Raw genomic sequence first — 144,179 nt, forward strand, 5'->3', positions numbered from 1 at the left:
CTCTATCAACATGTTGAACATGATCCTTCCAAGACTTGTTGTAGATTAGTATGTCATCAAAAAATACTAACACATATTTTCTAAGGAAGGGTTTGAAAATGGAATTCATCAAACCTTGAAATGTAGAAGGTGCATTGGTAAGGCAAAAAGGCATGACCAAAAATTCATAATGACCTAAGGGGTTCTAACTGATGTTTTCAGAATGTCTTCAGTCTTCATTCCGATTTGATGATATTTTGATCCATCCTTCTTGTGCACCAATCCTACTAGAGTAGAGAAAGAACTTTGAATAGGTTGAATTATACCAGCCTCTAGCATTTCTGCAACCATACGTTAAATTTCACTCTTTTGGGCATAGGAATATTTGTAAGGCCTGATGTTTGGAGGAACGTTTCCTGGAATCAAATGAATAACATGATTGTGATCATGAATAGGTGGGAGGCCTTTGGTGTTGTGGTGAAAAATGCCTATGCAGGAGGACGATCCTATCCACCTAAGGTGTGACAGCGCCTTAGCAACAAACGAATACAGCTATTATGATTTCTTCCTTTATGAAATGTGAAAGAGGGGAGATCGGCAGACTTACCGTTGTCTTCCGGCTGTCCCTCGATCTAGATCCTCTTCTCTTTGTGTATCCACAGCTACTTGCCTCCTCGCTTGCTCAAGAGAACAACTACTTGATTCCGCGAGATCACAAGAGAACAGCTACCTGTGACAAGAGAACAGCTACTTGCGACAAGAGAAGAACATAACACAAAGGCATATATTCATATTCATAAATGATTCAAGATTAGAAGTAAATCAAATACACTAATGCAATCATTCAAATACACCAGTATATAGGAGCAAACCAAGATAGCTTTATTGATAAGTAACAGGGTTCAGGAAGAGATACAACCCATAGGGCTCCAATCCAGCATCTCCTTCCCAGCAGAATGGAATTCCTTCTTCAGCTCCCTTCAAAGCATTAAGCACCCAATGATCCAACCACAAACCAACAACAATTCTTTGCAATAACCAAAATTCCAGCCTCCTCTTCCCATGGAGGAGAGATCTATATATAGATCTTTTGGAGAGAGGATGAGTTAGCTGGAGGCTGGTATGAAACTGACTAGTGTCCTCTCCCTCTCTTAGTTCTTGAGTCCACTTGGAGGTTCTTGCTTCCACTTGGAGATTTGGAACCTCTTACTCATCACCAGTCGAATTCCTTGATCCAAGTGTCATTTTGGAAGCTTCCTGGGCATTGACACCTTGAGGAATGACTCTACCACTTGTCCAAACTCGCTCAGCGCAGGTAGCCTTTGTTGGAGTTGACATTCAACGCAGGTAGACAGTGGAGCAGTTGACATTCAGCGCAGATGCTCAGTGGAGCAGTTGACATGATCCAGAATTGGCTTGTTTTTGAGTGTTTTCAGGTGGAGAACTTCTGTGAATTGCTGTGGTTAGTTTGCCTTGTTCCTCTAGGGGTAGGAAATTAGATTATGGACATTTCATGCTCAATGCTGTAAGGCACAAAAATGTCTATAACAGTTGCCCCCTAAAGTATGAGGCCGTTTATCAGGTGAAATGCTTTATCCAGGAGGGTCTGAAGTTCATCCATCTGCCGGGAGGAGGCCTATAATAAAATACAATACAATACATTATGATTCATACTGCTTTCATGATCTAGCTAAGGCGGGAATTCCCATGCTCAGCTTTATAAATTCATTTTTGTACATAGAACAGACGATCGTCTGATGGTAGACTGATAATTTTGGCGAAATTATCATCCTTTGAGTAGGATGATCATCTGCTGCAATGATGTACATGTCAAATGTCTTTATTTTTCCTGAATATATATCGCAACCCGGATGGATGAAACTAGATCCAGGGTCTTCAAACTCGTTCGATCTTCACTCTAAGTACAAGTCGATCCATGTGAGAATTGCGCTGAAGTCGAACATGGAAAGACATCGCTTGATTACCGGTCAATGATGTAAACCGTTAACAAGCGCGAGAGGAATCACTGATAATGATAATGACCCTCAAGGTACTGCAGTACAATTCACGTGGTGTGAATAAAGGACTTGGCGTCGAACACCACGCAAAATCTTCTGGTCGAAGGTCATTGATGTATACCTGTCGCCGGAAGTGAGAAACTTGCCATTGAGGCATGCAAGCTTCAAAGTACTGAAGGGGTTGTTCCTAGATCAACTCCTTGGATAATGAGCTGATGTCGACAAGGAGTGATCCGTCACAGGAGGGCCTTAATGAATCCCACATCAGTGACACGGAACGGAGCTAATGATTTTAATGGAGGTGAAAACGATCTGTGACATATGATTCAGGGTGGCGGTCATGAATGAATGAAGGATAATGTATGGCAGTGGATGGGACCCGGTTGACTCTTTCTGAACGACTTCTCTTGAACATATGGCGACACTGATGCGATGGATTGGTAGCATTACCCCAAATATGGATGGTATGGCGAGACCATGGTGATGTGACCGGTGAATGAAACAACCCAACCCGACTGTGGTACGGAGGAAAAGTGTCATGTTCAAGAGCGACCTGCTACCATCAAAGTTCTCTTTAGTTTTCTCCCAATTTTTCCCCAGTCATTGCTGACCAGTACCTCTTTATTTTTGTCAAGCTTGAGGAGGATAACATATGCTTGTTCTATAACCTGCCCTTCGGGCAAGCCTATCGCTATGTTTTAACTAGCCTAGCGATAGGGAAACTCGTTCTCGTCTAAAGACAAGTTTGTCGCTATTTAATAATTTTAACGAGTCTAACGACAAGGATAACTCGGTTCTTTTCATTTTTAGAGAGTCTGAAAAGATAAATAAAGTCAATTCCAAAATTCCTTTTTCGTCATCTAATCCCTTAAGTCCGAAAAAGTATAAAACAATACAGAAGGGATGAGTTTTCGATATCTTTAACGAGCCGAACAAAACAAGCGCTCAATCTTTTTGTGCAATAATCCCTCAGGTCCAAAAAGATTAAAATCTAGAGGAGGGATAGCACTTCCGGTCCTTTAACGAGCTGGAAGGCCAAGACTCGGCAATCTTTTCATATTTTACGAGTCAATTGAAAAGAGCTTAAAGAAGACTCGTCTTTTGAGGAACGAGTGATAAACATGGATAGCAGCTGATTGCAGGTACAGGTTTGGAATTTTCCAATCACGACAGTGTCACAAGGATGGCTAAGTGGAATCACTCTTCGCAGCTATTCCTCAAAATGGGTAAACAATCATATGGGGGTGAACGATCGGCCAAATGAAAAGTGGAGGTGGCAGGTGCAAACACGACCAAGGCTTTAACGGCTGATAAATTTACGATCACTGTGGTTATTTACCGGGATAGGTTCATTTTTTAGATAAAAATGAGCTTAAACACTGGAGGAAACATTGCTCACTGCTTATATTTATTTTTTAACGAGCATGAAGACCGCGTTAAAACTGCTCGGATCTTGCGTTTATTTTTTAACGAGCATGAACTTTATGCTAAAACTGCTCGATTATATAGCCAACTTTTGATTTTTTTTTACCATAACTAGCTTTTCTCTTTTCAATGATAGTACTGCATTCTCAATTGCGGCATCAAACTTAGTTAGAAATGAACAATATTTGCATGAAAATGAGATTATAACCCTAATATTTCGCTTTGAACTACGTAAAAAGCCATTAAAAGATATTTTTACCTCTCATTTTACCATTTCATTTGAACTTGGTTTGTTGGAGCTGTGGAGGTGCTTCTTCCCCCTTGATTTTCACCAGCTGATTCCGGGAGATTCTGCGGACGATTTTCGGCGCCGTCTGGACCAGGTAGGAGCTAAACTCTAGCTCTTTCTTTTCATGGTTTCCTTTTTCAATTTTATGCCTGTTTTCCTGCCCCCATGAGTCCCTGGGATTTTGTTAGGGTGCTCTGACATCAGCGCAGGCAGTCCATTCGAAACCTGCGCTGAATGTCAAGTTGCCTTAAGGTAGTTTGACCCTCAACGCAGGTAGGACACTTGCCACTTGCGCTGATCTTAGAAAAACAGTTCTATGCACAGTTTTTTGATGAAATTTTGCCAGTTTCTCATCAAATCTAGGAACTTACTCCTTCTCTTGTTTGTTTTGCAGGGATCTTTGAACAAAATGTCCCTTACATGGCGAGAACGAGAACATGAAGAGGAGGACATGATTGCCCTCCATGACCCTGTCACGGTGAACGCGCTGCGGAACTGTGGCCTGCTGAAGTTCTTCCGTATCTCTAGTATGAGAGCACAGATCTCTTTACTGCAGTATATGCTTGATGCTTGGGATCCTATTAACCAAGTATTCCAGATTAGGGGAAAATCCATCCCCTTGACCATAATGGACATTTACTTCTTGACTGGGTTGTCAAGGACGGGTGCCCCCATTTCTTTGTCAAGTTCGGCCCGGGGGAATGACTCCGTGAGAGATTATGTCTGCCAGTATTGCAGGGAAGGTTCCCAGCCGAGCAGAGACGGCAAGGTTGTTATCTGCGAGATCACCGACGGATCTCTCAGGTCCATTCTGTATACTATTGGTAGGATGGCCGGTAGCGCATCTTTACATGTTGCCAATAGATCTTATGTGCAGCACGCCTTGGAGTGTCTCCAACTGAAAATATTCAACTGGTGTGATGCAGTACTTGTTCAGATGAAAAGTCAATTGACCAAGGTAAAGGACGGGAAGCTGAAGAACTTTGGGTATTGTTCTATTTTGACTGCCTTTGCCTTGGAGAAAATACCACTGATGCAGCCTCAGTATATCGCACTCGACTTGCCTTCTCCTACCGAGCCACGCATGCAGAGATGGGTCGAACACATGTCTAGGCATGCTGGTCAATCTCAGATTACTTTTACTGATACCTTCTTCAGGTGGTTCGAGCACCAGGAGATGGTCTATTCTGGGTATCCATATGTTGGTATGGATTTCCGAGGTGATCCAGACTTGGTACTGCTGGATGGCGAACAGTGGGGCGCTATTGGTAAAATCTTTGACCATGTTACTGTTTACTGTTCTTATTTATAATGTTCTTGTGCTTTATTCTATCAAGACTTTAATCAAACTCATGTGTGCATGCAGATGTTGGTCCTGTTCGTCCAGCAGTTCGCCCGAGAGCGCCAGTTGCTGCCCCAGCAGGGGAGACTGCTGGGAGAGTTATTCTCCGCGACCTTGACGTAGCTGAGATCCTTACAGCTGTGCAGGAGCAGGTTGAGAGCCTTACTCTCGGCATTCCCGATGTGAGGATTGATGAGTTACCTTTACAGTTGCAGCGGCATACTACTGGCATGCCTAGACGATGGACTCGTCTCTTGCGCATGATTGCACAGGCCGTGACGTGCTATCATGAGCATCACTAGACTAGGGTGCCCCCTAGCACTTTTGAGTTTTTGGGTCTTATGACTGATTTTGTCTTGGTTACAGAACATTATGTATGAACGATAAACAACTTATATATATTTTGATTTTCGAGTTTTATTCTGGTTGAGTTTTATGATCCAAATGTACAATCATTGATGATGTGTCTCTTTTTATAAATGTCGCAAATGTCTATCTAACACATAGTTTGCTAATGAGTCGGTTAATGTGTTTAAGTTTCTGGAAATATGCTGGTATTGAATTGAATCAAAATGTCTTTCCAAAATCTTAACCCTTAGGAACATGCGATAAATAGCTGGATTGCGAACGGAATATATACCATTGAGTTGTAGTATTACGAGCTGTGAGTCTAGCCTGACAATTAGTCGGCATATGCCACGGGTGATGGCATCAGAGAGTAGTTCTATCAACGCGCTATACTCAGCGATGTTATTCGTTGATTGCCCAATACATACAACTCTGAAACTTACTAACTCGCCGCTTGGATCAAAAATGGCCCAGGCTGCGGAGGATAAGTTCTGCGAACTACGACTCGCTCCGTCGGCATATCCAACACATGTCTTCAGAAGGTTTGACATCTGCAATAAATGTAAAAAGGTGGATTACTCGACCAAAACAAACACTTTAGCGAAAACAAAATACAACAAAAGCATACAGGTTACTATTTAAGCATAGTAACGCTTGAGGTACAACCCATTACGGGGTTGCGCTAGTGGGATTCCGTCATAATCCATTAACTCGTAGGCTCCTTTTTCTAACACTCGTTTAACAATATAGGGGCCCATCCATAAGGAATTAAATTTTCCTGCTCCCAATTTATCGATTCTTGGTCATAAAGCAAGACCAAGTCACCTTCTGAGAAGACACGGGGTTTGACATTTTTGTCGAACTGCGCCTTGACTCGTTTCTTATGGGCTTCGTTAGCCAAAGCGACATCACGGCGGGTTTCATCCAATTGGATTAATTCCAAGAAACGAGCCTCTTCTTCCGAAGTTCCGGGGAGGAGGTCAATTGCGAGTTTAAGAGACGAAATTTCGCACTGGATTGGTAAGACTGCTTCCAGGCCATACACTAGTTGGAAAGGTGTGAACCCAGTCGCGTTCTTTACCGATGTTCGGTAAGCTCACAAGGCTGAGTACAGGATTAGGTGCCACCTTCTCTTATGAACCCCTATCATCCTTTGCAACATACGCTTCAGGACCTTGTTGATTGCTTCAACTTATCCGTTGGCTTGCGGATAATACGGGGTAGAGCTGTCATGAGATAGCCCTAGCTTGGCAGCTAATTCAACCATCATGTGATTGCGAAAATGTGATCCATGATCTGTCACTATAGCCTGTGGTACGCCGAACCTGGCGACTACATGATTGAAAAAGAAAAGGGCAGCTGTTTCACCAGTGTTATCCAATGTAGGCATCACCTCGGCCCATTTGGTAAAATAGTCAACAACGACTATAATATACCCATGCCCCCCGGTCGAGGTGGGGTTACATTGCATGAAATCGATGCCCCACTTGGCGAAAGGCCCAACAGCAACTATTGGTTGTAAATGTGTGGGTGGTCTTCTGGTTTTGCTATCGAAAATTTGACAAGCATGGCAACTTCTGACTGCGGTTATGCAATCTTTGAACATGGTTGGCCAGAAGTATCCTGCTCGTAAGATTTTCTGTGCTGTAGCATATCCAGATTGATGTCCCCCACACACGCCTGAATGACATTCATTCAGGGCTTTTTCGACCTCTTCATGGGTGAGACACCTTCTCAGGACTGTATCGATACCACGACGGTAAAGCGTATCACCGACGATCATGTAGTCTTTAGCTCGGTATCGTATACGTTTTTGTTCTGAGTGAGAGGTGTCAGGCCTGAAATTTTGGGTTTGGAGATAAATTATTATATCTCCGTACCACTCATTGCTTGCAGATATCAGAAACAAGCTTTCGTCCACGATTGACTCTTCTGATGTTTCATCGTTGGACGACGATGGGAGATCGCACAATAATTCTGCGAAAACTAAAGCTTTCTTTGATTTGGATTTTACAAATTCCAGATCAAACTCTTGAAGGATCGCTATCCATTTTGAATATTTGCCCCCTAGCAACTGTCGCGACAGGATATAAGTCATGGGGTTGCAATATGATAAAATGGTAGTTTTCCGAAAGAGGACATAATGTCGAAACCTTTGAATCGCTTGAACAGCTGCAAGCGCTAGCTTTTCGACATAAGAATACTTACTTTCTGTATCATTCAAGTTTTTACTTAAATAATATATAGGATGTTCAATTCCATCGACCTCTTGAACTAAAACCATCACAATGGTCGTATCCGCTGCAGCCAGATACAGGTTAAAATCTCTTTGATAGTCTGGGGCGTACATTAATGATGCTTTTACTAGACAATCTTTCAGAGCATCAAAGGAAGCTTGCGCCACCTAGTACCAGACGAAAGGTACATCCTTTTTCAAAAGACGAGCAAGTTCTGCGTAATTTGGAATGAACCTCCTCAGAAAGTTTGCTTTCCCTTGGAGTTTCTGAATCTGAAGCAAATTTGAAGGTGGAGGCAAATTAATGATTGCCTGAACCTTGCAAGGATCGAGACGAATCCCATCTTTAGAGACTACAAAGCCAAGTAAACGACCAGAACTAACGCAAAACACACATTTGTGCGGATTGAGTCTTATCTTGTAGTGTCGACAACGTAGAAATATCGCTCTTAAATGTTGCGGATGATCAGTCCGCTTTCGCGAATGAGCCGGAAGGTCGTCGAGATAAGGTTGAACGATGTTCTTGATGTCATGGAAGGCATAATTCATTGCCCTCTGAAACGTCGCCCCTGCGTTCTTTAAACCAAAGGGTAATTTTCGATAAGCAAATGTGCCCCACGGACAAATAAATGCAGTCTTTGACTGGTCCTGTGGGCGGATATTTATTTGATTATACCCGGAAAATCCATCCACAAATGAAAATATTTCACATCCGGTGCATTCATCAATTATCTGGTCGATGAAGGGTGTAGGGTAGTTGTCCTTTGGACAAGCTTGGTTTACATCCCTATAGTCGACACACACTCTAATTGTCCCCTGTTTCTTCATAACAGGGACAATATTCGATACCCAATCGGTTAGAGGAACCGGGTAGATGAATCCAGCATGGAGAAGTTTTTCAACTTCCGCCTTAATGGCAGCGGATTTCTTGGGGTGCACCTGCCGAAGCCGTTGTCTTACTGGTTTGACATCAGGATACATTTTAATTTCATGTTCAATGATACTCGAGTCAATGCCTGGCATTTCATCATATGACCAAGCAAAGACATCTCTGAATTCGCGAAAAAGAACGTTATATATTTCCAGTTCTGAAGGGGAACAACCTTTGTCGACATAAATATTATCTACGACATTTTCCTTAGTCGAGATATTTATGGCTATAGTCTCTTTAATATTGGATAAGTTTCGCTCAGAATCCACCGTATTTACAGTATTTGATAGGAATTCAAAAACTGAAGGGTGATAAAGATCTTTTTGAGTATCTTCTTCATATTCCGGAAGAAGGGAACGATGGTGGTGATCATTCCATGGTGCCCCCTCAATCAACATTGATTGTAAGATTCCTTCGTCAGTCCCATGCACTTTCGACCAAGGATCTAATGGGGTACCATATTCTCTAGATCTATCTACCCAAACGCTTGACGAGCGTTGATTTGGGTTCGCCTCCCATGCCCGAAACATTGATTGCTACAATATTTCTATAGGGCTTGGGGGCAAAACCATTGCCTGATCCATGTTGATCTTCGTAGAAGATATCATGTTGCAGGTTGCTACTAATGCTATATTTCCTATATATATAGGAGGTGGAAGCGCGAAAGTTCCCATCATTGTGGGGTCTTTCAGTAGGCCTACTCCGATGTCTTGTAGCGAATGGTTGCTCTCATGGATCATAGGAATGCTTCCTGTAACTTGTGAACCATTAGGGAGGAAGTTCTGTTGGTCGACAACCGTAATCCCTCCTTCAAACGGGAATGCGATCTTCCTAAAATAAGTCGACACAACAGCTGCCATGGCATATATCCATGGTCTTCCCAGTAGGATGTTATAGTTAAGATTCCCATCGATGACCTCAACATCAATTTCCACTGTTTTTCCTCCTAGTTCAACCTTCAAGTTATTTAGGATGCCGTACGGGGTGTACGTCCTTCCGTCGAATGCTTTTAGTGTCGTCGAAGATCGCGACAAGGTTGGAGATCCTAAAGTTTTCCAGCAACTCATCGACATAATACATGTAGACGCACCCTCATCAATAATTGTTCGGTGAACAGTTTTGTTGAGGGCTTTCACTTGAATAAGGAAAGCTAGTTGAGCTGGTAACTGAGGATTGTATCCTTTGTGATCAAAGGATACAAGATTGGAATCCTTGGGATCAACCCCACCAATAGCCGATAACAAAGCCTGCCTTTGGGATGGGCAATTTTGTAGTACCTCAAGAGTTGACATAGCGGATGGCGATTGGGCCAAGTCTTCCACTATGTTATAATGCTGCGTCGCCCTGGTGCGAGGATTAAATGTCGACTTGTGTACTACTCCCTTTGGCGGTTTTATTGTTAATTCAGGAATGATGGGCGGTACAACTTCTGTCGAAGTTATTGTCGAACTACTTGGTTGATCTTTACCTTTGTCGTTTGACAGCTGCGGATTCCCGTAATCTTTGTTCCTTGTTGAAATCAAAGCATCATTCTGCTGTTTTGAAACCGACAACATAAGCACTTGCGACGGGGAAGCATTTCCACTATCAACCAGATTTTGACCTGGGTTGGGAAATGGATCAGTTAACACAGCTGAGGTTTGCGAACTTTTAAAGAACCTCTTCAACTCAGCTTTGAATGGGCAATTCTTTGTCCAGTGATCCTCCTCGTCACATATTTGACATGGATAATTTTGTTTCCCTTTCCCAGGAGGGTTTGAAGAAGTTTTTCCAGGAGATGACTCACCCTGTTTCTTCTTCTTCCCTTTGTTTTGCTTCTTCTTGCTTCCTGGTTGATTGGTTTCTTTGCCTTTATCTGCTGATACGACATTTACTTCCGAAGCAAGAATTTCTTCTTTCGCATTTTGATCCGAATTCTTACGGGCTTTTTTAGACGAAGCCTTTATCGATTTCGCGTTTGCCGTGCCAATCACGCCATCGCCGGTATGAGAGTCACTATTGGATTTAGGAGGAGGAGGAATTAAAAATTCTGGTCTAGGGGCGTCAGGTATTTTGTTGTAGAGCGTGCCAGACTGAGTATAAACTAAGTCTAGATATTGAGCACGAGCAATAACTTGCTCCTCTGTTACGACTCCCCCCTTTGCCACATCTTCTGTTATAGCAGGAAGTAACGACTTTATAAACCATTCAGCTAACAACTGATCGGGAACGTATGTTTTAACCATCCTACGACGACGATGCCATTCATGTATATGATCGGATATATGAGTATCAGTTGTCTGTTTGAAATTGGTTAATATTTCTGTTCCCGTTTCATACCTTATCGGTAATTGAAAATGGGTTAAGAAAGTCGTGGCTAAGGAGCTAAAATTGTCGAAAGAGGCTCTAGGTAATTCAATATACCATTTAGCTGCTGGACCTGTCAATGTCCTCTGAAAAAGGCGAAGCCTTATCGAATCATCATTCAGGGTGTTCGACGAACACCACAGATGAAAAGTCATCACGTGATTCGATGGGTCCTCACCTGGATTTCCATTGAATTTAGGAATGTCAGATGGAAGTTTGTGAGGAATCGCTGGCCACCAAGGGGCGTAAGCAATCGGATCATTGGTTAACCGGTGTAAATCGGGTAACTCTAAAGTTGCCACGAATGGTAACTGTTGATTCAGGTTAGGCGAAGCATACCCAGGGTACGATGGGATCGCTTGAGCAGTGGGTCTTTGCATACCAGCATAATGTAATTGATGTTGGTATGACTGATACGATTGGTGGACTTGACCACTGTAAAGCGGTTGATTTTGACCGTTTTGAATATACGGTTGTCCACTGTTCGCAAAGATTTGCTGCTCAGAGCCTTGGTACACCTGCTGGAATTGTGGTTGTTGGTATTGCACCAGCCACGGTTGTGAAGCCATGTTCTGTTGCGCTATACTAACTGTTGGGCCAAGGTGCGGGGTAATTGTACCCGTTTGGACCTGTGTTGCCCCACCAGTCGGCGATTGTGGTTGTGACTCGGGGTCAAGGGGCTGTTGCATTACAACCTGAGAAATCTGAGGTTGACATGCAACAGGCATCGCTTGAACTTGTGACACGGTTACAATAGCCGGTGTGGTTGGGATGTTCGTCATAGGTACACACTGTTGCATAGAATATACAACCCTTGGTTGTTGAGGTAGCATAGGTACCCAACCACTTGATGTAATTCTAGTATTACCTGAATACTGTTGTGAACTCCCGTATGGGTATCCTCCCGGAGGGAGTAATGAAAGGGCATACTGCCCCCATACGGTAGCAATCCGGAACTCAAGGGGATTGTTTGTCCTTGGGGACTGGATTGCCCAAATTGACCTCCAAATGGGTCAATCTGGCGAGTCTCAAGATAAGAGTTGTCGGATATTATCCCGGATGAACAAATTGGAACAGACCACACTGTCAAAATAGTCCCTTGGTGGACTCCTTCTAGCGGTTGTGAGCTAGTCGGAACAGATGGTATGTTGGCAAACATTGTCGGAGTGACGGCAGGGGCTTCTGCTGTCACTGTGTCGTTTGAAACAGTCATAGATGTTGACAGTTGTTCAGACATTTTGAGTCTATCCAATAGATTGCCTAGAGATTCTACAGGAACTTCCACTTGTGGTGGATTAACTTCTGATGAAAGAAATAGAGCGACTCCAACTCCAAAATGGGTTGGAGTATTTGCTTGCGGGTCCTCTATTATTTCCTCTATCGCAATCAAACCCGGTGGAAGAGGAAGACCGTCAGGTCCGTAAAATATTTCTGGTGCCGAAGAAGGGGTTGAATCGACAGCGACAGTTGTTTGGGGAGCAAGATTCTCTAAACCGGTTACAGATGGAACTGGTTTAGTAACGCAAGTATTTTCCCCCAGACTAGGATCAGTATTACTGTCCCTCTGTGGCTGTTGAACTTCTTCTATAGAGGCAGGGTTTCCAGAAATGTTTGGAGTAACCGGAATCTCAGATGTTGTTGGAACACTTGTTCTAACTTTGATAGGAGATTTTGAACTGGTTAAACGAGTTCGCTTTGTCCGTACTGTTTTCGATTCTGGAGACAAAGACGGTTGACTCGTAAGCCTCCGCGAACGATGGGGTTTCAATTGACTTTCTTCCACGATTGCGGATTACTCGATCAACCAAAATACAAAAAGGGGAAATTGGTGTTTCCGAATTGAATGAATTTTATTAGACGCTTTAGACACAACTTGCTTTTTCAGTTTTAAAGAGTCGAGAAAAAGCTAAAGATGACTCTAGTCTCCTTCGATGTTTTAACGAGCCCGAAGTGACAAATGCTCGGATGGACTTTTTCTGTTATAGAGTATGAAAAAGGCCAAAAGAAACTGCTCTGGAGATCTAGACAGAGGGTGTGCCAAACTTTTCGCAAAACCACAGAATACTTTTTACGGTACGGGTGGTCGATCTTCGTGAATGTTGTGTTCACTACACTGCGATCATTAGGGTGGCCGACACGGCTTTCTAAGGATAAAGGATATATGCCTATAGGGGTCTCCCAATATATACGCGACGGTACATGGGAGCACAATTCGTATTAGCGCTATCGTCCCTAAGGAGGAATCACCCACCTTCCCCGAGATCGACAGTCACTATGTTTAACGACGCCGGAACACGTCTCTAGCCTAGACCTCTATGTTGTGCGTTATATTACAAAGCGTTGTTAGGTTCATTCAGTTTATTTTAGGTTGATCTTTTTAAAGTTTGCCTTTCAAGGTTCACCACGAGATGTATGATACAAATTCCTAAATGCAGTCTAAGATGATAAGCAAGCTTTATTATCTTTCAACTTTGAAAATCCTAGCTACTAAGGGAAAATAAAAACACTATCTTTTCTCAAAGAGCAATCAACACACTCTAATGCACTTTCCCTAAATGCAACATGCAAACTTATCAAATGCAAAATGCACAATGCAGGTGTTTGTTTTCCACTTTCTTAGTATAAATGCCTACAAAGAAAGCTTTTTGCACAACTTTGAATTTTCTTTTAAAATGATCAATACAAACAAGTTCACTCTTTCGAAAACAACAAGGGTAGAAGAGATTACAATCACTTTGCTACTTTCGAAATAAAGACTTGTTTTGACACTTAAAAGAGACAAATTCAAACCAATAAGCAAAAGTAAATCTATAATCAATCTGAAAGCAGCCAATGAACTCTCTTCTAAGATCACAATCAATCAGATCTGAATCAAAGGCTACATGATGACTACTTTACTCATGCAAAGGAAGACTGTAAATGACACCACAAACACATAAAAACATTCACAATCTTTTTGTACAAAAGGAGGCTGAATCTAAGCAAAGAAAAAGTTTTATCAGACTGGTACCTATGCTAGTTAAAGGCTGCAAAAAACAGAGATCAAAACAGGGCAATAGAGGACAGAGAACCCCAGCTGCACAAAGCAAAACTGGTTCAGCGCAACCTCAACACTGAGGAATTTACATTTAGTGCAGGTAGCCCCTTCGGGACCTGCGTTGAAATGCAGGCTGCCTTCACAGCAGTTGCGCTGAAGGAGAAACTCTCGTTTCCCTTGGGTTTTGGGTCATAAAATGCTCAAAAATCAACTGTTTCAGGCCAAATCAGAAACACAAGCAAGGTATAAACAGAGGGATGCTTTGAGAGGGTACTAAAGACTATCACAAGGATCATCAAATAATCTGTGGATCTAGTTTAGATCATAGACAAGTCCAGCAACTGGATTAAAACAACAACTTTCTACATTGCATCCGGGAAAGATGCAGTTCAATAGTTGCAGTCAAGTCTATGAAGTAAACAAATGACAGAAACACAAATGAAATGAATAAACAAATTGTCCCCAGTGGATTCGCCAATTTGTTGTGGGGAAAAATTCCTATGCAGGACGATCCTATCCACCTAAGGTGTGACAGCGCCTTAGCAACAAACGAATACAGCTATTATGATTTCTTCCTTTATGAAATGTGAAAGAGGGGAGATCGGCAGACTTACCATTGTCTTCTGGTTGTCCCTCGATCTAGATCCTCTTCTCTTTGTGTATCCACAACTACTTGCCTCCTCGATTGCTCAAGAGAACAACTACTTGATTCCGCGAGATCACAAGAGAACAACTACCTGTGACAAGAGAACAGCTACTTGCGACAAGAGAAGAACATAACACAAAGGCATATATTCATATTCATAAATGATTCAGGATTAGAAGTAAATCAAATACACTAATGCAATCATTCAAATACACCAGTATATAGGAGCAAACCAAGATAGCTTTATTGATAAGTAACAGGGTTCAGGAAGAGATACAACCCATAGGGCTCCAATCCAGCATCTCCTTCCCAGCAGAATGGAATTCCTTCTTCAACTCCCTTCAAAGCATTAAGCACCCAATGATCCAACCACAAACCAACAACAATTCTTTGCAATAACAAAATTCCAGCCTCCTCTTCCCATGGAGGAGAGATCTATATATAGATCTTTTGGAGAGAGGATGAGTCAGCTGGAGGCTGGTATGAAACTGACTAGTGTCCTCTCCCTCTCTTAGTTCTTGAGTCCACTTGGAGGTTCTTGCTTCCACTTGGAGATTTGGAACCTCTTACTCATCACCAGTCGAATTCCTTGATCCAAGTGTCATTTTGGAAGCTTCCTGGGCATTGACACCTTGAGGAATGACTCTGCCACTTGTCCAAACTCGCTCAGCGCAGGTAGCCTTTGTTGGAGTTGACATTCAACATAGGTAGACAGTGGAGCAGTTGACATTCAGCGCAGATGCTCAGTGGAGCAGTTGACATGATCCAGAATTGGCTTGTTTTTGAGTGTTTTCAGGTGGAGAACTTCTGTGAATTGCTGTGGTTAGTTTGCCTTGTTCCTCTAGGGGTAGGAACACCATGTTTAGGGACTTTGGATCCCTTAGATTATGGACATTTCATGCTCAATGCTGTAAGGCACAAAAATGTCTATAACATTTGGGAGTCTCAAATACGTTGGAATGATTGTACAAGACTTTCTGGAGATATGGAGAAATAGATGATTTCAACGTGGGAACCTCTAGCGAACATAATTGTGCAATTACGCCACGTTGTTATTTATTTAGAAGCTTTGTCATGCCATTAGAGATGATTATCTTTCTTGGTTTCCCTGTGATACCCCTTAATTCAACTTCCTTTCCTTCTGAAAAAAAATTCAAGAAAAGTTCTTGAAAATTAAAAGTTATCGTACCCAAAGATTGCAGCCATTGGACTCCTAGTACAACATCAACACCACCCATCATAATGGAAAGCATTGGACTATTCAACACATATTCTCCCATGGATAGCTTGATATTATGGCACTTTCCAGAGAAATTTATGGTTCTTCCATTTGCAACCATCACTTGACACTTTGGTGTTGGATATAGGAAGCAATTCAATTCCTTCGCTATCTTACAATGAATAAAATTATGGGTACTTCCTGAATCAATCAACATTATTACCTTTTTCTTCTTGATATGTACTTCTATCTTGATAGCTTGAGGAGTGATTATTCTGACCAATGCATTACAAGATATGGTCATATTCATTTCTTCTTTCTCTAGGCTTTGTTCTTGGTGTGTATCCTCGTCTTTTGATGTTTCTTGTTCCTTTTCTTCTTCCTCTTCACAATCTTTGTAAAATAATTTCTTTTCAGCACACTTATGACCTTTATTGTATTTGCTATCACAATTGTAACAAAGCCCTTTTGCTCTTTTTTCTTCCAATTGTTGTGGTGTCAACCTTGTAGGTTGTGAAAGACCAGGAGAAACAACACTTCCATATTTATAGTTGTGATTGGTAGGTTTCCTTATTGCCATAATTTTGCTTTCAATTTTTCTTGCCAACCTGAATGCGTTCACCAATGAATCAGGTTCCCAAACGCAAACCTCATGTTGGATGTTATCCTTTAATGTCCCTATGAACACATCAATCCTATTATCCTCTGGAATATCTTTTACCCTTATATTCAATTTTTGGAAGTCCTCAATGCGCTCCACCATTGAACCTTTTTTTTTTGAGATTTATCAATTGGCTAAAAATGGCTAAAAAAGGTGTTGCTTTTTGTATCCTCATAATGTTCTATCATTTCTTTTGTAAAAATTTCCGAAGTGATAATTTATTTACGAGAGAAAAGCCATCAATACCATACAAACTGGTTGGGTTCCAAATATAAAGTCGCAATGTGTACCTTTTGTATGTTTTTCACATTATGGAGATCAAAATATATCTCCATATGTAGTATCCATGTTACGGGATCCTTGCCATAAAACTTCCTCATATTGATATTTGGAACATGGTGGGTCTTCAATCCAATGTTAGAGTCTATGAAATCATGACTAACATTTCTTTTGTTCTCGTCATGAGTTTCCTCTACTACCTTTTCTCCATTAGGAAGCATTTCTTGTAGCAACTTTGCTAAACCTCCTTTCAAGCCTTCCATGTCTTTCTTCAAATCTTCAATGTTTACTTCTAAACCATCCATCTTAGCTTCCACACCATCCATATTAGCTTCCACACCATTTTTTAAACCATCCATAATAGCTTCCATGCCTTTCTTTAAACCATCCATCTTAGCTTCTATTACTTTTTTTGAGAGTGAAATTTGTTACACTTGGTCTCATAATTTTGATATACCATGTTGCATTTCTTCCTCTTCATGAGTCATGCTAGAAATTTCAGGTTGCTTACTAGGTGTTTCCATTTTCTTTCTTCGAGGCATCAATTAATGATAATTATGCTTCACAATGTCCTTTGAGTTCCTTCAAAGTAATTTTTCAAACCAAACTTATGCAAAATTTTAAAAAGAATACACACCCTTTTTTTGGCTTTGTAGGGGCTCAAAATTGAATCTGTTGTATCTCTATAATTTCAGATCTCCAAGGTCTAAAATTTTGTCCTGTGGTAGCCCTTTGAGTTCTCGTTCCAACCCCACAAGTCTGATCATGATTGGATTCTCCAAGAAAGAGATTTTCAAAATATCCCACAATGACATGATTATAGACTAGTTCAATAGAGCGAACTTGTATGAAGTTCCACGTGTCACTGTTGTGATCTTTGGACCTGAAACCAATACACAGAAAGCTACATTCCATCCTATTTCTGTAACTTTTTACGAAATTTCAATATGATGCTTAGAGAGAAAGTTATGACGATTTTCCCCAGGTCACTTGTTTGGGATATAATTCGGGAGCCTGCAAAAACACTAACTTCCTTGGATTATATATTCGAAAATGTAGCGAGACAAGATCTGAAATTTGGACCCGAGGTTCATCAAGATTTCAGCTCAAATGATTTTTGATTTTATCTGCTGAAACGTTGTGTAAAAAAGTTATAGCGAAAATTCCAGAATGACCTGTTTGAAGCAGCAAAACCCTAGAATCTAAAGCTCTAAAACCAATTGTTATGCAACCATCTCACAAAATAGAAGAAAAGATAGAATAACATCTTCAAAATCAGCCTCTTCGAGGGGAAACCTCCTTTACATTACACAAATGAACAATTCTTCGATGATACAAATGACAAGGCCTCCTTTCTATATATAGGAGTCTAAGGGGTCACAATATAGTCAAAGCTGACATAACAATAATAATGTAAGGGCACAACAATAACAATAGTGGGCTTCTATGGGGCACAATAATAACAATATGGGGACAACGTGGGCACAAAATAACAATAAGGGGCTACAATGACAATGCTAATAAGGGACTACACTAGTATTATAGGTACCTAACACATGATAAAGGAGTTCACACCTCCTGGGCTACGTCTCCTTGGTCCAGCTTCCGATGGCTTGGGCCTCTCTATTATGCTCAAAAGTGTAAAAATATGTGTTTAAAATGCTCAAATGCTTCTGAAACCTACTCCAATGAGTCTAGAATGTTCAAAAATGATGCCCCAAACTCTTTCTTCTCCTACTGCCTTAGTTATGACTTCTGCTGGTATTTCCACAATTTCCTCCAAATCTGGCTAATTGCTAGTTAAATTCATTATCTGGAGTTAATTTTGGCAGTTCCACATTGGTGGTCCCGCTAACAAAATCGTCTATCTTGCGGTTAAGGTTGAGTGGTCACATGCAAGGTGGTTAGGTCCAACGGTTAAGGCGATGATTCCAGCCTGTGGCGGTAAGGTGGAATTCACATGCTGCGGTTAGGGAGGTTGGCTGTCAGGACTGACGGTTGGCGGTGAGGTTATCGTGGAGGCAACATAACTGCTACGGGCTATGGACGAGGTGGTCACATGGGAGGGACACTAGCGGTTATGTTGGTAGTTTGCCTCGCAACCTAGCGATCAGTTCATAATAATACAAACTCTCTTGCATTGATAGTTAAGAACCATCATGCAGGCACAACATTAGGCCTTGGAACTGTGAAACGAGAGGTCGAGGGATCGAGCCTGGTCTCCGACTTGTCTTGCCAACCAATATTTTAGTTGACCATTAGGAGGACATGTGGCAGCCATAAACTATAAGCGCTGATAGTTCCATTGCAAATCGCAATCGGCTGGAGCAGGGGTGATTCTCTATAATGGGTTGTTGTGTTGTGCGATATGTGATTACGATATCCCAATCGCAACCTGAAATTGACTCTGTCGGGGCTGATTCTGTAAACACGCTTGATCCGTGTGATGTGCATTTTGATCTATTGCATCACACTCTAGCTTCACTTTGGGGCTGATTCTTTACCGCCGACCCACCTTCGATCTGCGATTGCGATATCGCAAATTGCAACCAGTAGTGCTGGGGGCCGATTTCCTTAATCACAGATCTCTTCCTTCTACGATCTACGAAATGTGGGGCCAAGGGCATCCTACCACTTGGCGCTTCCCCATTCATTGAAGACTCTGCCATGTCATTTCCTCTTCCTTCTTTTTTACATGTTTTAGAAAGTGAACAGATCGCGTTTCTGGGAGTATACGGTGTCCGTTTTGTGCGAAACGAGTTGGACTAGATTCAGGATGATGAGCATTATTCGGTTGTTCAGGTTCCACACCATTCTGACAATTTTGATTTTTGAACATAATTTTGAGCACCTGATCACTCCTCCCCACTAGAAGCCTTTTGGACTCCAAAAGATCACTTTTAGTTGTCCAACATGTGAGGGTACAATTCCCTCACCTTTCCAACCTCTATCCATTTGGATTTGTCCATGTTACTATCAGTAGCAACATCCTTCTTACCAAGATGATACAATACATTATGATGCAAATGGTAATCAAATTCCTCTACTTGATTCCTTTGACTCAAGCTTGAATATACATCTTGAAAGTATGTATTTTGTTGAACATAACTTTCATGTAAAACAAAATTATGCTTGAGGATAGTTATTACACAAACTATAGGCCTAGAAAGTACATCAACAAACTTGTCACTTATACCTTTTGACCAAGTGGAATAGTAGAAGAAAACCCATCCAATGAAAGTTCCCTTGTCGCTACAACTTAAACACTACACCACTGAAAATTTCTGAATGAAATGAAATGGGCTTACCATATTTCATAAAGACTGCGCCCATGGCATAGTCACATACATCAACCTAAAACTCAAATGCCTTTTTCAAGTTTAGAAGAACAAGTATAAAGGCTGAACTGATCTTTTGTCTTAAAGCATCAAATGCCTCTTGTTGTTTGCCTCCCCACTGGAAGACCTTTTGCAAAACTACCAAATAATGCAAATGAGCTACAATAAAAGAAAAATTAGCAAAATCTTTCCTCCAACATTTGGTAGCTCCCAAAAAACCTCTTATCCAAATGACTATCTTGAGCATTGACCAACCCCTAATGGCATAAATATTGGAGAAGTATAACTTCAACTCATCTTCTCCAATATCATGGCCAGTGTTCATCAAAGAAGTTTTATCCATCATATACTTTGACATCTTCAATAACAAATGTTCTTGACACAAGACATCGAGTATTTCTTTCTCATACATGACATGTTCATAATGAAATTTTCTAAAAATGAAAATGTCATCCAAGTAGACTATCATGTATAGAAATTCCTGCAATACATCTTGCTTCATATACATGAAAGTAGTAGGAGCATGGAAAAGACCAAAAAACATAACAAGCCATTCAAACAAACCTTGCTTGGTTTTGAATGTCGTCTTCCATATGTCTCCTTCAACAACTCTACTTTGATGAAACCCACTTCTTGAATCCCATTCAATGAAATGCTTACCATTCTTCTTGGGCATCAAATTAAGGGGTGCACCACATGGTAAAGGAGAAAGTTTAATGATCCTTTTATTCAGCAATCCTTGGGTTTGTTTTGTTATTTCTGCATTTTCCATTCTTAACACCCTGTGCATGTCAATGTTAGGAAGAAGACACTTTTGCTGCAATGGTATTTCATGTTGGAATCTCCTCTCGAAAGGAAATCCTTTTGCTTTCTGAAACACCTCATCATCATGGTTAACTACATCAACCAAATCAATTTTCAATTTTGAATTACAACCATCAAATTCTTCATAATCAATATCAACATTGGGTTTGATCTTAAGAAACACTAAATTCTTGCTTGAATTCAATAGTATTTTCATTTGCCCTGCATTAACTAATTAAAGATTTAGTTTCTTGCGATGAGCTCACTCAATATACTCCACACCATCCTTGAACAAGTGGTACATGTTTTCATGATGATAGAATATTGCTTTTCTATCATAAAGGTAAGGAGTACCCAAAACCATTCCTGATATATCAAGCAGTACAACATCTAATTCAACTTCTGATCCAGGTTGATATTGTTGGCCACCCGTCAAGTCCACTTGGAACCCACCATTGTTTCTTTTAGCTTCTCCAGTTTCCTTAATTGTAGCATAGTTTACTATTTTTAGCAGTTTTTCGGGTCTTGAACTTCCATAGCCGTTTTGAGGCCCTAAACGACATTTTTTTGGGAAAATTGGGAGCAACATGGATCCATGGACTGACGTTGCTCTTTCCAAAGTTGTATTTCTCGGATAGATCTTTCTAACGAGATATTGTGCGCGTCAAACGGAGATCGTATGCCAATGTTACGACCCCGGGAAGTTGATGTACCAATTTACCCAAATAGGGCCCACAGTTTGGCGTTTCATCTTCTAGGGTTAGGTGTTTGGATGTTTATGGTTTTCCATTGTTTCTAAAAAATAAATAGGCCTTCGAGCCTCATTGTAACACAGTTCAAAGGCATGTAGCCACCACATCTCTTCTTAGAGATAAGCTACCATCGCCCTAGCTCGTTTATTTCCATTTCTATTTGTAAGCATATTTCAGTATTTTACATTAATGAAATGAAGTATTATTTCCACTGCATCTATGTGTTTATGGTTATCTCTGTAATTTTTTGTGTTCCTGTTTAAATCTGGATTAACTTTGTCAATGAAGTTTGTTGTGATTGCAAACTGAAGAATACATTTTCTTGTAACCAGTAAGTTTGTGTCCTTGCATATCCAACCCAATGGATATATCTCGGGATGTAAAATGGTTTGAAGATTAAGTTTCTTGACTAAGTCATCAGATATCAAATTAGCTTGAGACCCACCATAAAAAAAGTGTGTCGATTTTTGTATGTTTTGAGATTACCCTCACATGAAATAATTCAATCCTTGTTTCTTCATTTGGAGTACTGGTGTGACAATTTGATATACTAGTGCTAGCAATGTATTCTTTTCCTTTTATATCCATGGCTATAATTTTAGTTTCATCAACTAAATCGGATCCCGAATCCTCTTGAATGAAGACAAATGTCTTTTATTTTCCTTTGTTGTTGAATTTCTTTGGTTTCATTTCGGGATGAAGCTTCGAAAAATGAGCTTCATCGTGAACCTCTCTGGAACAATGTTTACATGTTGTTTTATCTCCTTCCACTTTAATGTATGCATTTTTCTTTCCCTTGAAACCCTTTTTTTCTCTTTACCCTTAAATGGATTTTTACTACCTTCTTTTGGAGTGTTTTTCCCTCTTGCCTCAAGATGGGTGTCTTGCGCACACACATCATCTAGATTATTGGGATTAAACATTAAGATAGTATGCCTAAGGTAATTGTGTAAACCCCCTATGTACCTAACATCAAAGACCTTTTTCTGAATTCTTGGGTGTAATCTTGCACATTTTGACCTTTAAGCTGTCTAAAGTTCTGCCAAGTCATGATGGATTTATGCATATAAGATAGAGGGTAGAATTTTCTTTTGATTACAACAATGAAATCACTCCAAGAAATTGAGATCTTAACGCGTTTTTATTATTATCTCCTCTTGGGTCTTTGATTCCCACCATACCAGTGTTGCACCCTCCATTCTTAAGGAAGCTAACTGAATCTTTATGTCATCCTCTTGAAGGTTTTGAATCCTGCAATAGACTTCCATATGATGAATCCAATTACAAGCTTCTTTGCATTCACTTCACCATTACATGGGTAACTAAAATTTAACATCAAGTTTTAAAAAAGGTGATTTACAGATTCCTTTTGAAGTATGTTGATGAGTATGAGTAAGGGTTGTGTTAGTGAAAGAGGGTGAAGATGCTTGTGAAGAAGAAGATGAAGAGCCTTTTCTCCATTTCCATTACCTCCTCCTAAAGAGCCTCCTCCTTTGGGAGGTTTGGAACTTTCCCCTTGCAACTTGGTATTCCTCTCTTCATATAGGACCTTTACCATATTTGTAATATCAAAGAAATCCTTTCTAAAGATCTTCTCATCTTCTGTCATGTTTGTACGTTCTCCTTCATGCAACATGATCTCTAGAGTCTCAACTGCAACTCGAGGCTGAAATGGTGTTGGAGATTGTGGCAACCTTGCTCTCCTTTCCCTTGACCCAACTTCAGGGCTTCAAACAAGCTTCCATTCTCCTCTTTTGAGTTTTAATCTTGTAAGCATGACATAAACTTGCAAACAGTTAAATCCTTCTTTCACAAAGCAAACCTAGTGCTCTGATACCAAAATGATCTGATTTAGAATATTAGATTGTTGTGCTAAGATCCTCTTTAGATTAGAAACAACATTCTTTCATTATGCTTAAGGATTCATGAATTTTTGCAAGTGAAATGATGAGTTTTTATGTTAATTTTATGAGAAATTTAACATAAATAAGAGACTAAACAACAACATAAAAATGTATATAACATCATCAAAAACAAATTACAACAAGAACATGATAAAGGAGTTCACCCCTTCTAGTCTACGTCTCCTGGGTCCAACTTCCAATGGCTTGGGCCTCTATATTATGCTCAAAAGTGTAAAAATATGTGTTTACAATGCTCAAATGATTCTGAAACCTGCTCCAATGAGTCCATAATGTTCAAAAATGGTACCTCAACCTCTTTTTTCTCCTCATTTGGTCGAATACTGCCTTAGTTATGACTTCTTCCAGTCTTTCCACAATTTTCTCCTCCAAATCTTACTAACTTTCAGTTAAATACATTAGCTGGAGTTAACTCTAGAAGTTCTGTCGAAATTTGTGGTCTCTCCAACTTCCCCGCCAACGAACCCATCTATCTCGTAGTTAAGGCCGAGTGGTCACATGCAAGGTGGTTAGGTTCGACGGTTAAGGTGACGGTTCTGGCTTGTGGTGGTAAGGTGGCGTTCACATGCTGTGGTTAGGGAGGCTGGCTGTCAGGACTAACGGTTGGTGGTGCGGTTACCGTGGCGACAACATAACTACTGTGGGCTGCGGACAAGGTGGTCACATGGGAGGGCCGCCGATGGTTACACTGGTGGTCTCCCCCCCAACCTGGTGGTCAGTTCATAATAATACAAACTCGCTTGCATTGATAGTTAAGAACCATCATGTGGGCGCAACGGTAGGCCTTGGAAATGTGAAACAGGAGGTCGCGGGATCGAGCCTGACCTTGACTTGTCTTTCCAACCAATATTTTAGCCGACCATTAGGAGGACACGTGGCTACCATAAACTATTGGAGCCAATAGTTCCATCGCAAATTGCAATCGGCCAAAGCAAGGGTGATTCTCTATAATGGGCGTTGTGTTGTGCGATATCACAATCACAACCTGACTCTGTCGGGGCCGATTCTGTAAACACACTTGATCCATGAGATGTGCGATTGTGATTTATCACGTCGCACTCCGACTTTACTCTGGGGCTTATTCTTTATCGCCTACCCGCCTTCGATCTGCAATTATGATATCGAAAATCGCAACCCGGTAGTGCTAGGGGCCGATTTCCTTAACCGTGGACCTCTTCCTTCTGCGATCTACGAAATGCGGGGCCAAGGGTAGCCTGCCACTTGGTGCTTCCCCATTCATTGAAGACTATTCCATGTCATTTTCTCTGCCCTTTTTTTACATGTTTGACAAAGTGAACAGATCGTGCTTCTGGGAGCATACGATGCCTATTTCGTGCAAAACGAGTTGCGTCAGATTTAGGATGACAAGCTCTAAGTGGTAATTCGAGTTCCACACCATTCTGACAATTTTGATTTATGAACATAATTTTGAGCACATGAACACCCTCAAATCCCCCAAAATCATCTGATAAAGGAAATAAGCCTCTAGATCAAGCCTCTCCTAAAAAGAAAGAGCCTCTAGAGTCTAGTCTCTACAAGCTCGAGGTGTCTAAAATAGAGTGGTCATCTTTAGCACCCAAGCCAGTCCGTGAGAAAGAGAAAGAGCATGTTGATGTTGTCATAGTTGATAGGAGCTCTTCTGCTTTTAATCTTCAAAAAGAGTTGGAGAAGGTCAAGATCTTTGTCCCTTTGACTAAACTATTGAAACAACCTAATTATAAATCTCAGGTGTCTTAGTTCATGTGTCCATCCACCATAGCCCCTTCAAATGATAATTTGAACCTCTAGGAACAAAGGCCCATGGTTCTATTTAGACCTCATGTTAAGGAAGAAGACTCTTCCACTGCCCCTTTTTATGTTACTTTGGTAGTCCATGAGCTTTTATTACACAATTGCATGCTTGACTCAGGAGCTTCTCACAACTTGATGCCATTGTCTATTATGGAGCAATTGGGATTGCAAATTACAAGGCCATACAAATATTTGTATTCTTTTGATTCCAAAAGAGTAAAATGTTTAGGGATGATTAAAGATTTGGTTGTCAATTTAGCCCAGATCCCTGCCAAAAGTGTGGTAATGGATATTGTAGTGGATTATATCCTTGTAAGGTTTGGTATGCTCTTGTCCAGGTCATGGGGGTATAAAATTGGAGGATCCATCAAATTGGATTTAACATACGCTACCATCCTGGTGTTTGGAGGAGAAGAAATAAGACTCTACATAGAATCAAAGTTTGTAAAGAAAATTACAAGAGCTGATTGTTCCAATAATTCCCCTGTGTATGGTAAAGAGAAATATTTCTCTTGCTTGTTGTTAGAGGAAAATGAGCTAATTTTGGAAGAAACAGAGGTGGAATCTTCAGCCCAACTAAATCAAGAATCCCTGGAATGTGATAAAGTGTGGAAGTTATACTTTGATGGTGCCTATTCGAAGGAAAAAAATGTGACAGGTGTGTTGTTGGTGCCCCCAGAAGGCAGCTTAATCCCTCTCTCCTTCAAATTGGAGTTTGAAGGCACTAAGAATGTTGCTGAATATGAATCATTGTTGCTAGGTTTGTAAGCTGCCAAAAATCTTAATATTGGCTTCTTGGTTGTGTTTGGGGATTCAGAGATTGTAGTGAAACAGACCGGGAATCAATGTCAAACCAAACATCCAAGATTGAAGGCTTACCGAAATGAGGTATGGGATTTAATTGATAATTGTTTCTCAACCTTCAATATCCAGTTTCTGCCCAAAGAGAGAAATCAGATGGCAGATTATTTGGCTATAGTTGCCAACAACTTTAAACCTCCTCAAAATCCATTACTCCGATATGAAGTTTAGGTCAGGTACAGACCATTAGTACCAAATAACATCAAATATTGGCAGGTATTTGAAGACGAGGAGCAGATCAAACGCTTCATGGAAGTTATAGGAGAATTCTCAAATTCAGTAATTGATCAGGAGGAAGAGAGAGTGATAAATGAACAACATGCCAGTTGGGAAGAAACCATTGCAGGACACAAGATTTTACAGCTGAAGGGTAACACTATTCCTAGGGGTTTGGTTCCTTTAGAAATATTGTTCAACTCAAATGACATGTCTTCAATCTAACTGAGAAAGAAATCAAAGAACAGGTAGAAGACTGCAACATTAGTTCAGAGAAGGATCCTAGGATAATTAAGTTGGCAAAGGGAGTTCCTCATAAATACAAGAAAAGGTAACTAGACCTTTTCAAGAATTATATGGATGTGTTTGCTTGGTCCTATGAAGATCTAAAAACATTTGATAATGCCATTATTCAACATAAGATCCCTTTGAAGGGTGAGAGGAAACCATATAAGCAGAAACTTAGGCAGATTAACCCTTTGTTGCTCCCATCTATTGAAAAAGAGGTCAAGAAGTTTCTCCAAACCGAAATCATAATACCTTTGAGATATCCAGACTAGGTATCAAACCTAGTTCCTTTTAGAAAAATATAATAGAGAAATAAGACTATGTGTGGACTTCAAGAATCTCAACAAAGCCTCTCTAAAGGACAATTATCCTCTACCTAAAATCGATTACCTTTTGCAGAAGGTAGTAAGATCTGCCTGGATTTCAATGATGGATGGTTTCTTTGGGTACAATAAGGTAGTTGCGCATCCCGAAGATCAAAAGAAAACCGCTTTTACCACCCCTTGAGGAACGCTCATGTATGCTAGAATGCCTTTTGGCCTCATGAATGTAGGGCCACCTTCTAGAGAGCCATGGATATAGCTTTTGTGGGAGAACAAGACAAGTTTGTAGTAATTTACTTAGATGACATCACTATCTTTAAAAAAAAAATGAGGAACACATTGAACACATGTGTCTCACTTTTGAGAAATGCAGAAAATATGGCCTGTCCTTGAATCCTAAAAAATCACAGTTCGCTCTAAGTGAAGGAAAGTTGTTAGGGCACATAGTGGCAAAAGAGGGAGTAAATATTGATCCCAAGAGGGTGGAAGCCATCAAAAACATCCCACTACCAAGAAATAAGAAGGAGATTCAGGTTTTCTTGGGAAAAATCAACTTCTTAAGGAGATTCATACCTAACTATGTTGAGATAGTTAAAGAGATCACAAAAATGCTAAAGAAAGATAAAGAAGTGAAATGGATTGTTGAGTCTCGTAAATCATTCTCTAGAATTAAAAGGGATTTTGAAAAAGCTGTTGTGTTAGTCAATCCAGATTATAAAACACCATTTTTCATTTTTTATTTTGCTTATTCTCACACAATGGTTGTTGTCTTATTGTAGAAAAGTAGTGAGGGGCATGAGAAACCAATAACATTCTTCATTCAGGTGTTACGAGATGTTGACTTAAAGTATAAAATTATGGAGAAGCCGGCTTATGCCTTGGTCAAAGCCCTGAAGGCTTTCAAAATTTATGTCCTACAATCAAACATAATAACTTATGTTCCTTAAACATCAGTAAAAGACATTCTAGTTAAGGGTGACAATGATGGGAAGAGAGGCAAATGGATTGCTAAAATTCAGGAGTATGACATGGATATCAATCCTACCAATCTCATCAAGGGACAAGGGCTAGCTAAAATTATATCTGAAGCAAATTGCCAAGCATTGGGCATAAATCTGCTGGAAAGAAAAAACGAAGAAAGTGGAAATTTGGAACAACAACAAGAGATTGAAACAACAACACATGGAATTCAAATGACGTATGTTGTATCTCCTTAGTATAAAACCATTGTGCATTATCTTCTTTTTCTAAGATTCCTAGTGAATTTTGATAAGATTAAATACAGGGCTCTGAGGCTCCAAGCCCATAAATTTTCTATCTCAAATGGCCAATTGTACTGGAAGGATCATGTGGGGATTTTTCTTTTGTGTTTGGTTGAGGAGGAAATCCACAAAGTAATGGATGAATTTCATAATTGTGTTTGTGGAGGACATTATAATTGGAGCGATGCAACACAAAAGATCCTTAAAGTGGGTTTTTACTCGCCCAAATTGTTTGGTGAGGTACATACTTATGTTCGGGCTTGTGAGAAGTGTTAAAAGTTTGCCGAAAAACAAAAATTAGCATCCCTTCCTCTAATCCCTGTTTTTGTTGAGGAACCTTTTATAATATGGAGGTTAGACTTCATTGGAGAAATATGTCCGCCCTCTAGTGGTCAACACAAGTGGATACTCACAACCATTGATTACTTCACTAAGTGGGTAGAAGTTTCTCCAGTTGGGAATGCAACTAATGTGGCAGTTATTAAGTTCATGGAGGAAAACATCCTTGCCAGATTTGGCTGCCCCATGAATATTGTTACAGATAATGCTTAGGTTTTCAAGTCCGCCAAGTTTATAGATTTTTGTCAAAAATATAACATTGTAGTAGGCCACTCCACCACCTACTACCCACAGGGAAATGGATTGGTTGAATCCTCAAATAAAACTTTGGTGAGGATTCTAAAGAAAACAATATCAGAAAATCAGAGGAACTGGGACTCACAACTGAAATTTTCCTTATGGGCCAACAGGGTTACCACTAAGAGAGCCACTGGAAAATCCCCTTTTGAGTTGATTTATGGAAAGGTAACAATTTTTCCCATAAAACTAACCATGCCAGTGGTTAAAATCTTGCAAGACATTGAGGAGGAGCCAAATGCTTTGACTAGAAGGATAAATCAATTGGTGGAACTTTGCGAGAACATAAAACAGGTGAATCAAAATATAATTTTTTATCAAGAAAAAATGAAGTCCTTGTTTGACAGGAAGGAAAAAGACAGGTATCTATAGCTAGGAGACTTAGTACTGAGATGGGATGTCAGGAGGGAAGACAAAGGAAAGCATGGAAAGTTTGATCCCCTTTGGTTTGGACCTTTCATGATTGTTGAGTTAAAAGGGAATACCACCTTCCTACTAGAGAACCTAAAAGGTGAAGTGCTTGGGCTTCTTGTGAATGGGCAGTTTCTTAAGCTTTACTTCCAGCATTGAAAGGGTACACTTCTATTCACTATAAATACCGATGACCCATTTGTAAATAATAATTACTGCTCTTTGTTTTGTATTTCTATTTTTGTTTTGTGAAAGTTTGAATAAAATGACTCCATGCCGAAGGAGTAAGGCACTAATATGCATGTTCTCAGTGCATTGTATCAAATACACTGTTCCCCGTTGGAGCCAATGTTGTTACCCTTCCTCATGTGCTTCAAGTGATTGATAAGTTAGAGCCAAATTTTGGATTCAAAATGACTTTTAAAGCACCTTCTGAATCATGGATAGAGCCTCCTAAAGTCACATGATAACTAAATCAACTGTTGGGGCCACTATCAGGGCTTGGAGATGTATTGGAGGTTTAACAATGCAGGAACCACTTATCAGACCCTTGTTGGGAAAGCACAACAAGGAAAAAGGGTGATTTTTATGTAGGCATGCATTATCGATTAAAAGTCGGGCATCTTTCAGGCGGATCATCATCCATCTTCACCAAGAGACCCCATGGAAGCGTTTCGGGGGGGAGGGTAACCTGCTCAGGCATTAAATGAGCACCCCCCAGAACGGATCCGCATATCTGAATCCAATGGTCCAGATTTATTCTGTGGAGGGGGGGGGGGGGAACGCGGGGTCAGTCCTCTCGCTATCCAACTCGTGGGAGGATGGATGGAGTGGGGATCACCCACCACCTAGACCAATCAGTGGGCGAGATTAAAAGAGAGTATGAATTTTGAAGAAACGGTAACTCCACCCACATCCCTCCTATCCACCTGTCCTTGCCATCACCCAACCACATCCTGCCGCATGTCCCCTCCATGACGTCACCCAAACGTTTCCCCCACGCCAATTATAAAAGCCTTCTGTGCAGCCTTCGCAACCTTCCCATCATGATCACTGATACTGCATATTGTGTCAATTATGACAATTTTTATTTCCTGTTTACGTAATATTTTATTTTCAGCGAGTCAGTTAGGGCTTCAGTTAGTACAATTGTGCCACGGAGCACGTTGAGGTTTTTTTTATGATTGTCCATTATAATGAAATCAAGAAAATAATATTTTGTTTTTGAGGCCCTATAAAAACTGTTTTATGAGATTGAGTGAAGGGTTCAAAATTTTGTGATTTCCAGGAGAGAAGTTTTGTTTACTGTCAAATGCAATGTATGCTTTGTCGAAGATTAATACAAATTTTCACGATTCTGGCTCATCTGAATCTGTGTATGTGCTCCTTCTATGTTTGTTCCATATGTCTTCATTATTCTTATCAGATTGCATGTAACAATAGCTGCTGGAAGTGTTTGCATGGATGTATAGATTCATCTTAGTATCATGTTGATGAAAGATGACTATATTAATATGATAACTAATCCTTAAAATGTGCTCCATGCATATTTACATTCCTTTCAATTCTCTATTGCATCTATTTCATTCTCAATTTGATGCATCAGGTTCTTAAGAATTAAGCCCTATGTATCCATGTGTATCAATTTCTCTTCTTGTTACAGTGTTATACCAAATATACTATAATGACTAAAAAACTACAATTTCATGTGATGTCGGCTGCTAAAAATATAATATTAATGCTTCTTTGAGTAATAATTTTCATCACGCATCATACTCCTATTCTTAAGGATGGTTCTGGATCAATTTTCCCTTTAAAGATTAAACATTGAGTGTGATGTTACTTTCAACAAATCTCTAAGACACTCATCAAGATGTCCTAGGCGCTTGGTCTCTCTTCGACACAGGGGTTGTCTCTAGGAGCTACAATAGACTGAAAGAGGAAGAGGGCCACCAAGGGGATTCAATGTCGTGTTACTTATGCAGATTCATTGGGTGGCGGTCTGGCTTCGTCGGAGTTGTAAGGGTAAAGTGGAGAGTGTGTGTCACTGTTTGTGGATGCTCAGGTGCGTGCAGGTGGTTGGTTTCTCCGGGGAGGCTGTATCCTCCCTGCTCATTCCAGTTGGCAGTACTCGAGAGTGGTCAATCATGCCTCGGCAGCGTGGGCGTCCCCACCGTGGAGGAGGGCATCAGGGCTAGGGTGGACAATAAATTAGGGAGTCAAGCTCAACTTTGGAGGATACAGTCAATGGAGAATGAACAAATGAGGCCACTCAAGCTTGCGAGCGCTCGCCAGGTAGAGTGGAGGCTCCATCCTCACTAGAAACTATTATAGATTAGTGAGAGACATCCATGCCAACTAGGACCTTATGAGAGAGCATCGTTATGAAGATCAGAATGAATTGGTGGCCTACTTTAACGACATCCAATCCTGCCTCATTGAGGCTCTGGATTTTCTCAAGAGTATCAGCTGCAACTAGCGACACCTCAAGGATCTCCTGTGTGATTTGGAGGCCCGCGTGCACACATCGATTTCCATATGCATGAGCAGGTTGGATTCCCTGTAGGTCTCCTTGGACTTCCACCCCACCACCCTCTGTGATATGATTATCTCAGGTTCTTGGTCTTTTTTGTCCTCTTTTTATTATGTAAGGCTAGTAAGCCTATGAGAAATAATGGTTATCTGATTGCATCTTTTGTTATCTTTGGCACCTCTTTATCTCCTTGTCTGCTGTGAAGCTAAGGGGGCCATTCAACCCATTTTTTTTTACTCTGGATTTCACTAATGATAATATAATGCAATTATTTTGATTGAAAAAAAAGTGTAAACATTTTAACTCTATCAAAATGAAAATAATGAAATAAAAATGACTTTTAAAAACAAAAATAAAAATAAAAATGATCCATGGTATTCACGTGGAATGTAGCATATTAAAAGGGAGAAATTAAATCGACCTAGATCCATCTTAATTCCAGATCTACCAAGCGTCGAAAGGGATCAAATATATTGATATGCAAACCTCTTTTAAAGTGAAAATAGGTTTGGTCTCTCTCGGTGCTTGGTAGATCCAGAGTTAAGATGGATTTAGGATGGCTAAAATAAAAATAAAGTAATAAGTAAACCACATTTAAAACTGAACTAAAATTATATTTAAGTAGATTATTATCATATTTTCTAAAACATAATGAAGTTAATAATATAACCAAAGTAAAAAAAAAGTAAAACAATCAATAATTCAAACTAAAGTAATAATATAAAACTATACTAACTGAGAATCAAAATAAAGTTATAAAATTAAACTAAACTAAATTATTACAAAAAATGAAGTAAAAAAACTAAACTAAAAATTAAAAGTAATTAAAAGAAAAATAAAATAAAAAGTAAACCACATTTAAAACTAAACTAAAACTATATTTTAGTAAATTATAATCATATTACTTAAAACTAAATGAAAATAATAATACAATTTCATCCACACGGTACATCTTCATTAATGTAACTGTTTTTCATTTCTTTATGTTAGTTCGTATGGATAGTTATCATTATGTAGTTTTGGATTTTTCCGCAGACCTTTAACCGACTTCTAGGAGCAAAATTTAGAAATCGAGCTTGCATTTATACTAGAGTTTTTCTCCTAATTTTTTTAGTACATAAATGCGTTCAAAATTTTACCATAATGCAAAAGAATCTGAAAGGCTTTCATCACGAACATATAACTTCTTGTAAATTTGAAAAGTAACGAGTTGCATAAATTTTTGGTTATGGGGTTGTTCATCCTCAAACTCTGCTATATTCTTCTACTTGTTACTCTTAGAGGTAATATTATTTTTACTCGACTCTTTCTTTCTTTTATACAGAATACAATATGAAAGATCTAGTTTATGGCACATTTCATACTGTAAGACATTTGGTTGTATATTGTATATCAATATGTTCTGAATCCTTGCTGCCTCTATTCATTGATATATCAGAGATATATATTAGAACTTGCCTTTGCTGCTACCCATCTGAAAACCACAGAGATCTATGAGGTTCTGCCCCTAGATCTCTGCGTTGTCCTTACCTTAACCGAATTCTGCACTATGATTAGACATCTGAAATACTTCACTATAACTGCCCTCTGAAAACTACAAAAGGATACAAACTTGTGAATTGTGTTTTATGCGAAGTGTTTCCACCCTATTTATAGTGATTGGTCCATATATATTAAGCCGACATGAGCACCAAATGGATGTGTCTTCTTGAGTGAGCCGACATGAGCCATTATATCATCTTGTAGGTTGACATAGGAAGAGGAGGACTGTGCTTATCTTTTGGAGGGATTTCTAGACACTTGATTGACTCATATACATTTTACATATGCTCAAGAAGATCTCTTCATACATGACATTAATTATTTGACCTTAATGACAAATCCTAAGGCTCTCAATGGGAGCCACCTAAAATAAAATCACTTGCTCATGAAACCCATGAAGCAAGGCTTACAAAAATAATATATTTCCTTTATTACATCAATTATAAAATTCATAATTACATGTCATTATGAAGACTGAACCTAGTTACATTTTACAACATATGGACCATGCCTTCGACATTTTGGATGCGGATGTCACTCAACAAAAGGCCTTCATTCATGCCACCTTGGATGCCAAGCGAAATTTCTCTCTTCACAAACATGCCATGGATGGGGTGACTCAACCATGTTCATGTCTCTCTACATTTCTCACCGCCCAGAAGATAGATGTCCCACCATCACCAGATGAGGACACTTGGTGAAGGCAACATTCCATGCATTTTGCAAGGAGGAGAAGACACTAAAGAAAAAGTATGGAAATCACTGCGGAAACAAAACTGCTTAGTTTTGGACATGATGTTTTATGGGATCGGCTAGAAAGTTTATAAAAAAGCTCTCGTAGGATGCTGGATGTTTACAAGCACTTGAGATATAGATAGGGTGGACTGCGTATTGAATCGGTTGTCACCTATTTTGGGATATACTCCTAAGGTGAGCAAACTAATGAATTCTTGGTATAGTTTCCACCTTTTACAGAAGGACGATTCCTATCGCATACTAAAGACTTCTTGGGTTTAGGGGCGAAGATTTATACAATTTGAGCAGATGGTAAGTGGGCTTTAACCCACTATTGGACACGCCGCGAGATAACCTGGTTTGGGTTAAGCTCCCTGACCTACCTTTGGAATTATGGACTCATCATGTGATGATGGAGATTGGGAATGCAGTTGGTTGTTTCATCTACATGGATCCTCATACTCTAGGTGCCCGGGACAAGAGGGTTGCATGGATATTGTTTGAGGTAAATTATGTTGGGGGACTTCTCAATAACATTGACCCGACTTGGGACTCGATTCAGACCATATAGAGACTGGACTGATGGGGTATCCCCTTTAGATGCCTATTATGTCACCTTAGCAGGCACCTTCTGAAAATGTGTCAGTGGAAATATCATAAGACAATCAGAGCACATTGGGGTTGACATAGATCAGAATTGGGAGGGCACAAATCCCAACAACAGATTCACTCTAAAAATAAAAAAGGTACATCTATTTCTTCTAATGATCTCTTTAGGTTTCGATATAATTATTTTATTAGTCTACTTGTTACACCTCCATCCTTGCCTACCCCCTTGACTGTTACTGGTTCGAGGAAGGCCTTACCACTTGACCATAGCCACAGAATTCCTCCTTCGGATAGGGATCCACAGTCTTTGCCTACTGCCCCCATGGAGGTTCCATCCTACTCGAACTCGTCCCAGTCCCTTGTCTCCCCTCCCCCACTTGATATTCCTGAGATTCCGATGCTTCTAGACTTGAAGGTTTCCTCACTTTCTCCCTCAGGTTCGAGACTGAATATCTTGTCTTCCCTGGGACATACCCCCTCCCCATCGATGGACCCTCCTCAACCCCCATCCCCCCACAATTTGGTCAGCAACGAACTCGACTTCTTGATGTTAAATATCTCGTTGGATCTTTCCACTCTCACTATTCACAGTGGTAAATTTCGCCCCTCCTCTCCCATAATCAACCCCACGTCCACTAAAAACATCACAGTTCGTTAATGGGGGAGTAAGGGTAGCTACCACTTCCGTGGAAGACAGACTGGTAGAGCCCTTATGTTTGATGATCCTATGAATTTATGGGACATCCCTATCTATGATTCCTTTGCACCTCAAGCCCTTATAGTTGTTCATCCATCTGTAACTCTACCCTGATGAATATACCCTCTCTTAACTTGCGTGGATAGGGGGACGCGACAAAATAACTTTCGCTCTGACACCTCTTTTTATTCTCATTCAAGAGATTATGGTTGACTTTGGGAGGTCCCTTGCATATTTTCAGTCTATCTATCCTCATTGGTGTATGGTCTTTGTTGATTCATGCAGGATGTCTGGGGGCCTTGATGATTTATGGGACCCAGATTAGGCCAATTTGAAATCACATAATTTTTTTTGGTATCTTGCTTATAGGTCATTTCTGTGGTTTTGGTGGTAGAATTCACATTTGGAATTTATCTGCTCCATATAAAGGGAGACGGTCCTTTAGGGATTGTGTTGAATCATCTGACATACTGAAGATTGGGTCACTCATTATTATTGGAGATTATAATGCTACATTCTCCTGGGAGGAGTGTTGGGGATCACGATGCAAAGATGACCCTCTGGATGACTGATTACAATCCCTTTTCAATGAATACAATTTAGTTGATATCATTCTGGTTCCTATTTTTCCTACTTGGCACAACAGAAGAAGCGGGTTGGAGTACATTGGCAAGCAGCTGGATAGATTTATGATTCATGATAATTTGATTAAGAATTTTTGAAACTTGAGATCTTGGGTGGAACAGGATTACATCTTAGACCACTGTTTGATTATTTTGCAACGGCGTATGGATTCGATTCGCAAGGGTATTCCTTTTAAATTTAACAAAGTATGGCTCAAGGACGATGATTTTAACAAGTTGGTTATGTCTCGAAATTGTATGTGATACCTTTGGGATTATCAACTGTGGAAAATATATCCTCAAAATTGATTTATTTAAATATTTAGGTCCGCACTTGGGAGTGACATAAAAAAAGAAAAAAATGTACAAAGAAATGAAGAGTTTGATTGAGGAAATTGGGAAGATTGTGGACACTCTAGTACATTCGACTCCAACTGAGCAGATTTTGAAATGGTTGAAGGATTTGGAAGGGAGGAAAAGGCACATACTTAAAATTCAAGAATCTACATGGATATTAAAGAGTTGGTCACTGTGGATTAGAGAAGGGGACAAAAATACAAAGTTCTTTCATCATTATACATGCCATTGGAAGAACCGAAACACTATTTGGCATATCCAGGGGGCTGATGGGAATTTGGTACATTCTAATATGGATATCCAGAAAGAAGTTGTACTCTACTTTCAGAACCTATTCAAAGCTCGAGTAGAGGTAAATATTAAAGACCAAATTTGGGGGGCAGAGGAATATCCTAAAATGTTCCCAGATGATACTAATGAAGCTCTCTATCGACCAATGACAATGGATGAAATTCTATCAGTGTTGAATTTTTTTGCCAGAGATAAGTGTTCTAACCCAGATGGTTGGATGGTGGAATCTTTTTTACATTTCTTTAACCTTATGGGTCTCGAGCTGCTGGAGATAGTAGAGGAATTAGGGGTCACAAGGCGCATTACTGGTTCTTTAAATTCAACTTCCATCTCTCTCATATCGAAGCGATCAAAGCCTTCTTACTTTGTAGACTTTAGACCGATATTGTTTTGCAATATTATTTATAAACTCATTTCCAAAACCATTGTGGAGCACATCAAGGAGATTCTGTCAGTTCACATTTATAGGGAGTAGTTTGGGTTTCTCCATGACAGATCCATTCATGATGCCATTTCCATCATGCAAGAATGCATTCACACCATACATTCCAAGAGTATGGAGGCGATCGTTATGAAAATAGATCTTCAAAAGGCATATGACTGCGTGGATTGGTCCTTCCTTAGGGTTGTGCTTCAGAAGATTGGGTTAGATATACTCAATGTGGAGTGGATCATGGCATGCATGATGGGACCATGGTTTGTTGTCCTTATAAATGGATACCCTTCAATTATTTATTTATTTATTTTATTTATTTTTATTTTATTTTTTTTCTTTTTCTGACCCGAGAGAGAACTTAGGCAGAGATGATCCCTATCTCCCTTATTATTCGTTATTGTCATGAAAGACATAAGTAGGAAGATAAATGCTTCTAAAAATTTGGGGACTTTCAGTGACCTGAGAATGACATGGGAGGTCAATATTTCTCACCTTTTCTTTGTGGACCACATACCTACTTTTGGGATTCTATCCAAGTCTCAGTGGATGATATTGCATGATATTTTTCAACGGTATGTTGAAGCTTCAAGTTTACTAGAAAATGGGAAAAAAACATTTTTTCTTTACTCTAGCAGAGATCAAGCAAAGATTGACTAGATCGCAAATCATTTTGGCATGGGCTCTAGGCTTACTCTTGGTGGTAGATACACTCTGGTACAAGCCGTCCTACAATAATTGTCCACTTACTGGGAAAACTTATTTGATCTTTCTGTACATATTATCTCGAAGATCTGTTCTATATTATCCTGTTTCCTATGGTTTGGAGCTAATATGGGTCGAAAATTTCATCTGGTCAAATGGGAATCTATTTCTAGTCCTAAGGTACTTGGAGGATGGGGAATTTTGAACACAATTTTTTTTGGATGGTCCCTGCTTATCAAATATCTTTGGAGAGATTTATTTGGTGCTGTAATATGGGGGGAGATTATTAAGGAAAAGTATCAAAAGAAAAGGACCTTCATTGACTCGCTCAGAATTGGAGAGATAGGTAAGAATAAGGGATCGTACATTTGGTTGATCTTCCAAAAGATCAAATCCTGGTTCCTGACAAGGATACATTGGTCTTTCAGTATGGGAAATAATATTATTATTGGTCGAGATCATATTATGGGTGTTTTCCATGACACTGGACTTTCAGATGCCACTATTGACACACTGCATCAAAGGGGTATGCTCTACCTAACACAGGTAATAAGCAGATGGAACGGGGTTCACCCAATCTAGAATATGGCTATGGAAATCGATTTACATGGAGACAACGCCCTGGAATGGATGGTTTCATCCAGGATCTCATATTGGTTGGGCTTTGCAGGAACATGAGGGGTGACTCACTGATATGGAGTGGTATGCTACAGAAAGGCTATGTTGTGGTAGTAGAAAACTATAGGTATATTATCGATAATATATACAATTCTATTACAGCCCCTTGGTTCCTCTGTATTTAGAAGTGGAACATTCCTTTGAAGATTATCGTATTCACTTGGTTAGTATGACACAATAAGATATTAACATGGGATAACATAAAAAAGAGGGGTTATCATGGCTCATGATGGTGTCCCCTCTATGGTGTTGCTGGTGAGTTTGTTTCACTTATTTTTCTTTTTTGTAATATCACTCAACATATTTGGTCACAAACTCTCTCTTATTGCAGGATTCCTTATCAACGATTCGATTATGTGGAATCATGTATTCAATGGTGCACAGCAAGACATGGTACACATAGATACATTCCCTTGTTTGTCTTATGCGAAACTTGGAGAGCACAACACGACTACATATTTGATGGGATCCAGATCAATCACCTTCGTATATGCTCAAAGATTCTCACTTGGTTGGATGCACAAGATACACACCTTGAGATCACAAGGGACCTTTTTTCAAGACTTGTTCACGCACATATTTACTTGTCGATTGGTTTCTTCGACAGTGTTGCCCAGCGAGGACGATGTGGATCTCAACAAGAGAGAACACTATAAGTTACACTAGTTCGCTGGGATTGGTACAAATTCCAGGGTGATGAGGCTCATCATTGGGTAAAATATATGGACCTTAACACACCTCCAAGCTTACTAAAATAAACTCTTCTCGTAATTCTTTACATGTTTTAATTATATTTTTCTTAATGAGATGAGTAAAAGTAAGATGTTATGTCCAGTGGTCTAATATGCATTAATTGCAGGTTTTTGGAAAAAAATTATCGCTAATTAGGGTGTAGGAACTCAAATGAGACAAGAATGAGAGATTATAGGAGATGGATCCCCCTCATTAAATCCTCACTCACTCGAATATCCCTCAATCAAATCACACCAGCTCGGAGTTGCAGGCAACCGAGTTATGAGGATCATTGGCAGTCGAGCTAGTGATAATTAAGAACCAGTTAATATTAAGATTGGGAGCCAAGCCTCCCCATATTTAAGGAAGTTAGTGCTAACTTCAGTTGTATAAATAAAGAGGTCTAGAGCTTGATTAGGATTCAGATTCTTTATGCAAAATAGCTAAGCAATTTTTGAGTTGAAGGATTGTGACCAAACACTGTTATGTATTTTTTTGATATGTTAATGTAAATGTGCATTCCTTTGATCCAACACTGAGTTGACTTAGAGGGCTAAAGCTCTTGGGTTAGGGCCCAACCCTAGCAGTAGAGGTTCCTCTTACTGTACTTGTATGCTTACGATATTTCATAGATTACTTGTTAAATTGGTTTTGGCATTCTTACATTGTAGGCATTGGTGAATTTGATTAGTTTGCTTCCATTTGTGCCTAGATTTAACAATAGCATTAGAGAGATAAGGAAATATCCAAAAAATGTTGATAACAAGTGGATATTAGCTCATTCCTCCCGTCAGAGACCATGGTTTGAGGAAAAACTCCCATTCAACCCAAAAAGACAGAATTCTAGTTTCTTATGAAACTTAGGTGTTTTATGCGAATTAGGTCAACATCTTTCAGGTTTAGAAGATAGGTTGCAATTTTAATTTATAATATCTTAATTTTTGTGTTATATTTCATGTTGCTTTCATAATAGGTTTCAAGCATTTCCATGCATGAACTTGGCAAATAAATGATGCAAATTCTATTTTCCTTATATTGTTGTAAACCCTTCTTGTTTTGAAATGATTTATGGATAAATGCCAACAATGATGTGTATGTTGCAGGAGTTTCAAAATTGTAGGAAAACCTTATATCATCAACCTCATCCAAACCATACCCACCCATGATCGCCAAAGGCCACTAAGTTCTCAATCCAAGATATTGTTTCACAAAGACAAATTGCCATGCTTGTTGAGCAAATCCAACCATCATAGAGCTTCAGTCTGAGTTCCGAGTGAGTTCCAACCACTTCCTTGCCTTATTCCTTCCATCACTCACCTTCCCTAAGCTGCATACTGCTATCCAAATCACTCCTTATGATTTTTACCTATTCCTGAAGGCAAATAGGGGACCCTATAGGTGAACTAGGACATCCAGTAAACATCCTGTAGGAATACCTGTAGTGGTATGTTTTGAGCCCGATTTGTGAAAAATGCATCACGAAAGCTAGGAGAAGACCCTTACTTGCCTCCCAAGCCATTTGACCCATCACGCTCATCTCTCTCCACACCTATCCCACCTGCCATGCAATCAAGAAGGATTAACATTCATGTTTTCACAAAAAAAACAAAAAGAGAAAGGTTGTTATGCTTATTCATGTGCATAGTAGTTAAGGGCTTGTTGAGATCAGATTTCATGCTTAGGTTAGTTAGGATTTCACATGTTTTAAATTAGAATTATTTTGAAGCAAGGTATCTTAACAAATAGCTAGATGTGTTGTGTGTTTTAGGAATCGATTTCAGTCTTTCATTACTGCAGTAGTTAGCATTTCAATCCTCTCAATTAGGGTAAAATTCTACTTTCTCAATTGGTAATCAAACTTCTTCTAAAGCAATAGAAGTATGGTTTGAGAAACCCTAGTGGTCTATCACCCCAGCTCAGCAATGACAAAGAGTGGACCCATTACATCTTTTTGTGTATACAACAATGTCACGTCCAAGTTTGTATGAACCTCGGGTTGATGAAGTAAAGTTGGTAGCCCCAATAGTTGCAACATTCTTGCTGCAGTATTGGTGCTCATCACTTTTTGGCACCGTTTCCGGGGAGGCGTCTTAGTAGATGTGATTTCTACTTTCTTTCTTCCATTTCTGATCTCTTTCATTCTGCTATTAGTTTCATTTTTTCAAAAGTAGTTGTAAGTTGGTTTGCTTTCCTTTCCATTCTGCAAGTGATTTAAGTCAACAGTTAGTTTCAATTCAATTTGTCTTTTCAATTCTGCAATTAGTCTTAAAGCTTGAGAAACAAAAAAAAACAGTTCTTTCATGCCTCATAGGAATAGGGATAACTTAGGAAAATTTCTACCAAATACGCCCACCACTTCAAACAACCAACTTTCCCTCTTCTTCGGTGGCTGTGAATTAGAGGACCCCTTAGGCGAACAACCAAAGATTTTTGAAGAGCCTATAGGGGAAGAAGAAGAACCCATTCCAACTGACACAATGGCTGAAAATAGAAATGAAAGGGAAGATAGAGAAAGAATTGAGGGTACTTTTCCCATTATAGAAACCAATGGGGATGCCAAGATGAAAAACATAAGCCCCTATGCTATTCCTCACTTCCATGGGATGACCTCAGAAGATCCAGATACTTTCTTGTTTGAATTTGCTGTCATATGCAGAACTTATGATTACACCACTGATGATTAGAAGTTGAAATTATTCCCATCCACTCTCAAGGATGCAACTCTACGCTGGTTCATGGGTTTACCAGGGGATAATATCACCACCTGGGCATAGATGAAGCAAGATTTCAACAAAAAGTACAGGGACAGTACTACTGCAGGTCCAAAGACACCAAATAGGAAAATTTTAGACTGAACTTGGGGCATGGTGATTCCTTAGAGGATTATGAGGAAAGATTCTAGCTCAATTATAAAAGGGCCAGGTGCATGCTCGATCTTGAGTCACTTAAGCTAGTCCTACTCAGGGGGATCAGGGAATATCTCCTAGATACCCTAAACCTGCTATAAGGAGGGGACATCTACCAGCTACCCTATGAGGATATCAAGACTGTTTTTAAGAACCATTCTAGGGAAACTAGAAAAAGGGGTAGGGTTAGTCAAATAGTGGCCAACTCATCCTCTTCCAACACATCTATAAAAAGTGAAATTAGAAACATGTTGGAAGATTTTAAGAGTGAAATGATGCAAACCCTTGCCTTGCAGATGGACACTATGCAAATCAAGAGGAAGCAGGAGGAAGCAGAGAGACCATTAGCCATCTTTTGCCCTAGATGCACAAGGAGTCACCCTAGGAATGAATGTCCATTAAACCTTATAGAAATATGCTCGGTATGTGAAGAAAACCACTCCACTGAAAAGTGCCCTTCTCTACTTGGACTAAAAGCTGTATATCAGGGCGTTGAAGGAGTGACTGAACAACTTTTCTACATAAATCAAAGGAGGCCTCATGGGCCTCGACCATACTAGTAGGGTATGAAAGGGTCATCCTATGCATATTACAACCCTAACCAAAACACATCCATTCCCTCTTGGCCCCCCCTCTCTCGCTCATCTCTCCTAGTCTACACCTTCTCCCTGGTCTTTTGCACCTTAGTGCCATTCCCAGCCGACCAACCAGTCATTTTAGCCATATAATCCTCCACAACCTCTGTGGAATGCACCACCCTAAGAGTGGAGGCCCCCACACAAAAATGCCTCAACTTTATTGCCTTCACCTCCATCTCAACCATAACTTTTACACCCTACTCCACCTAAACAACCTCAGATGCCTGCCCAACCAAACCCAAACCCGAACAACAGACAGGCACAACAGGTCTATAGTGGAGAGACATCCTACCCTGCTTATGCTGTGGAAATTCAGGAAGTCAACCTTAGGTCTGGGAGAGTGCTCCCAGATAACCTAGCTCCACCTCCACCTTGGGAGAGTGAGGAGGAAAGAGAGGAAAGTATGCCTAGAGTGAATCCACCACCCTTTCCTGAAATATTAACTCATCCAGTCCAACATACCCCATAAGAGAATGAACTTCTGGGTGAACTGAAAAATCTATGTGTCAAAATCCCACTTCCTCAAGCTATTAAGGATGTACCTATTTACAACAAACTGATTAAAGGGAAGTGTTTCAAACATCTAGGGAGGTGAAAAAGAGACACCCCTACCATTAATGTCATTGGAAAGTTGTCCGACTTAATGCTGGGGTAGGTAATTTTCCCAAATTATTTAGACCCTGGGAGCCTTGTCGTAGATGTACACATCAATGACACCATTGTCCCCCATGCGTTGATTGATATTGGGGCTTCCATTAATGTAATGAATAAGGACACCATGCTCAATTTGAATCTCCATGGTTCATTAAGAAAGACCACGACAATCTTGCAACTTGCAGACCGATCCACAATAGCCCCTGAGGGGATTGTTGAGGATGTGATGGTCTCCATTGAATCATGGGAGTACCCTGCATACTTCTTAGTTCTCCAGCCTAATACCAAATTTAATGGTTATCCTCTCATACTTGGGAGGCCTTGGTTAGCCGTTGCTGATGCCTACATAATCTGTAGGGCTTGAAATATGACAATAAAAAATGGGCATCTATCCAGGCAGTTGATCTTGTACCCTCCTGCTTAGGCATCTTTAGAACATGACTTACATTTATGGATAGAAGAGGAGGAAGAAGATGAACTCTACTCCTCCCAACTATATACCCTAGAAACTGCCATAGGAGGAGGGCAGCCTGATGAAGATGATTTGATTGAACACATCCTCTGAAATCCAACTCCAAACACCATGTCTCTGGAGGAAGTAGTGAAGGAAACCAAGAACAACCATTGGATTCATCTATGCTTAGCTAACTCAAACCCTACTCATGTCAAGACAATAGAATTCGACCCTGAAAGAACACTAAAAATTAACCCCTCTCTCTCTGTACACCAAGAAGAAGAGTTATGTAATATGCTAAGAGAGCATTTAGATGACTTTGCTTGGAATTACAAAGAAATGAAGGTAGGGCACCCCTTGGTGTGTACTCACCACATTTACATCAAAGAAGGTTGTAAACTAGTTCGACAACCCCAAAGGAGAATGAATCCAACTCTCAAGGATATTGTCAAAGAAGAGTTGCAAAATATGTTGGATGAAGGATTCATTTACCCTATCTCGGATAGTGAGTGGGTGCCTCCTTTGGTGCTGGTTCCAAAGAAAAATGGAAAGTGGAGGATTTGTATTTATTACAGAGAGTTAGACAAAGAAACAAAGAAGGACCATTTTCCTCTACCTTTCATTGACCAAGTGTTAGATGGCCTGATAGGGAAAAAGTTTTTTTCTTTCTTAGATGGGTTCAGTGGGTACAATCAAATATAGATTAGTCCAGAGGACTAGGATAAAACCACCTTCACCTGTCCTTGGGGCACTTTCGCTTATATGGTCCTTCCTTTTGGTCTATGCAATGTCCCTGCCACTTTCCAGAGGGCAATCCTGAGTATATTTGCAGAGCTAGTCCATGATGTAGTAGAAATTTATATGGATGGCTTTACACCCTATGGGTGTGATTTCCAAGAGGCTCTCTCTAACCTGGGTAAGGTGCTGAATAAATGCATTGAAATGAAATTATCCCTTAGTCCCGAAAAATGTGATTTCTTGATGACTGCAGGAATTGTCCTAGGTCACTCAATATCCCAGGAAGGATTGCAGGTAGACCCAAATAAGATAGCCATCATCAAAAGGGTCTCGACTCCACAAAAACAGAGGGATGTTAGAATTTTTTTAGGTTTAGCCGGATACTATAGGAGATTTATAAAATATTTCAGCAAGTTAGCTTCTCCTTTATTTGGGTTATTGGCCAAAGACTCTGAATTTTTATGGTCAGAAAGCTGTCAAGAAGCCTTGGACACCCTAAAGGACAAGTTGACTACTACACCTATTCTCCGAGGCCCAAATTGGGCTCTTCCTTTTCATATCCATGCTGATGCCTCTCACAAATCTATAGGAGAAGCTCTAGGCCAGATAGATGACAAGCTACCTTATGCCATTTACTTCATCAATAAGAATCTATCGAAAGCCGAGCTAAACTACACAATGACTGAAAAAGAGCTCCTATCTGTTGTGCATTCATTGAATAAATTTAGGCATTACATTACTGGTTACCAAACATTTGTACATATCGACCATGTTGCAATTAAATACTTAATGAATAAACTTGATGTAAATGCCCAGATTATTAAATGGTTACTTTTATTGCAACAATTTGATTTAACTATTATTGATAAGCGTGGTAAGGAGAATGTTGTTGCAGATTTCTTATCCAGATTGATTTTTCCTATAGGGGAGCAAGGAATGCTTGATGATCAGTTACCAGATGAACATTTATTTTCCATTTTAGTTCTCTCTCCATGGTTTGCTGACATATAAAACTACTTGGTGTCTGCATAGTTTCCACCAAATTTGTTCTCCAAGGAAAAGAGAAGAATCATAAGAAAGAGTGCCCCATTCACTTGGATTGGGGACAATCTCTTCAAGCTATGTCCATATCAAATTCTAAGAAGATGTGTTAGGGAGGAGGAAGTCTTCGACATCCTTATGGCCTGCCATGATGGTCCTTGTGGAGGTCACTTTGCAGCCAAAAGAACATCATTCGAGGTACTACAAGCTGGTTATTACTGGCCCACTCTTCACCAATATGTGAGGAGGTATACCAACCAGTGTGATCGGTGCCAAAGGATGGGGAAACCTACCCCAAGGGATGAGATGCCTCTGCAACCTCAAGTGAATTTCGAACCATTTGACAAGTGGGGCATGGATTTCATCGAGCCCATTGACTCTCCATCCAAACAGAGTAAATACATCATTGTGTGCACCGACTACTTAACAAAATGGGCTGAAGCCAAAGCCATCAAAGTAGAAACAGAAGAAAAAGTGGTTGAATTCTTAAGGGAGAATGTGTTTTATAAGTTTGGGTACCCTAGAGAATTGGTCACTGATCAAGGCATTCAATTTACATCTCACATGATTGAAAATATGTTAAGCCAGTACAAGATCAAGCACGAAACATCTACCCCTTACCATCCACAGGCTAATGGGCAAGTGGAAGTAACCAACAAAGCATTAGAAGGCATTCTAACCAAGGTTATTGGTAGCAGTACAAAGGATTGGGTATACAGATTAGTTGAGGCCACCTGGGCCTACAATACCACCTGGAAGACCACCATTGGCTTCACTCCTTATGAGTTGGTCTATGGGAAGAAAGCCCTGCTGTCCATTGAATTTGAATACAACACCTTAAGGATGGCAATACAACTGGATCTGGATATCACTAGGGCACAACAAGAAATATTGCTCCAGCTGAATGGGTTAGATGAATTTAGGATGCAGGCCCTCCTACAAACAGAGGTGACTCAAGTTCAAAGGAAAATTTGGCATGACAAGAATATAAAAGATAAGCAGTTTCAAGAAGGTGACTGGGCTTTGTTGTATGATTCCCGGTACAAGGATTTTAAAGGCAAGTTAAGGACTAGATGGTTGGGGCCTTATGTAATAAAATAGTGTCATGATAATGGTGTTGTGCATATAAGAACCATTGATGCAGAGGCTATCCCTTTTCTTGTCAATGGGTATAGATTAGAAATATACAAGAAGCCCTTATCAAAGTAAGAATTCATCAATATCATTAGCAAGACATTGATGGTGGTAGAGAAAGTCTCAGGTTCCACCCCACCAAGTCCCTGAAGAAAAAGAAAAGGAAAAAAGAAAAAGAAAAATAAAAAGAAGAAGAAAAAATAAAGAGACTTAGGTGAAAACCTCCATGAGGCACCTCAGTCCCAATGTTGGGTTGAAAACCTCTTGAGGCGACCCAAGGGTGTTAAAAAAGGGGAAGAAAAATAAAAATATTTCTGGGTGAAAACCTCTTTTGAGGCACCGAGGACAGGAAACTAGGATGAAAACCTCCTTGGAGGCAGACTAGTTGTTTTCAAAAAAATTAAAAAAAAAAAGAGAAAAAAGAGAAAATATACAAAAGATGACAATTATGTTTTGTAGGTTTGCAAGAGGAGGATAAGCACAACATGAGGAGGACATCAGGACCTACACAAGCCATGTTTTAATTCACGCATATCATATCCTCCATTTTTCACCTAGTCTTCCATCTATAAACCACTCTAGTTCATTTCGCATAAACTTTGTGTTTTTAGAGGATTCCCTGTAATCCTACAGGAGTTTCCTGTAGAAATGATAGTAGATATTGAAAAATGCAAGAAGATTAGTCCAAGAGCAAAGTGATGACACAATCCTATGTCCAAATGAAAAAAAAAAACCATTCACCTCACCACACCACAACCAATACCTTTCATCACCATGTTGCCCCTGCATCCATCAGAGAAATAATTCAAAAAAAAATTAGATTACAAAAGAAAAAATGAAGAAAAAAATAGAAAAGAGAGAAAATAAGGAAAGAGGAACCATACCCAAAGGAAACATCCCTCACCTACCATTCCATACCACCCTTCTCCACTCATTTCAACACCTCTTCTACTTCAGAGTTGAGAAAAATGTGAAAGTTTAAGGGACAGGCAGCTACTGGACATCTTGTAGGAAATCCTGTAGCAGCCTATCCCACAAAAGAAACAACAGAGACTGCATCCATCTTCAACACAAGGGCTACAAGGATGAGAAATATCCTTCAGAGCTCAGCAACAACAGGGAGATCACCAACAACAAGGTCGAACACTTACACATCAAAAGGAACAAAGCATCAAAAGAGGAAATGTTACACTAAAATTTGTCACCATGACTATTTGCAGTTAGTATGGCTCCATCAACTGTCATACTATCCTCCTTGGCAAGCCTCATACCTCTGCTCTCCATGTCAAACTTCAAGAAAGAGAGAAAGTCATTAAAAATCTATATATCTCTCGGTACGCAGTTTCTCTTAGCCTTACCTGCGTGTACGCACTCCAAGTTCACAATACCTGCGTACTTGTACGCTCTGTATGTAAAGCAATGGGTGCCTACTCCTGTAAAGGTCAAAAGGCGCAAGTTTCACTCCAAAAAAGTTACTTGTGGTCATTTCTAGAGCATTCTAGAAGCTTGTTTGACGTGTATGAAGCGCCTCCAGATGGTTCATGTATCCCTACCAAAGAGGAACTTATCCCATCAAGAGGGGAGCTATCCCATCCAAAGAGGGGCTTATCCCATTGATGGTGGACCTGAATAACTTCCTCTAGAGCACTATAAATATAGGCATTGGGCCAAAGGGAGAGAGGTTGAAAGCTGAACATTCCTAAGGGTAGATGCTGCTGGAATTAGGACTCCCTTGTAAAGCTTGAGAGGAGAGATTCCCATCCTTTCCTAGCCTTATTTGAGAGTGGGTGAGCTGATCAAAGTAAAGGAAAACTCTTGCTGGACCCTAGGAGGGACTTGCACAACACTAAGGCTCAGGTTGTAATGGTTCCTTTTGTTACCTTTTAATGCAAATGAACTTATTTTTCTCAACAAATTGTTATTCATGGTTTGTTTCATATACTCCTTGATTTGTATGATGGATATGCATTGTTATATGAGTTTATCAGGTGCTATTTAATCTTTTGGCTTGTTAGTGAATGCAGGTTTCGAAGAGAAGGAGGAGCTCATCCGGATCGGCGAGGCTGGACTACTACAAAGCGTTGGACTAAAGGTATGTTAAAGATCCCCTGATTACTTGTATTTGCAATGCATGTTTAGAGAAAGGTAGCTTTATTTGTCTTGTTTTTCACTAGAAAGCTTTTGCTTCTAGGGAGGTCGGTTGTGTCCGCACTAACGACTCTTTCCGCATGACAAAATGGCGACCATACTGGGGAATCCATTGATGTGAATGTTTTTTCCTTTGTATGAACTTTTGATCTGAGAAAAGTTATTTGTTTTTTGGTTTTTGGCTGTCTGACTGTGTATTTGGGTGGGCTAGCTTAGGGTTAAATTAGATTTTAGTTTTTCTTTGTTTTGCTAGAAGTACGCAGCCTCCACGTTGAGCACAGTGCGTACCTGTACGCATTGCAGCTTTGTGCACAGAGCGTACCCGCACCTGTGCAAACAGGTCGCCTGCGTACCCTGTCAAAATTAAGAAAATTTCAATTTTCTTCTTTTTTGCTTTTTAGATTTTGGTTTTAATTTGTTTTTACTGCCCAGATCCACTGGTTACCTGCCATAAATCTTCACCTAAGCTTGTTTCATTGGCATTCCTGCTTTAAGCTTTCATCAATTGGGTGTTTTGAGTCTCTTTTTTGAGAAATTCTTGATTTGATTTCCTTTGGTCATTACTTGGAGGTTTGTCTCAGTCTTTTCACAATTTTGCATCTTTTTTCTTTTGTTTTTGCAAAAAAATTTCCCCCTCATTCGCCGGGGGGGGGGCTAAATTGTGTATGAGTGTTAATCGCATTTGAGTGTTTTTATGTTTTGATCTTTGGAACTCTCACCCAATTTTCTCGACTTGCCCTTGATCGGTTCTTAGATTACATTAGAATCGTCTTGTGTTTGAGAATTCTCTTGCATAGATCACATTTGCATAATTAGAATTCTCATTTTCAGAATATGAATGAAAAATGTGCATAGATTACATTTGCATACTTTTCAAGTGAATTGTGCTTAGATTACCATTGCATAGTTTACATTCTGAAAAATCAATCGTAGATTTAGATCAGATTTCTTTGATTTTAATTTACACAAAAAATAAAAATGAAAAATGGTTTGGAATTGATTTGCATTAGTTTTTCTCGATAAAATTAGTGCATTAGAGAATTTGTTATATTCTCTCTTAGTGATCAATTTTTTGCATTGTTGAAAGTGAATGGAAACTCTCTCCTTACCTTAGTTAGGATTCATCGAATTGAAAAGATTACATTATCATATTCGATTGCATTCAGTTGAGTCGGGTCATAACACCATTGGTTTCATATCCATTTACCCATTTGAGTAATAACAACCTTAATAACACAACGCTTAATTTAAATTCATCTAGTAAATTTTACGTTTCTAGGGCTCTGAAACACCAATATAGCTTAGGCTAGTGTCTTGGAGTAGGAGAGTAATTAACTCTCCAAGACAGCAAAACCAAACAAGTAGCTCATCTTGTGGTAGGATAAATCCAAGTGTTACATTTATACTCTGGGAAATCTCCTCTTAAAGGTGAAGCACGAGACCGTGTCCGAACCAGTGAGGGGATCAATCCTCCTTCATTGGGAAAGACGCCAGATACACACGTACTACAAACAGTAAACCTCAGATTATTGTCAAGGAGCCTGGGGTCACTTGTCGGTAAACCTTGGATTATTGTCAAGGAGCCGACAAGGGGATTGAGCTTGTTACTCTGCCCTTGCGTGCTATCGGGTCGTAGACTATTCCCCCAGGTGTATTTGTTGCTGTTGGTGACCTTAGTGACCATTATCTTTAGGGTTCTACCCAAGGTGACGGTGGAGGGAAGATCCCACTATACCTGGAGCAGACGTCGGCTAGACTCTCATGGATTTTTTGGGGGGTTCACTTCACTCGAGACAGTTAAAGTGGAGGAACTTGGTCCAGTCTATTCATTAAGCAGGTTGCCGGGGTAACTGTTCCACCCGCCACTTCTGTACTGAATTTTGCGATGTTGGATTTCATCACCAACTAGTGTTTTCGGTCCAGAAGGCTACTGTTTGTGTGTGGTTTGACTCCTAGATTTGATAGCGCGTGTTAATTTGTTTGTTTTTACTTTTAGAGACCATAGGTGTGAATTGTGAATTTTGATTGTTAGGTGTGAATTGTTAATTTTAGTTTTAAAAATTGTTAATAAAATTCACTGAAGTTGAATATAATGGCAAATGTTCTAGAATTTACCAACCTAGGAACCCCTCCTAACGAGAATCCTAGTACTTTTCCTTACTTTGGAAATGTTGGTCCTCCTTATATGGCTACTTTGTCATTACCTGGATTTACAATAGGTTTACCGATATGGTTATTTTCAACTTCGTTGGCCCAAAGTACTCCGATTTTTCCATCTCAACCGGATGCTTCACCTCAACAGAGTTCACCATCTCAACATCACCAACCTTCTGTTGACCCTTTACCTTCTTCGCCTAATTTTTCTTCCTCCATTTCTTCCTCTTCGCCTGGTAAAAGCCTTGATGCTAGTAACCAGGAGGCTAAGAAGAAGAAGAAAGGGAAGAAGAAGAAGAAGAAGAAGAAGCAAGATAAGAAAGAAGTCAACCAACCAGCCACGATTGTAAGTGTTATTTGTGTTGAGGAAAACTCCGACATGCATCGTAAACCCAAATACCCTTGCAGGCTTTGTAAGGGTGACCAGTTCCTTGTTAATTGTCCTGGTATTCCAAAGGTCTTGGAAGTATGGTCAGAAAAATCTCATCAACTTTCAATTGATCCATCAACCAGTGATAGTTAGGTTCCTGGGAAAAAGGGTAAAGTTAGGTTTCCTTGTAAGTTATGCAAAGGGAGTCATCAAACTCACATTTGCCCTCACATGGATGAAGCCTCAACATTGTTGGAAAACCTTACTGTTCCACAACAAGAATTTCCAACTGGTTACCGTAAACTTTCTCCCTACCTACCGTCAACTGACGGAGTGATTGATCTAAGTTCAATTACAGTCGATCACACTCTCCCATTGGAGAGTGAAACTCATGTCACTCAGGTTGATGATCCATTAGTTGATCAAGTGGTCGATTCAATTTCACATTCGGTCGATCCCACTTTCTCTTTAGAGAGTGAAATTCATACCGCTCAGGTTCTTCTTGTTACATCAGATTCTTCTATGCCGGGGGGCATTTCACCTGTTTCAACAGAACCCCCTCCAAGTACTGAGGTCTTTTCCTTTGATTGGAATAGACTGACAGAACCTCGCCTTCCTTCCTCCATCCCTTTCCAAATCATTGTCAAGGCTGGTAGTAGGGACATTCATCGTACTCAGGTAGATGAAGGTGCTTCTGTTAGTATTTTATCCTCAACTATTTGGAAAGCTTTGGGTTCCCCTCAGCTTGCGCCTATTACGCAGAATCTGAAAGCTTTTAACAGAACCATTAGTGAACCTTTAGGGATCCTTCCTAAGTTTTCTATTACCTTGGAAGGTAAAACTGTCTGTATTGATCTTATGGTAGTTCGAGGACCCTTGGATTTCAATTTACTCCTTGGGAGAGACTATGTTTATGCAATGAAAGCTGTCGTATCGACACTCTTTCGCGTGATGTCTTTCCCTCACAATGGCAGTATTGTGACTGTAGACCAGCTTTCGTTCCCTAGTCTTGTCTCAACTACCAATAATATGACATCCCTAAATGTTCCTGGTTCTCAAGTGGTATCTACCCTGCCACGGGTTAATTATGTGGCAACTGGTCCCATGTTTTCAGTTACCGATGTAAGTGAGCCTCTCACTGTTTGCTTATCTTCCTTTGATTTAGATCCGGTAATTGACATGGAAAACTCTATGGGATTACTTGAACACGATGTTCTTATCCCTTTTGAGTCCCTTGACATGTGTTCCTTCCAGAGATGTATTCTTCCTTTTGATGAAGACCTCTTGGAAGCCATGATCGAGGTGTGTCCATTGACATGTCTTTCTTCCAGTTGGAAGCCATGATCAATGTGCGAGGATAGTTTTTTCCTGTACCAACCTCGTTAAAAAATGAAATAGGCTGTGAGGAAAGTTCCTTTTACTGTGTCAACCTCGTTAAAAAAATGAATCAGTGTGAATGAGCATAGTTCCTTGTCTTGTGTCAAGCTCGTTAAAAAATGAAACAAAGAGTCGTGAGGATAGTTTGTTCCCGTCTCAACCTCGTTAAAAAATGAAACTGGATGAAACGAGGAACGTTCCTTTTCCTGTGTCGACCTCGTTAAAAAATGAATTAGTGAGTTTGAGGATAGTTCTTTTCCTGTGTCAAACTCGTTAAAAAATGAATCAGTGTGCATGAGGATAGTTCTTTTACTGAGTCAACCTCATTAAAAATGAATCAGGTAGATTTTAGGATATGTAGGTAGATTGTAGAAAGTAGGATTTTGAGGATAGTTCCTGTTACTGAGTCAACCTCGTTAAAAAATGAATCAAGTATGAGGATAGTTCTTTTCTTGTGTCAACCTTTACTTAAAAATGAAACAACTCCCTTTTCAAGTTAAATATTGAAAGTAAACCTTCATTCCATCCATCTGGTTGAATGCAATGAAGCCTGGGGGGCATGTACCTCGCTTTGCATCATTATACTGGGGGCATGCGAACTTAATGAGCATAGTTCCTTGTCTTGTGTCAAGCTCGTTAAAAAATGAATTAAGATTTTTAGCGTAAAGTTTTTGTTAGGTAGATTGTAGAGAGTAGTTATGAGCATAGTTCCTTATCTTGTGTCAAGCTCGTTTAAAAAATGAAACAAGGGTTTTGAGGATAGTTCTTTTCCTGTGTCAACCTCACTAAAAAATGAAACATCTCCCACAAGTCTTTCCAAGATCTTGAAAGTAAAGCTTCATTCCATCCACCTCATTGAATGCAATGAATCTTGGGGGGCATGTACCTCGTTTTGCGTCATTATGCTGGGGGCATGTGAACTTATAACAAGCATAGTTTTTCGTTTCAAGCTTGCGTAAACATGAAACCGAATCCGAGCATAGTTATTTTCCTGTGTCAAGCTCGTTAAAAAATGAAACAAATCCTCCTCTACTTGAGTCGAGAGTTTGACTAGATCTCATAAATGTTAAGTTGTATATTTAGGTTAGTTATTTCAGTGTTTTGCATAATTTTCTTACAGTTTTAGGTCGAGTCTTTCAAATGATCTCGTACACGAACCTTCATTCCATCCATCTTGTACTTAGTTGAATGAAATGAAGCTGGGGGGCATGCGCTCTAGCTGTTACGCTTAGGGGGCATCAAGCACTGTTTTCTCTCTGTTTCAAGCTTGTGTAAAAATGAAACTACTCTGAAGCATAATTTTTCTCTGTTTCAAGCTTTTGTAAAAATGAAACCTATCTCGAGTCAATTTCAGTTATTTTCAAGACTCGTTAAACTCATGAAAATACCGAGATTATTTTGCTATCTTTCATTCTCGTAAAACAAATGAAAATGCCGAGTTCTTTCCGTCTTTTCCTGCTCGTAAATTAAATTGAAAGTCGGCCATATGAGTACATTTTTATCATTTTTTCAAACTCATTAGAACTTACGAAAAAAATGAAAACCATGAGTACATTTTTATCATTTTTTCGAACTCGTTAAAACTTACGAAAAAGTGAAACCTTAGAGTCATCTTTAAGCCCTTTTCTGACTCCTAAAAACATGAAAAGATTGCCGAGCATTTCTTTTACACTCGTTAAAACAAAATTAAAAGACGGTCCTCTTACAGCCCTTTTCTGACCGTAAAAACACGAAAGGATTGCCGGATTTTTGTCATTTCAAATTCGATATTGGAAATAAAACGACGTGTCCTTGATCGCTTTTTACTTTTCAGGTCAAAGACACTAATCATGAAAGTACTCCTTGGTCGCAAGGTCAAGCGGTTCTCTCAAGTATTATTTTATACTTTTTCGGGCTTGGGAGACACAACTTTACGAAAAAGTTCAACCTGGAGTCTTCTTAAGTTTTTTCAGACTCTCTAAAAATGAAAAATGCCGAGTTTCTCCTATACTGGACTCGTTAAAATTTCACAGTAAAGGACCTGTTCGATTACAAACAGGAACGAACCACTCCTTCTTAGGGTTCGAATCAAAACTAAGTTGGACTCATCCGAAGGATGAGCTTATAATCAAGCATATGTTATCCTCCTCAAGCTTGTAAAAAATAAAGAGGTACTTGCCAGAAATGGTGGGGGAAAAGAGAGAAAAATGAGCCCATTTGTTATCCTTTGTCTCAGAAGAAGCCTTATTACCACTCTTGAACACAACACTTTCATTCACCTGGGTTGGGAAATCCTTTGCCTCACAGTTGATCAAACCACATTGAAAGTCTTTAGCCGGGTATTAACTTTGGGTCAAATGTCACCAAGCCATCTGTCGTGTCGTTATGTTTTCAAGAGGTCTCTGCGATAAACATTCATCTGCAAAATACTCGTCATCCATTTTGACCATCCCTGAGTCAGTCCTTACAGCTACATTTCTTCAACTTGATATATGATTTCATGTTGTGGGCTTGCCTGCAACGGGTCGCTTTCTATCGACATCAACACATTATCTAGAAATATGACCTAGGAATCGTCAGTACCTTGAAGTTTGCATGCATCAATGGCAGGTTTCTCGCCTTTGATGACAATTTACATCATTGACTTTCGATCGAAGGATTCCGTGAAATGTTCGACATCAACTCATTCATTCACATCTCATGGATTGTACTGGGTACTTTGAGAACCATTGACATCACTGGTGGTCTCTCTCACGCTTGTTAACAGTTTACATCATTTACTGGTAATCAAGTGGTTTCTACCATGTTCGACATCAACTCATTTATTCGCATGGATAGAATCGTACTTGTTCGGGAAGTAGAAATGAAGACCCTGGATCTAGTTTCCACCATCCAGGCTGCGAGGAGTTTTGTATTCATTGTACAGTAGACTAATCATAAACAGATGGCTGCGTCCATAATGTGTCTACAAAAGTCTATGATTATGATGTACTGCAGAATCATTCCTGTATCAGAGCAGTAGATAGTCAATTAGTTAAAGTTTTCAATCTGAGTATGGGAATGCCTACCTCAACGATGATATGATCTTATATATGTATTTTGTGTTGAATACTTGCAGGTTCCGACTGGGCTCTCCACAAGATAATCCTTGAAATGATAAAGTAATTCACCCTTCCTAGATGATATGAAACCCTAATCTACTACATGCTTCGCACTTTAGGGGGCAATCTGTTACACTAAAATTTCTCACCATGACTATTTGCAGTTAGTATGGCTCCATCAACTGTCATACTATCCTCCTTGGCAAGCCTCATACCTCTGCTCTCCATGTCAAACTTCAAGAAAGAGAGAAAGTCATTAAAAATCTATATATCTCTGGGTACGCAGTTTCTCTTAGCCTTACCTGCGTGTACGCACTCCAAGTTCACAATACCTACATACTTGTACGCTCTGTATGTAAAGCAATGGGTGCGTACTCCTGTAAAGGTCAAAAGGCGCAAGTTTCACTCCAAAAAAGTTACTTGTGGTCATTTCTAGAGCATTCTAGAAGCTTGTTTGACGTGTATGAAGCGCCTCCAGATGGTTCATGTATCCCTACCAAAGAGGAACTTATCCCATCAAGAGGGGAGCTATCCCATCCAAAGAGGGGCTTATCCCATTGATGGTGGACCTGAATAACTTCCTCTAGAGCACTATAAATACAGGCATTGGGCCAAAGGGAGAGAGGTTGAAAGCTGAACATTCCTAAGGGTAGATGCTGCTGGAATTAGGACTCCCTTGTAAAGCTTGAGAGGAGAGATTCCCATCCTTTCCTAGCCTTATTTGAGAGTGGGTGAGCTGATCAAAGTAAAGGAAAACTCTTGCTGGACCTTAGGAGGGACTTGCACAACACCAAGGCTCAGGTTGTAATGGTTCCTTTTGTTACCTTTTAATGCAAATGAACTTATTTTTCTCAACAGATTATTATTCATGGTTTGTTTCATATACTCCTTGGTCTGTATGATGGATATGCATTGTTTTATGAGTTTATTAGGTGCTATTTAATCTTTTGGCTTGTTAGTGAATGCAGGTTTCGAAGAGAAGGAGGAGCTCATCCGGATCGGCGAGGCTGGACTACTACAAAGCGTTGGACTAAAGGTATGTTAAAGATCCCCTGATTACTTGTATTTGCAATGCATGTTTAGAGAAAGGTAGCTTTATTTGTCTTGTTTGTCACTAGAAAGCTTTTGCTTCTAGGGAGGTCGGTTGTGTCCGCACTAATGACTCTTTCCGCATGACAGGAAATACATAGTGAAATTATGCATATTGAAAAGCACAACAAAAAGGCACCACTCTCCAACATGCATTATCGACGAAGAAAAATATCCACAGGTATGTCATCTTACTCATGATATCTCATAAGTGCGATATGATAAAAACTGTAGGAATAATGCGAGAGTTGATTTTATAAGTAAAGGTGGCCAGTTAACTTGGCCATCTTCGGCCAGTCAATGAGAAGAAAAGAATTAGACCACTCCACACGTGGTGAAGTTCAAATCAAGGGAAAAAGGGAATGGATCCAAAAATGGTTAAGTTACAGAGGATAGGAGTGGGAGATGATTACGAGGTAAGGTGAAATGATGGACTGATAGTGGGACCAACAATCCAAAAGGCGGTGCTCGTACTCGACTAGCCAAAACACCACCCCACAAGATCATCCATAAATAGAAATAAAACAATGATTCCCATATGAAGAAAGAAAAGGAAACTTCGAGGATTCATCGAACGAAGAGGCTACTCTCGGAATTCTTGAAATAACACCTACAGGAAACAATCAAAATCTATAGCAAGCAACAAACCTACAACAAGCCTACAGGATATAGAGAAATCAACCTACAGAGCTATTAGTGGGCACTAAGGGAAGTCAAATCAAGGGTTATCGTCACCAGAACGTAGCAAAGTGAGGTAGGAGCCATACCTTCCATATTTTTCATTTGGAAAAAAAAGAAATCCTCAATTCAGTAAGGTATTTGTAGTGCATCTTAGGATAGAAAAATTATATTGCATGTCACTAAAAGTCAAATTCCAAAACTTCCTCACCTACCAGAATTCTTGAACTTTATGCACACAAGCCTCTAGAATTACCTGGAAAAGATGACAAGAGTTTTCAACAAGAGAGAACCCACAAGCACAACAAGGATCCACCAACATCCTCCTGTGGTGGAAATTTTCACAAGGCATCAATGGATGGGGTTCTTTAATAGGATGAGAGAATATGATGATGATGTGGCCAGAGAATTTTCCCTCTCACTCATACCCCTCGCTAAGACCAATGGCACTAGTATGGTGAAGGGTTTATTAGTAGCAATTACCCCTGAGGTTATAATCAGAATCACTACACTCCCCCTAAGGTTACCATGGAGAAAGAAGACAAGGATAACAACACTCTTGCAAAGAAAATCTTATTTTTGGAAAGAGAAGAGCCAATGGAGGACAAAAATGGGGTTAGAAGGGAGAGAATTCCATACACTTGGAATGAATTCAGTTATCACCTCATCAAATATATTTCATGTGAAGGGAGATACAATGTAGTGTATGGATACCACTTCAGACTCCTCCAAGAAATGAGATTCGGAGAGAACAAACCTCCTCATAAAAAATTGAGTATATCCTATTTTCTTCTACAATCCATGATATATATAAGCATCAAGGTGAAAGAGGGAAACCATCAGCAACTATCCCATCATGAGTTGATCAAACTCATCCTTGAATATGCTCTACAAAATTTAAGATTCCCTATTGCATGGACAACATTTGCAGGCATGTAGATAGAAGGAGAAATTCAAGTTATTGAGTATGACAAAAGCCCTACTGCTAGTGAGGGATAAGAATAAACGAAGGAGGAAAAAGAAGAAGAAATAGAGGAGGAAAATGAAGAAGAAACAAAGGAGGAAAATGATGAAGAGACAGAGGAGGAAACAAAAGAAGAAACATATCAGTAGAGTGAAGAAATAGAGGAAGAACAATAAGAGGAAGTAGGAGACAAAGAAGAGAATGAAAAATAAAATGGAAAAGGGTAAAATGACAGAAGGATGAATGGAAGTCTGCAGCTCAAGGTAGAGAAGAAGAAGAATCACCAAGGGTGTCTCTAGAGCCTACAAAGAAAGAGGCATCAACTTCTCTAACTACCCTAACTACACCTGTCAAATCAAAGGGAAAGAGGCAAAGAAACCCCACTATACTTGAGGACAAGAAAGAGCACTAGGATTAGACAAGGGAGACCTCAAACCCCTACCAAAAATCCAATTGTCATTGAGGATTCACCAAAACAACAAGAGAAGTCGATCCCCTTGAAGAAAAATGAAGGAGAAGGAACACCAAAACAAGCTTCTCCCAAGTCTCCAATCACCTATGTTAGGAGGGTTGTCACAAGGTCAACCTCATTAAAGGGAAAATGTCTCCTACAGGAGATACAATCAGACCTACAGGAAGCAGAGACCATCCTACAGGAAACTCTGTCAAACCTACAGGAAACATAGAAAAGAGACCATCCTAGAGGAAACTCTGTCAAACCTACATGAAACATAGAAAGAGACCAGGAAGGAATTACTCAACAAGAAACAAAGGAAGAAGGCCAATAATTGAAAGAACCTAGCCCAAAAACAAACCTCATCTCCTACTACAGGTTCATTGAAGGAGATAGGGTGATACCACAAAAGTTTTCCAATCCCCTATTCTTTGAACTTGAAAAAGAGAAGGAAAGGACACACAGGTGGATGGAAATTGCTAAATCAAAAGGGGTAAAGGATTTAGGCCACATGGAGGAGAAATTACAGGAGATGGGTAGAGAACTGAGTAGCATAAGAGATAGAGAAGTAGTGATGGAATATCAGTTAGAGGCTGAGAACACATGGATAAGGAAGCAACTACAAGAAAGGGAACTCTAATTGGAAACTATGACCAGTTTTTCCATGGAGGCAATCCAGTACAGGATGCCAACAAATTCATATGCCTTGTACCTCAAGGAACAATGGCTACAATTCCAGATAAAGACCCTAGCACAAAGAGGAACTATGCCCTTCCAAGACTATAGACAATTCATTGATCTTTGTGATCAAAGCACCTTGGAAGATAGAGCAAATATATCTGAGTTTTACCTACACAATTTGGCCTTGACAGATTTAAATGTGTGGGACCCAAATTCAAAGCTAGGGGGCTTGCAATTGATGGCCTTAGCATCTTGGATGAATCATGAGGAGGCAGAACCCCTTATGATTAGTGCAGAACAATCTAGCCCAATGGTTGTCATCAACACCCACAACCTCATTGAAAATGATCCCAAGCTTGAACCAAGGTACCTTGCTATACAAGAATAGGCAATCACACACTTTGAAGACATGCTAAGATTTCTAGGAGATGATAGCTAGCAAGCATGCCAAAGGAGATGGAACACCTTGCCTTACAACCTAAAAATCAGAGAATATCATTCTCCTGACAGAATGAGAGAGGCACTAAATAGAACCACAATGTATAAGCGAGAACTACGAAGACCCAAAGTAATTTGGATTAGCTTGAGGCTAAATCCACAGTTGCTTTTGGGAATGTTGGAAGGAAGAAAAGAAGAAGAATAAAGAAAGCAACGGGAAGAAATAGATAAGAATGCATGGTTTTATTTAGAAGAGGAAGAGACTACAGGAGAAGCATGGGATGTCAGGGAAGCCACCAAAGCAATGAAGGACATGGACATAGATTCAGTTGTTCAGAGGATGAGCAACACTTTCAGTAGGGGCTGATGATGAGGTTCATCATTGGGTAAATTATATGGACCTTAACACACCTCCAAGCTTACTAAAATCAAATCTTCTCGTAATTCTTTACACGTTTTAATTATATTTTACTTAATGAGATGAGTAAAAGGAAGATGTTATGTCCAGTGGTCTAATGTGCATTGATTGCAGGTTTTTGGGAGAAAATTATGGCTAATTAGGGTGCAGGAACTCAAATGAGACAAGAAGGAGAGATTATAGGAGAGGAATCTCCCTAATTAAATCATCACTCACTCGAAGATCCCTTAATCAAATCACACCAGCTTGAAGTTGCAGGCAGTTGAGTCATGAGGATCATTGACAGTCAAGCCAGTGATAGTTAAGAACCGATCGATCTTAATATTGGGCGCCAAGCCTCCCTAGATTTAAGGAAGTTGTTGGAAACTTCATTTTTATAAATAAAGAGTCCTAGAGCCTCATTAGGATTTAGATTTTTTTTATGCAAAATAGCTAAGCAATTTTCGAGTTGAAGAATTGTGACCAAACACTGTTATGTTTTTTTTTGATATGTTAATGAAAATGAGCATTCCTTTGATCCAGTACTGAGTTGACTCGAAGGGCTGAAGCTCTTGGGTTAGGGCCCAACCTTAGTAGTAGAGGTTCCTCTTATTGTATTTGTATGCTTAGGTTATTTCATAAATTACTTGTTAAATTGATTTTGGCATTGGTACATTGCAAGCATTGGTGAATTTGATTAGTTTGCTTCCATTTGTGCCTAGCTTTAACAATAGCATTAGAGAGATAAAGAAATATCCAAAAAAGGTTGATAACAGGTGGATCTTACCTCATTCCTCCCTTTAGGGACCATGGTTTGAGGAAAAACTCCCATTCAGCCCAAAAATACAGAATTCTAGTTTCTTATGAAACTTAGGGTTTTTCTGCTAATTAGGTCAACATATTTCAGTTTTAGAAGATAGGTTGCAGTTGTCATTTATGATATCTTAATTTTGTATTATATTTTATGTTGCTTTCATAATAGGTTTCAAGCATTTCCATGCATGAACTTGGCAAATAAATGATGCAAATTCTGTTTTCCTTATATTGTTGTAAACCCTTCTTGTTTTGAAATGATTTATGGATAAATGCCAACAATGATGTGTATGTTGCAGGAGTTTCAATATTGCAAGAAGACCTCATATCATCAGCCTCATCCAAACCATACCCACCCATGATTGCCAAAGGCCACTAAGTTCTCAATCCGAGTTATCATTTCACAAGGACAACTTGCCATGCTTGTTGAGCAAATCCAACCATCATAGAGCTTTGGTTTGAGTTCTAAGTGAGTTCCAACCACTTCCTTGCCTTATTCCTTCCATCACTCACCTTCCCTAAGCTCCATACCACTGTCCAAATCACTCCTTATGCTTTCGGCCTGTTCCTGTAGGAAAACAGGGGATCCTATAGGTGAACTAGGACATCCTGTAGACATCCTATAGGAAGACCTGTAGTGGCCTGTTTTGAGCCCGATTTGTGAAAAATGCATCATGAAAGCTAGGAGAAGACCCCTGCTTGCCTCCCAAGCCATTTGACCCATCACACTCATCTCTATCCACACCTATCCCACCTTCCATGCAATCAATAAGGATTAACATTCATGTTTTCACACAAAGACAAAAAGAGAAAGGTTGTTATGTTTATTCATGTGCACAGTAGTTAAGTGCTTGTTGAGATTATATTTCATGTTTAGGTTAGTTAGGATTTCACATGTGTTAAATTATAATTATTCTGAAGCAAGGTATCTTAACAAATAACTAGATGAGTTGTGTGTTTTAGGCATCTATTTCAGTCTTTCATTACTGCAATAGGTAGCATTTCAATCCTCTTAATTAGGGTAAAATTCTCCTTTCTAAAATGGTAATCAAACTTCTTCTAAATCAATATAAGGTTGGTTTGAGAAACCCTAGTGGTCTATCACCCCAACTCAACAGTGACAAAGACTGGACCCATTACATCTATTTGTGTATACAACACGTCACCTCCAAGTTTATACGAACCCCGAGTTGATGAAGTAAAGTTGGTAGCCCCAAGAGTTGCAACATTCTTGCTGCAATACTGGTGCTCATCACAGGGTAGAGACATGCACTTTATGGGTCCTTCTCTAGTTTTCCAAAGAGAAATCTATGGAGACCATTCATGTCTATGGGGATTCCAAGAATCTTATTGATGGTATACGAGGCTACTCATCTTATGATCCTCCAGAACTCCGACGCTGGATGACACTTAATCTTTTTTATCATATCCTTCTAGGTTTTTCACATTCATCATGTCTACTGGGAAGGAAACATCACTGCAAATACCCTTTCCAAAGCTAGACTTAATGCTGATGACAATGCCATTAGATTCTGTTACTTCTTCGATGGGGCAATCTGCGAAGAGTGCTTCATAGATTTGCCATAGTTATGGTTGTCTAGAGTATACGTGGTGTGATTTAAAGTATATGTGATTATATGTTCTATCGGGTTTTTATTTTTGGGTTGAAACATTTTAGCTTCACTTATGATGAACCCACCAGATTTAGATATTTTTGGTATTTTCCTCACTGTGCATCATTGGTTTTGATATGATTTATATTAGCTTTATGGATGATGTATTTGTTTTTGTATGTGGATGGATATATGTCGACCTCTTATGATCTAACTTATGTATTGGATACCTCTTTACTAATATATACCAGTGGTTATTTTCATCTGAAAAAGGGATGTAGGTTGAAGTTTTTGCAAACATGTTGTAACTGCTCTTTTTTTACATTTATGAAATAATTGTATTCAATGTAATAATAGTAGCCAATATTTTGTTGTTGTTCATCTTTATGCATACTGCTTGGACAATGGAAAAGGTGTCTATTTACTGGTTTTATATAGGGCAGATGGGTTTCATTTTGTTATCACATTAAACACTAGTTCCATTAGTTGCATCTTTTTAAAGATATTTTGTTATTCCAAATAAAAATTAAATTATTTTTTGTGATGTTGTGCTTGAAAATGGGAAGCAATGGATTCAAATATGGTCATAAAAAAGAGGATATATACATTTCTGCTACCAAAATTCTTTGAACCACCTTATTAGAAGTCACTCCTGAATAGGAACATTTAACAATAATATAGCTTCAATATAAACAAGCTTAACTGTAGATTTTATTTTTTCATTACATTTTATGCTTATTAGAATTGATATTGTTATTTTCAATCAAACTAGTATAAAAAAAAATTATACATTGATTTGTGTTTTCAATCCCTAATAATTATCTTTCTTAGCTCGAATAACACATGGAATAACATATGAATTGGTTATTTTTTATAAATAGTTGAATACTTAAAAATAATAAAAGATTACAGTTTTTAATGTTTAAATATGTTGCAATGTTAGTGTTTAAATTTTTACACACACACACACACACACACACACACACACACACACACACACATATATAAAATTTGGGTATCTAAAAATTCCTTACCATTTAACATACAAAATATAGTTTTTCCTTCTTTTTATGAAATATGTTTTTATTTTTAAACCAGAAGAAAAAAATTAGAATTTTTAGAAATGGATTAACAATTTAAATCATGTTTTTGGAAATAGAGTTTTCAAGAAGTCTTTACAAAAGAAATGTATATCTACTTTTTAATACAAACATTTCATAGTAATAAATATTTATTTGGTTGTTTCTGATTCTTTTTTCCTATTTCAGTTGCCTTGCCTTAACTTTGTTTTTAAACATTGCAGTTAGGGAATGGCCAAGAAGTGCAACGATCTAGCGGTAAAAAAGAGTACAAGAAGCATGAGGATGAAGAAGATTGTTTGAATTACTTTAGCTGCAACGACTCATAGATATTTTAATCCATCTTTACATTACATGTAAAATGCATTATCGATATCCAATCAGTTTCTATTCACAAATAAGATTATGGAATGGGACAAACATTATATGCTCTATGGATATATAGAAAAAGTTATGTGGAATTGTTCAATCAGTCTATATTCACAAATAAGATTATGGAGTGGGACAAACATTATATTCTCTATGGATATTGATGCAGGACTGATTTAGGTCTGCTTAAAAGTGTTTCTCCTTAACCCACAATGCCCAAATATGTTCAAACCATGCTTAATTCAACCCCAAATTTAGGGAGATAAATCCCTTTTAAAATAATGTATAAATTAGTGGAGGGATCTATAGGGGAAATACCAGACCACCGGATTTAAGTATCATTTTTAAACATAGCCACTGGAGCCAAGATATGCATATAAATGCATATCCAACCCATAAAATAACCACCGTGGCCAAGCCCGTTCACAAGAGAACTGCACCCAACTTTTAAACCTCCGAGATGGCCCACCTAACACATAAGCTAAAGCTTGACCTTTTCGATGATCGCTTGTAAATTTAATTACGTCGTAAGGCGTTTCTGTTATGAAACCAGCTCACAAAAAGATAGAAAAGAGAGATCCAAGCCTTAGAATTCAGCCTCTTCGAGGGGGCAACCTCCTTTACATTACATAAATGAACAATTCTTGGATGATACAAATGAAAATACCTCCTTTCTATATATAGGAGTCTAAGTGGTCCCAATACAATCAAAGCCTACATAACAATAATATTGTAGGGCACAACAGTAACAATGGTGGGCTTCTATGTGGCATAATAGTAACAATATGGGCACTACATGGGTACATCAATATAATAAGTGGGTTATACTAATAACAATTAGGGGTTACACTAGTAGTATAGGGGCTTAACATGCCCCTCTCCTTCAAAAAGCGTTGTCCTCAACGCTCTGATACCAAATGTTATGAAACCAGCTCAAGAAAAGATAGAAAAGAAAGATCAACGCCTTAGAATTCAGCCTCTTCGAGGGGGCAACCTCCTTTACATTACATAAATGAACAATTCTTGGATGATACAAATGAAAATACCTCCTTTCTATATATAGGAGTCTAAGTGGTCCCAATACAATCAAAGCCTACATAACAATAATATTGTAGGGCACAACAGTAACAATGGTGGGCTTCTATGTGGCATAATAGTAACAATATGGGCACTACATGGGTACATCAATATAATAAGTGGGTTATACTAATAACAATAAGGGGTTACACTAGTAGTATAGGGGCCTAACATGCCCCTCTCCTTCAAAAAGCGTTGTCCTCAACGCTTGAGTAGTTCTTGATGCTTCTATATAAAATTCTTGTCCTCCCATGTGGAATATTCAGCGGGTAAGTTCTTCCACTTGATGAGATACTCTGAAATTGATCGATTTCGTAGCTGTCGGGTTCTTGTTTCTGTGACTGCTCCAGGTTCCAATATGATTTTTCCTTCCTCTTCAATTTCTGGCAATATTGCTTGAATTGGGATCTTTTGCAACTTTTGAATAAGTGGCCATACTTCTTCGTTCTTCTTCCATTCATCCGTTGCTTCGTTTATCCAATTTGGTTGGATAATATAAATAGCACAAAACAATGCTTCCACATCCTCATCCTTGAAGTGTCTTCCCATTCGGTAAGGTCGCCCTTTTTTAAGTGCATGTAGTATTGCCAACATTTCCTTCTCATAAATAGCTTGCTTGAGATGTAGCAGTAAAAATACCCAATCACTCACATCAAAACATTTTTCACTACGATGTTGATCTACCTGTTGTTTCATTTGATTTTGCACCGAAGTGGCGTTATCCCTTAAAAGTTGGAGAACTTGTTGTTGATGCTCGATATGATCTTTCTCTACTTGAACGTTTTTCTTCTTGATATGTCCTTCTATCTTTTGAGGAGTGGTAATTTCTTCCAGTCCTTTACAAGATATGGTTGGATTCATTTCTTGATGCTCGATGTGATCTTTCACTTCTTGAACATTTTTCTTCTTGATGTGTCCTTCTATCTTGATAGTTTGAGGAGTGGTAATTTCATCCATTGAATTACAAGATATGGTTGGATTCATTTCTTCTTTCTCAATGTGATCTTTCACTTCTTGCACCTTTTTCTTCTTGATATGTCCTTCTATCTTGAGAGTTTTAGGAGTGGTAATTCTTGCCAATGCTTTACAAGATATGGTCTGATTCATTTCTTCTTTCTCTGGGGTGGTGTCCTGACGAATATCCTCTTCTTTTGATGTTTCTTGATCCTTTTCTTCCTCCTCTTCATATTCTATGTAAAATAATTTCTTCTCAGCACACCTATGACCTTTAGTGCATTTGCTATCACAATTGTAACAAATCCCTTTTTCTATTTTTTCTTCCAATTGTTGTGGTGTAACCCTTGTAGGTTGTGGAAGGCTGGGAGAAACAACACTTCCATATTTATAGTTGTGAGGGGTATGCTTCCTGGTTTCCATAATTTTGCTTTCCATTATGTCACAAAGCCCTTTTACTCTTTCCAATTGTTGTGGTGTTGCTCTAAAGAAGGTGTTGCTCTTTATATCCTCATAATGTGCTATCATTTCCTCCGTGAAAATTGACCACGTAACAAGTTTTTTACGAGAACAAAGCCCTTTGTACCATAAAAATTGATCTGGTTCTAAATATGAAGATGCAATACATACCTTTTGTAACAGTTGTACACCATGTATATCAAAATATTGCTCCATCTGAAGTATCCAATTTACCGGATCCTTGCCATCAAACTTCCTCATCTTGCTTTTTCTTGATTTTAGGAGCTCTACCTTGAAATGACTGTAACTCTGTACTTTTGGATCTTTAAGTTCTGAACTTGTGACCTGTAGTAGCCCTCTGTGTCCTCTTTCCAATGCCACAAGTCTGATCCAAATTGGATTCTCCAAGAAACAGTTATGCACACTCTCCCGCAGTGACCTGATTATAGACTAGTTCAGTAGAGCGAACTTGTATGAAGTTCCACGTGTCCCTGTTTCAACCTTTGACTCTAAAAAATATATAAACCAAAACTACAGTCCGTCCTCTTTCTGTACCTTCTTACGAAATTTCAATCCGATGCTCAGAAAGAAAGTTATGACGATTTTCCCCAGGTCACATGTTTTGAGTGTAATTTAGGAGTCTGCAAAAAGACCAACTTCCGCAGATCATATCTCCGAAAATATCGCGCGAAAAGATCTGAAATTCAGACCCAAGGTTCAGCGCCAATTATTCTCAAATGGGTTTTTTTTTGCGACTTCTGAAACGTCACAGAAAAAAGTTATAGCGACAATGCCACGATGACCTGTTTGGAGCAGCGAAACCCTAGAATCCAAAGCTCTGATACCAAATGTTATGGAACCAGCTCAAGAAAAGATAGAAAAGAAAGATCAACGCCTTAGAATTCAGCCTCTTCGAGGGGGCAACCTCCTTTACATTACATAAATGAACAATTCTTGGATGATACAAATGAAAATACCTCATTTCTATATATAGGAGTCTAAGTGGTCCCAATACAATCAAAGCCTACATAACAATAATATTGTAGGGCACAACAGTAACAATGGTGGGCTTCTATGTGGCATAATAGTAACAATATGGGCACTACATGGGTACATCAATATAATAAGTGGGTTATACTAATAACAATAAGGGGTTACACTAGTAGTATAGGGGCCTAACAGTTTCCCTTTGAAATGAACTCCCCTAAATGTCTTCCTGTCCTAATCTTAACCGTTAGATCTATTGTTAGACGATTCAACAATTCTCTGCTGTCCAAAAATCCATTAAAAAACAGTTATTAGTTAAAAAATTAATTAAACCCAGCACAACCCGTCCGTCTACCTAGCCAGTCCATCCTGTGCTGCACGAGCTTTTTCTGCAGAGGAGGGCCAGGAGGATGGAGAGGGTCGCGCATTCTCGACTACCCGTCTGTTTAAGACCCTCAGTTCCCAAACCCCAATGTGGATTTCTTTTCAATATTTCCCCTGTGATTGAGTACATTGAAGATCAGTGAGTGACGGGCAGTACAGGGGCCGAAAGGATAATTTTCCTGCTTTTTCTTGTTTTTCTGGCAATGCAGATATCAGGCACTCGCAGGCCTTGCAGGCCATGGGCTTGTGTTGTTTCTCTATGACTGAGCGCAGGAGAGTAGATCTAGAATTGTTTATTAATGGCAGGATCAAGATAAATAGTGGGTTTTTTATCAGAAGCAGAGGCAGATGGGTCAAATGTGGCTGACGTACAGACCAAGCTGAGAAAAGGCTGATTTTTTCCTCTCATTTGAAGCACTGCCCATGTGAAAAGATTTGGTATTTGCGGTTCCAGGAAGGTTCGCAGATAGTTGAGGCATTGGCCTTGTATCAGGACATAAGAATACAACGTGGATATAAAAGTGAACAGAGACAAAGAACCATGCAGGAAGATCAGAGAAGAAAAGTAAGTACCTTGGTCTGGGGTTGATCTTAATGTCCGTGATTCGATTACTGCAAGACGTGCTGCTTTTTCTTTTCGTACTGCCCTTTATGAAATTTGGGTTTGTTTAAGTGTGTCGTAGGGGATTCTTATAAGCTGGATGTTCTGCAGCAGATGGAGAATATAGTGTCACATTGCCAGAATTATCCTTTGGCATTAGGGCCCATGTTGTTTTTGTTTCTGTGTTAAAAATTTAACAGGATGTGAAACAAATCTAGGTCCCGCCCCCTGCCGTTGGGCTCCTTTAGTACTGAGGTACACCCCCATTTCATGTTGGGTAAGACCATGTTCTGCATGTGGATTGATATTCCGATACTCTAAAATTGAAATGACTCCATGGAATAGCAAGGGGTGGGTATCGGTATATTGTTGATATCGATTAACCTTATTTGTTAAAGATGTCATGAAATCTCTTGAGGTCAGACTTGTGGACCCTTTTTTGCTTGTTGTTGTCTTACCTGACTAGAAGGTAAGGTTATCACTTACCTTTCACCTATCATTAATGATTGCGACTTTCCCTTTAATCTAAAGGGCTCCTTGTTGTGTAACTCATCAAAATTTGTTTTCATTCACAGGGCTACTGGAATTGATGAACCAACCAATAAGAATAAAAAGCTTGACACTGAATATGCATTGCCCTTCTTTGATAAAAAAATATTATCATAGTTTTCCCTTTTAAAGAGGAAATTAACAAAAGCCATACTATGGAATGGCCTTTCAAGCATCACGACCGTTTTTAGTTGGGAGGTGTTTTTCGTCATGTTTGTCATCTAATAACTGTAACGGTTTTAGAATATTATGTTTCGGACTCCCTTCCATTTCTTGACCTAAAGAATTTCCCCTTTAGAACATGCCACATTGTGTAGGGTCGCATTTCCTTGTTTGCATCTATTCAAATTATAGAAGGAAAATCATGCATTCAGTCTTGAAAAACGAAATCTCTTCATCCATTATGTCATCTAAATCATGAATTTGATCACAAAGATCTATGCGCTATAACAGACTGTATAGAGATATGGACATCTGGACATGCGTTGACCTAAAGAATCCAGCTTATTGTGGTCGTTTTTTATTTTACCCAGGTGATTGATGCATTGGACCTTTTCATTGACTGTCAATTCATGGGTGTTCACCTTCACAATCTTAGGCAAAATATTATTTTCCTCCAGTTATGCTTCACATGCCTCTTTGAAGAACACTAAATTTTCACCCAAATGTTAGGGAATTCTGCTTTTTGTTGTTTTGAGGCAAGGATAGTTCCATCGTCTCATATTTTGCATGTTTAGTTCCTTATAGGCTTAAATTGATCCCACTTTTTTGGTTTGATACTGTATTCGAACAAAGGATGGCAAATCTTTCTCATTCAGTTTGTTTTTAAAATTTTAACTGAACATACTACTTTGCCATGAAGATAAATCAGTTCAGGCAATACTTTGAAGTTCGGTTCAGGTCTTCGTTTAAAATTTTAACTGAACATCCTACTTTGCCATGAAGATAAATCAGTTCGGGTAAGACTTTGAAGTTTGGTTCAGGCCTCCGTTCAAATTTTTAGTTATAGCTATACCTTTTTTAAATGAGGTCATAGGCATTAAGTCATGTGTGGTACTGATAATGCTTTTCTTGATGTTTAGCTGTAAAATAATTTATTTGCCGGTGTCCCAATAATGAAATAGCTCATAATTGTGAATTACATAGGCTTGTTCAAACCTAATGTTCCTACTCTTGTATATGTTTTAGCTGCTAGTGTTCAATGAAGCAACCTTTGGCATTGTCACTACTCACAGTAGTTTAATTTCGATAATCTTTTCATGCTTTGAGGGAATGTTGTTGGCTTGCTTTCATCTCAGAGAGGTCATGGAAATTTCAGGCCTAGAACATGTCATTTTGCTCTGCTTAATATTTTTCTTCTTGTTAGATCTTATTAGTTGTTTCTTTCTTAAATATTCAGTTTATATCACATATCACATTTTGTGAAGACGATGTAAGGTTTAAAATCCGATTGTTATGCAATTCACCTGATGTAGACCCCTATAGAGGTTGAGTTTTTCACTGAATATGGTGAAGAAAATCACTACAAGATTCAGGAGGTTATAGGAAAAGGAAGCTATGGTGTTGTATGCTCTGTAATTGATACTCACATTGGGGAGAAAGTTGCAATCAAGAAAATAAATGACATCTTTGAACATATTTCTGATGCAACCCGGATTTTACTTGACATTAAGCTTTTGAGGCTGTTGCGACATTATGATATTGTTGAAATCAAACACATTATGTTAAGGTGGGAATCCAAAGACATTTACGTGGTATTTGAACATATGGAATTAGATCTACACCGGGTTTTTAAGGCAAATGATGACTCGATGCCGGAACATTATAAATTTTTCTTGTACCAGCTTCTACGAGCTCTGAAGTACATACATACTGGTAGCTTTCTTTTGCTAATATTCTTATTTCTAAATAAGTTTAAACTTTAAACCTGGGAAAGGGTGTATGCATGCTCATTGCTGACTATATTCACTAGATATATGGGCTGTTTATGTGAGTAGGCAATATTCGGTTACTGTTCTGTTAAGATTGTGATTTTTGCTTTTATGTTGCAGGGGTTTTGTCTAATTTTAATTTATTCTCACTATTTTTTAACGCATAATTACTGTGTGAAAATTAATATGTATATATAGCGGCTAGCCTATTTCCTTTTTGCCTTCCTCTAGTTTTATAGATAAAACAATCTGAACCATGAGATCATTCTGTATGCTCTTTTCTTTCTATGTATTTCTGCATTACAGATGTATTGACAATCCAAGTGCAATATACAAGTTATTAAACAATAATTATTTTAATCATTTTCTGGCACATCAGCTATTTATACTCTTGATTGAAGTCCCTATTTATTTCACCATGGTAATGTCCACTATAGGCATAGGGGGCCCATTGTTGTTTTGTAATTGTTCACAAGTCTAAGGATCAGTTTTTTGACCACAATTTGACATATGTGGCCCGTTAACCCTCAAACCAGTTTAGTTTGATTCAGTGATTAGAAATCAATCCTTCAAAATAATGGTTCAATCTTCAAATGCTCAAATTTTCATCTGTAACTGCAAGAGTTAGTTAATTTGAGGATTCACAATTTTGATCTCTGTATTTGCCCCATGCATTGTATTTACAAATCATTTCAAGCAGTTGCACATTGCAATTGTGCTTTATTCACTTCCAAAAATATATATTTTAGTGTTTTCTGAAGTGCATATGCTTCTTTCTCATTTGTGTACTAAAGGGTATCTGGTTTAGGACATCGATCCTGTTCAAATATTCCTGTTAAGTTTTAACTGCGTTTTTAAGAATCTATTGTGACTGTGAAGCACCTTCCCATTTCAGGGAACTTAGTATGGAAGAAGAAATGTGAATTCTATTCTCTAATTTGTCAACTTTATGTTCTTGTAGCAAATGTGTATCATCGGGATTTGAAACTGAAGAATGTTTTGGAAAATGCTGATTGCAAGCTAAAAATATGTGACTTTGGCTTAGCAAGAGTTGCTTTCAATGACATGCCCACAACAATCTTCTGGACGATATACTATTTTAAATCTATATTATACAGATCCAAATCTAATAAGTTGCTATATTGTTATATCTGGTTTGACAGGGTTTCTGTTGAATTATCTGTTTGATTTTGATTGTTGTACTTTAGTTAGTAAATTTCCCATTTTTAAGATGTATATATTTGATGAAGTGCAGGACTATGTTGCCACAAGATGGTATAGGGCTCCAGAGCTGTGTGGATCCTTTTTCTCCAAGGTATAAATTTCTTAAAGGATTCATTGTTAGATCTATTTTAACAATAATTTCATTCTACTTAGTCTGCTGTGACTAACTATTCTTAGATGTATAACATTCTTCTCATCTTCTTGCTTCTCTAGATGTTATGGAACTAGGTGTTTTCTTGGTATTAGTGTGTTGATTTCAGTGTTGCGAAAATCACGATAACATAAAAAGATCGTGATTTTTTCATTTTCCCGATAATATCGCGTGATTAATTCAGTGATTTTTTCATTTTGAAAAAATCACAATTTTTTTGGTAAAAAATCATGAATTTTTGAGAAAAAATCATATTTTTTTTCCTGATTTTTACCGATTTTATCCCGATTTTTACAATTTTTCTCCTCGTTGATTTACTCCTGATAACGATTTTCGAAACATTGGTTAATTAACCATATCCAATTATCTCGAGTCGTAACAGTATGCATGCTAATTATTTTCAGGTGTTCAATCTCTTATCTGTAATTTTGGCCATGGAAACACTGACGCCTATAAATTTATTTTATCAAGAACTGATGTCAGTTGCAAAATTTACAAGTCATTTCTCATTTTTGTGGTTGTGTATCTTGGTGAGACAAATGAATGAATATACTGAGGCCTTTAATGCATGTATGAAAGGAATCCTTTCTTTTATAGTGGAGAATGCTGAATGTAAGCATAAATAATTATTCTATTTTAAAAGTATTGAGATGAAAAATACTTAAAGAAGATGCAGAGGTTGTACCTTGCAATTGAGGGACCAGGAATTGAATTTCTTTTGCACGAATGTGAAGATCTTTTAAGAGCCCCAGAATAATGGTTAATATTGCACACTTCTGATGTTACATGCAAATGTTATGGTTTTAACTTTACAAGTAATTTCTCATTTCTGTGATTGTGTATCTTGGTGAGACACATGAATGAATATTCTGAGGCCCATGATGTTGCATGTATGAAAGGAACCTTTTCTTTTATAGAGGAGAATACTAGATGTAAGCATAAATAATTATTCTATTTTAAAAGTATAGAGATGAAAAATACTTTAAATAAGATGTCAAGGTTGTATCTGGCAATTGAGGAACCAAGAATTGAATTTCTTTTGCATTAGTCTGTAGATCTTTTAAGAGCCCCAGAATTGTTCATATTGCACAGTTCTGATGTTACAAACAAATGTTATGGTTGTTCAAGGTTGTGTTATTTTTTTTTTTCCTGGAGATCTCTTAAAATGGATTAGCATTCCATGATTGTTGAGAGAGAATGTGTGAATTGATGGGAAAACAGGGTGGTTGTTAAGTGCTTGTAAGTTGAGGGTTTCTAGTGTGCTTGTGTGCGTGATTAGCCTCAAACCAGATCTAGGGCCTAAGGAAAAATCAACACACTGAAGAGGCTCCTATGGCGTTGCCACATTTTGTGCTTGAGGGTTTTTTCGATGAGGTTGGACTTTCTGAAAACCCTCATGGTCTAATTTATGTTGATTTTCTTTTGTTTCCTCTGTGACATTCAGGGGACAATCCTTGAAGAGATGGTTGTATTCATAGCACCTATGACATCTAAACAATACATGCTCATAATCCAAAGGTTGTTGCTAAACTTCATCATGGTAGGAGATTTCGATTGATTTTGAAAGTGGTAAGGAGATATTCATATACACACATATCCTTACATGAGGTGTAGTGTCCTCGCTCGGTCACTTTAGATATTTTCACAAAATCTCTAATCATGTTTCCAATGCCTTCTATGATTTTCTCCTCTCGATATTCTTTTGGCATAAGAAAATGGGGATATTTTCACAAAATCTCTAATCATGTTTCCAATGCCTTCTATGATTTTCTCCTCTCGATATTCTTTTGGCATAAGAAAATGGGGCTACAGGCAATTTTTCCTTTTCTAGGTTGTAACTTTCTTTTCAGAATGTCATGAATAACCCCACATTATTGAAAAAATACATGTTGTTCTCGAATACATTGTTTATGTCTTCTAGATTTGCAAAAATCACTATAATGAAACCCTTTGCTCCAAGCTCAAGATCAAAGTGTTCCTTTAGCTACCATTTTGTTGGGTCCATCTAACCAATGCTCTCTCCATTGGCCACATATCAATGAACTTGCATATTAAGGTGTAATCCTTCACATGCTAGATGAAGCTCTCAATTTTGTTTGATTTTACTTCGTATTTCAGAGCCTTGACTGCCTTAGGGAGGTATCGTCTTTGTTTATATCCACACAACTTAAGCCAAAGTTGATCAATGAAGTGCTTGCATCTGATGGCTTAAACCAAAACCTCCATCTCATATAACCAGATTACTAAAAGAGAAGTTTACACCTGAGGCTCTTACCATAACTACTCTCACGCCACTTCGAATAAATTCAATACCAAATCAATATAACAACAACGCAAAAAAAACGCAAAAAAAATAAAAATAAATAAATAAAATAAATAAATAAATAAATAAATAAAAAATAAAAATAAAAAATAAAAATAAAATTTATTTAAAAAAAATTATATAATAATTTTATTAATCATAATTTTTAATTTACATAAAATAGTACAATTTAGAGATTTAATTATAATGGTAAATTAAAATACTTACCCTTTTATTTATAAATATACTTTTATATTTACGCCGTAAGGCGTTTCCCTCTGAAATGAACTCCCCTAAATGTCTTCCTGTCCTAATCTTAACCGTTAGATCTATTGTTAAACGATTCAACAATTCTCTGCCGTCCAAAGAAAACATTAAAAAACAGTTATTAGTTAAAAAATTAATTAAACCCAGCCCAGCCCGTCCGTCTACCTAGCCAGTCCGTCTTGTGCTGCATGAGCTTTTTCTGCAGGAGGAGGGCCAGGAGGATGGGGAGGGTCGTGCATGGCGGATTTTTCTGCAGGAGGAGGAGCGCCAGGCCAGGTTTCTTGCTTTTGCTTCTGTACTGTAATCCTATTCAAGCATGTTCGAAACGAGTTTGGTAACTAAATGACTATGCATAGCTATGTACATTATATCTTAGAAAAACAATAAATATTAAAGTATCTCATGTCCTTGTAAAATATTTCCATTTAAAAACGCAATCTGAAGGTTTTGGTTTGGAAATCTTTCAGAATTGCTTCCATGTAATCACCATCGACCGTAATCACTCGGAATATTTGCAATTTTTTAAACAAATTTTGAATCGCAGAGCACTGGCCATGTCGGTGGATATGAATATAAAATAAAATCTAAAATATAGATTAAAGTGGAAGTGGGAAAGAACTAGAAGTTGGGGCAAATTTATGACTGTTTGAGATGGAGCTGCTATATAAGAGTTACAGGCAAATTATATCTTATTATTTTAAGCTCATCTTCTTCTGTATTCTGCATTGCTTTGAATTGGCTTCTGCTTGTTATTTTTTGGCTTTCACTGTGCATTTTCTTTGTCGATTTTTCTTTTACCAGCTAGTGTTTGTTGAATTTTCTTTTATTTTTTTTTCCCTTTTTTGGATTGGTTGACTTTATTTTGTTTGGTTTGTTGCGGACTAGAAGAGATGAAATGCATGATTTCAGATTTCTGTGAAGGGTAATTACCTGAGCAGGTATGCTTCTTGTTTAATTCCAAACCAGTATATTATATAGATGTACAGAATTTATAATGCCCTCTGGTAGATAATGGTTTGGAATCTTAAGATGAATCAAAGGGTTGTTTGATGATTTTTTTTTTCTATTGCAGGGTTTTAAGTACTCAGACACAACTCATTGGGATTTCAACAAGAAAGTAATTCGAGGGAAACTCACTGACGCTTTAAATTCATTTAAAGGTTCACTCACTTACTTAGGTTTTGACCTGTTAAGGATATTTTTATTTTAAAGATTGAAATAAGATCTGATTGAACTGCCTTCCGAGAAGAGCCGTCCCTGAATACAAAACGAGGGAAGAAAATTACATTCGGACGTCTTGTTTTCAACAGGTACAGTGCATTTGATGGGTTACTTGCTTATCTAGGTTTTGACCGGTTAAGTGTATTTTTATTTTAAAGTTGAAATGAGATCTGATTGATTGGATTGCCTTCTAAGGAAGAAAATTACATTCCTACGTCTGGTTTATTATTCCCTTACAAATGGACTTTTTGTGATCCATTGTGTAAATAATGATCTGCTGGTTATAATCTAAACAAGTAATTTTTTTACAAAATATTTTGTCAATCACCAGATCTCTTTGATTTTTAATGTGGTATATGATGCATTTTCAACAGCTAAAAAAATGGTGTAGCCAATTTGAGAAAGTAGATAACCCTTCATTACTGTCTTACTGTGCACAAGTTCTGCTGTTTTAACTGAATGATTACATCGTTATACCTGTTGGTGTAAAAGCCAAGGTTGTATCATATCACTTGATAAGATGTTCGAGGTAGCCAGTTGGAGGAAATGGATGGCTCTTGAAGGCTTTTTTACTGTGGACCAATGCTGCTGTTTTAAATTGAAACGTTACACCGTTTACTTATTGGTGCAAGGCTGCATCAGATTTATTTGTTTGTTTTTAGTGAGCATCATATTGGAACTCAGAAAAAATTATATATGCGTTAAACAAATTAGGTACATCTAACCAAATGTATAAGAAAATGGAAATGAAGTCCATGGTAGACTCTCCTCCAAAAGTTCTCTGTTTTGGTGCTGTTACATCCAAAGTGCTTATTGATGGTCAAGAAAGGCATATTTAAGCAAAGAATAGGGCAGTTTTATATAATCTTCCAAAGACTCTATGCTTTGAACCAACTTTATCAAATACATATATGCTCCCTGAACAGTTAGAAACAAACATCAAAAGTTGTCTTCTATAATATATGCATAGTGCCTAGTCCTCTCAAAGTTGTATCATATTTCAAGGAACCTATTTGGGAAACCCTATCCTTGATCAAACTCATTAGATCTACCTGATTAACATGTAGAATAAAAATAATTTTCAGGTCTGGAAATGTATGTACTATTCTTTTTAGGTCATTATCTAACTCATAAACCATTTCAGAATCCGTTCGAATGCAATCAATAATGTCTATGACAGATTTGGACATCTCAATATGATGAAGTTGTATCATGTTATTTTGACAATAAAAATCAGATGAAATAGTATTTGAGAATTCATTGAGATCGGTATGTAAAGAATTTTGCATGGTACTTGTTTCTTTTGCTGAAGGATCTCCACATCTTACAAAACTTCTTTTCACATTCAAGTAAAATGACAGATCACTGGATACAAACATAGAGTTGAACAATTTACAATTCCTGTGCAACAAGATTTCTCCCTCTTTGAGCTGGCCAGGAGTATTCTTATTAAATTTATAGCCTTGCATGGCTTTTTCCACCCTTTGAAATTATTAAGCTGATCTACTTTCAACCTTGGAATTCTGTGTGGTATCTCTCTCATAAATTCTCAAATTAAAACAGGTCCTTCTAAATTCCTCCTCATGGCTTTACAATTCCTGCGCAACAAGATTTCTCCCTCTTTGAGTTGGCCAGGAGTATTCTTATTAAATTTATAGCCTTGCATGGCTTTTTCAACCCTTTGAAATTATTAAGCTGATCTACTTTCAACCTTGGAATTCTATGTGGTTTCTCTCTCATAAATTCTCAAATTAAAACAGGTTCTTCTAAAAAAGCTTACATGATTGGACCGTAACCCATAGTAATGTTGGGGAATACTGGGCCTCTAAAATGCCTCTGAAATTAGGGGATTGAAACAAGACAAATGAAATTTAGATAAAAGACTTCCTAAAGATCATTGCAATTTTATTGGACCAATTTTTGAAGCTTGATGTCCACTCCCCTTCAGCTAAGTTCAGTGAATTTGTGTTTAGGTCTGATCCTTCTATTCCTCCTCTATTGCAATATTAGCCAATAGGTCTGCTACCATATTTCCTTATCTCTTAACATATTGGAAGCTGACCTCCTTAAACTTTCTAATTGCTTCCCTTGGCCAAGTGAGTTGTACTTTTGAATGCAATGCAATATTTTTGTTTTGGTCTTTCCTCATGTGATTTTCGCCGAAGCTCTGCTTACAAATTGTAACATTTCGCTAGAACATGATCACATGCAAACCCAGATGCATCCTCTGAATTCATGAAGTACCAGGGCCTTTGTGAAGGTATTGTGGACCACTACCAGATGAGTTTCCTTGACTGTGTGACGGAATTTTATTTTTTACAAGCTATTCCTGTCTGGAAAACACTTGCAATTCACAATAATTAGGAATTCTATACAAAATATGTTCGGGAAGGTTGGAATCACATTCTCCACATTGCATTATCCATTGTCTGAACATGCTTATGAATACAAAATACCATTGCATTGCTCTTGCACTACTAAAGGTCCTCTTTCCATTTCTCATCCGATTTCCTTCAAGAATGGTGTACAGACAGTGTGACTCATCCACTGGTGGAGACTTCATTAAAGTAGGCACTCGAAATCCATGTTTTTGATAACTAGATATGGATAGATAAAGAAGAAAGTTGGCCATCTAGCATGAGAACTATACTGCAATAGCAATTGTCCTGCTGGCAACAATGCATGAAAATTTATAAGCCCCTATTGATGGCTTGATTAAAAAGCAAATAAATATGGAACATAGATGCAGATGGAATAGAGTCAACATGTTAATCACAATAAAGATAGAAGCCCCCTTATATATCATAACTGCGTGTAAGGGGAGAGAAAAATCCCAATGTCCAATGCGCTGAAACACAGACTTAGAGGCTTTGGCCATTTTCAATAAGGCCCATTCTGTGGCATGGTGTATGAGGCTTACAGGAAAGTCTATTTTTGTTTTCTATATTTCATATTTTTCACACACTATCCTTTTGTCTTCCAATTCTGATTTACAGCCTGTTACATCCAAGTACAAGTTAGTTTTAAAAAACTGAGGTGCATGGCAGGTGCATGGAGTACTATAGCATTTTATTTAACAAATGTTTAAAAAAAATACTATAGCAGCTTTTTATCATATTCATGGAAAAATATCTAGACAAAACCAAAAAACATCATCCAAATAAGTGGGTTACTCAAAAACGTTACAGCAGCAGCTTGAATCCACATTTACTATGACCCTGTACCCTTTCCCTTGTTTGATCAAGTTAAGGGATTATTATTCCCTTACAAATGGACTTTTTGTGATCCATTGTGTAAACAATGATCTGCTTGTTATAATCTAAACAAGTATTTTTTTTACAAAATATTTTTTCAATCACCAGATCTCTTTGATTTTTAATGTGGTATATGATGCATTTTCAACATTTAAAAAAATGGTGTAGCCAATTTGAGAAAGTAGATAAACCTTCATTACTGTCTTACTGTGCACAAGTTCTATTGTTTTAACTGAATGATTACATCGCTATACCTGCTCGTGTAAAAGCCAAGGTTGTATCATATCACTTGATAAGATGTTCGAGGTAGCCAGTTGGAGGAAATGGATGGCTCTTGAAGGCTTTTTTACTGTGGACCAATGCTGCTGTTTTAAATTGAAACGTTACACCGTTTACTTATTGGTGCAAGGCTGCATCAGATTTATCTGTTTGTTTTTAGTGAGCATCATATTGGAACTCAGAAAAAATTATATATGCATTAAACAAATTAGGTACATCTAACCAAATGTATAAGAAAATGGAAATGAATTCCATGGTAGACTCTCCTCCAAAAGTTATCTGTTTTGGTGCTGCTACATCCAAAGTGCTCATTGATGGTCAAGAAAGGCATATTTAAGCAAAGAATAGGGTAGTTTTATAGAATCTTCCAAAAACTCTATGCTTTGAACCAACTCTATCAAATACAAATATGCTACCTGAACACTTAGAAACAAACATCAAAAGTTGTCTTCTATAATATATGCATTGTGCCTAGTCCTCTCAAAGTTGTATCATATTTCAAGGAACCTATTTGGGAAACCCTATCCTTGATCAAACTCATTAGATCTACCTAATTAACATGTGGAATACAAAGCTTTTTCAAGTTTGGAAATGTATGTACTATTCTTTTTAGCTCATTATCTAACTCATAAACCATTTTAGAATCCGTTCAAATGCAATCAATAATGTTTATGACAGATTTGGACATCTCAATATGATGAAGTTGTATCATGTTCTTTTGACAATAAAAATAAGATGAAATAGTATTTGAGAATTCATTGAGATCAGTATACAAAGAATTTTTCATGCTACTTGTTTCTTTTGCTGAAGGATCTCCACATCTTACAAAACTTCTTTTCACATTCAAGTAAAATGATAGATCACTGGATACAAATATAGAGTTGAATAATAAAGAGACTTTCTTAGTTATTGACTGAAGTGCATTTTGCAGATTATCCTGTGTTTTCATGTCAATGTTGTCAGGTACCCCACCCAGAACAGTCTCAGACTTGAACCTTGGAATATCTGATATACCAACACTTTCAGAGAGCTTTGGACCATTATTTTCAGGTTGATTATCGTGGTTCTTATCAAAATACTCCATTATATTAAAAAAAGTTGAAGTCACTTTCAAAGAAGGATCTGTAAATTTAATCAATTTGCAGTTGTCTTCATCTTGTATATTTTTCTGAAGAGAAAAACAACTATGATTGTTGCAGTCCCCTCCATGTGAGTGATGGAAATCCAAATAAATCCATTCACTTGCAGATGTAGAATGCTCCTTTTGTTGATGGAGAACCATTTTTGTAACAGATAAGGCTATAAGTTATTTTTTAGCATCATAAAACACGAGAGTTGGTAATGACTTGTAGGTGTTGTCATTTAAGGTTAGCTTAGGTACAACTACTAGTTCATCAAAAGATCCATGTGATATTAATTTGGACTCATCTGATTTTTCCATAGTAACATCTATTGTTTCCATCAATTCTTAGAAGATTTCAAATGTTCCTAAACGTACATAGCATGCATTATCTTATCTTGTGAAGATAAGAAAAAAAAGCTCGTGTACATGATTGGCAGACCAAAACTGGAAAATAGAAAACACAATAAACATATGACCATATGACCATATTACCATATTCTCGAGTTGAATTTCAATAACAGGAATGTATAATTTGGCACCCAACACAGCATATGCTATTAAGAAGAGTACTTGCATAATTGAACCGGGATTGGTCTGGAGAAAAGGCAACCAGTGCCGACATGGAAACTTTGAGGCAATGCTGCATGAAAATATGGAATGAATTTTGAAATAAGCTGGAAAGTGTTATGAACTCCGAGTTCCACCAACTCAAGTAAGTATTCAAGAAGGAACTCTAACCAAAGGCACATGTATTAGATTAAACATACAAAGAACTCGGCCCAAAACCTAGGCCTTGATCTTTCTCGTTATCATAACTTCAACCTTGAGTAACCATACCTAAAACACATTTTTAGCTAACAGAAGAAGCTGAATATCAGCAGAACTTGAACTACTCCCCCGAAACGTCACTGCAAAAGTTACCTATGTGCTACTACACCATTTGGCATTAACCCAATGGAATGCTGGAGGTACCAATTGACACCTTGATATCAAACCGGTAAAGATGCCCATCATCAAAAGGGTAGGTAGCTCACTGGTAGAGCAGGTCCTACATTAAATTCCTAGCCAGCCCAATTTTCACCAGAATGAGTTTGTAGACAATGCAATAGAAGCACAGAAGACAAAGAACACTCTGCATTGAGGCCACACTCACAAAACTACTCACGTCAACCACAAAAATAGCTAACAACCACTTTGGACCACAACAACTGCAATGAAGCCAGTTCATCCCCTTACAAATTACTGAAATTTGATGCTCCATCTACCTTCAAAACTAACAAAAATTATATTCCCATTCCCACTTACAGTCGCTTTAATGAAGTGAAGGAAAAATGTCGCTCTTTTTTATCAGAGGCTTCAGCTCTGCCTTCTGATCCAAACCTAAGATATATCATTCAGAATGAGCTTTCTTTTGTAAAAGAGGATTGGAAGCAAGACAAGGGTTCTGCTCCTGTTATGCCATTTATTAATTCCAATAACACGCTCCCACAAAAATTCTTGTGTGTAGAGTCATTGGGTTTACTATGGTAATGCCTGTAACATTTTGCAGTCTTTTCTTTGTTGGCCTATGGTTTAGTGGTTAAGTAGTTGAGACACATAATCTCCCTGTTAATGATCCAAAGTCAAATTTAGATTAGAGCCTTAAATTATAAGTTGATTGAATTTTATCAGATTTATATGCAATATTAATTCAATAATTAATAAAAAATAGTGTGAGGCACCCTAAATCAACTTTTGTTTATATAACGTTAGAATTTCATTTCTACTACATATTTGCATCTCATTTAGATTTGCCCATTCCCATGTAGTGATTGTTCCTCAATTTATGCCTTACGACATTTCTTTTGCAACATTTGGTGCAAATGCTAGTTAACACCCGACTTAACAGACCTGGGCAAAGAAAATATCCTTGTCTACTATCGCAAACTTTTTTGGTTGTGTGACGGTTCCTGGTCGGATGCTCGACTCTTGCAGTGCTCACTCAAATATTCAAATGGAACATGGGATTCAACCTTCCGGCTATGAACCACTTTTCATGTCTTTAGTTGTGCCACATGTACTCCACCTGTTGGCCCCATTTATGCCTGGCTCCTAATTAAAATTGTTTATCATCTTGACGATCTAGGGAAATGGGAAAATTCCCATCTCCTGTAGCTTTTGTTAATAGACAAATCCTTGGTACTTGATGATTTAAAGAAAAATTTTTAAACCTTGGGGGATTCCTGGCTTCCGACCTATCGTTGTTAAATCTGTCTCCCAACTCTACCAATGCATGTCTTCCCGTGCTGTCAAATGATGGACTTCCGTTAGAACTTAACAAAAAAAACTAAGTGTTCTACAGGATCCACTCCTTAGTGGATCCGTTGTGTGTTACACCATTCATCCTTCCTCTATATAATTCCCCTATTGTAGTTATGCATCCTTACACTCAACTTATACTCTTTTGTTGCACCCTTTGATAAATCCATCAATCAACATTACTCTTCTTTGGTGATTCTTGTGAATGAGATCTTAGCTTGGTTTCTCTATATAGTTTCTCTGAAGTACTGGACTTGAACCAGTCCACTGTCAATCCAATTTAACATCAAATTCTTTGCATGAAATTATGTATATTCTTCTAGTACCACTCCCTCCTGAGCTTGGTTATGTACTTGCAACTAAAAATATTAATTACGATCTCAATTCAATAGTGAAATTAAGGGTTTACACAGGCTCCAAAATCACTCGAATGAGATTCTTTATTAATATATACACTTTATTTACAAAGCCTCAAGCTGATTTACATTCACATCCCTCTCGACCTTGTGGCATTATTTGGGCCACAAAATCCTCTCTAGACTCTCTCTTCTATCATTATATGACACCCCATATACTCCTATTTTAGCTACATATTTATACATAAGGATTTTGAACTATACTCTGGTTCAGATCCACAAAATGCTCACCTAAACCCCTATTCTAGGATTCCTAGATCCATAAATCTTTAAACAATATTACTTCCCTCATTTCTCTCTAACTCTTTCAAACATTCTCAAGATTTTTCTTCTAAAAGAGAGATCTAGTTAATATATTCCTCATTCTCATCACTTATGTGCATTTCTCATGAAAACATACAATTAAATAAATAATTAAACTTAATTAGGGAACCAACTCCCTTGGTAAATGAAAATCCCTTGTTCTAGTCAAAATGAATTTTGACTTGGAAGTGCAATGCTCCTACATCAGACTCCAAAGGTGAAAAAATTTCATGGTCTATTGACCATGTGTATGTTGATGAACTCCTCCTGGATTAAAAATTCTAGTTTGTAGTTGGTCTCTTTCCTTGTTGTGTTGTTGTTGTTCTAATTATTGTTATTCTCTAGGTTTCCATATTTTGTGTTGTTGCTACCCACTTGTTCTGCTAATGCAGAGTTCTTCAGTCAACTGCTCTTCCTTATTACCTATCCTCCTATGCCTGTTGTACCTCCTCCTTTTGGATGATATTCTCATTAGCTCACACACTTCATTAATCACCTTGTCAATTTCTATATTTGGTTCATCTCAACTGTTGTTATTCCTATCCTTAGGCTCTTGCACATCCTCATTTGTTATAAGAGTTACAAAACTCTTTCCAATCATTTGTTTATATATTTTCTACTCACATTTAACAACTCCTTCCTCATTGGTTTTGAACACAAACTCTTCCTCCTCCAGTTTGTTCTTGCAATCTATATGTGCATTCTATGAGTTTTTATCCTTTGTTCCAAAGAATTTAGTTCCTCATACAATTCAAAATCATTTTGAATTGTATCCTCGTCCTATATGCAACATCCATCGCTCAGTTCTTATACCAGTCATTCCTCCAATGGTTCAATCTCCTCTTCACTCGTGCTTCCTTCTTCATGTATGAGACTCCCTCAAGCATGTCTTCATGTGTTGCTTTAGAAGATGTGGTCCAATCTTCCTTCATAGCATAGATCAAGATTTGTTTTGCTTCAATTCCCTATACTGTAATAACTTCATCAGTAACAAACAAATGCTCACATAACTCCTCCAGTACAACTACCTCCTTTATGAGTCTCAATTCTTCTTCTACCTGCATAAGCACTTCATTAGATTGTTGGTTCTCACCTTTCAAACCTACAAACACACACCAAAATTTAAATTAAAAAATATGAGATTCTCCTTTGGCTGCCTCATTTGCCTCTCCTTCAAATTGATCTAAACTATTTTCATAGTCCACCAAGATGCTAAGAAATTCCTTTTCAATATTCGTCCCTTCTTCTTCATTAAATAATTTTAAGTATGCCTTAGTTTCTTTGTTCATCCTCCATAAATGCATAAGTTTTTGTCCTTCCAAATTTCCATCCCCATTGAACATCACTATTGATATCCTGCAGAATAATTTTTTGTTTGATACTATTGTATTTTTGTCTCAGACTTCTTATAGATTCCATTGAGCTGGAAATGAAAATCGATTCTCTAACACTTTGCAAGTTTTGAAAATTTGACCCTTTAAAAAGTCACTTAGATTGTAACTTATTCAAAGATGAATAGTTAAATTTTCAATGAACTTAAAAATGAAACACAATCATATGCAATCCAACATGGTAAAAATGAACAACCATGTGATAACGGAGTTCACCCTTCCTAGGCTATGTCTCCGGGCCCTGCTTTAATGGCTAGGCCACCTTATCGATCTCAGCAAAAAAAAAGTACATCACAAATCTTTGACTCATAGAATACACCTCCTTCTAGAGTGGCACTTGTTTCTCCTACAAAGAAACGTTCTCCATTAGATAACTCTCACTCCCAAGCTGACTCCCTTACAAAAAAATGATGGCACCATGTTGGCTTTGTGAGCCCTGACCCAAGTTCACCGTTAGTCAGCCAAACAAATCCCTACACTACTGGCCCTTTCCGCATCAGCCCGTGGAGCGTGGACCGAAGTCTCACCCGAAGCAATATGGGGGCATGCTGGAACCAAGTTTACACACCCTAAGATGGTCGTGATGTCGGTTTATACCCCCTGCTCCTGCCTTGGCACAAGTTGCTAAGCCTTAGGGCTTATTGATCTACCCTCTATCCCGCCCTTCAGTACCTTCGCGAAGGTGTATGATTGACCTTTGCGCAGCCCTAACCATCGGTTCAGGTACTTTCGCGCTCCTATGACGATGTATTGTATAGGTTCCCAAGTTATCTCAAGTGTTTTACTTATTCTACCAATCACTTATAGTTATCGTTGTGTAAATTGATATTCTTACTTGCATTCAATTAACATATATAATCACATACATTCACGCATCAAATGAACATTGTAATATAAAACTAGATCGTAACGCAGTATAATCAGATGCATTAACAGAGAATAAATACACAGTAATTGTAGAATACTTCTCTTTATTGATATCTCCAGTTTAATATAGACTCTATCCACCTTGTGCACACAACTATAGGGGTCCGTGCACTCAACTGTAGACTTCTACCCTAGGCCTCTGCGCACTCAGCTGCAGAGCCTATACCTACACTAAGACCCAAAAACACTTACACTTCTCCAAGCTAGATCGCTCTGTAGAAACCATCTCAACTCTACTTCTCTCCTAACTACTTAGAGCTTACTTACTTAGCTCCTTTTTATACAATCCCATGGTCCGTGGACCATGGGTAGATCTTTATAGCTGACTTGACACTTTACAAAATAAGGGCGGACAATCCTTTATGACTCTTGACACCTTCGCGCTCTGCAACCACAAAATGAAGAGAATTTACAACTTTATTACAAAATTATCCCAAAACATGGGCTTTTAGCCCTAAAACTACTCTTGGGGGAACCCGTTCCCAACAGGCCCCCAACAAAAACATGGTGACTCGCCCTCGAGTCACTCTGTGGGCGCGAAGATCTTGGCGCGGAGACCTCCTAGCTCAACCTGTGTGACTGCCACCTCTGCGGTGCACTGCGTAACCGCCTGCTTCACTTCTTCGACCAATTGCTTTGTCACTAGTCCCAAACTGTCAGCCTGAAGCTTCTGCTGAGTCGCCTGCAGAATAGCAAGCTTGCCTTCAATGGAGGCCATGACCAAATAGGCTTCGGCCAGCCAAGGCTTCAAGCACGCCTTCAGCACTGCCTCTTTGTGTTGAGCTACATCTACCTGTTCCTTCAGTGTTTTGGCCTCCTGTATATTTGCAAGTCTCTATGTGAGGGCAAAAGTGCTATGTTCCTCTCACCTTGTCATAGCGCTACTGCAGTTCTCACGCATCTATATCTAGCCTTTGTACATTAGGATATTCTTGTAGACTGGTCAATACTTCAAACGACTGTTCAAACAGACTTGTGCAGTCTGCTACATTACTGTCTACTACCGTTATCACCTCTGTGACACTAGTTGTGTGCTTCTCCTTTACTTCCGGTGGAGTTGAAGGCTGGGCCTTCAACTGCAACTCTGCAATCTGGAGGTTCAACTCCAGCTGAACCTTGGCCAACTCTATGTGAGCGTCGCGCACCCCCGTAGCAAGTTTGTGGACCTGTTCATTTTCCTCTGCATCCTTAGGAATGGATAATTCGGGGACCATTTAGCAGGCTTCCTTCACGGCCTTAATCATGTGCTGATTTGTGTTAGTAAGTTCCATCATGGAAGTGAGGGCGGTGTCTTGTTGTAGGGCCATCTTCACATTATTGACCTTCTGCTCACTGATCACTTGCAAAGCACGCTGTTCATAGGCCCTCAGCTCCACGATCACCCCATCTTGCAGTAGGTGGAACACCTTGCTAGGAAGCACTGCCAAGTTCATCCCTACTCCCTTGAGGGCTCTGATAGCGGGTTTTTCAGCTTCGATCTCTCTAGTTAGTGCTCCCTCTGGCAACATTATTGCTCGGGAGTCCTTCGCGTGTAGCATCTCGATGGCTTCTGAAGTACCGATGGTGAGGTTGTTGGACGCCGTGCCGGTCTATGATGCACGAATCTGTAGCTCATGCAAACCCGTCTGGATGGTCCCAAATACTTGTTGTTGTTGCTGCTCGAACTGCTGTAATACCTCTGCGGTGACATCTCGTACTGTATCTCCAATGTCGTTCAAATATCCCTTTGTTAGGGTGATTGGGTCTAGCCATGTCTTACTGGCCTTGGATTTCTTCCGCGGCCCAACATTTTCCTGTCCTCTTAGATTCTTGATATGGAACAACGTCGTTTGTGGGTTTGCTTCGTGCTGCTCAGTTTGCTCGTCCATTTCTTCCTCTGTTGAGGGCGACCTCGAATATTTGTCAGAGCTGCACTCTGCTTTGCCTATCTGCTCTTCACCCTATTGTGTGGGATCGTGCTCTGCCTGGGCCTTGTCATCAGCCTCCTTCCTCCTCTTGTCAGCCATCTATGCCATATTGAGATTGGCCTCCTCATTTTTGCGCTGCGTGACGGACTTGCTCGATCCCATCGCCGAGTCTGAGGTAGTGCGCCACTCTACTGACTAGCGACCAAGAACTGCATCTATCACATCATCAGTTGCCAAGTAAGGCAAGTCATGCCACTTCTGCTCAGGGTCCTTCCGTGCCCTGATCGATAAGCGGTGAAAGTCTGGCTTGAACTCCACGTACTCTTGCAGTTTGTAAAAAAAGTAGGCGACAACCGCGGCTTGTGGTTGATAGCCATGCGTATATTCATTTCCATCAAGATCCAAAAGATCTTGCTATCCTTGTTGCGCTGAGCATCCTTGGTCGCCCACAGCAAAGCATACTTTTCCCTTTCTTGCAGGTCTAGCGCGACTAAGGGGAATTAACTATCTTCAGGTAGCTCCCACGCTACTAGCACAATGGACAGCAAGGGCCACGCATAATGGAAGGTCTTGCTGAGCTCCTGTGCCTCGCAATAGTTTGCGAGGAACTCACCATAGAGATAGCACGCCTAATTAAGCTGAACTCCTTCTGTGCAATGGGCCGCTAGAGCAATGACGGGTGCCGACATTTCATCTGCACGACACTTCCGCATAAATTTTCCAGCCAAAATATGCGTGGCCACCTTGACTGCAGGATCACAGATACTCAAGATGGCATAGCCTTGTGGCTTCTTCACGAGCTTGAATTTCTCCTTCATGGCCTCCATGAGAGAATGATCGCCACCTTTTCCACCAAACATCATGGCCGAATTTTTCCCTATATATGGCAGTCATGTGATCTTATGGATCAACATGTCGGTGATGGGTATCGGCTCCTCCATCCACAAATACCCATCGTGCACCAAGCATAGCAGCTACTTGATTACCAATAATGTAATGGGTGTGTGATTGTAGTGCGACACCCATAGCAGGTTGAGTAGACCTGCCTTGTCTACACCCTTGAGCCACTTCTGCGGTTCCAACGTAGTCATCCCAGTGGTTGTATGAACATGGTGCATTAGCTAGTCTGTCGCCAAGTGAGGAAACTTCTCAGTGTCAATTAAGTCCCAGTCTTCCAATTTAAACAGCGGAACCCGCCCCAACTGCAGTCCTTTAAAGACAATCTCATCCGGTAGCAGAGGTATGTGCAAGGCGACCTTTCTTTCGTCAATGTCCTTCGACACCTTGGTCTTGCCCTTGTGCAGAGGGACATATTCGGGCAACTTAGTAATAGGGTCAGAACCCTCGACTTCAATGTCCTCCACTTCCACCCCCATATCCTCATCATCCATCGGGATGTCCTCAATCTCTTCCTCCTCCGATTCCAAGTTAATAATTTTTCCCTTTTCCTGTGTGGTGGACTTGTCCTTTTGTGGGTTTCTTCTAGGCGATGAGCATACCGGTGTCACAGCCTGCTTGCCTTTCTTAGCCTTCGTACTCTCCTTGGTCAGGGTAGGCTTTGGCTAGGCATCCATTGTGACTTGGGGACTTCTACTAGTACCTTTGCAACCTTCGAAGAAGCTCCCTCTGCGTCCACAACAACTTCCAGCACAACCCCTTCAGCTGTCACTGCTTCAGCATCCATAGATTCTGATCTTGGGATAATTTCACGGATGATATTGCGGTCGGACTCTGGAAATCGATCAAACGATGGCTAGTCAGGCAATTCTCTGAAGAATTCATGGTTCATGCACGTCTGAGAGCTCACCAACTTAATGCTCAAAATGCCAAGTGTTTTTCGTTGGGTGGCCATATGTAATTTATAGGCCATTTTGAATTCAAATCCGACTGTTCCCACCAAATTTGGTTCATTAATGCCATATTGGATGCAGATTTTCAAGGATCTTACCCATAAATTTTGTCTTAAATGCCACCCCCCACTCCATTTGGCAGTGTTCTCATCGTCAAATCATGAACAATGAATTTAATATTCACTTTCCGACTGACCTGCGTAGTTTTTCCTTGGGTAGCGCAACTCTCTCCATGCTGTTGTGAACCCTGTGACATCTCTTCGTTCTACTCAATCCCTCGATCGTGCAGTTTCCCACCCCGAGAAGTGTAGTTTATAGTCCCGCACCTCCTTTCAGCTGCCTGGAGCGCTAAGACTATGCTACGTTCATATAGTCACCTGCCCTGATCACCGGTGTATGGCTTCAATCGAATGCCATTCACCTTTCCTGGGAAGGGATATCCATTCTATTTAACCAACTGAACGCTCCATCGTCGATAATATCCTTAATGACATAGGTCCCTAGCAAGTGCATCCTAAATTTCCCTGGAAATTTATCAAACTTTTTGTCATATAACAAAACAAGATCATTTACCTTAAAGGTGCGCAGTTTAATGTGCCGATCATGCCATGCTTTTTTGCGTTGCTTTTGGACTTGTTGGTGAAATCCAGCTAGAAACCTTTCTTCCTCAAGCTTGAGAGGCTGCGCGAGCCTCTCTTCCAGGGCTCCACGGTCCTTCATACCTGTGAATGTGCTATGCGCAGACTAGGCACAATGTATTCAATTGGCATCACTGCTTCAATGCCATATACAAGCCTAAAGGGTGTCTGTTAAGTCAACTTTTTGCACGTCGTTCGATAAGCCATGATACTGCGGGTATGCGCAGGTCCAAATCATTTCATTGAGCGTTGCAAACCTTGGTCAGCGCGTTCTCTAGTACCTTATTGAATGCTTCCACCATCCCATTAGTCTATGGGTGATAAGGCATGTTTTTTTGGTGATATACCTGAAATTCTACAGTTAGCGCGCTGATCGTTTCGTTCAGAAAGTGCATACTGCGATCACTCATCAAAATATTTGGACACCTAAATCGCGTTAATACATATTCAAAGAGAAACTTCACGGTGGTCGCGCATGTGCAGTCCTTCACATGCTGTGCTTCCACCCATCGAGTCAAATACTCAATCGCGGTGATAATGTATCGTGCACCCATCTTCTTTCCTTGAGGCTGAATGGGTCCCACAAAATATATTGCCCATTTCTTGAAAGGTTGTAACGTCATCTACGGGTTCATAGGAAGCTCATCTCTCCGCGATGGCATGCCATTCCTTTGACACACGTCGCACGCCCTGCAGTAGGCTTTTGAATCCTTATGGAGGGTTGGCCACCACAACCTTACACGTAGAATCTTCTGCGCGGTCTCCCTTCCTGCGTAATGCCCTCCCATGACACCCCCATGAGAATCCGCAAGGATACTGCTTCTTTCAAACTCTGGTACATATTGTCACAATACTTCATCAGACCCCATTTTGTATAGATTTTTGGTAATGATAGAAAATTTTGCCGCGCACACCACTAACTCCTTTTTCTGCTGGGTGGTGTAGCCTTCTAGGGCAGTTCCTGTCATTAGGAAGTGTATGATGTCTTCAAAGTGACCATCCATGACACGCACTACAAAGAGCTGCGTGTCAGGAAACCCTTCCTCCAAATTAGTGGGCTCTTCTCCCGTTTCAATGCACGGCAGATGGTCTAGTCTCGCGTTTAGTCATCCAAGCTTCACAATAACTTCAAAATCATACTCCTGGAACAATAACAACCACCTGCAGATTCTCCCCCCCAAAACAGGCTTATTGACCAGGTATTTCAACACAGAATGATATACATCTTAAAATGGCCACCCAACGAATAGTGTCTAAACTTCTCAAGCGCGTATACCATGGCTAGTCCTTCGTTCTAGGTGGTGGAATAATTATTCTCAGCCTTGGATAAACTCCTGCTTGCGAATGCCGTAGGATGGTCCAATTCTCCTTCGCCAGCCTGTGTCAGCACTGCTCCCAGTGCTATACATGACGTGTCTACATGTACATGAAACTCCTTCTCCCAATCTGGGAAGACTAAAATCAGTGTGGTGAACATTTTTCCTTTGAGTACATCCAAGCTTTTCTGACAGTCCTCGTTCCAACAGAACGTGACATCCTTTTTCAACAACTTCTCCATAGGCGTGGTGATCTGGGCATATCCCTTGATAAACTTCCTATAGTACCCAGTATGTCCCAATGTTGCGCGTAGCTGTTTCACACTCCTTGGTGCCTCTAGGTTAATTATCACTATGATCTTTGCGAGGTCTACCATCAATCCTTGTCTGCATACCACATGACCCAGCAGAGTCCCAAAAGGGACACAAAACAAACATTTCTTCAGATTGAGCGCAATCTAGTACCTTCGACAAGTATCTAGCATTAAGCGCAAACTTGCCACATGGAATTTTACCAACCCAAACATAGTCCAGTCATCAAAGTACACCTCCATAAACTTATGAATGAAGTCTTTGATTGTAGCAATGACTAAGCGCATAAAAATAATAGGTGCATTCTTTAATTCGAAAGGCATTACGGTGTACTAAAAGCATCCCCATTCAGTCACGAAGGTCATCTTGCTTCTATCTTCAGGCGCAATTTTGATCTGATGGTACCCAGAGAACCCATCAGTGAAGGAGTACACTTCCTGGCCACCTACATTCTCCAATACCTCATCAATGAAAGGAGTCGGGAAAGGATCATGCATGCAAGCTTCGTTCAACTTCCTGAGATCTACGCATATCCTTATTTCATCCTTTTGCTTCTTTTCCTGTACCACCATTGGGCTCACCTAATCAGATTCCTCTACGGGCTCAATGATGCCTGCTGTTATCTAACTCTAAGAGGAATTTCTCCTTATACTTCGGATTGAGATGGTAATGTCTTTGCTTAACCGGCTTCGCATCGCGTTTTAACGTGATCTTCATAATGCCCAAGTCTCCTATTATCCCCTTTAACTCCATAAACTTGGTAGGGAAAAAATTTTGGTATTCGTGGAGCAATTTGACGACCTTATCTACCATCGTGTCATCCCAGTAATCTCCAATCTTCGCGAATTCGGGTTCCTCCTTTGTGCCAATATTTATCTGTTTAGTTTTCAACAAGGCAGTTATATCATGGTTCTCGATCTGCAGTCCCTCGACCTCGTGGTGACCATCGGTTTCATGGATATTAATCTTTCGGGGGTCCTTGTCTTCTTATTCAATAGTCATGTTATATCATTCCAGCGTGTGGCTCAGCTGAGTAGTCCAATCGGGTTGAATCAGATCTAAAGGATCTTGCGGTATCCTAAAGATCGATGCTTTAACTTCTTGTAGCACTTCGTTAATACAGTAAAACCCGTCTTTGAATCTGAACATCATTATGAACCCTTCGCGCAAAATATCCTATTCTTCTGTGACATGGCAGAGCTCTGTCTCCAAGTACCAGTTCATCGGGATGACATCCAGGGTGTGATAGAACAAGTGGATCCATTCAGGTTGGGGCTCCGCTCCATAGGCCTTAGCCCATTTGGCCAAGTGTTCATGCAGATCATTCTTCCCGTTATACTTGTCCATCACTCGTACCTTTGGCTTCCCAAAGCGCGTTCTCATCATTTTCCTATACTCGCACCAATCATCAAAACTACCCTTGTGCATACCCCACCATCTTGCGGGCGTAGCGCACAGTGCCCAGTCCAAAGCCTGGAAGCGCTGGTTCTCTGGTACTTCCCTCTCAAATGAATCCAAAAACACATCCACATCATTCAAGCCATCATAACTGGGTAGATTTCTTACCTCTGACGACACAGTGCAATGACCGGGTCATCATGTTACATCTCAACGTAGTTACTTCATGTAGCCGATTATGCCAGCGGTCTAATTCTTTGTTCGAGTATGAGGTGTAGGAACTCTCGCTATCTCATGTAATTCATCCATCTGTTGTCGGTTTCACCCAATCTTGGTCTCGCGCTGTTATATATGCAGTCCAAATCGTCATCGCTTTAGTAATTGCGGACTGGTTCAGTATAGCGCTATCCTTCTGCAAGATCTAGGGGTACTATTACGTGAAGCGATTTCCTTTCAGATATCATATTTCACTTCTTTAGGTTGATTACCCCATTCATGTCAGTAGCCCAATAAACGCCAAGGAGTGCAGGGTAAGGGTTGCTGTCATCCACAATTTCTATTACTTCAAAATCAACCAATGCGCTCGTGCCTTCAATATGTAAAGTTACTCCCTGCAACTGTCCCATGGGGATGATCTTCTACTGATTTTCCATCCTTAACTGAATCGGAGACCATTGCAGTGCGGGTCTCCCCATCCGTTCCAAAGTCTGCTTTGGAAAAACGTTCGTGTCTGACCCTAGATCCAAAATAACTTGATCCATTTCATATTCTCCTATTTGTGTGGTGAGTCTCATCTCATGTCCTGTCCTTGCCTTATGCTTACCAATCTTTCGTACCACGCGCAGTTCACCTGGAGTGTTTTCGGCGCATCTATTTATAAGTTCTTGTAACCCCTTCACAACCTTGCTATCATGCAACAACTTCATGCAGGTCTCCAGAAAGGTCGGAAGCATAGAAGGGTCCATTTCCTGAACAGGTTTATCCCGTCTCCCTCAGGTAGAGGCCTCAACAAAGCTCTTCTTTGCTTCCATGAACGTTTCACGTGTGTGCTTCAAATCAAATTCAGCCTCCTTCTCTAGAGCTTTGCGAACCCACGCGCTCTCTTTAAGTTTTTTCCCCTTATCGCTGCCTATTGCAATTCCACTTCGGAGCACTATATTCACATTCATATTTTCTTCACGAGGCTCAACCCTCAGCATCTGCAGGTTCTGAGTCAGCTGCAGAGGTAGCACCCCTTTATCGCATATCCTTACTAACAGTGTAGGACAATCCTCAGTCTCATGATCAAACTAAGTACAATATTCATGGGCATAGTGTCCTAGTCCTCCACAATTGTAACAGATCAACTGTCCCAGACCTCTGTCAGGTCCTCCTCCGCCTTGGCCTCGTCCACGCCCTTGAAAGCCTATTTGCGCCATCCCAGTGACCTAGTCAGGAGGCTGTGTTTCTCGCTGATCTCTACAAGTGGGTGTTCTATCCATCATTAATTCATAACTTTGGCAATTGCGCTCCTCATGCCCTACCGACTTACAGAAGTTGCAGTACAATTGTTGCGGTGTTTGTACAAACTTCTGCAGCAAATAACAATTATCAGTCATATGTTTCATATAGCGCACCACAACGCAGGCCCCATGCTTGGTCCTGCTTGGGCTTCTGGCCTCAAAGGCATCGATCCTCCTCCTGCAATATAATTCACAAAGACCGGGTAGTGGTCTTTGTCATCCCCTTGACCTTTACATTTTAGGCACCATATCTCTTCGCGTGCCTTTGGCCGAATTGTTCTATCCTACTTCAAACTTTTCCTTTCGAGGCAAATATTTTGCAACTGCACATGGATCTGCTGAACCCCTAGACTCGGATATTACATCAGTGTTTCATGCAGTCTTATTGCAATCTTCAAGGCCTCTGCCTGAGTCGTAATATTTTGTTGTCACAGTGCAACCTTTAGGTGAGGCAAGAGTGAAGCCATGAACCATTCGCGGTACTGCCCATTCGTTAAATTCATGTTAGTTTCGCAGATTGTACACTTTAGCCTCTGATCCAACTCCTAAGGTATCTCACTTGCTTTCATCGTGATTTCCTTGAACCCCACAATCAACTGCGCCTCAGATTTAGGCCTACTAAACTCTTTATTCAGCGCAGTCTGGATCTCTGCCAACACAATGTTTGGGTTATCATTAGAGTACTTGATGTACCAAGTTAGTGTGCGATCCTACAAAGCACTAACCAACATTTCATTCTTCATGTGATCATTTGTGACGCCCTGAGCTTCCCATACAACTTTTACAATGAACCAGAACTAGTTCGGGTCCTCATTTCCCAAGCCCTTAAACAATGGAAGCTTCATTGAATTCGCCATGTTGAACTGTGGTGGAGGTGGTGGTGGTGTGGGCGAAGTCGCAGGTGACGGTGGTGAAGGTGGAGGTGGTATAGGTGGAGGTGGTGGTGGTGTGGGTGAAGTCACAGGTGATGGTGGTAGTCGTGGGAACCCTTTTTTAATCAATTGAACTGCACTTCGCGGAGAAGCCTACACTACTCCCTCGTCATGACTCAAAGGAGGTGAAATCAATGGGCTATATTCATGGCCCTTTCTTCCTTCATTCCTATAAGTCTTTCCACTTCGCATAACTCCGAACATCAAGGTAGCTGTATAACCCGCTTTTCACACAATAACATCTTACTCCAAGTATTTAAAGACTTCAAGTACTTACCTCGCAGACCTTTGAAAAAGCGCCGCTCCACCTCGCTGTAACTGAAAAACCCTCCTATGATACGATTGAGCCAATTATCTATGGCACGGGCGATCTTATCCTCAGAGGCTTCTAGTCTCTGCACTAAACCCAGGGTCTAGACAATAGGACCGTCAAGCCTCCACCTTCCTTAGTTATCCGCTAGCTTCGCGATCCACTCGTATAACTCAACTAGAAAGGAACATAAAAAGATCTCGTGGATTTCTGTATACAGGTACCTGTCTAGCCACTGTTCCTTCGTCAGCCACGGATTTCTGTTCTCCTGCGTCGCGAATTCGTGGATCTTCCTATCCAACCAGCCTTCGATCTCTTTCTTAGTTGGATTCTAGTGATACGACATCACACATCTCTCATGCAGATTCTCGGTCCCAGCAACGAAACCATTTGTTGGCTTTGTGGACCCTAAACCAGGTTCAACGTTAGTCAAATAAAAAAATCCCTACACTACTGGCCCTTTTGGCATCAGCCCGTGGAGCGCGGACCGAAATCTCACCCAAAGCGTTATGGGGGGATGTTAGAACTAAGTTTCTGCACCTTGAGATGGTCATGATGTCGGTTTATACCCCTTGCTCCTCCCTTGATGCAGGTCTCCAAGCCTTAGGGCTTATCTATCTACCCTCTATCCCACCCTTCAGTACCTTTGAGAAGGTGTACGATTGACCTTCGAGCAGCCCTAACCGGCGGTTCAGGTACTTTTGCGCTCTTATGAAGATGTATTGTATAGGTTCCCAAGTTATCTCAAGTGTTTTACTTATTCTACCAATCACTTATAGTTATCGCTGCGTAAAATGACATTCTTACTTGCGTTCAATTAACAGATATAATCACATACATTCGCCCATCAAATGAACATTGTAATATAAACCTAGATAGTAATGCAATATAATCAGATGCATTAAAAAAGACTAAATACATAGTAATTGCATAATACTTCTCTTTATTTATATCTCTAGTTTAATACCGACTCTATCCACCTTGTGCACACAGCTACAGGGGTCCGCGCACTCAGCTACGAACTTCTACCTTAGGCCTCTGGGCACTCAGCTGTGAACTTCTACCCTAGGCCTCTCGGCACTCAGCTATAGAGCCTCTACCTACGCTAAGACCCGAAAACACTTAGACTTCTCCAAGCTAGATCACTCTGTAGAAACCACATCAACTCTACTTCTCTCCTAACTACTTGGAGCTTACTTACTTAGCTCCTTTTTATACAATCCCATGGTCCACGGACCATGGGTAGATCTTTACAACTGACTTGACACTTTACAAAATAAGGGCGGACAACCCTTTATGCCTCTTGACACCTTCACGCTCAACGACCACAAAATGCGAAGACTTTACAGCTTTATTACAAAATTATCCCAAAACATGGAATTTTGGCCCCAAAACTGCTCTTGGGGGAACCCGTTCCAAACACACCAAAAGAAAATGACTCTCTCACTAAATTTGGCAAGAGGTCCTTGTACTCATTATGAGATAAAAAACAAACAAAAATTCAACTACTTCATAATGAAGTGTCAAAATAGTCTTTCCCACAATCATACTGAGAATAAACTGAAAAATTGGCTTCTCTAATGAAGAAACAACTATTGCAAATGCATACAGAATGCTAGAAAACCCTTGTCTAAGCTCTTTCCATGCTCAACAAGGTCTCCATATGGACTCAAAACAGTCTTTGTTTACAACACAAAAGGACTTGGCTCTGTAGATTTACCAACATACAATGTGTTATGAAACCAGCTCACAAAAATATAGAAAAGAGAGATCCACGCCTTAGAATTCAGCCTCTTCGAGGGGGCAACCTCCTTTACATTACATAAATGAACAATTACTGGATGATACAAATGACAAAACCTCCTTTCTATATATAGGAGTCTAAGGAGTCACAATATAATCCAGCCGACCTAACAATAATAATATAAAGCCACAAAAATAACAATAGAGGGATTCTATGGGGCACAGAAATAACAATATGGGGGTAATAGGGGCACAACAATATAAATAGGGGTATAACTACAATAGTAATGGGGTAATCACTAGTATTATAGGGACCCAACATGCCCCTCTCCTTCAAAAAAGTGTTGTCCTCAACGCTTGAGTAGTTCTGGATACTTCTGCATAAAATTCTCATCCTCCCATGTGGAATCTTCAGCGGATAAGTTCTTCCACTTGATAAGATACTCTGAAATTGATCGATTTCGTAGCTGTCGAGTTCTTGTTTCTGTGACTGCTTCCGGTTCCAATATAATTTTTCCTTCCTCGTCAAGTTCTGGCAATATTGTTTGAATTGGGAGCTTGTCACCTATAACCTTCTTTAAACATGAAACATGGAAAACTGGGTGCAATCGAGAAGCTGCAGGAAGCTCCAATTTGTATGCCATAGTACCAATCTTTTGCAACACCTTGTACGGACCATAATACTTTGGTGATAATTTATTATCCTTCTTAGCTTGCTTTAGGGACATTTGCTTATATGGTTGTAGCCGTAGGAATACCCAATCACCTACATCAAAACTTCTTTCACTGCGATGTTGATCTGCCTGTTGTTTCATTCTATTTTGTGCCAACACGAGGTTATCCTTTAAGAGTTGGAGGACTTGTTGTTGATGTTCGATGTGATGTTCCACTGCCTGAACCTTAGAATTTTCTCTTAAATATGATGTGATGGATGGTGGTTGATACCCATAAAGTGCCATAAATGGGGTCATTTTTGTTGCTGTATGGAAGGAAGTGTTATACCACCATTCAGCCAGAGGCAACCATTTGACCCATTGTGTCTGTTTATCAGATACAAAGCAACGAAGATATCCTTCCAAACATTTGTTTACTATCTCAGTTTGCCCATCAGATTGAGGATGATAAGATGAGCTATGAGCTAACTGAGTACCAAGACAAGAAAATAATTCTGTCCAAAAATTTCCAGTGAAAATGGGATCTCTGTCACTTACAATAATCTTTGGGTTTCCATGTAGCTTTTGAACTGTTTCCATAAATGCAGTAGAAACTGTACTGGCTTTAAATGGATGTGATAATGCACAAAAGTGTGCATACTTGGTAAGTCTGTCAACTACCACCATGATGACACTCTTTCCCTCAGACTTGGGTAAACCTGTGATAAAATCCATTGAAACCTCCTCCCAACGTTGGCTTGGAATGGATAAAGGTTGTAATAGACCTGGTGTCTTAATTGTTTCAACTTTATTTTGTTGGCAAACCAAACATTCCGCCACAAACTTTTGAATATCTGATTTAAGGCCATCCCAAAAAAATTCCTTCTTAACCCTGTGGTAAGTTTTTAAAAATCCTGAGTGCCCTCCTAAGGGAGAAGTGTGCAATTCCATAAGAATCTTTTGTTTTAGCTGGGAATTCTTACAGAGGTATAAGCGATCTTTGTACCATAACGAATCATTTTGCCAGCTAAATGTATCAGAAGTACTGGAATCTTGTTGTAGCTTTCGAATAAGTGCCCACACTTCTTCGTCATTCTTCCATTCCTCCCTTGCTTCGTTTATCCAATCTGGTTGGATAATAGAAATGGCACACAACAATGCTTCCACATCCTCATCCTTTCTTGAGAGTGCATCTGCCACCACATTTTGCTTCCCTTTTTTGTAGATGATTTCAAAGTCATAACCCAACATCTTTGTGACCCACTTTTGTTGCTCTTCAGAGGATAATCTTTGTTCTAAAAAGTATTTAAGGCTATCATGATCCGTTTTTACCTTGAAGTGTCTTCCCATTAGGTAGGGTCGCCATTTCTTAAGTGCATGGAGTATTGCCAACATTTCCTTCTCATAAATAGCTTTGCTTAAAAACTTTCCCTTGATTGGACGACTTTCAAAAGCAATGGGTCTTTCATCTTGCATTAGAACAACACCAATTCCATTTCCTGAAGCATCACATTCCACAATAAAGGTTTTTGTGAAGTCCGGTGTAGCTAAGACCGGTGCTTGGCACATTGCCTCTTTAAGATGTTCAAAGGCCTTTGTTGCTTCCGAAGTCCATGAAAATGAATCTTTCTTCAATAATGTTGTTAGAGGTGCTGCTATTCTCCCATAATTCTTAACAAACTTGCGATAATACCCTGTCAACCCAAGAAATCCTCGCAGATGCTTTATGGATGTGGGGATTTTCCATTCCTTAATGGCTTTAATTTTGCTAGGGTCTACCTTAACTCCTTCATGAGATACAATATGACCCAAATATTCCACCTCCTGGACTCCAAAGAAACATTTGGATCTTTTTGCATATAATTGTTTCTCCTCCAATAGTTGTAGCACCCTGTCAACATGTTCAACATGATCCTTCCAAGACTTGCTGTAGATTAGTATATCATCAAAAAATACTAACACAAATTTTCTAAGGAATGGTTTGAAAATTGAATTCATCAAACCTTGAAATGTTGAAGGTGCATTGGTAAGGCCAAAAGGCATGACCAAAAATTCATAATGACCCTCATGAGTTCTAAATGCCGTTTTTGGAATGTCTTCAATCTTCATTCTGATTTGATGATATCCCGAACGAAGATCCAACTTGGTGAAGTAAATTGATCCATGCAATTCATCCAGTAATTCATCAATGACAGGAATGGGAACTTATCTTTAATAGTGAGCTTGTTGAGCTCCCTATAATCTGGACACATGCGCCATGATCCATCCTTCTTGTGCACCAATACTACTGGAGCTGAGAAAGAACTTTGACTCGGTTGAATTATACCAGCCTCTAGCATTTCTGCAACCATACGTTCAATTTCACTTTTTTGGACATAGGGATATCTGTACGGCCTGATGTTTGGAGGAACACTTCCTGGAATCAGATGAATAGCATGATCATGATCACGCATAGGTGGGAGACCTTTGGGAGTCTCAAATACCTTGGAATGATTGTCCAGGACTTTTTGGAGATCTGGAGAAATAGATGATTCCAATGTGGAAACATCTAGCGAACATAATTGTGCAATTACACCTCTTTGCTCCTTTTTTAGAAGCTTTGTCATGCCATTAGAGCTGATTATCTTTCCTGGTTTCCCTGCAATACCCCTTAATTCAACTTCCTTTCCTTCCACAGAAAATTTCATGAAAAGTTCTTGAAAATTAAAAGCTATTGTACCCAAGGATTGTAGCCATTGGACTCCTAGTACAACATCAGCACCTCCCATTGGAATGGAAAGCATTGGGCTAGTCAATACATATTCTCCCATGGATAGCTTGATATTATGGCACTTTCCAGAACAATTTATTGTTCCTCCATTTGCAATCATCACTTGACACTCTGGTGCTGGATATAGGAAGCAATTCAATTCTTTTGCTACCCTACAATGAATAAAATTGTGGGTGCTTCCTGAATCAATCAACACTATTACCTTTTTCTTCTTGATTTGTCCTTCTATCTTGATGGTTTGAGGAGTGGTAATTCCCGCCAATGCATTACAAGATATGGTCAGATTTATTTGTTCTTCATCTAGGCTTTGTTCCTGGAATATATCCTCTTCTTTTGACCTTTCTTGCTCCTTTTCTTCTTCCTCTTCACAATCTATGTAGAATAATTTCTTCTCAGCACACTTATGACCTTTTGTGTATTTGCTATCACAACTGTAACAAAGCCCTTTTGCTCTTTTTTCTTCCAATTGTTGTGGTGTCAACCTTGTAGGTTGTGGAAGACTATGGGAAACAACACTTCCGTCTTTATAGTTGTGAATGGTATGCTTCCTAGTTGCCATAATTTTGCTTTCCATTTTTCTTGCTAACCTGAATGCCTTCTCTAATGAATCAGGTTCCCAAAGGCGCACATCATGTTGGATATTATCCTTTAAAGACCCTATGAACACATCAATCCTATGCTCCTCTGGAATATCTTTTACCCTTATGTTCAATTTTTGGAACTCCTCAATGTGCTCCATTATTGAACCCTTTTGTTTGAGACTATCAATTGGCTAAAAAAAGTGTTGCTTTTTGTATCCTCATAATGTGCTATCAATTCTTCCGTAAAAATTGCCCAAGTGATAAATTGTTTACGAGAACAAAGCCATTGATACCATACAAACTGATTTGGTTCCAAATATAAAGTTGCCATACGTACCTTTTGTGTGTTTTGCACATTATTGAGATCGAAGAATTGCTCCATCTGTAATATCCATGTGGCGGGATCCTTGCCATCAAACTTCCTCATATCGATTTTTGGAACATGGTGAGTCTTCGATCCAACATTAGAGTCTATGGAATCATGATTAACATTTCTTTTGTTTTCATCATGAGTTTCCTTTACTACCTTTTCACCATTAGTGACCCTTTCTTGTAGCAACTTCTTCAATTCTTCCATGTCTGTCTTCAAATCTATCTTCAAATCATCCATCTTAGCTTCCACGTCAATCATCTTAGCTTCTACGCCTTTCTTTAAACAGTCCATCTTATCTTCTACACCTTTCTTTAAACCATCCATCTTAGATTCTGTTCCTTTTTGTGAAGGGACATTTGTTGCACTTGGTCTTGTAATTTTGATATATCATGTAGCATTTCTTCCTCTTCTTCATGAGTCATGCTAGAGCTTTCAGGTTCCTTACTAGGTGTTTGCATTTTCTTTCCTCGGGGCATCAGTTACCGATAATAATGCTCTACTATCCCTTTGAATTCCTTCAAAATAAATTTTCAAACCAAGCTTAAGCAAAAATTTAAAGAAAATCTACACACCTTTTTTCACTTTGTAGGAGCTCGATATTGCCTCTGATGTATCTCTGTACTTTCTGATTATCTAGTCTGAATTTGTGACCTGTAGTAGCCCTCTGTGTCCTCTTTCCAATGCCACAAGTCTGACCCAAATTGTATTCTCCAAGGAAGAGTTATGCGAAATCTCCCACAGTGACTTGATTATAGACTAGTTCAGTAGAGCGAACTTGTACGGCGTGCCACGAGTCACTGTTTTGACATTTGGATCTGAAAAATACCCACAAGAAACTAAAGTCCGTCCTCTTTCTGTACCTTCTTACGAAATTTCAATCCGATCCCCAGAGAGAAAGTTATGACGATTTTCCCCAGGTCACCTGTTTTGAATGTAATTCAGGAGTCTGAAAAAATACCAACTTCCTCAGATCATATCTCCACAAATATCGCGCGAAAAGTTATGAAATTCGGACCCAAGGTTCAGCACGATTTCTTCTCAAATGGGTTTTTTTTGCGACTTCTGAAACGTCACAGAAAAAAAGTTATAGCGAAAATGACACGATGACCTGTTTGGAGCAGCGAAACCCTAGAATCCAAAGCTCTGATACCAAATGTTATGAAACCAGCTCACAAAAAGATAGAAAAGAGAGATCCACGCCTTAGAATTCAGCCTCTTCGAGGGGGAAACCTCCTTTAAATTACATAAATGAACAATTACTGGATGATACAAATGACAAAACCTCCTTTCTATATATAGGAGTCTAAGGAGTCACAATATAATCCAGCCGACCTAACAATAATAATATAAAGCCACAAAAATAACAATAGAGGGATTCTATGGGGCACAGAAATAACAATATGGGGGTAATAGGGGCACAACAATATAAATAGGGGGTATAACTACAATAGTAATGGGGTAATCACTAGTATTATAGGGACCCAACACAATGCTCAAATCACAAAAATAATACTTCCATTGAGTTCAAAACACCCAAAAACCCCTGTGTTGGCTCTTCTTGGGCTCAAAAAGATTGAAAAATGACCAAGTTAGGACTCCTGGGTCATTTTTCTGCTATATGTTCCGCAAAATGGAAAAATTGGTTATCTAGATAGCGAATTCTGCCTTTTGGCAGATCTACGAGCGAAAATTTTTCTTGGGAACACCAAAATTCCCATGGAAAAAGGTGGAAATTGTTTCTTATTTAAATGTGCCAATAACCCTTTAGTGTCAATTTTCAGCCCTGGTTCTGGTCATGTGGTGCCATGTGGCCAATGTTTGGGCCATGTACTTGCCCCTCTAGCTTTATCTCCCCTACTTCGGTCATATAGTGACAGATAGGACAAGGGCCAGGCTAATTGCTCGCCCCCACAGGATCCACTCCGTTGTGGTCACGTGGTCACAAATGAGACGAGGGGGGGGGGTTGGTTTAACCACCCACCCTCACCATCTTGCCACTCAGTTGTGTTCATATGGCCCAGGGCTAGGGATTTACTTCCCTGCCCCACTCCATCTTCATCATTGTTTACATGTCCACCATGTGATCGAGGGCTGGGGCCGTGTGCCTTGACGCTCCCCCAAATCGCTCTAATAGTCGACGTTAAATATGACCGACGTCCAATATGATTAAGTTCCAATGGCATGGAGTAATGGTTGGACCGATGGTTAATTAGACAAAGGTTGTGGGATTGAACCCCACTAGGTTAGTCTACCAACCCACAAAAATTTTGGCATGAAAACTAAGGGCCACGTGGCACCCTCCCATTAGGCCATGTGGCGCCTCCTGATTGGCCCACATAAAAACACAACCAACCAATCACAATTCAACACCTCGCCCTGTATGAATATGCCATGTGGTAACACGTGATTGGACCATATTGCACATTTTAGCTTCCAATTAATCTAATTATGTCAACATTACATCACTATATGAACTGCCCAGTCAACAACCCAGTCAATCCCACACGTTGACTTTTTAGTTGTTTGCCAAAAACTTCAGAATGCGATAAATTTCACATACGGTGTCGGATTGAGGGGATTAAAACATCGTTGGAATCATAATGACAAGATATATTATTTGGCATTGGTTTTAGAAGATTTTGAGCACTTTTATTTTTGAGCATATTTTGATCCCCTAGATCATACCTCCCCACTAGGAACTTTGGACCACCAAAAGTCTGTTTTTACTCAACAAATAAGTGAGGATACAACTCCTTCACTTTCTTGATCTCAATACACTTTGATTTACTTGGATTGGTGCCTTTGAGCCCCACAAGAATATACTCCACATTTCCTTAGCGTGAAGACCTCCTGTTAAGAATTGAGTCTCCTTACAACTCGTCTAAATATTCACGAACAAAATATTCAATAGATGGAATCTAAATATTCTCTTCAGGATCATAAATCATTGGAGTCTCATACAATATTCACCTTGAATTCGTTCCTTTCTTATATACGTCCAAACTTGATCTTCCACTTGGAAATCATGATCAAAATTATGCTCGTCATGCCTCTCTTTGTACTTGGCTTTGCTTTTCTCAAGTTGCTTTTGTACTCCTTGATGCACTAGCTGCATTTTTTCAATGAAATACTTGGTTTTGTTCACATCACTATGTCCATCTACTGCAAAATATTTATCAAAGATAAAATCCAAAAGATACTTTGGAAAATAACCCAAATAAGCCTCAAATGGAAATACTTGCATAGATGAGTACTTGACATGATTGCAAGCATGCTGGATGTAATGAAAATGCTCATCCCAAATTCACATACCAATTGGCTCAACAAGTCAAAATCCCATAACATGCCAAAGAAAACATTGTTGCATATAAGTCATTTATTCACAACACCACTTTTTGAAAAATACCTAGCTATGGGGAGATGCAACCTTTGGAATACAAAAGAAATACAATATTTAATTAGAAAAATAGTCCAACCATATCTTACCCAACTAGGCTATGGAGTTTTCTTTTTGCGTTTCGCTTTCTTTTGAAGCTACTTTAGGAATGGTTATTGTGTGTCTCACATGTTCTTCTGCCTTCTCCTTCTAAGGTGATTTCATGATATGTTTGTCCTGTTTGGATGAAGATGTGGAAGCAACTTCCATCATTATCGACCCAATGCCCACTTATATTGCAACGAGTACAAAATTTTTTGTCAACATTTCTTGGCAAAAATTTCTTTGAACTTGGAAGAGGATTTTCCTTCCTTGTCTCAATTCGAATCGACATATTCATTTTCTTGATTAATGCTTTCCTTTTTTGGCACTTGGTTACACAATGGTTAGGTGCATCAAAAAAAGTGCAAGGAAACACATTCCACAACATTTTATTCAAATCATCATGTTGTTTATATTCATAGAAAGCTTTTGAATAATCATGACGTTTATACCTTTTATGGTTGTCATCTAGATTATGAGCCTGGAAAGGAGAATTTTATTGATGATGATAACTTGAATTAGTTCTTCCTTTAAAGTGTTCATCTCTCTTTGGGGATATTTTGGCATCAATGTCATCATCATAATATTATACTCCTATAACTTGCATAATTTCTTTCTTCACGAATTTCACACTGGAAGAATTCCTTGATTTCGCAATTTTGGAGCATTGTCCAACTTCTTCTTGAACATAGCCAAAACCTTCATGCCGAGGTCGTAATCTCACATCAATAGGATTAACAATTCCATGCATATGGATTCCAAGACCCTTACCATTGTATCCCATTTTGGTCAACAATTTCATACCAATACCCTTGGTATGTTTCTCAAATGATGCAAAAGAAGCATTATCATTGTTAAGAGGATGAATTAAACATGAAGTATCTTTTACCTCTTTTTCTACTTGTGACTATTGGTCCTCTTCCTTAAGCTTAGCCATCTCCTCCTTCTTCTCTTTTGTAGATGAAGTGGAAGATGAGGATTCAAGAAAAAAACTCTTGAGATTTAAAATATAAGAAATGTTCCTCAACTAACAAAGGGTACTAACATCAGTCATACCATGAGCAAAAAATTGTTGAGTCTTGGGAGAAGCTTCGATAGCTAAACATTCCCCAATTTTCTCTTTAATGACATTCTGCAACATCAACACAACTTCTTGTTTTCATCCTCTGCTACTTTGAGAAATATTATTAGTTCCATGTTCTCCACTTGGAGAGAAGAATTCATCTCTTCTATTTCCAGGAGCCTTGCATTCTACAAAATTTCACCCATGCTTGAAATCTGGTCAAAATCTGCTATGATACCAGTGATCTAAAAATGAAAATCAATTGTCCTTTGACACTTTGCAAGTTTTGAAAATTTCGAGTCTTTAAACGGTAACTTAGATTGTAACTTGTTTAAAGGTGAATAGTTAAGTTTTCAATAAAATTAAAGATGAAACACAATCATATGCAATCCTAGGCTACATCTTCGGGCCATGCTCTGATGGCTAGGCCGCTTTATTGATCTCAACAACAAAAAAAGTACATTACAAATATTTGACTCATAGAGTAAACCTCCTTCTATAGTGGCATTTTTTTCTCCTACAAATAAACATTCTCCTTCAGAGAACCCTCACTCACAAGTTGAGTCCATTTACAAAGAAATGATGGCACCAACACAAAATGACTCTCTCATTGAATGTGGCAACATGCCCTTGTACTCATTCTGAGATAAAAAAGAAAGCACAAATTCAATTGCTGCATAATGAAGTGTCAAAATAATCTTTCCCACAATCATACTGAGAATAGACTAAAGAATTGGCTGCTCTAATGAAGAAACAACCAATGTAGACGCATCCATAAGGCTAGAAAACCATTGTCTAGGCTCTTTCCATGCTCAAAAAGGTCTCCGTATGGCCTAATTTTTTTTTTTTTTTTTTTTTATGTCAGCAATGCAAAAGGAATTGGATCTACAAATTGTCCAACATACGATGCTCAAATCACAAAAATAATACTACCATTGAGTTCAGAAGACCCAAAAACCCCTGTGTAGGCTCTTCTTAGGCTCAAAAGGACTAAAAAATGACCAAGTTAGGCCTCCTAGAACATTTTTCTGCTATATGTTTTATAAAATGGAAAAATTGGCTAACTGGGCAACGAATTCCTCCTTTTGGCAGACCATCGAGCAATAAATTTTCTTGGGAAAGGTAAAATTCCCATGGAAAAAGGTGAAAATTATCACCTATTTAAATGCACCAATAACCCTTTAGCACCAATTTTTCAGCCCTGGTTTTAGTCACGTGGTGTCATGTGGCCAAGGGTTGGGCCACGCACCCGAACCTCCTGCCTTAGCTCCCCTGCTTCGATCATATGGTGATAGATAGGACTAGGGGCTGGGCTAACTGCCTGCTTCTGCCGGCTTCGCTCCAATGTGGTCACGTGGTAACAAATGAGATCGAGGGCCAGGTTAACTGCCTACCCCTGCTGACTTGGCGCTCGACTGTGGGTTCTTGTTTCCTCACATCTTCCTTATTTATGAGCGCATTCCAATTATGTCTTTGAAATTTCCATGTTCTTCTAAGCCTACTAGTTCTTAACATTTATAAATTTATGAGCTTCCCAACTTTTTAGAGCTTTCCAACCATGATACCACTTTGATGCAGGTTTGATTTAGGATTGCTTAAAAACTATGTTCCTTAACTCAAAATGCCCAAATCTGTTCAAATTTTGCTTCCTTGAACCCCATATTTAGGGAGATAAATCCATTTTAAAATATTATATAAATTAGTGAAGGGATCTATAGGGGGGATAACAAACAACCAGATTTAAGTAAATTTTTTAAACGTAGCCACCGAAGCCAATATGTGCATATAAATGCATAGGCAACCCATAAAAAAACCACTGTGGCCGAACTCGTTCATAATAGAATTGTGTCTAGCTTTTAAACCTCTTGGCTGGCCCACCTAACACATAATTCAAAGCCTAACCTTTTCAATGCTTGTTTGCAAATTTAATTAACACTTGGCTTAACGAACACGGGCAACGAAAATATCCCCGCCTATTATCACAACCTTTTTCGGTTGTGTGATGGTTCCTGGCCGGATACCTGACACTTACAGTGCCATCTCAAATATTCAAATGACACTTGGGATTCAACCTTGGGGGTATGGACCACTATTAATGTCTTTCACTGTGCCATGTGTATCCACTTGTTTGCCCCACTTATGCCCACCTCTCAATTAAAATTGTTTTCTAGCTTGATGGTCTAGGGCAATGGGAAAATTATTTTCTCCTGTAGCTTCTGTCAATAGAAAGACCCCTGCTGCCCGATATTACACAATATTTTGTCATGTTTGCTGTTCACTTCCTGTGCCATATCCCAGATGGCCAAAACATTGACTACTGTGAATAATATCCATCATGATATACAGACCAAAACCTCCCTAAAGAATCAAAGGAAAGATGCCCTGAAATCATTTTGGAGAAATTTTCCTTAAAACCTAATTTATGGCATCAACGTGTTTTCCTCCACTGCCTGCCCATGTTGATGGCAAGTTTCTCAATTAGACACTCGCGCTGCCAGCATAGGTTTTCATAGGAAAACTCGCGTTAGCCTCCTTCTGGTAGGCTTTCCCAAACTGGAGGAGAAGCTTCGCCCACTAGAACCTTCAGGAACAATGAGATGGATATTGGTTGTTGTTGATAAAGTCGAGCTCTCTCATTTGGGCCTCTTGATCTTATCATCATGGGATTTCCCCTTGAGATGTGGATCTTCCTCCCTCTTTTGTGGATCCCTAACTCCCTTTCCCTTCCTATCAATTCACACCCTTCCATTCCCAAATGGTTGGTCATTGATTGCTGCATCCCTATGTTGAGATTATGCTTACATTCTTCCCATTTCTAGCTTGGAGAAGGAGTGTTTGAAAAGTATTTTCTTGGACTTAGAAATCTAATCAAAGGAATGCCTCAAAATCAAGGCATAGGTTGTATCCTTCCCGTTTGTATAGTACTTTTATCTCCCTTGCAGGTTTCCGTACGTGAAGAACAACTTAGGAACAAGGCCTGGAGCGAAAGATTCAAAGCCATCTCTAAAGAATGAGCGATTAGCATCAAAATGAGGTAGGTGCCTCTTTCTCATTGCATTTGTCAAGCATAATCTAGGAAAGTGAGTATTAGATTGTTCGGTTTGTTGCTAGACCCACTCATTAGGCTAGAGGGATCGCCTCTCTCCGTAGAGGGAATTTTCCTTCACAACAAAATGTCGATTCCACTTGGGAAGATATAGCCTGTTCATCCTCCTTTCTCAACTGATCTCTTGATCAATTTGATAGACCATCATGTTATCAGTTAGTTTGGGTTGATATGGGTCTGCACAATCACTGGTTACTGTCTTGGAGTGCTCAATCTGGTAAAGTTTGTGAGGTTCTTTTTATTTTTTTCTTGTTTCCTCGACCAACGCGTTTTTTGATCTAACGGTTGCGCTGCCAGCAAATTTTTTCTTAAAACAATTGTGCTTATCTCATGTTCAGCACTTGTTTAGCCTTAACAAGCATGCTGATCATTGAGATTTGCAAAGTTTAGGGTTTCTCTGTCAAACCCTAGTGTGTTTGAGCCCCTAAGATCTTGTTCTGTCTTGCATGACTACTTTTAGTTGATGTTTTGGTTGATTACCTTGTTTTATTATCAAATCTTTACTTCTTTGGACTTTCAAGTATATGAGTGAAATTTGATTGATTTTAGGGTTTGTAGGTCGATTGGTTGCCTCTTGCTGCTTGTAAGTGTCTTTAAGTCTCTAGCTTGCTGGTGATTGGGTCTGTTCATTTGGTAAAATCGCTTGAAACATTGTCTTTCATTGATTTTGGTTTGTCTTGTGCAAAGAGGTTTTTCATGCGTATTAGGTCATCTAGCATTTGAAATCCATCTTTGTTGGTTATCAAGCATAGATTACATTGTTTGGTTTGCAAACTGGAATGAACATTTTTTGGTTATCTATTTAAAGAGAAAGTGAAAGACATTTCGTTGAAGTGCTTTTAGTTGAAGCTTAATTGCGTATAGCCATTTGAAAATTAAAGAGCATCATATATGTAAAAGTGCATTTTAGTGAAGTGAATATCATTTTTTCTTTCAATAGATTTCATATTCATTAGTGAAAGTGAAGTTTAGTTTTTCTCTTGCATTTTGCATTTGGAAAAGTTAGTGGAGGTATATTGTTTAGTGCAATATATTGTTTGAAGAATTAATTGCTTGTACTCTCTTTCCTCGTTAGCATAGAATTAATTGAAATGAAAGGTTTCCTTTTTCTCATATAGTTGCATACTAGGATTCAGGTGACATTGTTTGAGCCCAAAAATTTAAACATAATTCAAGAAAAACTTTAAAATTTACTGAATTAACCTAAGGAGCATTTGGAACTTAACACAAACAATTAGAGGTCTAGGCTAGTGACATGTTCTGATGTCTATAAACTTAGCAGTTGTCATTAATTGCTTGCATTGTATCCTGGGGGTGAAATCCCATTCCAGTATATAAATATATCGGAGGTTCTCTAGTACTCTAGGGTATATCGGAGGCACTCTAGTATGGAAATTATATGGGAATGCTCTCACTGAATAGTTATGCATTAGACATCATTAACACGGACTTGTGCTCCCAGTACCGTCGAGTATATATTGGGATACACCATTAGGTTGCTATCCTTTAGCCACAGGTAACTGAGTTAGCCGCCTTGTAAACATGATACATTGAACACAACATTTGGGGAGATCGGTCGTCATACATTAAGTCCTTGGTTTCGGCTAAGGTGTATATAACGGTTCACGGATACTTGGTAAACCCTCTTTCCTAGTATACTCCTTTTGATTTATTTCTTGTTTTAAGTTCTAAAATTTAACTGCCCATGATAACATGACTTACCCATGCAGTTATCTGTGGCATCATATTGCCTAATTAATAGTAAATTTTAAATTCTTGGCTCAAATCAACCACCCCTTTTATTGTATTTGAGAAAAGGTCATCATGGTTGAACCAACAGGATCACCTTACATTTCCCATTCATCATCTGATATTGAAGGGTCATCACAAGGAGTTCATCCTGATTTCTCATAGTCACTTGAAGCCCAAGGTCTTCAGCTTGGAATTATCCCAAGCATCGAACCCCTTTCTTCTCATCCTCCACCTCGAGACTCATCATCATCTTAGGAATCTGATCCAGAAACTCTTGAGAGTCCACAAAGGTTTGTTTTATTCCCTCTGAATCCGCTTTTTGATCCATTGGTTATATCTCCTCAACAACCTTATAGTCCATATGACCAACCTGGTGTTCCTTTGGAGTTATCTCCACATCCATCTCAGATTCCTCCTTGCCAGCTGTTTCCACCCATGGTTTCAAAAGTTGAGTTTCCAGCCTCTTCTCAAGGTCCTCCAGAAGTCTTAGCTACTCATACTCTTGGTATTGATAATGATTCTGAATATGACTTTCCACCTGAAGGTTATTAATTTGTGGGAAGTGTTGCACCTCCACCACCCCCTAAAAGCAGTGGGCCTATATTTTCACCTGGTTATATGTCATTGGCTCAATTTGTTTCAGGTATTCCAAGTGCATCTTCAGTATCTCACAATCCCATTTGGTCATCTGGCGCCATGCCTACTTCAAGTCCATTTTTTTCAATCATGGCCTCCCAAATACTTGTACCAACTACAGGTCCTTCAGTTCCTATACAATCGAAAATCACGGTTGGGGTAATCAATGTCCCTATAAGCTCCCAAGGTCCTCCATTAAGTGGAAAATATGTGCCACCACCTATTCCACCGCCTGGGGGTAACAACCACCTACGGCTTATGTACCTCTTGTTTCAGGTGGATCTTATGTGAGTGCACCTCTCATGCTACCGGATCTAGTCAAAATGTTGGTCGTATATATTATCATAGTGGATCATCAATTCCATCTGGATCAGGTCAGATCCCGTATGACTACTTTTAGTTGATGTTTGGTTGATTACCTTGTTTTATTAACAAAACTTTACTTCTTTGGACTTTCAAGTATATGAGTGCAATTTGATTGATTTTAGGGTTTGTAGGTCGATTGGTTTCCTCTTCCCACTTGTAAGTGTCTTTGAGTCTTTGGTTTGTTGGTGTTTGGGTCTATTCATTTGGTAAAATCGCTTGAAACATTGATTTGCATTGATTTCGGTTTGTCTTGTGCAAAGAGGTTTTTCATGTGTATTAGGTCATCTAGCATTTGAAATCCATCTCTGTTTCTTATCAAGCATAGATTATGTTGTTTGGTTTTCAAACCGGAAGGAACTTTTTTTGATTATCTATTTGAAAGAGAAAGTGAAAGACATTTTGTTGAAGTGATTTTACTTTGGTTTATTTTGATTGATGCCTTGTTGCATTTAGGAGCATTTTGGAATAAAATATTCATTTTTTGCTTTAGCTAAAGATTAATTGCATATAAAAATTTGAAAATCAAAGAGCATCATATATGTAAAAGTGCATTTTAGTGAAGTGAATATCATTTTTTGTTTCAAGAGATTTCATATTCATTAGTGAAAGTGAAGTTTAGTTTTGCTCTTGCATTTTGCATTTGGAAAAGTTAGTGGAGGTATATTGTTTGGTGCATTATATTGTTTGATGCATTAATTGTTTGTGCTCTCTTCTCTCGTTAGCATAGAATTCATTGAAATGAAAGGTTTCCTTTTTCTCATATAGTTGCATACTAGGATTCAGGTGACATCGTTTGAGCCCAAAATTTAAACCTAATTCAAGATAAACTTTAAAATTTACTGAATTAACCTAAGGAGCATTTGGAACTTAACACAAACAATTAGAGGTCTAGGCTGGAGACATGTTTCGACGTCTATAAGCCTAGTAGTTGTCGTTAATTTCCTGCATTTTATCTTGGGGGTGAAATCCCGTTTCAGTACAGAAGTATATCAGAGGTTCTCCAGTACTCTAGGGTATATCAAAGGCACTCTAGTATGGAAAGTATATGGGAACACTCTCACCAAATGATTATTGATCCAGGTGGATATTGGTGGCCACCCGCCAATTCTGCTTGAACCCCACCATTGTTTCTTTCAGTTTTTCAGTTTCCTTAATTGTAGCACAATTTACTATTTTTAGCACTTTTTCGGGTCCTAAAATTTTGGAGCCATTTTGAGGCCCTAAACGACGTTATTTTGGAAATCTTGTACCATAAATTTTCTTTCTCAAATTATGTTTTTTTTGGTAGTCCTCGGACAGATCTTTACAACGGCGTATCATGCGCGTCAAATGGAGATAATATGACCAAGTCGCGACCCTGGGAAGTTGGCTGTCCAACTAACCCCAATGGGGCCCATAAACTCTTGGTGTTACATCTCCTCGGATTAGGGTTTTCTCTCATTGTTCAATCATAAAAATGCCTTGTAGCCTCATTGTAATGCAGTTCAAAGGCATGTAGCCACCACATCTCTTCTCAGAGATAAGCTACCATCGCCCGAGCTAGTCTTATTTCCATTATGTTTGTAAGCATATTTCAGCGTTTGATATTAATGAAATGAAGTGTTATTTCTATTACATCTTTGTATTTATGGTTATATCTATAATTTGTTGTGTTCCTATTTAAATCTGGATCAGTGGTATCAGAGTGGCCTGCTCTTTCTCATTTTTCTTTGCATGTCCCCAACGAGGTCGAGATATAAGGAGTTACGACTTGAACTGGTTGAACCTTTGCAAGACCAACCTTGCAAATCTTGACGACCTCCCATGGCGGATGAAAAGAAAGATGAGGGGGCAGGGGATCCTATCAAAATCTTGCTCGAAGAAGCCCTTGAGTGACAAAGGAACACGATGATGGACAACTTTTCCCAGATCCTTCAGCGGCTACCCAAGGGCGACGCATCTACTTCCGACAGCTACTCTGGAAGCGCCACACCCTTTAAGGTACAAGTTAACTTTGACATTCCCATATTTGAGGGTCATATAGATGCAAACGTTGTAGATAAAGGGTTAAATATGCTAGAAGGATATTTTTCAGTTCATGATTTTTCCAGCCAGGAAAAGATCACTTTTGCACTTCTCAAAGCAGCCCTCCACGTCAAGGACTGGTGGGAAACCTACTGTGAGCAGAAGGATGAAAGTACGAACTCACTATTTTCAGTCGCACCCACTTGGAACCGAGATTCCATCAAGAAGCAGTACTACCCCGTTGGGAGCTATGAGGATAAATACATAAAGTGGACAACACCGCGAAAGGGAAGGGACCAAGATGTGCCAGAGTTTACCAATGATTTTCATACCCTTCCCACGAAGTTGGGTATCAAGGATTTAGAGAAGCATTTGGTTCTCAAGTACCGCAACTGCTTGCATAGGTACTGTTTAGTCAATTCAGTGTCCTAAATTGCTTGCATGAATTATCAACCGAGGTTTGTAGATTGATGAAGTGTGATGCACTATATGTGCTTAGTTAACTTTTCTCTTACTTTGTTGTTTTGTATTTTTATGTTTGTTTTGGGGGTTTCTATTCTTTAATGTCTAAGAATATACAATCTATGTGAGATTTACATGGATCTAATGAGTTTTTAAAGGAAGGATAGGTTCCCCAGTTCGTCTAATCTCCTAAAAATGGACCAAGAATCATTAGAGAAATAAAGCATCTATCTTATCTACCATTTAGTCCTAATCCATGGAATATCCAATTCTTACAACCAAAAGTAATATTGATGCAGAAGGTAATTCAATAATTGCATTCATTTAGCCATTCAACCATTCAATTTTGGAACACAATAGAATCAATCTCCTTGAAATGATTTTTTGGAATGTCAAGTGATGCAACTAAGTAATGACCTTAAAACAAAAAAGAAAAGATGACAGATTGTAAAACTAAAAATATACCTGAGTAAGCTCAATCACTGCATGAATTAGATATTCAACCAATTATGTTAGAATTGTCATTATTTCGAAATGGTTTTGAGAACATCTATTAATACAGATAATTGACAGTTCTATGCTAAGAAAATGAGTAATCGAAATAGTAAGAAGCTAAGCAACTATGTATTCTCATTTCTTCATTTTTCATTCAGTCATTTCTCATACAATATATCAGAAGAATAAGACTTGCACAACTGTGATTTTTATCCTTACACTATTAATTACAAACTGAAATGAAACAAAACTAGAGAAAATGGACTTGCAGAAAATAGAGTAGTAGAAATTAAAATGAAAACAACAAGTGAAAAACCTCTTTCAGTGCAGGGGCCCTCGGCAACTGATGTGGCTGGATGATAGCTAATTAAAGATGCACTTTTAAACCACCATTGACAAAACGGATCTGTATTATAAACAAAACAAAGTCTGAACAGGGTTTTTAACAAAATGCCTATAATCCCTACTAGCTTCTAACTACTTCTCGGTCTCATTTAACTAATATTTATAGAAAAACAACGTAACTGTCTAAGATAAAATCTTGTAACAAGTGGCTTGATCCAAATATATCATGACTGTTTATATAAAGACATGCTACAAATGGCTTAATTCGAATTGTAATGACACTGTTAAAATTCTGAACAGCTATAGGTGGCTTGATGTGCATTAACTCCTCAACTTCTGATCAGCTACAAGTGGCTTAATCCGCATTAACTCTTCAACAGATCTGTTAGACTCCTGATTAACTATGAAATATCAAGAGTCCTACTGCTACTAGATAACGTATTTGACTCCATCTTTGACCATGACTTTAGGCATGCTTTTCTGTCGATCTGGATCGGGTGAGTAGGATAGAATCCACGTAGAGATGATTCTGGAGATGCCCATGTGGGCCAGTTCTTCATTTGACACCTGTAACCTGCCAAAACATGAGAGTAGATACGGAACCCATAATTGTCTACAGAATAGGCTGCGTTTTGTAGCTAATTTGAAAAAATCTATTAAAATAGCAAGAATATGAAAATATAATATGGTGATCATTTTAATGCTTTCCTAAGACAAAATCTAGCATTTATCATTGATTGGATCTGTAGTCTTGTGAGAAATCAAGAGAAAAATGTGAGAACAAATTTCAAGGGAAATGTAATTCTGAAGTTCAACATACCCCCACCGCAAAATCATTGCATGTCCTCATGCAATTTGTGAGTTCTTCTTTTCTAATGCATTTGCTCAAACACTTCTGCTAGTACATCCAATTTTCTTCTTTTGCTCTTTTTTGAAGTGACTGTAATTCTGGGTTTCCTCATAAGAACCCTGCATTTGAGGTTGATGACTATTCTGTTTAGACTTCTATTCTTTCTTTTCAACTTCCTATTTTTCTTATACCATAGTCCTAGATGCAGAATGGTATTATCATGAATAGCCTTGTCCAATTTACTTTGTTCCCTCAAGGTTTCATTCTCCTTTTTGATATGTCTGTTTGATATCTCTAATTCATAAATTTCCTATTTGAGAGAGTTTATTATAGGTTCTTGTGGATTGACAGAGGGTTATGGATTCATTGAGGCACTTTTCTTCTCCATTGATTCTATATAATCATATATTTGTTGCTGCACTGGGTCTATGCCTGGAGATATTTTGCTTGCGTTACCTTCAAAATGATGGTCAGGAGAATTTTGAGGACTGTGTGCAGAAGAGATGTTAATAGGAGAAGTTTCTAGGGTTTCCTCTTCTAAGTTTATGAACTCTATCCCTTTTGACGGTGTTTTCTTTGCCAATCCTCGGAGTCTAGAGCTTCTTCTAGGTTGTGGATGACTTACATTCTCTTTCTCTGTGATCTTTTTCTCTTTTCTTATCTTTCCTCTTGCTCTGATTTGTTTCCTGATTTCTGTCAGTTCTTCAGATATTAATTTTTCATCATCTTTCTGTGATGAAGACTCAAGTTTGTCTTTAATGGTTATACCAATCTTCTTTCTTCTGTTTTTTCTAACACTATCTTCTTTCGTTGACTTTGGTGCTTCTTGAAAATGATTTCTAATGAGGAAATCCTCCCAAGCATCTCTTATGCTTTTTAAATGAAACTTAATCAGTATCTTTATCAACCCATGATGGTACATGGTTGTGTCTATGAACTCTATTTTCTTCTACACATTTGAGGCCATCCTTCTTAAAATATTTAATAGGAAGAAAGGAATATTGATTTCTCCATTTTCTAGGAAATTCATCAGTAAACGTATATGGTAGACATACATGCACCCGAATCTCCCCTCACAGGTGATAAATTTTTGTAATATCAAAAGAATGCTTCTCCATTTATTTTTAGGAGCTGAAATGGGAATTCCTTTTCCAAAAACAAAGACATCCATACCGGGGTTCCTGAGGATTACTTTCCATGATTCACTGTGGAATTCCTTGTTTTTGAACCATATTTCACCATGTCTTGGAAGTTCTGTAGCCTCTGTTATGAATGATTATGTTACTGCAAACTTAATATATCCAATTTCTATCTTTGCACCATCAAAAGATCTAGCAAAAGGTTTTTTGATCTCTTTATGAAAACCATCAAATTTTTCAATGAATTTGAGCCGTCCAGCCTTCTGCAACATTTCCTTGAGCTGTGGGTATCCTTCCATATACTCTCCTCCTATCGGTTCTGACCTGAAAATGAGTCCCATGCCTTCTACTTCAAAAAATTCCTTAATTTTCAGAATTACCCTTCATGGTTTATGAAATGGATTGATTGCGAGTATGGTGAAAATAACTGCGGGTTTGCGTGAAATAAGTAGATGGTAAGGGTTTTGGAGAGACGTGGACAAATATGTCATGTCGTAGTCATGACCGTTAAAAACAATGAGGGAGTTAATTATGGACCGTTATGTGACAGAGGAGGAATGGTTTGGTAGATATGCAGTACGATAGAGATGGGAATCAAATAAAATGATGATTTGTCATGGAGACATATGAATGCCCATATTATACATATTCTATGTTCTAACCTAGCTATTTTAAAATAAATTTTTTCACTTTTACCTCTTGGAACTTAACCTTCTTGTTTGTTGTTTTTCTTTGATGTTGATCCGTAGATACCTTTCTTAGCATACCAGTCTTCAAAAAAAAGATTCTTCAATTCCCTGCAATCAACATTGATTTGGAACAGAGCTGCGGAATGGAATTATGGCTACAGAATCAAACTGGGTGAGGAATGGAGTTAGTTGCAGAACATGACAAAGATGAAATATGGCTATGGAACATGGATGTGAAAAAAAATGAAAATGGAGTGTAATGAAAGGAAAATGGAATATAACAATGAAAGGGAATGAGAGCGAAGTGAGATGAATATGGAATGAGATGCATTTGCAGATTAGGCACTGCAAATGAATGTAGCTTTATGTCACTACTTATTACAGAAAGAAAATAGGAAATATAGGATGTCAGAAATCTCTGATTTTCACCTTGTATTTCCTATATATATATATATGTACAAGAAAACTAAGTTAGTGGAGAAGAAGAATTCTTCTTCACCAACTTCATCTTGGTGTTATCTTGGAAAATTCTGACAAAATCCTCCCATGAAATTGGTTTATGATATATCTTTAATCGATGACCATTTACAAGAAGAGGTACCTTTCTCTCATCTATTGTCCTTATTCTTACCGCTCCATTATTAAAGACTTCTTCAATCTCATATGGCCAAAGCCAATGAGTCTGAAATTTCCCTTGAAAACCTTTTAATTTTGAATCGAACAAAAGTTCCCAATCTCTTGCTTGAAACTTCTTCTCCTTGATATATTTATCATGCCATTTAGCCCTTTGCTGTTGGACTAAACTGGTTCTTTGAACTGCATCTTTCCCGATTTCATCAAGCTCATTGAGTTGCTCCAATCTATGTTTTTGTGCTTCTGATAAATCCAGTACTAATTGGACTGCCATCATGAAGGTTCTGATTTGAAACTCTATAGGGAACAAGACTTGCTTCCCATAAACAAGCTCATAGGGAGTATTCCCTGTTGTGTTCCTCCATGCAGTTCTATAGACCCATAAGGTTTCAGGAGGCATTTTTTCCCAATCTCTTCTGTGTAGATGTACAGTCTTAGTGAGAATTCCTTCAATCACATTATTTGTAGATTCAACTTGACCGTTTACTTGTGGATGGTAAGGAGTATACTTCCTATTTTTTATCTTGTATCCTTCTACAAGTCTTTCGACCATTTAAGATGTCAATTGAGATCCTTGATTTGTCACTATTTCTCTTGGAACACCAAAACAAGTAAAGATGTCCTCAAAAAGAAAATTAACTACAAATTTCTCATTAGCAAAAGGTAATGCTTTAGCTTCTACCCATTTAGTGACATAATCAATGCATACCAAAATATACTTATTTTGTTTAGATGGAGGATTAATTGGTCCAACAAAATCCAAGGCCCATTTTTCAAAAGGTTCAATGAGTACCTAAGTTTGTAGTGGCATTTCATCTGAGGGAGCTGGTTTCCCTATCCTTTGATAGTTGTCACACCTTTTGACATACTCTTTGGCTTCTCTGAAGATGGAGGGCCAATAATATCCTAATGAATAATTTTAGGCATTTCATCTTCTTGAACACATCTTCTTATCATGAGATCTGGACCTATTTTATACAATTCGTTAGTAATCCATGAGTAATTTGCACTTGTTTGAATGATTTTTATTTTATCCTTAGGAATTAAATGTGAAGGTAATTTTCTTGTGACTAAGTAATTAGCAATATCTGCAAACCAAGGAGTTTGAGTAGTTACTGCAAAAAGATATTCATCAAGAAATTTATCTTCAATTGGAGTGTTATATTTGATATTTTGAATTCTAGACAAGAAATCAACAACTATATTTTGTTTTCCAGGTCTATCTAAAACAATGATGTTGATATCTTGCAGGAGTAATAACCATATTGTAACTCTACCCTTAGTAATTAGTTTATTCATTAAGTATATAATTGCAGAGTGATCTGTATGAACAAAGGTTTCATAGGCTATTATATAATGTTGAACTTATTGATAGCATGAACAACAACTAAGAATTCATTTTCAGTTACAGTGTAATTTAACTCAGTGGGAGTAAAATTCTTTCTTGTGTAGTAGATGGCATAAGGGATCAACTATTTTTGTCCTAATACAGCTCCCAGGGCTGTATCTGAAGCATCTGTTGAAATATGAAAAGGTAGTTTCCAATTCGGACCTCTTAAGATGGGTGCCTCAATTTTTTTTTCTTTCAAAGTCTCAGGTCTAGCATCAGTTGTAGCCAGTCAAGGTCTTCCTAATATAAGTGGATGTCCTCCTAGATTTCTCTTTGGGGTTAAGATCATAAAATCAATGGGGTACTCCCAAGAGTCTAAGGACACTGAAATATCTTCTAACACACCATTTGGTTTGATTACAGATCTATCTGCCAATTGCAGTAATGTAGGTGTATAAAGAAGATTGGGAAGTTTGAGCTATTCCATGGTTTGTTTGCTCATGATGTTTATTGCTGCTCCTAAGTCAATCAGTGTATTTGGGATTTCAACTCCATTGATATGTGTTTTTACAATTCGACTTCCTGGATCTACATATTTTTGTATGGCAATTTTTCCCATCATTATGTCTGCTATTTTTCCTGCTAGGTGAATTTTTTTTACTTCCTTTGTTTTTCTTCCTGGTTTCTTCATGCTCAACTCTTTTATTGTTTTAGCTAGAATTGGAATCTCCTTAATGGCTTGTAACAAAGGGATTTTGATACAAACATTTTTTAATTCGTCTAGAAAATCATAATTAGGCAACATAATATGATTTTCTACCCCTCTATCAACTTGTAATCTTTCTAGAAAAGGAGGTGTAGAAGTAGATACTGGCTATTGCTCTATGATAGGAGTTGATTTTATTGGTTCTTTCTGTTTTTCATTTTCAGTGTTCTGGTTTTGAGGAGATGTTCCTTCAAAACTTTTATTTTGCTGTATAGAATCTTCTTCAGAATTGTCTTGTTCTTGAATAACCACAGAAGGTTTTTTCTTTTCTAATATCCTACCAGATCTCAATTGGACATCATTGAGATCTAATGGTATGATCATGTAAGTTGGAAATTGTTGTCCTTCCACCATATAGGTATTCTGAGGATTTTTATTGTTGGTGTTAGGTAATGGTTGGGTAGTTAACTGATTTGGTCTTTGTGGAAATGGCAGTGAAAGTTGAGGGTTTTGGTTTTGAAGTTGGGCTGTTGATTTTGTTGAGGAATTTGTTGGGGAGGATAGGTTGGATATGATGGAGGATATTGATAGTATGGATAGAATCTTCCATAAGGATTATGCATTCCTTGAGCCCTAGGTTGAGTTTGAGATTGAGATTGAGGCCAATGTTGTTGCCAAGAATTCCAATTTGGAGGGGGCTGCATATACATTTGGTTGTTAAAACCCTGATTTTGCTGCCCTTGCCAAGGTCTTATAGAGACAAAGCAAAGAGACTCTGTTGGATTTGAAACTGTTTCTTCTTGAAAAATAGCCTTAAGACCAGGGATTGAAGGACAACTTTTGGTCTCATGGTTTTCTGAACAAATCACACAAGTCTCTATGACTTTTGCATCTAAAGGGCATTCTCTTAAAGCGTGCTTCTTTCTACATTTGGGACAGAAAATAACCAGAGCATCAATCTCGGTTTTCTTCTTGTTTTTTAACTTAAGGGTGTCTATCTGTTCACTAAGGCTCCCTAGAATATCTGTTTTAAATTCATCAAGCATGTTTCCAATTTCTGCCCTACTCACTGATCCAGTTGCAGATTTATTCACCCTAACAAGAGAAGGATCTCTTGGACCTTTCCTAGTTTTGGATTTTCCTCTTGAGAGATGAACACATAATTTTCCTATGTCACTTAATGGGAGTTGAAAGACATCTCCCTTCCCCATCATGTTAAGGATATCTATCCACTCATCTCTAATGGCTATTAATATAAGAGCTTTTAAAGTATCTTGATTTAAGTTATACATTTTTGCTCTTTTTAATTTATAGTTGAATCTCTCAATTAAATGCTCTAAATTTTCATCCTCTCTTTGCATCATTTTGAACACTTCATCCTTGTTATTGATAGGCATGCAATAATCCAAATATCTGTCCAAAAACACTTTCTTCATGTCATTCCATGTTCTAATGGACTGAGTGACCAACCCCATGAACCATTTTAAAGTAGCTCCTTTCAATATTGAAGGGAACAATTTGAATTTTTGAGAGTCTTGTAAATAATCATAAGTTCTACACAAGACTTCAAATTCAAATAATAAGGTTTTAGGGTCTTCACTTTTTTATCCATGAAAATTTGGGAGGACAGAAGGTGAGATATTTTTCATTGTGGCATCTGTTTCTTCATCAACTATAGGGAATCCAAAAGAATTATCAACTTCCCTATTTCCTCTACCTCTTCCATTATTTCCTTTGCCTTCTCCATTATTTCCTCTACCTCTTCCTCTACCTCCTCCTCCTCCAAACAGTGAGAATTCTCCATGTTAGCTCTGCTATGTTCTTTGACATTTAATGGATAAAACAGGTTGGGCAGTGCTGATTTTGGTTGCAAAGGAGCTCACAACAGTCTATTGGATCCTTCCTCCTTCATTTTCATTATGCCCTTATAACTCCCGCCATCTCCATTTCCTCCCTCCTCTTAATCCTCCTTATTCTCTTTTAAACCCCCTTTATCCCTGTTTTTCTCCCAATAGCTCCATTTCCCGCTTAATTTCTTCACAAAACTCATTTAAACCTCATTACCCTTGTTTTACACCCGAATTCAGTGTAAAAGTTGTGTTTCCTTAGCACCCAGGTTCTTTAAGATTAAACGTTATATAACCCACATGACCATATTCATAAACCCGCGCTCTGTCCCCATCACATCAATTTTAAAGGAGCACGTGCCTTTTACCTCAGCCGTTCGATCATCCGCCACAAGATCTGACGGCGTTCGCAGCTCCCGCCCCGCGAACTTGCGCACGTAATAGTCCGCGGGGAAAGCTGTTTCCCCACCGTCCCATCTGCCACATGGCGCTTTCTTACTGCATCACACCCCGCGGTACGAAAACCACCACAGCTCCCGAAGCGGTGCGGGGAAACTGCTTACCACCCTTCCTGTACGGCTTCCCGCTCGTTAACCTGTGTTCACCTCCACTGCTCGATAGCTGTTGGATATGCCCGACTGCGATCCGACGACCCTCATTCATCCGATCCCATTGACCTCCGATAGCCCCTCTGATTCAATCTCCACTGCCCGTTTGTTTAATCCAACGGCCCACATTTGATTCCCGCTTGCTCCCAATAACTATTGTGAAATGCTTCTTGCCGTTGATCCACGATACCCAATGGTGGATCTGCCTCCATGCCGCCTGTGCCCACTGCCTCTGCCACGCTTCCAAGGGACGAAGGATACCAATGATTAACTTCCCACCAGCACGCTGTGCATTGAATCCCTAACAATCATATTTAAAGAGCAACACAGCCAAGGAAAAGAAGGACAACCTTGAGCAGATAAACATGGCTTTTCACCTGTTCGTGGAGTACAACAGAGCAGCAAAAAGGTCATTTTGTCCACTAAAGTAATCAAATTGTATCAGAGACCATATCTAATTGTAAATGCAGTTGGTGGTCAGTTATGACCCCTCCATGCATAGGTTAGCAGAGCTATTTTTGTAAACAAACTCCATATATACCCAAAAACAAGATGTAATCTAGTTGATGAGTGTTATTCTGATGTAAGGTTCAACTTCTGGAGACTGTAACTATTGTGATGCAGCTTCTGGTCTTCATTTTCAACTAATGCAAGCTTCTTTTGCTGTCAATTGCTCACTTTCCACTTCTCATTTGTTCCAGGCTGTGCCTGCTATGCATTCATTCATTTACTGTTGATTCTTATCATTAGAAGGGCTGTCATCTCACCTCTGTGTTAGAATCTAGCATGTTTTATTGAATATGTATGCAGGTTTCTATTGTTTTAATGCCAGAGAGCTGTCATCCTGTCTATGCATTAGGAGATAGATTTACAGACCTTTTAACTGGTTGCAGCTGGCCATCACAGGGTCCTATGCATCTGTTGGTGTGATCAATATTCTCCATCATCACATTTTCGTTAAACTATGAGTAATTGGTAGTCTAAAGCCTTGTAGTCTGGGGGTGTTCACCCATGTCTGGGGTTAAGAACAGTAGAAGTGGTTATCTAGCTTGAATATGCAACATTTATTTCGTTCATCCACCATTTTCCAACATTTTATGTTGAGTTTGTAATGTTCCCGAGCATCTCTAAGATACAACCTAGGAGAGTTTCTTGGGGTGATAACATTAATTGGCGCCGTTGCCGGGGAGAGGAGAATTGAAGCTCAACTTCCCTGGGAGAACGAAACAACTTCAAGCTTGGATGATAAACAAGGTTTGAACAGTTTCTGGTTGTAATCATCTATCTTGCGACTCCACTGGGGAAGACCAACATTTGGCAACTCCACATTGAAGTTCTGGCTTAGTTTGTGAGACATACTCGAAGAAATCCTCAGAAATCACCAGTTGAATCAGTGCCTGACCCTGAGAGGACTGCCAAATTGAAGAAAGAATCTCAAAAAGGGGCATCAGGATCAGGTAAGCCTAAGAAATCTAATTCATCTATGAAAGATAAAGTTGTAGCTGAAGATCTACAGTTTGAAGATTTAGATCCCAACACTGTTAATAAGGAAATTCCTTCAGAGATTAATTCAACCCCTTGTACAATTAGTTCCCTTTTGAATCTCAGTCCAAAGAAAGGTTCCCATACAGTCCAAAACATCCCTTTGTCTTTGCCATCCATCACATTATTTCCTACCATTCAATATGCTAGTATTCTTCCACATATTCCAATTATGGCAGGACAACAAGCACCCACGAAGATTGAGAGAATTGTTGCTGCTAGATATGGACCTTGAGTCTTACCTATTCCTTTAATTCCTATGCCTGTGGGAGAATATCAAAAATATTTGCCTAAATTCACTGGAATAGAGGGAGTAACAGCAGAAGAGCACCTAGAAGCTTTTTACAGTTATGCTGATAATTTAGATATAAGTGAAAATGATGTGTGGATGAGAGTTTTTGTCCAGAGACTTGATGGAGAGGCTAGGAAGTGGTTCAGAGAATTACCCCAAAGATCTATAACTAATATTGAAGCATTAGATGATGCATTTTTGAATTGTTGGGGAGATAAAAAGGACTTGTTGTATTATCATACTGAATTTGGTAATCTGAAGAGGGAAAATGGTGAATCTTTACCTGATTTTAATAAAAGATTCAATCGTATGTATAGTAAGATACCAGCTGAGGTAAAGCCTACTCCTACCTCTGCCAAACTTACTTATGCCAATGATTTTGACTCTGATTTCTGCCTGTTATGGAGAGAAAGAAGATGTGCCACTCTAGCTGATATGCAAGATGCAACACTGGAGGTCGAATCTACTATTATTGCTGCAGACAAGCTAAAAAGTTTAGCTGACAGAAGGAGGTCGAGAGGTCAGGCTTCTACTTCTTCTGCTTCATCTTCAGAGCCTAAATTAGACAAAATGACTAAGATGATAGAGTCATTGGCTGCTGAAATTTCTAAGCTAAAGGTTGAGCAGAATTCAGGAAAAACAAGGCAGCAAAACACATTTTCTCCAAGAAATCAGAATCCATTTAGAAGAGCAAATGAGCAGTTACAAATTATGCAGAGGGGTGAAGAATCAAAAGAAGATCAGAAAGTGAAAGCTCCTTTCCAAAATGTAGTCATGGAGGAGGAACAATTTGAAGAAGATGAGGATGGAATTCACTGTATGGAGGATAATGGCAACGCTGCATTTTTTACTTTGGCTGCTTATGAAGAATCATTGCTGCAGCAACAAGACAGTCAAGAATGGGATAGAGAAGCTGTCCTACAAGCTCAACAACAACAGAGATATAATCTGAGGTCCAATGAAAAAATTGTCAAAGAAAATCCTGCCCAAAGAGCTGTTGTCCAAATAGAATCACGAAAAACTAGACAGAGAAGACTAGCAGCTGATCCAGTCATCCTCAAAGCTCCAGTTCAAGAGGTAAAGGGTTCTGATAAGCTATCTTATTCTTTCAGCTTTGAGTTAGAAGTCCAAAAATTGAAAATATCTATGCCTCTGGTAGAGTTGGCGAAGAGTGAAGTATTTAGAAAGCCTATCCTTGAAGCCCTTGAGATAGAAACCACACAAACCCCCATTGACTCTGTCAATTTGCAAGATGAAAAGCCTGCCATTGTGCTAAGCCCTATGATTGAACCTGCTGATAATAATTCTACATCTTTTTATGTTTCACTGACCATTCATGACAAAATCCTCCACAATTTCCTGCTAGATACAGGGGCCAGCCACAATCTAATGCCTAAAGCTGTCATGGAAGAATTAGGCCTTGATATTACCAGACCTTATCATGATTTATTCTCTTTTGTTTCAAGGAAAGTGAAATGCCTAGGATTAATCAAAGACCTAGCCATTACCTTGACTCAGCTGCCCATGAAAAGTATGATGATGGATATTGTGGTAGCAGATGTCCCTCCTAAGTTTGGCATGCTATTGTCCAAATGGTGGATTAAGAGACTAGGCGGGACATTACAGAATGATCTATCTTATGCCACTGTCCCAGTTTTTAGAGGAGAAAGCAGGAGATTGTATAGAGAAGCACATTTGGCATCCATCATTAGTGATGAGAAGAATCCTACAAATCATCCCATTTATGCAGTGGACAATGATTTTGGAGCATGTATTCTCCAAATAGAAGAAACTCAGAAGGCCTCAATGCAAATCAGGAAACCAACAGTTTAGGCTGAAGAAGAGCAAGGAAGTCAGGTTTGGGAGATGTTCTTTGATGGAGCATGTTCCAGGGAGACTGCAGGAGCAGGGGTGGTGCTAGTGTCTCCAGAGAAAGAAAGCATTCAACTGTCTTTTAAGCTGGTTTTCCAAGTCACAAACAATATAGCAGAGTATGAGGCTTTGCTGTTGGGCCTTAATGCAGCAAAAGACAGAGGAATCAAGAATCTGAAAGTGTTTGGAGATGCTGATTTGATCATTCAGCAAGTAAATAAAACATTTCAAGCAAAGCACCCAAGGCTGAAAGCATACAGAGATGAGGTATGGAAAATCAAAGATTCTTTTGATTATTTCTGTATTTCATACATTCCTAGAGCCCAGAATCAGCTTGTTGATTCCCTTGCTGTGTCTGCTAGTCTATTTATACCTCCTTTGCCTCCCAGACTGGTTTATGAAGTCCAAATGAAATATAGACCATCCTTTCCTGATAATGTCCACCATTGGAGAGTTTTTGAAGATGATGATGAGATAAATAGGTTCCTTCAAGTCATTGATGAGTTTTCTGAATTGCAAATTGACCAAGAGAATGATGCCTTGCAAGAAAGCCCTCCATCCCAGCTTAGAAATAAAATTGGTAAAAACAACATTGTCCAGCTTCCTAGTAACCATATTCCTAAGGGTCTAATTCCTCTTGAAAGACTGTTTGACTAGAATGATGTGCCTTACAAAGCTGCCCAAAAAGAAGACCAATCTGCAGTCTGTAAGCATGATATAGGAAGTCCAGGTCAGCCTAGATATGTAAATTTGTCCACTCATTTGTCAGCTGATCAAAGTGCTGAATACTGCAATTTAATGAGGCAATTTGCTGATGTGTTTGCCTGGGAGTATAGTGACCTAAAAACATATGATAAGAGCATTATTCAACATAAAATCCCTCTAGATAAAGACACCATTCCTTTCAAACAGAAGCTGAGACCAATAAATCCTATGCTTCTTCCTCTAATTGAAAAAGAAATTAAAAAATTTCTGGCTGCCAAGATCATAGTCCCTCTCAGGTATTCAAAACGGGTAGCCAATCTAGTGGTGGTGAGGAAGAAGAGTGGAGAAATCAGACTGTGTGTTGATTTCCGAAATTTAAATAAATGCTCCAAGAAAGATAACTATCCTTTATCGAAAATGGAGCATTTGCTGCAAAAGGTCTCAGGAGCCAACGTAATGTCTTTCTTGGATGGTTTTTCAGGCTTTAATCAGATTGCTGTACATCCAGAGGGAGCATGGAGCTCCCCTCACCCTGACTGATGTAAAATATGTACCAAGTCTGAATAAGAATCTCGTGTCTGTCGCTATGCTTGAAGATAAAGGCTATGATGTAGTCTTTAGTCAAGGAAAGGTATTCTTGAGGCATATCGGTACTGGACAGACAAAGCGAATAGGGATTCGAATCAAGAATCTCTACAGGCTAGAGGTAGATGACTGTGCTTTTTTGAGTTCCAAAGCTAAAATGGTGCAGAGCCAAGATGTTGGCGAGCTATGACATAGAAGACTGGGCCACTTGCACCATGGAGCCTTGAAGATCACGTAACAGATTTCTACCAGATTACCTAAGGGAAAACTTGAGCAGATGACTACATACAAAGGTTGTAGCTTGGGTAAGTATGCGAAATATTCCTTTCTAGATGGAGAGAGTAGAGCTGGAGCAATCCTGGAGCGAGTTCACTCAGATGTTTGTGGGCCCTTCTCTATAGCCTCCACCGCTAAACAAAGGTACTATGTTATTTTTATTGATGATTTTTCTCGTAGATGCTGGATATAATTTATGCATAAGAAGGATCAGACCTTCTTGAGGTTTTGTGAGTTTAAAGTCTTGGCAGAGAAAGAATATGGAAAGAAAATAAAATCCTTGCGTAGTGACAATGGTGGAGAGTATGTCTCCCAACAGTTTAAAGACTTCTGCGCTGCAGAAGGTATTAAACGACAATTGAAGGCACCCCATAACCCACAACAGAATGGGGTGGTCGAAAGGAAGAACAGATCGATTGTGGGAGCAGCTCGAGCGATGTTGCATGACCAAAGCCTACCACTGCATTTGTGGGATGAGGCATGCAATACAACAGTATACTTACAGAACAGAAGCCCTCACCGTATACTGGGGATGAATACTCTTATGGAGGCTTATTCCGGGAAGCGACCTGATGTAAGTCACTTCCGAATCTTTGGATCATTAGTTTACTGTCATGTGACCAAAGATGCCAGGAAGAAGCTAGAACCAACAACTGAGTTGGGAATACTTATGGGGTACACGGATACACCCCACAACTATCGGGTGTACCTGCCTTCCACTCAGAGGACTGTGGTATGCAGGGATCTGAAGTTCGACGAGCAGAAAGCCATGCACTTATCACTTGAGAGGGAGCTTGAGTTGCATGTAGATGAGTAACTTTCAGTTCCTAAGGAGGAGGACCTCAGATTGATGCGGAGAAGCCGCATGCAGAGGATCCGGGAGCGGAGACATCCACTCATGCTGATACTTCCAGAGATGGGCGAAAACACTCAAGGGAAGCTGACAGGTTGATGCTGGATGCGCGGGAGAATGTGGGACAACCATCTTCTCAGCGCAGACAGAGGAGGTCACCCGAGCGATACACTGGGTACATGGCCCTAGTTGGGAAGTGTGTAGATACCGAACCTTCTTCATTCGAGGAGGTAGTGTAGAAACTAGTCTGGGTTGATGCAAAGGTAGAGGAGTATGGCTCTATCATTCAGAATAGTGTGTGGGATGTTGTCCCAAGTCCTTAGGGCAAGTCAGTGGTGAGTTTCAGATGGATTTACAAGGTAAAGCATGCAGCTAATGGAAGTGTTGAGAAACATAAGGCAAGGTTTGTTGCCCGGGGTTTCTCACAGGTCGAGGGGATTGGCTACGATGATAATTTTTCTCCTGTAGCAAGGTACTCATCGATTAATTCGATGTTTGCACTATCAGCTCAGATGGGGTCGAAGATCCACTATATGGATGTGAAGACAACATTCCTCAATGGGAAGATTGAGGAGGAGGTGTACATTGAGCAGCCAGAGGGTTTCGAGACCTTCGATTATGAGTCGCATGTGTGCCGACTCAAGAGGGCTTTGTATGGGCTGAAGCAAGCACCCCGTGCTTGGTACACGAAGATTGACAACTATTTCACCAGTTTGGGCTTCACTAAGAGTGAAGTAGATGTGAACCTTTACCACATCATGGTAGAAGGTAAACCATTGATCATTATTCTTTATGTCGATGATCTGATTTTGATAGGTGATGATCAGTTGATACAATATTGCAAGGAGGAACTTGCAAGAGAGTTCGAGATGAAGGACATGGTCCTTATGCACTACTTTCTAAGCATGGAGGTGTGGCAGAAATATGGGGAAGTATTTGTGTCTCAAGGCAAGTATGCCAATGAGATACTCAGGCGCTTTCACATGGAGAAGTGCAAGCCCATGCAGACTCCTCTAGCTTGGAACTCGAGGAAGGAGGATGCTACTTCAGGTGAGGTAGTAGCTTCTACTGTTTATCGACAACTGGTGGGTTCAATTATGTATCTAGTGAACACACGACCCGACTTATGCTTTGCAGTGAACCAGCTGAGTCAAGCTATGGTTCAGCCTACCAAGCTATTTTGGAAGGCAGTGATGCATGTGCCGAGATACCTCAGAGGCACATCTCAGTTTAGATTATGGTACAAACAGACAGAGGGAGTGAAGCTTCAGGGCTTCACAGATGCAGATTGGGTAGGGAGTCCATCAGACCAGAAGAGCACTTATGGAGGAATATTCAACCTTGGTTTAGCTGCAGTTTCCTGGTACATCAGGAAACAGAGATCAGTTGCACTTAGCTCATTAGAGGCTGAATACATGGCTGCTAGTTAGGCTGCATGTGAGGCCATTTGGATGCAGAAGATTCTAGTGGGATTGTTTGGTGAGATGATGGATCCTATAGTGATCTACTGTGATAACCAGAGTTGTATCAAACTCTCCGAGAATCTAGTTTTTCATGACAAGTCCAAACACATAGATATCCGGTATCACCATCTTCGAGACTGTGTGGTCAAGAGGATCATGTTGTTGCTGTATATTTTAACCGAGGAACATGATGCAAATATTTTGACTAAGGCATTGTCAAAATGCAAGTTCGAGTTCCACAAAGATAGGATTGGGGTTACTAATAATCCCTTTCTTGTTGAGAGGGAGTGTTGAGAATTGCAAATTGACCAAGAGAATGATGCCTTGCAAGAAAGCCCCCCATCCCATCTTAGAAATAAAATTGGTAAAAACAACATTGTCCAGCTTCCTAGTAACCATATTCCTAAGGGATTAATTCCTCTTGAAAGACTGTTTGACCAGAATGATGTGCCTTACAAAGCTGCCCAAAAATAAGACCAATCTGCAGTCTGTAAGCATGATATAGGAAGTCCAGGTCAGCCTAGATATGTAAATTTGTCCACTCATTTGTCAGTTGATCAAAGTGCCGAATAATGCAATTTAATGAGGCAATTTGCTGATGTGTTTGCCTGGGAGTATAGTGACCTGAAAACATATGATGAGAGCATTATTCAGCATAAAATCCCTCTGGAGAAAGACACCATTCCTTTCAAATAGAATCTGAGACCAATAAATCCTATGCTTCTTCCTCTAATTGAAAAAGAAATTAAAAAATTTCTGGCTGCCAAGATCATAGTCCCTCTCAGGTATTCAAAATGAGTAGCAAATCTAGTGGTGGTGAGGAAGAAGAGTGGAGAAATCAGACTGTGTGTTGATTTCCAAAATTTAAATAAATGCTCCAAGAAAGATAACTATCCTTTACCGAAAATGGAGCATTTGCTGCAAAAGGTCTCAGGAGCCAAAGTAATGTCTTTCTTGGATGGTTTTTCAAGCTTTAATCAGATAATTGTACATCCAGAGGGAGCATGGAGCTCCCCTCACCCTGATTAATGTAAAATATGTACCAAGTTTGAATAAGAATATTGTGTCCGTCGCTATGCTTGAAGATAAAGGCTATGATGTAGTCTTTAGTAAGGAAAGGTATTCCTGAGGCATATCGGTACTAGACAGACAAAGCGAATAGGGATTCGAATCAAGAATCTCTACAAGCTAGAGGTAGATGACTGTGCTACTTTGAGTTCCAAAGCTAAAATGGTGCAGAGCTAAGATGTTGGTGAGCTATGGCATAGAATACTGGGCCACTTGCACCATGGAGCCTTGAAGATCATGCATCAGATTTCTACTAGATTACCCAAGGGAAAACTTGAGCAGATGACTACATACAAAGGTTGTAGCTTGGGTAAGTATGCGAAATATTCCTTTCTAGATGGAGAGAGTAGAGCTAGAGCAATCCTCGAGCGAGTTCACTCAGATGTTTGTGGGCCCTTCTCTACAGCCTCCACCGCTAAACAAAGGTACTATGTTATTTTTATTTATAATTTTTCTCGTAGATGTTGGATCTAATTTATGCATAAGAAGGATTAGACCTTCTTGAGATTTTGTGAGTTTAAAGTCTTGGCAGAGAAAGAATATGGAAAGAAAATAAAAGCCTTGCGTAGTGAAAATGATGGAGAGTATGTCTCCCAACAGTTTAAAGACTTCTGCGTTGCAGAAGGTATTAAACGACAATTGATGACACCCCATAACCCACAACAGAATGGGGTGGTCGAAAGGAAGAACAGATCGATTGTGGGAGTAGCTCGAGCGATGTTGCATGACCAAAGCCTACCACTGCATTTGTGGGCTGAGGCATGCAATACAACAGTATAATTGCAGAACAGAAGTCCGCACTGTATACTGGGGATGAATACTCCTATGGAGTCTTATTCCGAGAAAGCGACCTGATGTAAGTCACTTCCGAATCTTTGGATCATTAGTTTACTGTCATGTGACTAAAGATGCCAGGAAGAAGCTAGACCCAACAACTGAGTTGGGAATACTTATGGGGTACACGGATACACCCCACAACTATCGGGTGTACCTGCCTTCCACTCAGAGGACTGTGGTATATAGGGATCTGAAGTTCAACGAGCAAAAAGCCATGCACTTATCACTTGAGAGGGAGCTTGAGTTGCATGCAGATGAGTAACTTTCAGTTCCTAAGGAGGAGGAGCCTCAGATTGATGCGAAGCAGCCACATGCAGAGGATCCGGGAGCGGAGACATACACTCATGCTGATACTTCCAGAGATGGGCGAAAACGCTCAAGGGATGCTGACAAGTTGATGCTGGATGCGTGGGAGAATGTGGGACAACCATCTTCTCAGCGCAGACAGAGGAGGTCACCCGAGCGATACACTGGGTACATGGCCCTAGTTGGGAAGTGTGTAGATATCGAACCTTCTTCATTCGAGGAGGTAGTGTAGAAACCAGTCTGGGTTGATGCAAAGGTAGAGGAGTATGGCTCTATCATTCAGAAAAGTGTGCGGGATGTTGTCCCAAGGCCTTAGGGAAAGTTAGTGGTGAGTTCCAGATAGCTTTACAAGGTAAAGCATGCAGCTAATGGTAGTGTTGAGAAACATAAGGCAAGGTTTGTTTCCCGGGGTTTCTTACAGGTCGAGTGGATTGACTATGATGATAATTTTTCTCCTGTAGCAAGGTACTCATCGATTAGATCGATGTTGGCACTATCAGCTCAGATGGGGTGGAAGATCCACCAGATGGATGTGAAGACAAAATTCCTCAATGGGAAGATTAAGGAGGAGGTGTACACTGAGCAGCCAGAGGGTTTCGAGATCTTTGATTATGAGTCGCATGTGTGCCGACTCAAGAGGGCTTTGTATGGGCTGAAGCAAGCACCCCGTGCTTGGTACACGAAGATCGAAAACTATTTCACTGGTTTGGGCTTCACCAAGAGTGAAGCAGATGCGAACCTTTACCACATCATGGTAGAAGGTAAACCATTGATCATTATTCTTTATGTCGATGATCTGATTTTGACAGGTGATGATTAGTTGATACAATATTGCAAGGAGGAACTTGCAAGAGAGTTCGAGATGAAGGACATTGTCCTTATGCACTACTTTCTAGGCATGGAGGTGTGGCAGAAATATGGGGAAGTATTTGTGTCTCAAGGCAAGTATGCCAATGAGATACTCAGGCGCTTTCACATGGAGAAGTGCAAGCCCATGTGGACTCCTCTAGCTGGGAACTCGAGGAAGGAGGATGCTACTTCAGGTGAGGTAGTAGCTTCTACTGTTTATCGAAAACTAGTGGGTTCAATTATGTATCTAGTGAACACATGACCCGACTTATGCTTTGCAATGAACCAGCTGAGTCAAGCTATGGTTCAACCTACCAAGCTGTTTTGGAAGGCAGCGAAGCATGTGCCGAGATACCTCAGAGGCACATCCTAGTTTAGATTGTGGTACAAACGGACAGAGGGAGTGAAGCTTCAGGGCTTCACAGATGCGGATTGGGTAGGGAGTCCATCAGACCGGAAGAGAATTTATGGAGGAATATTCAACCTTGGTTTAGTTGCAGTTTCTTGGTACATCAGGAAACAGAGATCAGTTGCACTTAGCTCAGCAAAGGCTGAATACATGGTTGCTAGTTAGGCTACATGTGAGGCCATTTGGATGCAGAAGATTCTAGTGGGATTGTTTGGTGAGATGATGGACCCTATAGTGATCTACTGTGATAACAAGAGTTGTATTAAACTCTCCGAGAATCCAGTTTTTCATGACAAGTCCAAGCACATAGATATCCGGTATCACCATCTTCCAGACTGTGTGGTCAAGAGGATCATGTTGTTGCTGTATGTTTTGACCGAGGAACAGGATGCAAATATTTTGACTAAGGCATTGTCAAAATGCAAGTTCGAGTTCCACAGAGATAGGATTGGGGTTACTAGTAATCCCTTTCTTGTTGAGAGGGAGTGTTGAGAATAGCAACAAGAAATGCTAAGAATATAATTGCTAAAAATAACACTGCTATAAATAGCATTTCGGGATACCTTCCTATTTTAGTCAGCCCCTATACTAAAATAGTGAAGTAAAATTCGAATTTGATCTTAGCAACAGTTTGTAAATTAATTAATTAATTCATCTTGAGTTAATTAGTTAAGGAAAATCAAACTTGAAATCTATGTGGGGACATGCAACAGTTTCTCCATGAATTGAGGAATTTATCCATTAGTTAAAGAGATAAGAGTGAGTTGTAATTAGTTGACTTAGTTAACTGAGTCAAGTCCAGTTAGATTAATTCAAACAGTTTGTTGAATTAATGTAAGTTCAGTTAGTTAATGCTTGCATGCATGTAACAACTACACTTCAGATAACTGAGTATTCTCTCATAAATAACTCATGCATGTCAGTTCAGTCAGAGACCCAATTGAGATGAGATGGAGGGGAAATGTACTATCAGTTTCTAGAATATTCCATTGTGAATATTCCTTGCATGCAGAAGGAATTATTTCCTTGAGGATTGCGCAATTAGATCAGAGGTTACAGTGACTGTGATGAGGCCAATTCACACATGTGACATCATTGGACCCCAAGAAAAACTACGCAAGGAAATAGGAGGCTTGGAGGGCTTGAGAAGGACATATACTATGTCTATTTAGTCTATGAGCTATATTGTTTGATTGCAGAGAGAGAAGGATAGTTTGAGAGCTGATTCTTTTTGTAACTTGAATAAGATTTCCACTTGTATGATAATACAGAGTTGGGGTTTTAGGTTGAGGCTTTCCCCATGATATTTCTTCTGTGTTATGTCTGATTGATTTCTCATTCTCAGTTATATGTATTCTCTTGATCTTGCTCAATTCGATTAAGCTTTCGCAAAGTGTTGTAGAAGTAGATCATGTATTGTGTTTTAGTATATTTCATAATCTATTGATCTACAGTGGTAATTTCTACACTAGATAACGTATTTGACTCCATCTTTGACCATGACTTTAGGCATGCTTTTCTGTCGATCTGGATCAAGTGAATAGGATAGAATCCATGTAGAGATGATTTTAGAGATGCCCATGTGGCCTAGTTCTTCATTTGACACCTGTAACTTGCCAAACCATGAGAGTAGCTACGGAACCAACAGTTAGTTGCAGAATAGGTTGCGTTCTATAGCTAATTTGTAAAAATCTATTAAAATAGAAAGAACATGAAAATATAATATGGTGATCATTTTAACGCTTTCCCAAGAGAAAATATAGCATTTATCATTGATTGGATCTGTAGTCTTGTGAGAAATCAAGAGAAAAAGGTGAGAACAAATGTCGAGGGAAAGGTAATTCTGAGGTTCAATAGGTACATCCAGGACGAGATGGATTTCTTGGACATCTCCTTGCTCGGCACGGTATACCGATATGATATCAAGATTAAGAAAAGGTTTAAATAGAAGAAGCGAGACTTTGGATTTGTGAATCCGAAGCAAGGGAAAGGTGCCCCCAAGCCGCAAGCAAAAAACAATGTCTTGAATCCGAAGAAGGACATGGGAAAGTGGTGTGAGTTCCATAAGATCTCCACTCGCAACACAAGTGAGTGTCAGGCCAAGCAGTCACTGGTGGCTGAGATAAAGGCTTCGGAATCAGATGCATGTTCTAAATCTGAGTCAGAACCCGAGAAGGAGAATGACAAAGGGAAGAAAATTATCGTTCCGAGCCCAACGCCACCATTGCCACCACAAAGATCCAGAAGGAGGAACTCAAAGATCCAGAGGAGGAGGATTGCCTCTTCCACTCTGAGATATGGGTAAAGGGTTCCCCACTACAATTCATTTTCGACAGCGGGAGCTAAAAGAACCTCATTTCGGTAGAGGTTGTGAAGCGGCTGGGCTTACCAACCACAACACATCCATGACCATACACCATCGGGTGGCTTCACCAAGGATGGGATCTTCGCGTGAGCCAACAGTGCCACCTCCCATACAACATCAAGCCCTTCACGGATGAGGTATTATGTGACGTTGCTCCCCTTGATGTTTGTGATGTATTATTAGGCCAACCATACTTATGGAAGCGACATGCTATGTATGAGTCAAGGCCTCGTGTTGTTATTTTTACTTTGGGAAATAAGTTGTACAGGATACTAGAGGTAGCACCACCTACCGCCATCTCTTTGGTTACTGCAAAACAATGCAGTAAGCTCATTTCCAAAACTGAGAAATTTGTTTTCCCGATGATACGCTCTGAGGGAAAGAAGAAGACAGTGGCCACGACCTCTAAACAAGGCCCCTCTACACGACAATAGATGGACAAGGTCGTGGAGGAGTACGAGGACATCTTCACCTCCCCCGTAGGAGTGCCTCTGCACTGTCAGGTTAAGCACTCCATCGATCTAACCCAAGGTGCACTGCCACCCAATGGACCAATCTATTGGTGCTCCGTTCTAGAGAACGATGAAATCAAGAGGCAGATTCAGGAGCTACTACAAAAAGGTCACATCCATCCGACTTCATCACCCTGTGGGAGCCCGTTCGTGTTAGTACAAAAGAAGGATGGGACTTGGAGACTCTGTATTGACTACCGGGAGTTGAACAAGATCACTGTTCGGAATAGGTACCCGATCCCACGGATTAATGAGCTTCTAGACCAAATGAAGGGGGAAAATATTTTAGTAAGATCGACTTGAAATCATGATATCACTAGGTACCAATCGAACCCTCCAATGTGTGGAAGGCTACCTTCAAATCCAAGGAGGGCCTTTTTGAATGGTTGGTTATGCCTTTCAAGTTGACGAATGATCCTGCAACCTTCATGAGGTTGATGGATGACATCTTTCAGCCATTCACCAACTCATTTGTAGTGGTTTACGTGGATGACATCCTGATCTTCACCCAGAGTTGGGAAGAGCACCTCCACCACATCCAATAGGTTCTCCAAACACTGCGACAACACAAGCTATGTGCCAATTTGGAGAAATTCACTTTTGGCATGACCCAGGTTCAGTATCTGGGATACATTATTGATGAATGGGGGGGTGCATGGGGATCTAGCCAAGATCCAAATCATTCGGGATTAGCCAAATCCAACCAATCTGACAGAGCTCCGCAACTTTCTGGGTCTTGCCAATTTCTACCGCAGGTTCGTGTTGGGATTCTCTCATATCACTTGTCCCTTAAGACAAGTCACCAAGGATGGAGTGAAAGAAAAATTATTTTGTTCTAAATCTCACATAAGGCATTCATAGAGTTGAAACATCGCCTCTGCTCTGCACCAATGCTCACATTACCATACTTGCAACAACCATTTGAGATCGATACAGATGCCTCTAACTATGCTATTAGGGCAGTCCTTACTCAACAGGGGCATCCAATGGCATATCACAATGAGACACTTTCAGACAAAATAAAAAAGTATCCCACTTGTGACATAGAGATGTATTCCATTGTGCAGGCCTACCGACAATGGAAGCATTACATTTTGGGGAAGGAAACGGTCATCCACACAAACCACCGACCCTTGCATTTCATACAGAGACAAGGGAAGTTGAAGAATGATCACCATCAAAAGTGGTCCACATACCTACAACAGTTCCATTTGAATATCAAGTATAAGAAGGGAAGCACTAATAATGTTGCATATTGCCTCAGTTGACCACCGCTCAACGCTTATGGGCACGGGACTTCTGATTGGCTACTTCTCTACAAAAGTGACATAGAATTCGACCACACATACCAGACTCTCTTGGAGGGTCAACAAATTCCAGATTTTCACCTCCAGGATGCCCTATTATGCCACCTAGGACACCTTTGTGTTCCTTCAAGTGAGCGTGCCAAGATGATTTTAGAAGCACACTACAGTCAGGATGCTGGGCATTTTGGGGTAAAGAAAATGGTGGCAGTACTGCATAAATATTTCTATTGGTCGAATCTTCAATAGGATGTCAGGAAGTACATCAAATCCTACACTGCCTGCTCCATTGCCAACCGACCATCAAGAAGCAAGGCCTCTATACTCCGCTACATACCCCTAGTCAACCTTGGGAGTCCATCTCCATGGATTACATGTCAAGCCTTCCTTCTACTAAGCATGGCAACGATTGTGTTTTTGTGGTCGTCAATAGATTCTCAAAGATGGCCATTATGGCGACCTGCAAGAAGAATATCACATTAGAGGCCATTGCTAAACTCTTCTTTGAAAGAGTGTGGGTACACTTTGGGATCCCACAGTCTATCATCTCAGATCAGGAAAACAGGTTCCTCAATACATTTTGGTCCAGTCTCTGGTCGATGCTGGACACCAAGCTCACTAAGTCCACAACTTTCCATCCCCAAACTGATGACCAAACAGAGGTTGTCAACAAGATGATCATACATATTCTGTGCATGTACAACTCAAATCATCCACACACATGGGATGAGAGCCTCCCCTATGTCCAGCATAACTATAACTGAGCTCTCCATAACTTGAATGGCCACAGCCCTTTTGAGGTGGGCTTGGGATTCCAGCCACTATGTCCCATTGATGTGGCCTTGCCATTTATAGCTACTCAGGCAGATTCAACTCATGTCTAGTCCAAAAATGATATGGAAAACAACTTCATTGAGCACATCCAACATATTTACCAGCAACTCCATGACATTATGGAGAAATCAAATGCCAAGTACAAGCAACGACATGAACAACATCGGGTGCCACACAAGTTTCAGGTGGGCGACAAAGTCTGGTTGCATTTGCAAAAGGAACGCCTTACCAGAGCCTATCAGAAACTCAGACCACTCCGATATGGTCCTTACACAATTACCAAGGCTGTGGGAGATAATGCATTTGAGCTCAACATTCCCCCATTCCTTGGCTTGCACCCAATGTTTAATGTCGACTGCCTTTGACCATACTTCCCACCATTGCTAGACACATTAAACATTGCAGAACAACTCACACCTAAAGAGTTAAATCCATATTGCATGGAACAAGCCACAACTGATTGGATCATGGACACACAAATCAAGCACTCGCCAGCAAAAGATCCAACTATATCGAGTTGTCAAAGCAGGCTAACTCCTTCACAAGGGCAAGTGGCTCACTAGGGACCAAGTTCAACAGAAGTTTCCCCATCTTATGGAGGAACTCAAGGCAATGGGGACCATTGTTTCCTAAGGGGGGAGGAATGATCCAAGTGGATATTAGTGGCCACCTGCCAATTCCACTTGGACCCCCACCACTGTTTCTTTCAGTTTTTTAGTTTCCTTAATTTTAGCACAATTTACTACTTTTAGCAGTTTTTTCGGGTCCTAAACTTCCAGAGCTGTTTTGAGGCCCTCAACAACATTTTTTTGGAAATCTTGTACTAGTGATTTTGTTTCAAAAGTCACCTTTTTCATTGTAGTCCTCAGAGAGATGTTTCCAATGGGGTATCATGCATGTCAAACAGAGATAATATGACCAAGGGTAAGTTGACTGTCCAAATAATCCCAACGGGGCCCATAAACTCTTGGTGTTACGTCTCCTCGGGTTAGGGTTTTGGTTGTTTAGGATTTTCTCTTATTGTTCAATAATAAAAAGGCCATGGAGCCTCATTGTAATGTAGTTTAGAGTCATGTAGCCGCCACATCTCTTCCCAGAGATAAGCTACCATCGTCCGAGCTAGTCTTATATCCATTCTGTTTGTAAGCATATTTCAGTATTTGATATTAATGAAATGAAGTGTTATTTTTATTGCATATTTTTATTTATGGTTATATCTATAATTTGTTGCATTCCTGTTTAAATCCAGATCAGTTATGCATTAGACATCGCTAACACGGACTTGTGTTCCCCGTACTGTCGAGTATATATTGGGATACCCCATTAGGTTGCTATCCTTTAGCCACAGGTAACCAAGTTAGCCGCCTTGTAAACGTGATACATCGAACACAAAATTCAGGGAGATCGATAATCATACGTTAAGTCCTTGGTTTCAGCTAAGGTGTATATAACGGTTCACAGATACTTGGTAAACCATCTTGCCTGGTACACACTTTTTGATTTATTTCTTGTTTTAAGTTCTAAAATTTAACTGCCCACGATAACATGACTTACCCATGAAATTATCCTTGGTCTCATATTGCCTACTTAATAGTAAATTTTAAATTGTAGGCTCAAGTTGACCACCCCTTTTATTTTTTTTGAGAAAAAGTCATCGTGGCTGAACTAGCGGGTTCACCTTACATTTCCCCTTCGTCATCTGATACTGAAGGGTCATCACAAGGAGTTCATCCCGAGTTCTCACATTCACTTGAAGCCCGAGGTCTTGAACTTGGAATTATCCCAAGCATCCAAACCATTGCTTCTTGTCGTCCACCTCGAGACTCATCGTCATCTCAAGAATCTGATCCAGAAACTCTTAAGAGTCCACAAAGGTTTTTTTTATTCCCTCAGAATCTGTTGTTTGATCTGTTGATTATATCTCCTCAAAAACCTTATATTCCATACAACCAACCTGGTGTTCCTTTGGAGTTATCTCCACGTCCATCTTAGATACCTCCTCGCCAACTGTTTCCACCCATGACTTCAGAAGGTGAGCTTCCAGCCTCTCCTTAATGTCCTCCAGAAGTCTCAGCTACTCATACTCCTGGTGTTGATAATGATTCTGAATATGAATTTCCACCTGAAGGTTATTCATTTGTGGGAATTTTTGCACCTCCACCACCCTCTGAAAGCAGTGGGCCTATATTTCCACCTGGTTATATGTCATTGGATCAATTGGTTTCAAGTAATCCAAGTGTGTCTTCACTATATCACAATCCCATTTGGTCATTGAGGGCCATGCCTACTTTAGATCTATTTGTTTCAAACGCAGCCTCCCAAATTCTTGTACCAACTGCAGTTTCGTCAGTTCCTGTACAACTGATAGTCGCAGTTGGGGTGATCAATGTCCCTATAAGTTCCCAAGGTCCTCCATTAAGTGGATGATATGTGCCACCACCTATTCCACCACTTGGGGGGCAACATTCACCTCCACTTTATGTACCTCATGTTTCAGGTGGATCTTCTGTGAGTGCACCTCAAACTCACACTACTGAAGCTAGTCAAAATGTTGGTAGTATACCTTATCCTAGTAGATCATCAATTTCATATGGATCAGGTCAGATCCCGTATCAAAAAACCTTCTCGGTTAAGATACCCTACCAGAAGTTGTACCCTCCATATGGCTCTCAGCAGCCTCATAATCCACCCTTTAGTAAATAGGTAGGCCCCCAAATGCAGCCTAGTTCAAATCGCTCATTTGGGGCAGCTGGTCAAGCTGGAACCTATTAGTACCAAACTGGAACTCAGCAGATTTCGCAAGGAACTTTCCAACAACAGCCTTATGTACAAAAACAACCTTTTGTTCAAAAAGGACCTTATGTATAACACGAGCTTTACCAAAAACCGTTTCAACAACATGGAAAACCCTTGCAGCAACAAAACCAACCTTTATATCAACAAGGTCAACCCTTGCAGTGACAAGGTCAACCCTTGTAGCGACAAGGTCAACCCCTACAACAACAGGGCCAATAGTTTTATCACTAGGGCCAGAAGTTGCAACATCAACCTTATAATCCATATGCCGCGCAAACTGTTTATCAACCTTATGGTTGTCAACGGCCTATGGAAGGTCAATATCAACCTTACCCTGGTAAAAACCCACCTTTGTGGGGGAAAAATCCACCTTATGGTTAGGGTACCCCTTAGTGGGGGAAATATCAAGCTCCTCATGGTAAAAATATGCCACTTTGGGGGAAAAACCCATACCAACAAGGATGGAATCTGGAATATGGGCCTTCTCAAAGTCCTTCCATGCCTTTCAACCTGCAATTGCCATTTCTAGGAACGTTCGAACTTCTGAATGTGTCGAGGCTCATTAATTATCCAATACTTCATTTGCCTTATTGGCTTCCAATTCCCACTAAGATTCCTGGAGATTGCCCAAAGTTCTTAGGAAATTCTGGAGAAGGCCCCCAGACACACATTATGACTTACCACTTATGGTGTTCATCAAATTCCTGGGTGGAAGGGTCTGTTCGTCTAAGTCTTTTTCAGCGAACCTTGACGAGTGATGCCGCGAAATGGTACATCGAGTTACCTCAAGGTGCTTATCAAGACTTCAATTCTTTGTAAATGGCCTTCCTTACTCACTTCCAGGTACCAGTTCAT

This window comes from Pinus tabuliformis, chromosome 4_2, assembly GCF_031772625.1.
Source record: "Pinus tabuliformis cultivar Carrire ecotype Pingquan chromosome 4_2, CPIR1, whole genome shotgun sequence".
Taxonomy (NCBI): Eukaryota; Viridiplantae; Streptophyta; class Pinopsida; order Pinales; family Pinaceae; genus Pinus; species Pinus tabuliformis.